General features: G+C 42.5%; 3 protein-coding genes across 6 annotated transcripts in view; all 3 read left to right on the forward strand.

Moving 5' to 3' along the window:
• The first annotated feature begins 6,908 nt into the window (after positions 1–6,908).
• On the forward strand, positions 6,909–45,203 carry kctd7 (potassium channel tetramerization domain containing 7). The gene is made up of 4 exons (XM_070858101.1): positions 6,909–7,192; positions 27,412–27,581; positions 29,029–29,207; positions 44,827–45,203. Exons 1-4 carry the CDS (start codon positions 7,067–7,069, stop codon positions 45,201–45,203), a joined length of 852 nt encoding a protein of 283 aa, XP_070714202.1. The 5' UTR covers positions 6,909–7,066.
• A 9,864-nt stretch (positions 45,204–55,067) lies between these two features.
• rabgef1 (RAB guanine nucleotide exchange factor (GEF) 1) lies at positions 55,068–106,330 on the forward strand. Of its 3 annotated transcripts, XM_070857178.1 has the most exons (11): positions 55,068–55,202; positions 69,188–69,236; positions 70,309–70,491; positions 74,685–74,842; positions 78,727–78,840; positions 84,735–84,904; positions 88,924–89,011; positions 91,302–91,434; positions 96,670–96,761; positions 100,411–100,667; positions 101,632–106,330. In XM_070857178.1, the coding sequence occupies exons 3-11, from the start codon at positions 70,313–70,315 to the stop codon at positions 102,028–102,030; spliced, it is 1,590 nt and encodes a 529-aa protein (XP_070713279.1). In that variant the 5' UTR covers positions 55,068–55,202; positions 69,188–69,236; positions 70,309–70,312; the 3' UTR covers positions 102,031–106,330. The 3 variants fall into 3 exon arrangements, with proteins under 3 accessions (XP_070713279.1, XP_070713278.1, XP_070713280.1); XM_070857177.1 differs by lacking the exon at positions 69,188–69,236; XM_070857179.1 differs by lacking the exons at positions 69,188–69,236; positions 78,727–78,840.
• Positions 106,331–124,499: 18,169 nt separating this feature from the next.
• tmem248 (transmembrane protein 248) overlaps positions 124,500–143,083 on the forward strand; it is a 54,949-nt gene continuing 36,365 nt past the window's right edge. For both annotated transcript variants that reach the window (XM_070857180.1, XM_070857181.1), the window contains exon 1: positions 124,500–124,954. In XM_070857180.1, coding sequence (XP_070713281.1) covers positions 124,952–124,954 — 3 coding nt within the window. In that variant the 5' untranslated portion in view covers positions 124,500–124,951. The remainder of the gene's footprint in view (positions 124,955–143,083) is intronic.

A 143,083-nucleotide genomic window follows, 5' to 3' on the forward strand; every position in this document is an offset into this window, starting at 1 on the left:
CCTTCCTTAAGTAAGGTGACCAAAACTGCACGCAGTACTCCAGGTGCGGCCTTACCAATACCTTATACAGTTGCAGCAACACCTCCCTGCTTTTGTACTCCATCCCTTTTGCAATGAAGGCCAACATTCCATTTGCCTTCCTGATTACCTGCTGCACCTGCAAACCTTTTGGGATTCATGCACAAAAGGACCCCCAGGTCCCTCTGCACCACAGCATGTTGTAATTTCTCCCCATTCAAATAATATTCCCTTTTACTGTTTTTTTTTCCCAAGGTGGATGACCTCACACTTTCCGACATTGTATTCCATCTGCCAAACCTTAGCCCATTCGCTTAACCTATCCAAATCTCCTTGCAGCCTCTCTGAGTCCTCTACACAACCCGCTTTCCCACTAATGTTAGTGTCATCTGCAAATTTTGTTGCACTACACTCTGTCCCCTCTTCTAGGTCATCTATGTATATTGTAAACAGTTGTGGCCCCAGTACTGATCCCTGTGGCACACCACTAACCACTGATTTCCAACCGGAAAAGGACCTATTTATCCCGACTCTCTGCTTTCTGTTCGCCAGCCAATTCTCTATCCATGCTAATACATTTCCTCTGACTCAGCGTACCTTTATCTTCTGCAGTAACCTTTTGTGTGGCACCTTATCGAATGCCTTTTGGAAATCTAAATACACCACATCCATCGGTACACCTCTATCCACCATGCTCGTTATATCCTCAAAGAATTCCAGTAAGTTAGTTAAACATGATTTCCCTTTCATGAATCCATGCTGCGTCTGCTTGATTGCACTATTCCTATCTAGATGTCCCGCTATTTCTTCCTTAATGATAGTTTCAAGCATTTTCCCCACTACAGATGTTAAACTAACTGGCCTATAGTTACCTGCCTTTTGCCTGCCCCCTTTTTTAAACAGAGGCGTTACATTAGCTGCTCTCCAATCTGCTGGTACCTCCCCAGAGTCCAGAGAATTTTGGTAGATTATAACAAATGCATCTGCTATAACTTCCGCCATCTCTTTTAATACTCTGGGATGCATTTCATCAGGACCAGGGGACTTGTCTACCTTCAGTCCCATTAGTCTGTCCAGCACTACCTCCCTAGTGATAGTGATCATCTCAAGGTCCTCCCTTCCCACATTCCTATGACCAGCAATTTTTGGCATGGTTTTTGTGTCTTCCACTGTGAAGACGGAAGCAAAATAATTGTTTAAGGTCTCAGCCATTTCCGCATTTCCCATTATTAAATCCCCCTTTTCATCTAAGGGACCAACATTTACTTTAGTCACTCTTTTCCGTTTTATATATCTGTAAAAGCTTTTACTATCTGTTTTTATGTTTTACGCAAGTTTACCTTCGTAATCTATCTTCCCTTTCTTTATTGCTTTTTTAGTCATTCTTTGCTGTTGCTTAAAATTTTCCCAATCCTCTAGTTTCCCACTAACCTTGGCCACCTTATACGCATTGGTCTTTGATTTGATACTTTCCTTTATTTCCTTGGTTATCCATGGCTGGTTATCTCTTCTCTTGCCACCCTTCTTTTTCACTGGAATATATTTTTGTTGCGCATTATGAAAGAGCTCCTTAAAAGTCCTCCACTGTTCCTCAATTGTGCCACCGTTTAGTCCTTGTTTCTAGTCTACTTTAGCCAACTCTGCCCTCATCCCACTGTAGTCCCCTTTGTTTAAGCATAGTACGCTCGTTTCTGACACAACTTCCTCATCCTCAATCTGTATTACAAATTCAACCATATTGTGATCACTCATTCCGAGAGGATCTTTTACGAGGAGATCGTTTATTTTTCCTGTCTCATTACACAGGACCAGATCCAAAATGGCTTGCTCCCTTGTAGGCTCTGTTACATACTGTAGTAAGAAACAATCCCGTATGCATTCTATGAATTCCTCCTCCAGGCTACCCCCTGCGATTTGATTTGACCAATCGAATATGTAGGTTAAAATCCCCCATAACTACTGCCGTTCCTTTTTCACATGCCTCCATTATTCCCTTGATTATTGCCCGCCCCACCATGAAGTTATTATCAGCCTGGTTTGCCGCCGCTCCTTCCGTTGCCTGCACTTGATTTCTGCATGCTCTCGGCAACGATACTCGAGGAGCTTAGCGCCCTCCCGGATGCACTTCCTCCATTTAAGGCGGTCTTTGGCCAGGGACTCCCAGAGGTCAGTGGGAATGTCGCACTTTATCAGAGAGGCTTTGAGGGTGTCCTTGTAACGTTTCCTTTGCCCGCCTTTGGCTCGTTTGCCGTGGACGAGTTCTGAGTAGAGCGCTTGCTTTGGAAGTCTCATGTCTGGCATGCGAACTATGTGGCCTGCCCAGCAGAGCTGATCAAGTGTGGTCAGTGCTTCAATGCTGGGGATGTTGACCTGGATAAGGACGCTAATGTTTGTGTGTCTGTCCTCCCAGGGGATTTGTAGGATCTTGCGGAGACACCGTTGGTGGTATTTCTCCAGCGACTTGAGTCTACTGTACATGGTCCATGTCTCTCAGCCATACAAGAGGGTGGGTATTAATACGGCCCTGTAGACCATGAGCTTGGTGATAGTTTTGAGGGCCTGGTCTTTAAACACTCTTTTCCGAAGGCTGCACTGGCGCACTGGAGGCAGTGTTGGATCTCGTCAATGCCTGCTCTTGTTGATAGGATGCTCCCGAGATAAGCGAAGTGATCTACGTTGTCCAGGGCCGCACCGTGGATCTTGATGTCTGGGGGGCGGTGCTGTGCGGCGAGGACAGGCTGGTGGAGGACCTTTGTCTTGCTGATGTTTCGCGTAAGGCCTATGCTTTTATATGCCTCGGTAAATACGTCGACTATGTCCTGGAGTTCAGCCTCTGTGTGTGCACAGACGCAGGCATAGGGCACTCTGCAGATGATACACCCCACCCCTTTAGCTGAGGTCCTTAACTCATAAATTCCATAACAAGTACTTTGACTGGACCTCTGGAGACCTAAGACTGCAATCTGCAATAGTCCTGTCTGAATTTACCATGCTGGGGAATCAGACAGACAGCCGTAACACACGGCTTCACCAACCTCATTGCTCCCCAATGGCATGCTGCCACATACATTTCTGGTACGCTGACAGAGTGCCCAGCAGTAAGGCAATAACAGGAGCTGACACAGAAGATGGTGATGATGCTCAGAGCAATCATATATGTATTGCTCAACTGGCCTCCTCAAATGATTCCAAATGTGCTAGATATTGTATGGGCCCAGGCAGTCTTTGCAGCAGTATTAGTGGCATCTATATTGCAGAGCTATCTAGTAAGTCAGCTCAGGGAGGTATGGACCATCTCTCACCCTTGAGGCAGATGCTAGAACAGCAGCCAATCACCTCATGTCTTCCTCCCACCAAGGAAATGCTTGGAAGGTGTACATACCATGCATTTTCACAAAGGGCTGGTAGTGGGGTAAATCACACTGAACACAACTGCACCAGACAATGTTAAGGCTATTAAAATTTGGGTTAATTGGTGCTTTAGTGTGTTATGACAACTTAGAATAAAGCAGAATAAATTTGTTGAGAAATGCAGTGGTATTCATGGGTCTTGATGTCATCATAGGTGCTCGCTCGAATGAGGATGACTTGCTTCCACAAGAGTTCACAGATGTTTCAATGAAGAACCAGATGTTCCAGTCCTGAACACCACCTCAGGTCGGGGCTATAAATAGAGCTGGAGTGCCGGGGCCCTTTACATCGTCTTGATGTAACGCTGAGGGCAATCAGAAATTCTGTTTTTTTGCAATGTGTTGGGCACATGAGCAGATGACTGGTTCATTGAATGGTAAAGGCAACTAACTAAAGGTGTCAGTGATTAGAACCTTAAGACTCTTCCTGAGTGAACGGTTGGTACTGCAGGGTTAGGGTCCTTTTCTGCCACTGTGTGAGGATAACTTCTATCTTTGCATGTCGGTGCCCCTTTCTAGGGCTAGCTGGCAGCTGAACACAGAATTAGAGTCGCAAATTGAACCTAGAAATTATGGGTCTCATTTCACAATCCCAGCAAGGTGTCGTTTGCCAACTGTACATCTGCTTTTTCTTAAAACTTGTGTTTAATTCTTTCAATACTAATACCAGAAAATATGAAAACACTGCAGTATAAACTTCTGCATATACTTCACATTTTGCTCTAGCAAAGGCCTTTATTAGTGAGATACTCAGAAGTATTTGTACCCTAAACTCAGGTCTTTTTGTTCGTGAATAGTTTATTAAAAAATAATAAACAGTTAATTGTGCATTACAGACAGATCAAGCTATGTTATATAATTCCTAAAATCCTATGAATATCATTAAACAGTTAAAACTCTTAATGTGAATCTACCCACAGTAAATCAAAAGCACTGGAGTCACTACAATTAACTTTAATATCCCCGGGATAGGGAATGAAAATAATCTGCTAACATTTTTGCTTGTGACCATTAACCTCTGACTAGAAAATTTACCTCTGTGGACACAAAGAAGACACAAATGGGCTTGGCTTTGCTGCATCCAAATTGCCTGCCAACACCCACCGCTTAGGGTCACACTTAACCTTAAAAAAAACAGAAACTGGCCAATTTAGTCTGCATCTGTTTTCCATTCAATCCGCCTAAGGGATAATTCTGTGCTCCCAGCAAGGAGGTGCTCTCAGGAGATGGTTGGGTTAGAGGATTGGGACTCTAACATTGTAACCCTTTGATCTGGGAACTCAGATCATGGAATTACCCCTCGAGTCTCATCCCACCCAACAGTTCATTTCCCCATATCATTTCATACTCTTTTTCAAGCAACTATCTAATTCTCTTTTAAAATAATTTAAGGAATCTGTTTTAACAATGGTTTGTAAAAGGAATGTCAACTATTTAACCATGTTCCGTGATATTTTTTTAAAATAATCTTACCTTCTTTTTGTCCTACAGTCTTTTACAGCTCTTGTCACTGGAAGAGACTCTGTTCTGGAGAGGGCGAGAGAGACTCATACTCTATTACAGCCAGGCTATGGAAAAAGGGGGAAGAGAGATTCCCATTTGAGGGTAGAGGAGCCTAGAGAGAGGAATCCTGTTGCTGTGGGATGAATAAAATGTGCTCATGGAATCGCAGAATGTTGCAACATAGAAACAATTCAATTGGCACATCAAGTTTGCGTCAATATTATTGTGAAGTATATAAGTTTTAATATCTTTATGATGTAAAAACATTATTTTCAACATTGTAATATTTCACTTAGAGATTAAAAGTAAAGCTGAAAGGATTTTGAAAATAAGTTTTTTTACAGTAGATTTATCTTTTAGTTCACATCAACAGAGTTCTAATTTGTTGTTCTTTTATGAACGCAAAATGTTTGCCAATCAGCTAAAAGAAATTTGTTTAAAAGGTGGCTAGAATAAGACGCCTGTTCTCAGCTGGTAGAACCCACCCAAACTGATTTCTGGCTTTTCTTGCCCATTGACAGCCTAAAACTGGTTATTGTCACTATTTGCATTTTTACTCCATTTGCCAACTGTAGTTGAGGATACAGTTGATAAATACAGCATAACATGCCTTTAGTGCTCAAAACTAGTTTTGACAGGTAATGGGCCACAGAGGCTAGGAAATAGGCACGAGCTGACCAAACTGGCCAGGTTTGGCTCCAAGCCAGACTGGCAGGAATATGTTGTGGTCACAGTGGGCTGAAAAAACAACTTGCATTTGGACAAGGTCTTCAATGTATAAATTGTCCCAAACCACTTTAAATATGCAATGAACCTCCAGCATAATCTACATGTGGCGGGGGTGGGAGGGGGAGAATGGAGTGGTCATGGACACACACAAACAGCAACCACCAGCACTCTACTGCCAACAAAACACCAACCACTCACCCAAGATTGAAACGACCCGCCAAGGGTCAACCAGATAGAGCTAAGCCCAGAGCACAGTCAATGCAGAGGTGATTTGCACTAAAGGCTTGGGGAAGAGTGATGTCATGTATCCTACATGGTTACTGTTTGTACTATTACAAGATGTGCACCGCAGTGGGAGACTTGTAGGTTACCTGTACAGGTGTGCCTGACCTAGTATAAAAGGCAGGCCACCAGGTGTGAACCTCACTCTGGAGTTATCAATAAAGGACTAAGGTCACTACAGTTCAAGTACAACACATTGCCTCGTGGAGTCATTATCAGAGTATCCTAGGACATAACAAAGATGCTCCTTAAAACCTACCTCTTTGACCTTTTGGTCACTTGCCCCAATTTCTCCTTACGTGGCTCGGTGTCAATTTTTAAAAATCTTGTATTACTACTGCGAAGCACCTTGGGATGTTTCACTATGTTAAAGGCGCTATATAAATACAAGATTATGTACTCAAGTCTCTGGAGTGGGGCTTGAACCCACAACCTTCTGACTCAGAGACAGGAGTGCTAAAATGAGCCACGGCTGACACTAAAAGGGCAGTGACAGCTGAACGCTCTGATGGAGGAAACCCACAGGTGGTCAGTCAGAGGAAGATTGAAGGGCCTGAGGTGGTACTTAAAACTGAAGCAATTGTAAGGTCTGGCGAAGCCAATGTAAAAATGTTTAGGAACAGTGGAACAGGAGTAGGTCATTCAGCCCCTCGAGCCTGATTTACCCACCTTAGCTCCATCGCCCTTGCCACCCCTACCAAACAAAATCTATTGATCTAGGCAATCATGAAGATTTAAATGCAATGTATTGGGGGACAGGGAGTGAATGGAATTGCTGCATGCTGTTGATAATATTGCAATGGTTATTTTCCTGCGATGCACTGTAGCTTTAAGATTCTTCCCAGTACAGTACATGAAACGCAGCACGTTGGAAACAGGGGCTGGGAGTATGCGACTGCGACTGCGCCGTACACATCCAGCGGGTTAGCACAACGTCTTATAGGAATCCCAGCAGATTCATTGTGCAGCAGGCAGACCGTTAATACAATTGCAATCTGGTGCCACCCGTCGATGCAGATACAAAGGAGGTGGGGCATCGCAAAATGAGCTGCAGCCACTAGGAAGTAACTTTCCCCTTTTTATTTTTGCAACTGTAGCTTTTTACATTGCACAAGGCGAGAGTGATGGTGGTTATTTCAGGACACAAGGGAAGCCAACAGTCGGATGATACAATGTCGGGCTCCGATTCCGAAGACGAGGTGAAGAAGCCAGCTGCCAACCGACCTGCGAATACACTGACTGTGCAAGAGGTAAGAAGGGACCTGCTGGGCTGGGGATACTTGGGCTGGCCCCAATGGTCCGCATTCTTTTAGTGGTGAGGGGCTACCCCGGTGAATGTATCCCTCTCCAATAATCCCCATTCCTCCAGGGTCGATCAGGCTCCGGAGGTAAACGGCGTTCCACATACACAACTACCTCCAGCGGTTGTGACCATAAAGCCGCGTTCTTACTGGCCCACTTCCCTCTTCCTTGTCCTGTGAAAAAGCAGCGGGGCGATGCTGCCTAACCATTCGATGTGCTCACTGTCAATCTCGGAGGTTCTCATTGTCGACAGCAGCTCAGCTTGACCTGAAATGGGATTGTTAAGACATCTGTAATCTTTCCGCCTTTGTTTTGTCATATGGTGACTGTGAAAGTTAATAATTGTTTAATATTTTTGATTTAGTTTCATTATCCCTGACTCTGTTAATGAAAGCCTGCGTCGCCTTTGAACATGTTGTGAATGTTAAATTACAAAATAGAATCGATTTCTGGGCAGGACACTTCACGGTTTCGGATAAAAGGACACCAGGGGAAACACCAATGCAAATACAGACCTGACAAGATGTTCACCCTGCTGTGTTAATGAGGATCATCAACCATTAACTTTATTATCACAAGGACACTAATTTACTAATGCCGTGACAGACATTCTTTCATGCCAAGTTGTGTGATTTCATGCATTTTGAACAATGTGTTTTAGTTACTATTGATATTTATTTTTTAAGAATTTTGTGCTTAGAATTTATAACGTTTATGGTAAATATATGCTGTGACAATATATTCTATGTCCAAAAAAGTTGACATTAAAATAAATAAGTGAGGAAATTATAGATGCTCTAGTCATGCTCTTCTAAAAAACTTTCTTGATTCAGGAATTGCCTACTTGGCTTGGAAAATTGTCAATGCCACTCCATTATTTAAGAAGGGTAGGAGAGATCAACTAGGAAATTATAGACCTATTAGTCTAACATCTGTAAAGGGTTAGTCATAAGAACATAAGAAATAGGAGCTGGCTATTTGGCCCTTCAAGCCTGCTGCGCCATTCAACAAGATCATGGCTGATCTCCTACCTCAACTCCACCTTCCCGCACCATCCCCATATCCCTTAAAGGAACATCTTCTCAGCATTAACCCTGTCAAGCCCCTTAAGAATTGTATATGTTCACCTCTCATTCTTTAAAACGCTAAGGAATATAGGCCTAGTCTAATCAATCCCTCCTCATAGGGCAATCCCCTCATTCCAGGAACCAGTCTAGTGAACCTTCATTGCACTCCCTCTCAAGCAAGTATGTCTTTCGTTAGGTAAGGAGACCAGAACTGTACACAGTATTCCAGGTGTGGCCTCAGCAATGCCCTGAATAATTGTAGCAAGACTTCTTGGGCCCGAAATTCACTGACCCGAAGGGACGGCTACTGCGGAGTTTGGGCAGTCGATCGAAAAAATTGATCAGCCACCGCAGTCGGGTACTTTTCCCTCCCCGAGCCATATTCAGCTCGGGGAGGATTTCAGCGGTGTTCACATCCTCTGGAAACGGTAGTGAAGCCGCAGTAAAGGAAGGTTTCCAGTGGTGAGCTCTGCAGCGTGCAGGCCGCTGGAAAGGGACTCGCACAGTGAAATTCACCGAGGAAAAGGTAGGACTTTTCCCGGCAGTGTCCCTGTGAGGTTTGCGATGCGGTGCTCGAACGCGACATCGCTGGGGTACTTTGGTAGGTAAAAAGTTTTATTAATTATTATTGTTTTTATTTCATTTTCCAGCATCCGCAGTATTTATCTTTTCATATAATTTTATTAATTGTTTTGGTTCTATTAAACCTGCTGAGTGCTGCTCAGAGGTTTGCACATACCCCCGTACAACTTTCAGGTCTGACTCTTTAGTGGAGTCCTGTGGGCTGCAGAGACCTGCTTGGCAGGGTTCACCCTGAGGATGGGAGGAGTGTTGGGAGGGCGACACCTGGTACACCTGCTCAGAAGCAGGGCAGCACGCAGGAGAAGGCGTCGCCATCAGCACCGTGCAGACAGGCAGCGGGCAAGGGAGGCAGCAGCCATGATTCGTTCATTCTGCGCCAGACCAGTGTGCCCGCCGTCTTCACCGGCCCGAATCAGGATTGCGGCTGGCTGCTTGGGGACAAGAGATATCCCCTGTCCACTTGGTTGCTCACTCCTCTGCGGAACCCCAGGATATCGCCAGAACATGCATACAATGATGCTCATTGTGTCACCGGGTGCATCATCGAGCAGTGCATGGGCTTCCTTACGCAGAGATTCCGGTGCCTGGACCGCTCTGGTGGCACCTTGCAGTACTCTCCTCAACGGGTCTCCATAATCATCATGGTCTGCTGCATGCTGCACAACTTGGCCATCATAAGGGGACAGCCACTGGAGGTCGAGCCAACAGCACCACCTCAGGAAGAGGAGGAGGAGGAGCGCAGGAGGAGGAGGAGGATCCCCGCCGCCACAGAGCTAGGAGGCGTCGACCCATCGCCACCCTGGAAGGGCCGGGTGCAGACTGGCCAGCACCCTCCTGGGAGGGTGCATCCTCACATATATGGAGGTGCCCGACCTCCCCTGCAATCTCCCTCCATGCATTATGTACTGGCGGTCTGCCAGGTCTCCCCACGCCACGGAACAGTATTCTTCTTCTGTCCTCCACACCGGTCATCAGGGTCTCCAGCTCCATATTGATGAACCAGTTGGCTCTCCTTGCACCTCTTAGACCATCCATCCTTCCAACCTTCTTCCCCCCGCCCCCCCCCCCCCCCCCCTCAGAGCTTGCTGCAAACCCTTGCCTTGCTCATTAGAAACCCTTACCTGCATGCTGAATTTCTCAGTGGTGATTACGCTCAAATTAAGACAGCCACACCGCTGAAAAATCCACTTTGGAAAGGTTCATTAGCGCTGGAACCCATTTGTTCACTTTTGAAGCTGAATATGGGGCGGCCCAGCCACAAAATATTTTCAGCGCTAATGGCCACAAAAAGGTAGGGGGAGCACCAGCTTTCCAGTGGTACTGAATCTCGGGCCCCTTTACTCTTATGCTCTAATCCCTTTTTAATAAAAGCTAACATACCATTCGCTTTCCTAATTGCTTGCTGCACCTGCATGTTAACTTTCTCTGTGATTCATGTAAGGTTCCCCCGGTCCCTCGCCATTCAAAAAATACATTTATTTTCCTACCAAAGTGGATAACTTCACACTTCCCCACATTGTATTCCATTTGCCATGTTCTTGCTCACTCACTCAATCTGTCTATATCTCTCTGCAGCCTCTTTGCGTCCTCCTCACAGCTTACTTTCCCACCTAACTTTGTGTCATCAGCAAACTTGGATACGTTACACTGAGTCCCTTCATCTAACTCACTAATATAGATTGTAAATAGCTGAGGCTTAATCAGTGATCCTTGCAGTACCCTGCTAGTTACAGCCTGCTAACCCAAACAAGTCCCATTTATTCCTACTCTCTGGCTTTTGGCCAATGTATTATACCCAATCCCATGAGTCCTAATTTTGTGTAATAACCTCGAGTAATACCTTATCGAATTCTTTTTGAAAATCCAAATACACTACATCCACTGATTCCCTGTTATCCATCCTACTAGTTCCATCTTCAAAAAACTTGAACAGATTTGTCAAACACTATTTTCTTTTCATAAAACTATGTTGACTCTGCCTAATCATATTACGATTTTCTAAGTGCCCTGTCCCTAATAATTCTAGCATTTTGCCTACTACTGATGTCAGGCTAACTGGCCTATAGTTCATCCTTTCTTAAATAGTGGGGTTATGTTTGCTACCTTCCAATCCTTGGGGACTGTTCTAAAATCTAGGGAATTCTGGAAGATTAATACCAGTGCATCCACTATCTCTGCAGCTATCTCTTTTAAAACCTAGGATGCAGGTCATCAGGTCCAGGGGATTTGTTGCCACATTGTACCATTAATTTCTTCAATACTATGTCTTTACTTATACGGATTTCTTCAAGTTCCTCATTCTCTCTAGATACTTGGTCCCCATTATTTCCAGAATGTTTTTTGTGTCTTCTACCGTGAAGACAGATAGATACAAAGTATTTGTTTAATGTCTCTGCCATTTCCTTATTGCCCATTATAGTTTCTCCTGTCTCTGTCTCTAATGGGCCCACTTTTACCTTCATTAATCCCATCCTACTTACATACCTGTAGAAATGTTTACAATCTGTTTTTATGCCTCTTGCTAATTTACTCTCATATTTTTTCTCTTTCCATATCAGTTTCTTGGTCCTCCTTTGCTGAATTTTAAAATCCTCCCAATCCTCAGGCTTACTATTTTTGGCAACGTTATAAGCCTGTTCCTTTGATCTAATACTATCTTTAATTTCTCTTGTTAGCCACACTTGGACCACTTTTCCCATGGGATTTTTGTGCCTTAAAAGGAAGGTATATTTGTTGTAAATTATGTATTAATTCTTTAAATGCTAGCCATTGCTTGTCTATCATTATACCTTTTAATATAGTATCCCAATCTACCTTTGCCAACTTGCACCTCATACCTTCGTAGTTTGATTTGTTTATGTTTAAGACCATAGTTTGAACTCAATATAAAATTGTATCATTATGGTCACTCATCCTTTAAGGTCCCTTTACAACAAGGTTATTTATTAACTCTTTTTCATTGCACAATACTCGATCTGGAATAGCCTGTTCCCTCATTGGTTCCTCAATATAGTGATCTAGAAAACTATCTTGTATACATTCCATGAACTCATCCTCCACACTATTACTGCAAATTAGGTTTACCCAGTCTATATGTAGATTAAAGTCCTCCATGATTACCTTATTACCCTTGTTACCTTGCAGCCACGTCCCCACATGAATATGAGATCAAACCTATTCACTTTTATCTACGCTATTAATTCATCTATTTTGTTGCGAATGCTTCACGCATTTGGATGTAGGGCTCAATTTTCCCCAGTAATTTGTGCCGGTTTTTTTTTCTCGAGCAGGCTGCTCTTTTTGGCCTAAGTTGAAAAACCAGTTTCCCCAATCAGTTTGCACCAATGTAACTCAGTTAGTTACGATTTTTTTAGCTCAGTTTTTTTTTCAGCCGAAGGGGGCGTAACCTGCCACCTACGCTAATTAGGGAAGTTTGGCCAGCTGAGAGTTACTCCAGTTCAGCATATGTGGCCTCTGCTGAAAAACCTTCCCTAGAGATAAGGAAATCAGTGCCCGGACACACTAAAAGAATTGAACAACATGTAGCAGCAACTTACCTCCAACCCCGCCCGAAGGCTGTCCAGTCCCATTCTCGGTCCCTGGTTCACACACACAGGAAGGATGTCCAGTCCCATTCTCGGTCCCCGGTTAGAGAGAGAGAGAGAGCTCGCATTGTGTCCCTGGGACCGGACCGGGAGAATGGGGACCGAGAATGGGACCGGACCGGGCAAGGTTGGAGGTAAGTTGCTGCTAAGTGTTTTTCAATTCTCTTAATGTGTTGGGAGCTGGCTTTGAAGCCTCAGCTCGCATTGTGTCCCTGGTTACCATGGCAGCTGATCATTTTGGCATAGATCAAGGCTCCATGCCCAAAACTAAAGGTCGGGTTAGGCCAAAATGAAGAAATCCAGTGGGGAAACTTAGAATCTTTTTTTTTGGCGTAATTAGGCCGCCAAAAATCGGGCATAACTCTTCAAGTATGCCAAAAAAATGCTTTGGGGAAAATTGAGCCCATAGTCTCTAATTTCCTGATTTATACCCTGCCCTACATTACAACTAAGGTTTGGGAGCCTCTAAAGAACTCCCACCAATGTTTTCTGCCCCTTGCGGTTTCTTAACTCCATCTAAACTGATTCTACTTCTTGATTTTCAGCGCTAAGATCGTTTTCCTCTACTGTCTTTATCCCATCCTTTATCAGAGCTACCCCCCCCTTTTCCATTTTGCCTATCTCTTCTAAAAGTTAAGTATCCTGGAATATTTAGTTCCCAACCTTGATAACTTTGCAACCATGTCTCCGTATTGGCTATTTAGATCAAATCTATTAATTTCTATCTACATTATTAATTCATCTATTTTGTTGCGAATGCTTCGCGCACTCAGATATAGGACTGGATTTTCAGCTTTGATGTTTTAGGGGCATTAATGGCAGCGGAGCAGGAAAGTTAGCGCCTGGGAACAGTTTGCGCCTCAGTTTGGGCAGCTGGATCCTGGGTCAGGGGGCACAGCACTAAGGGAGGCGTTGTATACCTGTCTTCGGGCATTAGGATGGGAAACACTCGAGCTAAAGAGCCAGACTGGGAGCGCTCCGAGACACCCCTGGGGGGCAGGGGGGGGGGAAAATAAAATCCCACAAAAACATTCCCAAAACATTGCCCACGTCACCACAACACAAATCACAAAAAAAATTAAAAGAAAAAACAATCACACTTCCCTTAGGAGTCCATTACTTACATCTTTGCTATCAGGATCGTTGGACCACCTGATTTCCCAGGTAGTCTGTACGAGGTGTGCTTCACAACGTATGGGTTGGATTGAAGCGCAAACTCGTGCTAGTGTTGTAACCGGCGCGTTGCACACCATGTGCAGCTTTTCCAGGCGGGGTGCTGCTCAGCCCTGCCGCTAAACCGGACCCGAGGATCACTGTGGGGCACTGGAGGCTGACTGCCCGGCCTAAACACCTCACTGCCGCCATTGCTGCTGCTCTGGGGCAAAAAATGGAGAGCAGGAGAGCTGAAAATCCAGCCCTAAAAACTTTGACTTTTTTCTATTTTTGCCTGATGTCACCTTAGTCACTGATGCCCCATTCCTTTATTACTCTCTGTTCCTTCCTGACCCCTTATTTTTACCCAAAACTCTGCTATGCTCTGGAGTCTTGACATTACTCTTTCCTGAATCCTCCCAACCACCCTTCCCCCTTCATTAGTTTAAAGCCCTATCTACTGCACTAGTTACTCGATTCGCCAGGACACTGGTTGCAGCCCGGTTTAAGTGGACCCCGTCCCAACGGAACAGCAGCCTCTTTCCCCAGTACTGGTGCCAGTGCCCCATGAAGCAAAACGCCTGCCTTCCACTCTTCGAACCACGTATTTAACATTCGAATCTGCTTATGCCTAAGGCAACTGGCACGTGGCTCAGGTAACAATCCAGACATTATTACCTTTGAGGTTCTTTTTCATTTGGACCCCAGCCCTTCAAACTCAGCGGAACAAGGTCATATAGGGACCTTATGGTTCCTACATGGACCATGACAAATGGATCCTCCCCTTCGCACTCCAAGCTCATCTCCAGCCGCGAGGAGATGAGCACAACCTTTGGAACTCCTGACCTCGGTGGCAGGGAACAGTATCTATCCCTAAACTTTCCCCTACTACAATTACATTCCCTTTCACTCCCCCCCACTTAACTGGCCTCATCCACCATGGTGTCATGGTCAGCTTGCTCATCCATCCTGCAGGCTTTGTCCTCATCCACACAGGCAGCAAGAACCTCATACCTGTTGGATAAGGACAAATGCAGAGGCTTCACCAGCACTGCGTCTGGGGTCCCCTTACCTGCCTGAGTTGCAGTCACACAATCCTGTCCCTGATCACTAACCAGACCTGTACCACTAAGGGGTGTGACTGTCTCCTGGATCAAAGTGTCCAGGTAACTCTTCCCCCTCCCTGATGCCCCGCAATGTCTGCACCTCAGACTCCAGCTCAACAACTTGGAGTTGAAGCTCCTCAAGATGCATGCAATTACTGCAAATGTGGTTGTTTGCACAATGCTCTCCACAAACTTCTACATGCCACAGTTACGGCACACCACCTGCACTGCCATCCCTATATGACCTTGTTCTATTTAATTAAAGTTAATTAAATTTGTATTTAAGTAACATAGTTTACAGTTTAATTTCTTGACTACTTACTTGATCTAGATTAAGGCATGGGTTAGTCACCTGTAACACAAAGCACAACACATTTTACTATGTTAAAGGCGCTATACAAATAAAAGTTATTATTAAGCACAAAGCAGGAACTCCTTTCCCCTCTTCTCCAAATTCCCACTCATTCCAAATTCACAAATAAAACACTCTGTTTAAGTGCACTCCATTTAAGACACTGTGCGGATTGCTCCGTGCTTCTGCAGACCTGTTTACCTTTATACCCTCGGAGCCTCACCCAAGTTTTTTTTTTGGTGATTTTTATGTTTTTTTTTTGTTTTTTTTGGGCAGTAAAACCACAGATATATATATACACACGTGCCCCCTATAAAAGGGGAGGGGGCCACTAAAACCGGCAATTAAAACAAATTAAACTTTAAAACATATAAAGCCTCACCCAAGTTACCAGAGTTGACTCAGCTCCCTGCTCTCAGTGATTAGCACCTATTCAAGACAAGCACTTACAGCTGACTGACAGTTAACTGCCACTGACAGGCAGCTTCTGTGAACTACAGTTTTTAAAGATCTAGTTTAAAATCAAAATGTTAAACTAAATTTCACTTTTTACAGCTACAACTTACACAATACTTACCAGAAATTCACACTCTTTCCAAATTCCCAAATATAACACTCTGCTTAAGTACTCTCCATTTAAGTCATGTCTAACGAACCTAGTTGCAGTTTTTAGGAGGTAACGAACATAATAGATAAGGGAGTGCCGATGGGTGTTATTTATATGGACCTCCAGAAGGCATTTGATAAGGTTCCACATAAGAGTCTTCTAACAAAAATGAGAGTGTATGGAATTGGAAGCAACTGCTTGACAATGGTAAGGGTTTGTTTAGGCGGTAGGAGACATGGAGAAGGGATAATGGGTATATACTCAAATTGGCAGGATGTGACTAGTGCTGTCACCCAAGGATCTGTACTGGGGCCTTAGTTTTTCACTATATTTATAAATGCTTTAGATGAAAGCGAAAACATTCGCTGATGACAATTAGTTAGGTGGCACAATAAATAGTGTAGATGGGAGCAGAATTTTGCAGAGGGATATTGATAGATTAAGTGAGGGGGTAAAACTGAGGCAGATGAAGTTCAATGTTGGGAAGTGTGAAGTCATCCATGTTGAACCTAAGTAAAATAGATCAGAGTATTTTCTAAAAGGTGAGAAGCTAGGAACTTTGGAGGACCTGAGAGATTTAGGGGTCCATGTACAGAAATCACTGAAGGCAAGTGGACAAGTACAAAAAATAATGTTAAAAGGCTAATGGCCTTTATCTCAAAGGGGCTGGAATACAAAGGGATGGAAGTTAGGTTACAGCTGTACAGAGCTCTAGTCAGACCCCATCTAGAATACTGCCTTCAGTTCTGGGCACCGTACCTCTGGAAGGATATATTGGCCTTGGAGGAGGTGTAACGCAGATTCACCGGAATGATATAGCGTCAAAGGGTTCAATTATGAGGCTAGGTTGCTTAAACTAGGCTTGTATACCCTTGACTATGGAAGATTATGGGCTGATCTCTGAGGTGTTTAAGATGATTAAAAGATTTGATGGCGTAGATAGAGAGAAACGATTTCCTCTGGTGGGGGGGAGTCCAGAACAAGGGAGCATAGAAAACATAGAAACATAGAAACATAGAAAATAGGTGCAGGAGTAGGCCATTCGGCCCTTCTAGCCTGCACCGCCATTCAATGAGTTCATGGCTGAACATGCAACTTCAGTACCCCATTCCTGCTTTCTCATCATACCCCTTGATTCCCCTAGTAGTAAGGACTTCATCTAACTCCTTTTTGAATATATTTAGTGAATTATCCTCAACAACTTTCTGTGGTAGAGAATTCCACAGGTTCACCACTCTCTGGGTGAAGAAATTCCTCCTCATCTCGGTCCTAAATGGCTTCCCCCTTATCCTTAGACTGTGTCCCCTGGTTCTGGACTTCCCCAACATTGGGAACATTCTTCCTGCATCTAACCTGTCTAACCCCGTCAGAATTTTAAACGTTTCTATGAGGTCCCCTCTCATTCTTCTGACCTTAAAATTAGAGCGAGGCCAATCAGGGGTGATGACAGGAAGTATTTCCTCACAGAAAGAGTAGTGGAAATCTGGAACATTTCCCCCCAATAAAAAAATGTAAAACTGAGATTGATAGATTTTTGTTAGGCAAGGGTATTAACGGTTACGAAACCAAGGCGGGTAGATGGAGTTAAGATACAGATCAACCATGATCTAATTGAATGGTGTTCGAGAGGCAGAATGGCCTACTCCTGTTCCTATGTTCCTACTTAAAAAAGACCTTGGGCTAGAACCTCCACTTTTGGGCTTATCGCCCAAAAATGGGCATTATTTCCGGCGTGGGTGTTAAAAAAGGGTTTTCAGATTGCTGGCTTCCCGCCCAGTCTCAAAACACCTAATTTACATTTTTGAAAATGGGCGTTACCTCGAGCGATATCAAATGGATGGTCGCGTTACATTTTTTTGACCTTCTGCCGTAAAGTATGGGCGTCCTTAGCAACAGCATGGCAACGCTCGATTTCCGCGATTCAGGAGGTCAAGGGTCATCATGACATGCGCAGAAGAGGAAACAGAGAGAGAGGGAGCTCAGAGGCACTGAAAGTGTGTGTGGCTGTGGTGTGTGCTTGTTTGGCTGTTGTGGGAGGAACGACGGAGATTCACCAGCAGCAAAAAGCCTACTAAGCACCAAGAACATAGTTGGCACCGAGCTTTTGTCCAACAAATAAGAAATAACATGGAAGGGATGGAGGAGGCCCTGGAGCTGGTAGCCAGGAACACTGGTGGCTGAGGGCTCCTTGTGGTCCCGGAGCGCTGCACTGCACCCCACAGCGACGCACCCCCATTGCCAACCACATGAGAGCCAGCAGCAACATCTTCCTTATGGCTCGGAGCACATTCCACCTCGGGACCATCCTCTCCCGTATCCGTCCAAGCAGCGGTTCGGCCGTCGCCTCCCCCCACCCCCCTTCCCCACAATGAAGCATCGCCTGGGGACCTCCTCGGCCAGGCAGCTTGAAGTCAGGAGGGGAAGGGGTAGAGGTGGGGAGGAGAAGTGAGGGGTGGGGGGGGGGAGGTGACGGGTTGGTTTGTACAGAAATACTGATGATTTCAGATTAATGTTCGGTTTAAATGTTTTTTATTTAACAAATCCTTGTAGCACATTGGCTCAGATAGCTGCATCATTACACACTGGTGATTCCTTAACATCAAAGGGTATAATCACACTTAACTTCAATCAACTTAAACTTTAACGGTCACCAAGGTGATGCCCACCATTGATGTATGACCTGCACACCCAGCAGTGTGTCAGCCTTGTAAATAACACCAACGTTCTTTCAGGCAAAGCGATCATTGATGAGCTCCTGACATAAGGCTGATTGTCTGGGCCGATGACAGCATCCGTCTCCTCGTCCTCCTCTTCCTCTCACTGGTGAGGTGGACTGTCAGACTCATCGGGCAATTCTTGTCCCCTCCTGATAGCCAGGTTGTGTAGCATGGAGCACACCACCACGAATTGAGCTACCTGCTCAGGGTGGTATTGGAGCTCTCCTCCTGAGGGGTAGACATCTAAAGTGCTGCTTCAGCACTCCAATGGTTTTCTCCATGATATTGCGAGTTGCTCTATGGCTCTCTGTCCTTTTCAGAATGGCAGGCAGTGACTAGTGGGGTGCCGCAGGGTTCAATGCTGGGACCCCAGCTATTTACAATATACATTAATGATTTAAACGAAGGAATTGAATGTAATATCTCCAAGTTTGCAGATGACACTAAGCTGGGTGGCAGTGTGAGCTGTGAGGAAGATGCTAGGAGGCTGCAGGGGGACTTGGACAGATTAGATGAGTGGGCAAATGCATGGCAGATGCAGTATAATGTGGATAAGTGTGAGGTTATCCACTTTGAATACAAAAACAGGAAGGCAGATTATTATCTGAATGGTGTCAGATTAGTAAAAGGGGAGGTGCAACGAGACCTGGATGTCATGGTACATCAGTCATTGAAGGTAGGCATGTTGGTACAGCAGGCAGTAAAGAAAGCAAATGGCATGTTGGCCTTCATAACAAGCAGATTTGAGTATAGGAGCAGGGAGGTCTTACTGCAGTTGTACAGGGCCTTGGTGAGACCACACCTTGAGTATTGCTTGCAGTTTTGGTCTCCTAATCTGAGGAACGACATTCTTGCTATTGAGGGAGTGCAGCAAAGGTTCACCAGACTGATTCCCGGGATGGCTGGACTGACATATGAAGAAAGACTGGATCGACTAGGCGTATATTCACTGGAATTTAAAAGAATGAGAGGGGATCTCATAGAAACATATAAAATTCTGACAGGATTGAACAGGTTAGATGCAGGAAGAATGTTCCCGATGTTGGGGAAGTCCAGAACCAGGGGTCACAGTCTTAAGGATAAGGGTTAAGCTATTTAGGACCGAGATGCGGAGAAACTTCTTCTCTCAGAGAATTGTGAACCTGTGGAATTCTCTACCACAGAAAGTTGTTGAGACCAGTTCGTTAGATATATTCAAAAGGGAGTTAGATGTGGCCCTTACGGCTAAAGAGGATCAAAGGGTATGGAGAGAAAGCAGGAAAGGGGTACTGAAGTTGCATGATCAACCATGATCATATTGAATGGTGGTGCAGGTTCGAAGGGCCGAATGGCCTACTCCTACATCTACTTTCTATGTTTCTCATTGTATCGCCTCTCGGCCTCGGTGTGGGTGTCATGTAGGGGGGTCATCAGCCAGGTGGCAAGGCCATATCCTTTGTCCCCAAGCATCCAGTATTGACCCCTTGTGACTCAGATACAGTGCTCTCACGCAGGATGTGAGCATTATGGATGCTGCCCAGAAATTGAGCATTCACTGCCAGTATAATTTGCTGGTGGTCGACAACCAGTTGGACATTCAGGGAATGGAATCCCTTGCGGGTCCTGAAAACCTTAGCATCCTGAAAAGGTGCCCGCATCGTGATGTACAGCCTATTGCTCCCTGCACCTTGGGGAAGCTTGCAATTCTGGAGAATCCTAGAGCCCTCTCACTCTGTGCCTCCCTGGTCAAGTCCCTCCTGCGTGTGTACTGGGCTTCAGTGACCTGTCTAATGCAGCGATGTGTGGCATGCTGAGAAAGTCCGCAAATGTCGCCAGCTGTGGCCTGAAAAGAACCCGAGGCGTAGAACGACAGTGCCGTGGTGACTTTGACCTCGACGGACAGTGCAGTTCTGATGGTGCTGTCAGACTGCAGGTCGTGTCGGGCAAGTCGAGGTAAGAATGCTTCTCCTTGTACTTGCAAGGGGTGTAACGTCTGGTCCTCCTCATCTGTCTGTCACTTCGTTCATTGGGCACATAATGCAGTGGAGCGTTCCTTCGGCGATGTCGAGTCTGCTGCATGTATTTGGTCACCAAGAGAGGGTGAGAAAGGGCAGGCCCCATTGCTCTCTGTTTTCCACCGATTGCTCACAAACAATGTCCCGACGAACACACCTCTTCAATTCCAACCGGTCACAGTGTGGTCAAGATGTTTTTAGAGATGTTCACATCGACTCCGACGACCTGCAGCATACATCCAAACTCCGCCGAGGTTGAAGCACAGCAGCCTTTTAAAGGATGCGACATGTGATCTACAACATGGCGTCCATAACGCTGTGATTCGTTCCGGTTAGTTCCACTTTTTGTGGGCGTTTTTTTGGGCGAGCGATATTGTGGGCGATAGGTGTGTGAGGTGGTGAAATTGACGACGGGCGATCTGCATGGCCGCTAGTTTGGGTAAATATGCCTTTTACGACAAAAAACAGTGGGCGGGCGTTAATATTGAATCTCGGCGTTAATTCCGTGCGGAAAATAGCGCTCGGCGATATTATGGGCGTTGAATTTGCCCATTCTGCTGATTCCGCCCCCAAAAAATGGGCGAGCGGTAATATTTTTCTTGGCGTTAAGCACATGGGGAAAGTAACACTCGCCGATAAGTTTCCGAAAAATGTCCATCAGTTTCCATTTTGTGCCAAAATGGGCGATATCTGGGCATTATACGTAATTTCAGCGGTAAAATGGGCGTTAAGTGGGCGTTAAGCATGCAAAAAAAGTGGAGGTTCTAGCCCCTAGTCTGGGACACTTGTATATCGTATTAGTTACCACACTATACAGTATATTGCCCTTGAGAAGTTGCAACGCGAGTAATAGTGTTGATGCCAGGTTTCAGAATCTAAGGATGCATTTATATTACAACATTAGTCAATGTAAAATCATTTTGTTTCCCACTGATGCGACAGTTATATTGTGTATACAGCCTCAATAGAGAAATAAATCTATTAAGAAAGATCTGCATTTATATAGCGCCTTTCACAACCACAGGACATCCCAAGGCACTTTACATCCAATGGAGTACTTTTCAAAGTGTTGTAATTCAGGAAACGCGGCAGCCAATTTACACACAGAAAGCTCCCACAAATAGCAATGTGATAATGACCAGATTATCTATTTTTGTTATGTTGATTGAGGGATAAATATTGGCCAGGACACCAGGGATAACTCCCCTGCTCTTCTTCGAAATAATGCCATGGGATCATTTACATCCACCTGAGAGAGAAGACGGGGCCTTGATTTAATGGGGCCCAAGTTTGGGCCGCGCCTAGAACGGCGCAGCCCCGACCTGGACGCCCGTTTTTCGCGTTGGAAAGTGCGCCGAAAAAATACTTGCAAACTCTCCGGCTCCCTGCAGGTCTTCAGCAGCTTGGCGCGGCGCACACAGAACAGCGGGGGGGGGGGGGGGGGGGGGGTGCGAAGCAACAGACTCGCGCCAATTCTACAAGTAGTGGTGGGCCGGGCTAATTTAAATAAGGCAACGTTGTGCCGGCAACCCTGCCGCGCAGTGGCACATAAACATTGGCACTCGGCCATTTTTAAAGGGACGAGAGGAAAAGCTGCTTGCTGTTTCTTCGGCTGCCGTCCAGCCACTGACGCCGCCCCTATCGCGTGGCCAAATGGCCTCAGTCCCCTGCAGCTCGAAAGCTGCTTGCTCTTTCTTCGGCTGCCGTCCAGCCACTGATGGAAGGAAGGCCTGCCTGAAGCACCGCAGCTCGATGGCTGCTGCTGCTTCATACAGGTAGGAACATGGAATATTTAATCTTTGCTTTCTTTATAAATTTTTATTCAGGTTGGATCTTTATTTGTATAAGTATGACTGTTGAATGATTGTAGAATTCAATTACTTCCCTTCACCACCCCCCCCCCCCCCGTTCCCTACGCCTAATTTGTAACCTACGCCTGATTTGTAAAGTATAGGCAAGGTTTTTCTGAGCGTACAAAAATCTTCACTTACTCCATTCTAAGTTAGTTTGGAGTAAGTTTTCACTGCCTAAACTTTCAAAACAGGTGTAAGTGGCTGGACACGCCCCCTTTTGAAAAATAAATTCTGCTCCAAAGTGAAACTGTTCTAACTGACTAGAACTGGAGCAAACTAAATGCCGAGAATTGCAATTTCTAAGATATTCCATTCTAAACCAGTTGCTCCAAAAAAAACAGGAGCAACTCAGGCCGAAATTTGGGCCCAATGTCTCATCTGAAGGACGGCACCCTCGATAGTGTAGCGCTCCCTCAGTACTGCGCTAGTTTTTTGTCCTCAAGTCTCTGGAGTGGGTCTTGAACCCCCAACCTTGTGACCTAAAGGCAAGGGTGCTACCAACTGCGTCACAGCTGACACTTGGGCCTCTGGTATTTACCTCAACACTAAACTTCAAGTGTAAGTGTACCCAAAGTTCTATGAAAAGGTAAAGGAAATTGGAAAAGAGAGCTTGAGGTGGTCAAGATTATAATGGGGATCAATAAAGTCGATCGAGGCAAATTGTTCAGAAACTAGGATATAATTTGAAAATTAGTAGTGGGGGAACTCATGTTGACGGTTTTACACAAAGCACAGTAAACTATGGAACAGTATAAATGGTTTCACGTGAAAAACTAGACATATTTATTGAGATAGAGAAACATGTGAGAAGGCAGGATGTTAAGCTCAGATCAATCAGCAGGAGATATGTTGAAATATTGAAATATGTTGAAATTATTCTGCAATTCTATATAATACATTTAACAAATTGTGCCTGTGTACACTTCCAGTCAACCTTTTCCTTTATAAGTTCCTGGGCCCAAAATTCAGTCCCGCTGGAAAGCTGGTGCTTCCCCCACCTTTTTGAGCCCATTAGCGCTGAAAGTTTTTTGTGGCTGAGCCACCTCATATTCAGCTTAAAAAGTGAACAAATGGGTTCCAGCGCTAATGAACCCTTCCAAAGTGGATTTTTCAGCATTGTGGCGGTCTTAATTTGAGCGTTATCACCACTGAGAAATTCAGCATTCAGGAGGCCAGGGTTTGCATCAAGCCCTGAGGGGGGAAGGAGGTTGGAAGGATGGCTGGTGTAAGAGGTGCAAGGAGAGCCAACGGGTTCGCTGATATGGAGCTGGAGACACTGATGGATGGTGTGGAGGACAGAAGAAGAATACTGTTTCCTGGCGTGGGAAGACCTGGCAGACAGGCAGTACATAATGCATGGAGGGAGATTGCAGGGGATGGGGGGTGTCAGGCACCTCCATATATGTGAGGACGCACTGACCAGGAGGGTGCTGGCCAGTCTGCACCCAGCCCTTCCAGGGTGGTGATGGGTCGACGCCTCTTAGCTCTGGGGGCGACGGGGATCCTCCTCCTCCTCCTACTCCTCCTATGCCTCCTCGTCCTCAGGTGATACTGCTGGCTCGACCTCCAGGGGCTCGTCCCCTCAAGATGGCCAGGTTATGCAGCATGCAGCAGACCACGATAATTATGGAGACCTGTTGAGGTGCCACCAGAACGGTCCAGGAACTGTAATCTATGCTTAAGGATGCCTATGTACTGCTCGATGATGCACCTGATGGCACAATGAACATCATTGTATGCATGCTCTGGCACTGTCCTGGGGTTCTGCAGAGGTGCGAGCAGCCATGTGGACAGGGGTATATCCCTTGACCCAAGCAGCCAGCCGCAAACCTGATTCGGGCTGGTGAAGATGGTGGGCACACAGGTCTGGCACAGAATGAACGAATCATGGCTGCTGCCTCCCTTGCCCGCTGCCTGTCTGCACGGTGCTGATGGCGATGCCTTCTCCTGCGTGCCGCCCTGCTTCTGAGCAGGTGTACCAGGTGTCACCCTCCCAACACTCCTCCCATCCTCAGGGTGAACCCTGCCAAGCAGGTCTCTGCAGCCCACAGGCCTCCACTAAAGAGTCATACTTGAAAGTTGTACAAAAGTACGGGGGTATGTGCAAACCTCTGAGCAGCACTCAGCAGGTTTAATGGAGCCAAAACAATTAATAAAAAGATAAATACTGCGCATGCTGGAAAATGAAATAAAAACACTAATAATTAATAAAACTATATGAAAAGATAAATACTGCAGATGCATGCTGGAAAATGAAATAAAAACAATAAGTAATAAAACTTTTTACCGACCAAAGGGCCCCAGTGGTGTCGTGTTCGAGCACCACATCGAAAACCTCGTGGGGGCACTGCCGGGAAAAGTCCTACCTTTTCCTCGGTGAATTTCACTGTGGTAGTCCCTTTCCAGCGGCCCGCATGCTGCAGAGCTCACCGCTGGATACCCTCCCTTACTGCAGCTTTACCGCGCTGTTTCCGGTGGAAGTGAACACCGCTGAAATCCTCCCCGAGCTGAATTTAGCTCGGGGAGGGAAAAGAACCTGACTGCGGTGGCCAATCGATTTTTTTCACTCGACCGCCCAAACTCCGCAGTAAGGGACGGTTCATTTCGGGCTCCCTGTGTCTACATTTATTACGGACACTGCCTATGTAAGCTTGTTATGTTGAAATTACACCTTCATGCTAGTGAAGGTGGGCCAGTTGCACCACTGGCAGGAAGGTGTAACTGCAGAATGACAAGCTTACATAGGCGGATATAGGAATTTATAACAGCAATATAAAAATAAGGACAGAAGCTATAATTTTAAAATGGGAACTGAATTGCATCTGCATGCCCTGCTCCAAATATCTCCTGACTTCTAAGCCCACTTCATCTATCAAGTACACTTGATCTTGACTCCCGAAGGTGACACCACAAGAGATCCATTAATAGGTTAATCTCTGAAACTAAAATTGAATAAACAAACATAAACTGGGAAAGGTGGAAGGCCATCCAGGAGAGCATTGGAATAGTTGAGTCGAGAGGTAACAAAAGCAAGAATGAGGGTTTCAGCAACAGATAAGATGAGGCAGAGGTGGAGACGAGCGATGTTACAGAGGTGAGTAGCGTTACGGAGGTGGCAGTAGGCAGTCTTGGTGATGGGAAGGATGTCATCTCGGGGTAAAATAGGATGGTAATGTTGCAAATGGTCTGGTTCAACCTCAGACAGTGGTCATGGAGAATGATGGAGTCGCTGGCTAGGGAATGGAGACAGTGCTTCAGTATTCTCAATATTTAATTGGAGGAAATTTCTGCTTATCCAATACTGAATATTGGACAAGCAGCATGACAAATCAAAGGCAGTGGAGGCGTCGAGAGAGGTGTTGGTGAGGTAGAGCTGGGTGTCGTCAGCATACATGTGGAATGTGATGTTGTGTTTAAGTCAGCCCGGACAATGGGCAGGAGTGCAAAGGGTGACAAGAATTCATGACCAGTGACCCAATTTAAAATATCAAATGTATAACATCCTGAGGAGCCAACTGGAGAAGTTAGCCAACCAAAAGATAGTAGGAAGATCTAGGAAATTTGATGATGGTAAGTTGGAGGTATTGCTCGGAGAAATAAGGGGAAGAAGGGACAGTTTGTTTGGAGGAAGAGGGAAGTGGATAATTTGGTTAATGGCAGCAGCAAGTTGGAAAGAGATGCATTGCCTGTTAGTGCCACCTCCTCCAACTCCTGCAAGAAACTTTAGTGCCATAAGAAATTTAATGACCTGACGATAGACTTGCTTGGGAAGAACTTGCATGGAAGAAAGAAAGACATGCATTTATATAGTCCCTTTCATGACCTCAGTACATCCCAAAGCACTTTGCAGCCGATGAAGTACATTTTGAAGTGTAATCACTGTTGTAGTGGAGGAAACACGGCAGCCAGTTTGTGCACAGCAAGCTCCCATAACCAGCAATTAACGAAATGACCAGATCATCTGTTTTAGGTGTTGGATGAGAGATAAATGTTGGCCAAGACACAACAACATCAAGCACTTTAAATAGGAATGCAGTGGTAGTGGGAGAGTTAGGATGCCTGAAAGTATGGTCAAATTAATAGGCTTTAAGGAGGCTTTTAAAGGTAGGCAGGAAGGTAGCATGCTGGAAGGGTTTAGGGAGGGAGTTCGAGAAAGCTTTTATATAGCACCTTTCACAACCTCAGGACATCTCAAAGTGCTTTACAACCAATTAAGTACTTTTTGAGGTGTAGTCACTGTTGTAATGTAGGAAACGCGGCAGCCAATTTGTGCCCATCAAGCTCCCACAAGCTGATAATGACCAGATAATCTGTTTTAGTGATGGTGGTTGAGGGATAAATATTGGCCAGGACACCGGGGATAACACCCCTGCTCTTCTTCGAATAGTGATATGGGATCTTTTATGCCCACCTCAGAGGGCAGATGAGGTTTCGGTTTAACAAAAAAATCAGAGGCTCTATGACAGCTGAGCGTTAGTTACCCTATTCCAAATTAACAGACCTGGTCATGAGAAAACCCCAAAACTAAGAAGTCCTCATTGGAACCCTGAAGACTAATCATCATCAACCTGAGTGCTTGTGTTCCCAGTGCCCATGCATTATATTCATTTCACCCTTGTATTATAATGCTATAGATCTCTTGACCTCACAAGAAAATGCAGAAGTTGAGGCAGAAAAGAAGGATGAGGGTGAAGAACAAGCTGATCCCTCAAGCTCACAAACGCATATGCAAGTTATTATTGTTTTTTAACAAAATGTCATTCCTGGAAATTCTCCTTGTCAATCTCACTGGAGAATCCAGTATAAACTCAGCCACTGGGGCAGCTTACATCTTTACATTTTATCTGTGAGAAAGAAATATGCTGATGAATATTATTTGAGTTGTACTCAGATTATTCAATTGAAAGCTACAATATTACTATATTGTCATGATCATAAGTAGGTTGACATTATATCAGCTAAAGTGTACCACTATGTGAGCCAGATGATACCACAAAGTGCAGCAGACGATTTGCTAGTTTGAATTTACAATGTATTCGGTCACGGAAGAAAATGTAGTTTTTGCTCGCAGGTCAGAAAACTATCGGGATAGTTGAAGTGTTTTCCAACAGTGTTACTCTTTGCCTTGGCAGTTCCCAGAGGTTGTTCCGCTGAATGTAGGAGGCATGTATTTTACTACAAGACTGTCCACTTTGAGGCGCTATGAAGACACAATGCTTGCAGCAATGTTCAGTGGCCGACATCATATCCCCACAGATTCAGAGGGACGTTTCTTTATTGACAGAGATGGGACCTACTTTGGGTAGGTAATGTTATCATAATTGTTTTTGAAATATCTTATTAAAGAAAACCACTAACTACTGTAATATTGCTCAATATGTTAAATCTAAAAGTGCCAGATACAAATAAATAAATAAGTTGAATTGAACGTTGTACAAATATTGTAGCAATATATTGTAAATAAAAAAATATATACATTTAAAAGGTATGTTAGCAACATTAGATATAAGGATGATAACTGGAAATATAGATTGGTAGTTCCCATGATAGCTCTTTTGGTAACTGCACTCCACGGTAACACAAACCCAGATGGTGCCGAGTGTGATCCATGGTTGTTATTGAGCTAGCTGATCCTAGCTGGGATGGCAGTGGAGGTACTACAATTAACCGTAATATGTTGGGGTTAAAGGGTTCTTTCTCCTCATTACTATCCACTGATACTTGCTGGAAAATGCATGCATGTGGACAGAAATAGGCTTGGTTGTGATGTCCATGTGATCAAGTAGCATGCTGAAAAGTGAGGATATGATGCTTCAGTTGTACAGAGCCTTGGTCATATACCATCTGGGGAATTGCATTCGGTTTTGGACACTACACCTCAGGATTGCTATATTGGCCTTGGAAGGGGTACAGCCCAGATTCACCAGAATGATTTCAAGGCTTACAGAGTTAAATCATGAGGCCAGGTTTCATAAAATTGGCTTGTCAATTTCCTCAAGTTTAGAAGGTTATGGGATGATCCAATTGAAATGTTTAAAATAAAAACATGTTACAACAGATAAACTATTTCCTCTGGTGGGGGAATCCATAATCTTAAAATTAGAGCTTGGCCATTTAGGAGTGAAATCAGGAAGCATTTTTTCATGTGAATGGTAGTATAATCTGGAACTCATTCTCCCAAAAGGTTGTGGATGCTGGGTCAATTGAAATGTTCAAGACTGTTGGGTAAGATGCTTGTTGGGTAAGAGTATCAAGGTGGGTAAATGGAGTTATGTACAGATCAGCCCAATTGAATGCTGGATCAAGTTTGAGAGGCTGAGTGACCTACTCCTGTTCCTATGACACACTATGTAGCCTCATGCTTGAAGAAGACTTAGATGAGGCAATGGAACAATTTACAATATTAAAGGCGCTATATAAATAAAAGTTATTATTATTAATAATAATGAAAGGCTGCTGGTGTCCATACAACCATAGCCTGGAATGAGTTACCAGCCTTGGGTGAAGATGAGGGAAGATTTGGGAAAAATATATGTTGAAGTACATTGCACTTATGCAAATGTTGCACTTTGAATCACATTTAACACCAACAGTGATATTCGAACACTGACAACATTAAGTGCAGTAGATGTTATGTGAAGCAGAAGTAAAATAATTAATTGTTCGTAAATGTTATGCTGCCAGGACCTTATACTAATATGGACATTACCATACACTGAGCTAATATATTACCTTCCTTCTCTTTTCAGAGACATTCTCAATTTTTTACGGAATGATGACCTTCCACCTCGTGAGCGCGTGAGAACAGTTTACAAAGAAGCACAGTATTATTCTATTGGACCACTTCTCGAATGTCTTGATGAGGTGCAGCCCTTGGCCAGTGAAAAAGTCAGGAAGGCGTTTTTAGACTTGCTGCCTTATTACAAAGGTAATGCTAACTATGCAGTCATATTTTTTCTACTTTTCTTGTAAAAGCAGTTAATGGCAAAGACCCCAGTAAACGTACAAACATGAACACTGTTATGTATGTACGTATACCTCACCAATATGTAAGACTTGCCACCAGGGGGCACACCTGTGGGAGACCTAAGGGTCACCTGTGCACTCTGAGCAAGCAGGTATAAAAGATAATCCACCACGCTGCTTCCTCACTCTGGAATCTGAATAAAGAGACCAAGGTCACAACAGTTTGAGCTTACAATACAGTCTTGTGGAGTTATTCTGAACATAACAAATTGGCGACGAGTAATGGATCACGAACTTTCACGCGGTAATGGCTGCCGTTGGTATTCTTGAGAAATTTGTTGAGGGTGGCGATTGGGAAGCCTTCATTGAACGTCTCGACCAGTACCTCGTGGCCAACGAACTGGACAAGGCTGAGACGGCGGTCAAGCGCAGGGCGATTCTCCTCACCGTATGTGCGTCTTCGATATATGGCCTCCTCAAAAATCTGCTGGCACCGGATAAACCATCGGACAAGACTTTCACAGGGCTGTGCACGCTGGTTCGGGAACACCTCAAGTCGAAGGAGAGCATCTTAATGGCTAGGTATCGCTTTTACACGCACCAACGCTCCAAGGGCCAGAACGTGGCGAGCTTTGTCGCCGACCTAAGATACTTTGCAGGACAGTGCGAATTTTCAGGATCTTTGGGGGAAATGTTGCGGGACTTTTTCGTGCTTGGAATTGGCCACGAGGTCATTCTTTGCAAACTGCTGTCTGCCGAATCCCTAGATCCCATCACGATAGCCCAGGCTTTCATATCCACGAGCGACAACACGAAACAGATATCTTCACAGAATCGAAGCTCATTGGCAAGTACTGTGCATAAAATAATGCTTTCAGCAGGCAGAACTGTACAGGGCAAGGCCCACACGACCGCAGAGGCTAGACCTAGACCTAGGGTGACTCAGAGTCCACCGTGGGGCGTGAATGCACATCCATTAACACCACGTTGGCGCTGCGGGGGCAATCATAGAGCCCATCAATGCCGATTCAAGCACTATGTGTGCAAGAACATAGAACATAAGAAATAGGAACAGGAGTAGGCCATGCGGCCCCTCGAGCCTGCTCCACCATTCAATAAGATCATGGCTGATCTGATCATGGACTCAGCTCCACTTCCCCGCCCGCTCCCCATAACCCCTTATCATTCAAGAAACTGTCTATTTCTGTCTTAAATTTATTCAATATCCCAGCTTCCAAAGCTGTCTGAGGCAACGAATTCCACAGATTTACAACACTCAGAGAAGAAATTTCTCCTCACCTCTGTTTTAAATGGGCAGCCCCTTATTCTAAGATCATGCCCTCTAGTTCTAGTCTCCCCCATCAGTGGAAACACCATCTCTGCATCCACCTTGTCAAGCCCCCTTATAATCTTATACGTTTCGATAAGATCACCTCTCATTCTTCTGAATTCCAATGAGCAGAGGCCCAACCTACTCAGCCTTTCCTCATAAGTCAACCCCCTCATCCCCAGAATCAACCTAGTGAACCTTCTCTGAACTGCCTCCAAAGTAAGTATATCCTTTCGTAAATATGGAAACCAAAATGTACGCAATATTCCAGGTGTGGCCTCACACTACCTTACATAGCTGTAGCAAGACTTCCCTGCTTTTGTACTCCATTACCCTTTGCAATAAAGACCAAGATACCATTGGCCTTCCTGACCACCTTCTGTACCTGCATACTATCCTTTTGTGTTTCATACACAAGTACCCCCAATTATGCATCCGAGAAGTTCCCACTGATCCTTGCTTTCTTTATTTTCAGTACCAGCCTTTCCAGAGGCCTTATTGAAATCCAAGTGCACAATATCCATTGCCTTACCATTAGCAAACCCCTTTATCACATCCTCAAAAGAAAACCAATACATTAGATTGGCAAGACCTCTCCTTCGTGAATCTATATTGGCTATCTTTTATGATTTTATTTGTATCGAGATACTCCATGACCTTATCTTTAACTCCAATGAACGTCAAACTCACTGGTCTGTAATTACCCGAGTCACTTTTGCTACCTATTTTAAAAATAGTAGTACCATCAACCTTTCTTGTCCCCAGGCACCTCCCCATCAGTGATTTCTGAAAGGTTTGTGTCAGGTTCCTGTCATTTCCTCTCTTAGTTCTTTAAGGATCCTCAATGCATCTTTTCCAACCCGAGACTTATTATTTACTTTCACATCTGTTGGACAACAATGCTGGCAGTAATGTAATAGTGTCACAACTCACCTCTGCAACACCTTATTGTTACCTTGCCAGATTAAATAAGTAACCTGACTCCTTCTTGGTTAAAAATGGAGGTAAAATCTTTATTCTCCAGAGAATTGAGCACATAATTCACCAGGCTGACACGGTGTACTGAGGGAATGCTATATTGTCACAGCACTGATTAGGCTCCAGCTAGAGTATGTGGCCAAATCTGGGTACCATACTTTAGGAAGAATGTCAAGCCCTTGGAGAGGGTGCAGAGGAGATTCACCAGATAGATACGACGGATAAGGGTTCTCAGTTGCATGGAAAGACGAGAGAAGCTGGGATTGTTCTCCTTAGAGCAGAGAAGGTTATGGAAAGATTTAATAGAGCTGTTCAAAATTATGAGGGGTTTTGATATAGTAAATAAGGAAAACTGTTTGCACTGGTGGATGGGTTGGTGACCAGGGGACACACAATTCAAGATAATTGCCAAAAGGACCAGAGGGAAGATGAGAAGAAATGTGTTTGCTCTGCGAGTTGTTATGATCTGGAATGCACTGCCTGAAAGGGTGGTGGAAGCAGATTCAATAGTAATTTTCAAAAGGAAATTAAATATGTACTCAAAAAGGAAAACATTTGCAGGGCTTCTTCTTCTGTAAATAAAAAGTGCACACTGCACAGCATTCCCTTAAACTACTACTGCTGTCTGAAATAGCTTGGTTACTGCCAATTAAACAGCAATCTTCAGAATTTAATAAACTGAAGCTGCTAAAAGTTTTTTTTAAGTTCTGTTTTCATTAGATGGGTAATTGCAATGAAATCAAATGAGTTATATATATTTGGATCATTCCTCAATGATGGCATTTGGTCTTTAGGAGTTACAGTACAGCTCTTATGTGTAGACCCTGAATAAAATTATTTTGAATCACTTAGAAACACACAAGATGAGAGCACTGTTGCCTTGCACATGCTAGGTATAGGTTAATATTAATACTGTGAGATATCATTTTAGGAATGCATTTAAACAAATAATTCAACCTTTGAAGAACTGTAAGACATAAAAAACTGTAAGACACAGAAAATGTAATCTACTGAATTAAGCTTCGACAAATTGGTTCAATAGGTTTAGTTACATTTTATCAAGGAATCAACTCTGAAAGTTCTCAGAGTTCAAGGCTTAGCCCAGAAGTTATTAATATCAATTTCCCTATTAAGCCATTTCTTTTCTGGGAAGTTAGAAAAAAAAATTATTGCTTTCCATCATTTGACGATGATTCACCCAATGTGTTAATAAAAATATGTAATGAATAGTTAATTACATGTATTGTAAACAGCAGTGCCATTCAACAGTGTCCTTTGGGAAGTGTACAAGAAACATGTTTTAAAGGGGGAGCTTTAATGTGAACTCTCCATCTGTCATGCGATACAAAATATGCAAATGGACTGTGGAACAATGGGGCACCTCCAGCGAATGTGCAAACGACCTGTGATTCACCACGTGGCAGAGTCAGGAGAGGACGACCTATCCAGCAAGGATCACGCTGAACGAGCAGGAGAGCAAACTCAACCTGAGGATGAAGAGGAAGTATATGGATACACACTTTCACCACCAAAAGCCCTCCGATAATGTTAAAAGTTAAACTCAACGGCACTCCAGTCGCCATGGACTTGGACACGGGGGCGAGTCAATCAATAATGAGCCAGAAGGCATTCGAGAGGCTGTGGGGCGACAGAGCAAAATGATCCAAGCTGATCCTGACTCAGGCAAAGCTGCGCATCTACACCAAAGAACTGATACCAGTTATTGGTTGTGCAGACATTAGAGTACCCCATGAGAGAATGAAGCACAATTTACCACTGTGGATTGTTTCAGGTGATGGGCCAACGCTGCTTGGTAGAAGGTGGATGGAGAAGATTCGATGGAACTGGGAAGGTCCCTGCGTACCTTCTCCGGCGAACGACGCCTCCCTTGCTCAAAGGCTGAGCAAGCCCCCACCTTCAGCTGAACCAAGCATCGAAGTACAGATCCATTTGCAGATCCCCGAGGCACAGGCCGCTCATCACGACCATGAGAAGGTAAAGATCAACCGAGCAGCGGTACAGGCACGGTACCCACCACCCAAAGCCGACGACCTCTTCGCGACGATGGAAGAGGCTCCAGGTCGACCAAGCAGAGTGGCACTCCGGCCAAAACGATCCGAATGCGTCTTCCCGACGCCAGAGGCAAAGTCCCTGGGGAGGAAGATCGTGGCAGTCAGCATCATGGACACGGATGAGAGTGCGTCCAGATCACGGAACGAAAGAGCATCCAGACCACGGGACGAGAGAGCATTCAGACCACGGGATGTCGCCGCAACGAAACAGAGGCATGTGTTGTCCAGCAAGGAAGACGACTGGGCTTGGGGGCAAAGGTAAAGGGGCGGCCGCTGAGAAGGCCAGGAACCCACTACGTTCCAATAAGTTGTTTGCACTGTGTAGTCCATGTTAGCGTCCTTTCGAGGCTAATGATGTATTATCATATGGGGTCGGGGATACCTTGCAACAAGCCAAAGTAGCGGGCGACCACCAACCGGTCATATATGAATCTGACAAAGTATTTGTAGCAAGTGTTGTGTTATCACACGGGGTCGGGCGTGTTGTGCAGCAAGCCAAAGTAGCGGGCGAGCCCCAACAAGTTGTACATGTATCCAATAAGTTAACCAAGGCAGTAGCCTGTGTTCACGGGACAAAAGAGACGTACCAAAGAGTGTCCCAATATTTGCTCGGGTCAGACAAGCTGCCAGTCTCACAGTTTTGGGAGAGCAGAGGCACTATTATCAATGCTTTGTTTCGAAAATGTCTAACACTGTCTGTGCACTGTAACATGATCCGCCACGGGCGAGGCACTGGGAACGGCGCTAATGCCCTCAGTTGGCTACCGTTGCCCACCACCGGGGTGGAAACGGCGCAGCCCACAGATCTGCTCGTTGTTATTGAAGTGCTAGAAAGCGAGGGGTCAACCGTAACGGCTCCCCAGTTTAGGACCTGGAACAGCCAGGATCCCATGTTACCGCCTGCTAACGGCGAACCACTAGACGGGATGTTGCAGCTTATCTGTCGCAAAGATGAAATGCTCACCCCATTAGATGGGGCAACCCTGCAATGTTGCAAAGAAAGGCCGGGAGGCTACACACAGTCGGTGGTCCGGGGCCTCCATACCATGGCCCAGGATCCACGGGGACCACGCAGCCTCCCGCCACTACTGAAAGTCTCAAAGCCATATCGGCCATCCTTGGATTGCCAGACCTTAAGGTCAGCGATAATAGTCCAGAGCGGGCTGCCCAAATCATAAAACCAAATGTCACACGTGTCACGGTAAACTCCTTTCAGACCCAGCTATCCCAGGTGCTACGCAGTCACCAGACAGAATCACTCAGAACCGAGCCTTCCGTATGCTATCAGCAGGGAATGTACCATGATCGCACGGCTCCTCCATGCGACATCAGAATAAATGATGTCGACCATGATCATGGCCCCAGATGGGCTGCTAGCACTGTATTAGCCAAAGAGGGAAATGGAGTGTTTGTGATGAAAATGAAGTGTTTTTTTGTGAAACCATGTAATGGACAAATGCAGAAAGCATTTGGAGCAGACCAAACTGCGAACTACAGATAACCAGGAATCACTGTGAAAGGACCTGGCGCCCAGCGACTCACTAACACAATCGACCTTGCTGTCAACCATGAGGATGAACCCACCATGCCCATCAGTCTGATCAGACCAGCCACGCGGCCGTGCAGCAATGATCCGACCAACTCACCCACGCCAGGACTTCAACTCAGGCGATCGACCCGGGGACGCAGGGCGACAGATCGCCTCAACTTGCAAATAACTTTGGGGGGAAGTGATGTTATGTGTGTATGTAAACCTCACCAATAGTAAGACTTTCCACCAGGGGGCACACCTGTGGGAGACCTAAGGGTCACCTGTGCACCCTGGGCAAGCAGGTATAAAAGGTAATCGACCGTGCTGCTTCCTCACTCTGGAGTCTGAATAAAGAGACCAAGGTCACAACAGTTTGAGCTTTCAATACAGTCTTGTGGAGTTATTCTGAACATAACAAACACGACTTATTTGGACTCAAATGAAGTTAGGTTTACATACTGAGACGAGAGGGATTTCCCAATCTGCTGTAACTTTGGCGGATGAGTTGCAGAAGCCCTGGAAAAACAGCATAGATTCCGCCAATTACAGTGGACAAGCAGGAGATGCCTGTGGAAATTCGCCTCCCAGTAATTTTAATATTGGACCATTGATCCTATTGCTCAATGCCCTTGCGTGTCTACATTTAGCACACTTGTCAACATATATGCATCCATTTTGTCCAAACTATTGTAACACAAACAATTAGGACCGGATTTAATGGAAACATGTTAATGGATGTGGTAAAAAGAGTGCACAGATGGAATTAAACCCATGAGAGTTTGATTGGCCCATTATATATATATTTATAGTTTTTGTAATTGTAGTAGACAAGTGGTACTTACTGTACATTAATCAGCTTGATTGACCACACGTCCAGCTGTCTTATGGTCTAGCAGTTTTAATCTCAAGCTTGGCATGACATGCTAAAAAAAGACTCATAATTTAATTGGTATCAAAATACTGTGTTAAATATTTTTTTTAATCCTTTTTAAAGGGTGTAACTCGATTTTTTTTAATAGGTATTTTCTTCCCTTTCTTGAGGTCTCTGCAAATCATCGTCAACCAATAAAATCAGACTGCTTCCAGATCTCTGCTCATATCATTTTGAAACTAGTTGTTCGTGTGTATATTAGGCGATGCCTCCTTTGGTTTTTTTTTATTGCTCCCTTTGGGAAAACAGTTGGCTCCACTCAGTGTACAGAGGATCCTGGACAGAAAGCCAGATCCTATTTGTTTGTGTACAGAGTATTCAGGTATTGATGCACAATACTGCTGCTCCATTTTAGGTTTCATCCTTTTTGATTTACTCCAGTGGTGGACTGATCAGATCAAGAGGAATATTTAATACAATGAATTTAGTGATATAAAATTGAGCAGGTTTATATATTACATTCAATTTTTGCATTTACATAAAATAAGTTTATCTAGGCCAGTTAAGCATTAAAGGAGAAAGTCATTATAGAAGGAAGTACAATGTTAATTACTTACCCCATAACCTTTGAATGTTACACCTTAAGTCAGAGTCTTTCACTTACTGATTCATCCTTCTCTGGCCTGACTGCTCTTTCGGGAAAGGTAATGCAGTATCATTGCTACTTTATAGACCCTTATTTGATCTTCTCACCACATTTATAAATTGGTCTTTGTTGTTCGTTGGTCTTTCAAAATCTTGCATGATTAACAAAAAACTGAATTTGTCTTCTGAGCATGCTCCGGTTTTCTCTGCACCTGCTTCACGCTTCAGTTTTTTAAGTGCAGAGCGTGTGACTGATTACTGTGTGCTCCCAGACCACTTTCCCCTATTCATCAATTGAAGTTTTTTCTACGGGCTTCACTGGTACTACTCCAGGGTTACCATTACCGACTGCAGGGGTAGGCAATTATTTGGGTTGGAGGACCAGTTACCACGTTTTGGTGAGCTGTTGAGGGCAGCACACCAATGTTAGTTATGCCCCCACTACACTAATTAAGTGTGATAGTATTAAAATAAGTGAATAATTGTGCAAAAATTAATAACCCCACTAACAGTCATTGGTGAGAGCAAAGTGTTAAATTGGTAAATTTTAAACAGGCCAACTCATTGTGTTGACCATCACTCCCAGTTCTACCCTCCCAATAATTTATAAACATAAATTCAGATAGTAGTCAGATACTTTCTTAAATACACAAAATGTAGAGTAAATAGTAAAATCTTCCATTGCTAAATGAATGAAATGATTGATTGATCGATTATATGTTGTACTGGAAATCCAAGTGGCTGTTTGGCAGAGCGGCTCGAGTCTGCTAGAGGTGTGCTGAGTACGGGAGCCTGAGGCTTCACAGGGCCTGAACTACAATCAGTGCCATTACCCGGAGTCTGTGTGCTCCAGGATCCACTCCTGTGTCTAAGATGGTGATGTGAATCCTCCTGCCGTCGTGCTCTGGCTACCGGAAGAGGAAAGATGCAGCATCGGTCTCTTTCTTCGGTAAAACAGTCATCGAGATGAGCAGCCATGATTCGACTCAGACTAATGTGCAGCTCAAGCTCTGGCTGGCATTCTATTTCTGTCCCGTCCAGCGAGCCGGAAAGAGTGAACTGGCAGGCCAGATACGGCCCGCGGGCCAAATTTCGCCCACCAATAGGCTAAAAGCTACCCCGCTGGGAGACTGGAATTCAGACAACACCTTTCACCCAATTGCAGCAATAAACAAATAGCATTTTATAATTCACTGGAACAAAATCAAACCCAGGACTAATTGTGAATTTGGCTCTAAAATTCCTTCAGAGATGTTGAGACTAAAAACTCACTGCAAGTTTAAAAAAACAAATTCAAAGTAAACAATCTTCCAGTCAATTTGATTGTGTCAATGGCATTATTTTATATATTTAAAATATTTATGTTATCCTGCATTTATCTGGAAAATGAACACACAAACCATGAGAAATTGAGAGTTTGGGTGCGAATAACTTTGTTGATTTACAGGATGCAGATAATGCAGTAAGTTTCTATTCTCCATAACCGCTTCGATCTGGTTCTGTTTCGATTTCTATTCTTGTTCCAAACATTTCCGAGTCTGGTGCTGCAGATACCGCTGTAAACAACAGAAACTGCAGTGTTAATATTGTCGATTTATTATTGCAAACTTGAAAGGGGAAGTTATTAGCAACAACACTTTGATGCAACAAACAGCAGATTCGATTTGCCCCGCCTCCGTTTTTACTTATGACTCCCCTGCTATCTCGGAGACAATGACCTGCCTCCAGACGTCACATGGGACGGACATTCGAAGCTCAGAGCCAGGCCTTGACAGGGCAGATAGTATCCATCGGTGGGCCATAATTTGTCTGCCACTGGCCTACTCGTTGCCACTCCACCTGGGCAGGCTTCTCACTACTGCTGCTTTTACTATCGCTGTTCTCCTTTGTCACAAGCCTCATTGCTGATGCTCTCTCTGAGTTCAGATCTCACTACTGCCACTCTCCCCAGGCACCACTCTCCCCAGGCACCACTCTCCCCAGGTACCACTCTCCCCGGGCACCAGTCTCACTTCTACTATTCTTCATGGTTGTCGATCTTAATGCCACTGCACTACTCTGACCGCCACTGCGCTCTTGCATTGGACTGCATGGTTGTTGGCCTCGCTCATTACCCGACGGGGAGAGGAATTCCCATTATGTTTTGTATACAGGACTAATATCCAATAAATTCCGGTACAGAATACACCCCTTAAAAAGTGGTTCATTTCTGAATGTTTGAACTAATATAGATCACTTCTTTCCCGAAATATATTAATCCATGAATCTTAGTGCAGCAAGCACATCTGTAATAATGCATAAAAGCAACCTATTTCTGGCTCAAATATAAATAAATTAATGTGCAATTGCAAGATTAAGCAGAAAAAAAGTTGATGTTTAATATTACGGCATTAAACCCTGGTAGTGCCAAAGCTGTTCCTGGTTCAGATAAAGAATCCATTCATCTAAGAGTGAGTTCCAAAGAAACACTGGAAGAAGGATACCAAGAGAGACATTGTAAGAGAGAAAGACCTTGCCTCAGTGAATGTCAGACAGAGGAAAAGAGATTCAGCTAAAAAATCAAAGAGTAATTCATTGGCTCAGAAATTACAACGTCCTCGGGCCCATACGAAGTTTCTATGGACCCGGGAAGGCTTCGGAAAAGCCGGTTTTCAGTGCTGTTCTGATCTGTCAAGCTGGAGCTCGACAGATGATCCGCAGATCGTGAATGAGGACATTTGTATGTGGAAGTTTGGCTCTTTACCCATATCTTGCCCGGCAAATGTCCTCAAAACTCTTGCGCCTGAAAAAGCAGGCTCATAGCCTACTTTTACAGGTGTAAGAGTTTAAAAACATAGAAAAAACATGATTAAAATAAAAATTAAAAAAACACATTTATGTTTAAACCCTGCCCACTCAGATAATGTTATTTTAAATTCTAACCCTAACTTTTTTTAAAAATCGGGAATTTTTTTTTCTTCAAAAAACATGTGTAACATTTTTAATTTCTATTAGTGAGGTGTTTTTTAAATGTTTTATGTAGTGTTTGTGCGTTTTGGAATTTTTCTCATTCATAGAAACATAGAAAATAGGTGCAGGAGTAGGCCATTCGGCCCTTCGATCCTGCACCACCATTCAATGAGTTCATGGCTGAATATGCAACTTTAGTACCCCATTTCTGCTATCTCACCATAACCCTTGATCCCCCTAGTAGTAAGGACTACATCTAACTCCTTTTTGAATATATTTAGTGAATTGGCCTCAACAACTTTCTGTGGTAGAGAATTCCACAGGTTCACCACTCTCTGGGTGAAGAAGTTTCTCCTCATCTCGGTCCTAAATGGCTTACCCCTTATCCTTAGACTGTGACCCCTGGTTCTGGACTTCCCCAACTTTAATAAGAACATAAGAATTAGGAACAGGAGTAGGCCATCTAGCCCCTCGAGCCTGCTCCGCCACCCAACAAGATCACAGCTGAGTCTGGCCGTGGACTCAGCTCCACTTACCTGCCCGCTCCCCATAACCCTTAATTCCCCTATTGGTCAAAAATCTATCTATCTGTGATTTGAATATATTCAATGAGCTAGCCTCAACTGCTTCCTTGGGCAGAGAATTCCACAGATTCACAACCCTCTGGGAGAAGAAATTCCTTCTCAACTCGGTTTTCAATTAGCTCCCCCGTATTTTGAGGCTTTGCCCCCTAGTTCTAGTCTCCCCGACCAGTGGAAACAACCTCTCTGCCTCTATCCTGTCTATCCCTTTCATTATTTTAAATGTTTCCATAAGATCACCCCTCATCCTTCTGAACTCCAACGAGTAAAGACCCAGTCTACTCAATCTATCATCATAAGGAAACCCCCTCAACTCCGGAATCAGCCAAGTGAATCGCCTCTGTACCCCTTCCAAAGCTAGTATATCCTTCCTTAAGTAAGGTGACCAAAACTGCACGCAGTACTCCAGGTGCGGCCTCACCAATACCCTATACAGTTGCAGCAGGACCTCCCTGCTTTTGTACTCCATCCCTCTCGCAATGAAGGCCAACATTCCATTCGCCTTCCTGATTACCTGCTGCACCTGCAAACTAACTTTTTGGAATTCATGCACAAGGACCCCCAGGTCCCTCTGCACTGCAGCATGTTGTAATTTCTCCCCATTCAAATAATATTCCCTTTTACTGTTTTTTTTCCCAAGGTGGATGACCTCACACTTTCCGACATTGTATTCCATCTGCCAAACCTTAGCCCATTCGCTTAACCTATCTAAATCTCTTTGCAGCCTCTCTGTGTCCTCGACACAACCCACTTTCTCACTAATCTTTGTGTCATCTGCAAATTTTGTTACACTACACTCTGTCCCCTCTTCCAGGTCATCTATGTATATTGTAAACAGTTGTGGTCCCAGCACTGATCCCTGTGGCACACCACTAACCACCGATTTCCAACCCGAAAAGGACCCATTTATCCCGACTCTTTGCTTTCTGTTAGCCAGCCAATTCTCAATCCATGCTAATACATTTCCTCTGACTCCGCGTACCTTTATCTTCTGCAGTAACCTTCTGTGTGGCACCTCATCGAATGCCTTTTGGAAATCTAAATACACCACATCCATTGGTACACCTCTATCCACCATGCTCGTTATATCCTCAAAGAATTCCAGTAAATTAGTCAAACATGATTTCCCCTTCATGAATCCATGTTGCGTCTGCTTGATTGCACTATTCCTATCTAGATGTCCCGCTATTTCTTCCTTAATGATAGCTTCAAGCATTTTCCCCACTACAGATGTTAAACTAACCGGCCTATAGTTACCTGCCTTTTGTCTGCCCCCTTTTTTAAATAGAGGCGTTACATTAGCTGCTTTCCAATCCGATGGCACCTACCCAGAGTCCAGAGAATTTTGGTAGATTATAACGAATGCATCTGCTATAACTTCCGCCATCTCTTTTAATACCCTGGGATGCGTTTCATCAGGACCAGGGGACTTGTCTACCTTGAGTCCCATTAGTCTTTCCAGCACTACCCCCCTAGTGATAGTGATTGTCTCAAGGTCCTCCCTTCCCACATTCCCGTGACCAGCAATTTTTGGCATGGTTTTTGTGTCTTCCACTGTGAAGACGGAAGCAAAATAATTGTTTAAGGTCTCAGCCATTTCCACATTTCCCATTATTAAATCCCCCTTCTCATCTTCTAAGGGACCAACATTTACTTTAGTCACTCTTTTCCATTTTATATATCGGTAAAAGCTTTTACTATCTGTTTTTATGTTTTGCGCAAGTTTACTTTTGTAATCTATCTTCCCCTTCTTTATTGCTTTCTTAGTCATTCTTTGCTGTTGTTTAAAATTTTCCCAATCTTCTATTTTCCCACTAACCTTGGCCACCTTATACGCATTGATTTTTAATTTGCTACTCTCCTTTATTTCCTTGGTTATCCACGGCTGGTTATCCCTTCTCTTACCGCCCTTTTTCACTGGAATATATTTTTGTTGAGCACTATGAAAGAGCTCCTTAAAAGTCCTCCACTGTTCCTCAATTGTGCCACCGTTTAGTCTGTGTTCCCAGTCTACTTTAGCCAACTCTGCCCTCATCCCACTGTAGTCCCCTTTGTTTAAGTATAGTTCGCTCGTTTCAGACACTACTTCCTCACCCTCAATCTGTATTACAAATTCAACAATACTGTGATCACTCATTCTGAGAGGATCTCTTACTAGGAGATCGTTTATTATTCCTGTCTCATTACACAGGACCAGATCTAAGATAGCTTGCTCCCTTGTAGGTTCTGTAACATACTGTTCTAAGAAACAATCCCATATGCATTCTATGAATTCCTCCTCAAGGCTACCCCGTGCGATTTGATTTGACCAATCGATATGTAGGTTAAAATCCCCCATGATTACTGCCGTTCCTTTTTCACATGCCTCCATTATTCCCTTGATTATTGTCTGCCCCGCGGTGAAGTTATTATTTGGGGGCCTATAAACTACACCCACGAGTGACTTTTTCCCCTTACTATCTCTAATCTCCACCCACAATGATTCAACATTTTGTTCATTAGAGCCAATATAGTCTCTCACAACTGCCCTGATATCATCCTTTATTAACAGAGCTACCCCACCTCCTTTCCCTTCTTGTCTATCTTTCCGAATTGTCAGATACCCCTGTATGTTTAATTCCCAGTCTTGGCCACCCTGCAACCACGTTTCTGTAATGGCCACCAAATCATACCCATTTGTAATGATTTGTGCCGTCAACTCATTTACTTTATTTCGAATGCGGCGTGCGTTTAGGTAGAGTGTTTTAATACTAGTTTTTAAACCATGATTTTTAGTTTTGACCCCTCCTGCAGCCCCTTTATATTCATACATATTGTCCCTTCCTATCACCTTGTGGTTTACACTTACCCCTGTGCTACTCTACTCTGTTGCCTCCTGCCTTTTGCATTCTTTCTTGGGGTTCTGTTCATCTGAGCTTTCACCCACTCTAACTAGCTCAAAGCCCTCTCCTGGGTTCCCATCCCCCTGCCAAGCTAGTTTAAAGCCCTCCCAACCGCACTATCAAAACCACCCGCGAGAACATTGGTCCCGTCTCTGTTGAGGTGTAACCTGTCCGACTTGTACAGGTCCCACCTACCCCAGAAGCGGTCCCAATTGTTCAGGAAACTAAAGCCCTCCCTCCTACACCAACGGGAGAGTGGAGAGCACCAGTTCCAACTGTCACAGGACGGGAGAGTGGAGAGCACCAGTTCCAACTGTCACAGGACAGGAGAGTGGAGAGCACCAGTTCCAACTGTCACAGGACAGGAGAGTGGAGAGCACCAGTTCCAACTGTCACAGGACAGGAGAGTGGAGAGCACCAGTTCCCACTATCGCAGCAGAGAGAGTGGAGAGCACCAGTTCCAACTGTCACAGGACGGGAGAGTGGAGAGCACCAGTTCCAACTGTCGCAGGACGGGAGAGTGGAGAGCACCAGTTCCAACTATCGCAGCAGAGAGAGTGGAGAGCACCAGTTCCAACTCTAACTTACGAATCTCCTATTACTGTGAATGAGAAAATACTTACCTGTGATTGGGTGCCCAGGCCCACGTGACTCCTGTGGACGTCCCGACGTGCACACGCTGCGCGTCGCAGGGAGAGGAGGCCTGTGGCTTGGGAGTTCCAAGGGGTGCTGCAGATTCTGGTAAGTGCGCATTTTATTTCTATTTTTTTCTTGATTTGCCTGTAGGAAGCGCTCCTCAGAATTTCTGACCTAATAACTATCTGGAAAATGAACACACAAACCATGAGAAACTGAGGTTTTGGGTGTCAATAACTTTGTTGATTTGCAAGATGCAGATAATGCAGTAAGTTTCTATTTCTCCATAACCACTTCGATCTGGTTCCGTTTCGATTTCTATTCTTGTTCCAAACATTTCTGAGTCTGGTGCTGCAGATACCGCTGTAAACAGCAGAAACTGCAGTGTTAATATTGTCGATTTATTTTTGTAAACTTGAAAGGGGAACCCTGACTGCCCGGTGTAGATGGAGGCTTACAATGGCAGTGAGACACTACCTTACTGCTTTTCGGGGTGTTCTGTCCACCTCGGTGTTATGCGGCCTCATAAATAATTAAATGTCGAGTTCTGATGACGTAAAATGCACAAATCACAAACCGTGCTGGAGTCAACGGAGAAAGCTGGTGTCAAGCAAGATCAGGGCCAGAAGAGGCCCAGGTAAGTTCAATTGCTAGAATTTTTTTAAAGATTTCCTTGTGGGCCAGGCGGGGCAGAGATGCAGTGAGAGGGATAAAGGAATTTGAGGTTAAAATTTAGACATGTGAAACAAATGTTACTAGGGATTGTAGATTTGTACAAGTATTTGTGAAAAATATACATTGCAACAGGAAGACAAGCTGGCTATATTTCCCAGACAGTTAATGAATTGCTGTATGATTTATTAGCTGAGTGTAATGGTTGTGGGATGGGGGTTAAAGGCCACACAGGTTTGCGAATGATTGCCCTTCCTTAACAAAAATGGCAGTTTAACGACTGCTTATGAAAATGATAAATGCAAGTTCTTTCTTTCTCTGTCTCCTAAAATATTGTGATGAGGATAATGTCTTTCTTTACTCTTAAAACACCAGGTTGGCTAAAATTGAGTTGCATAATTTTATTATTTTTCACTTTTTCCTTTCATCAACAGAGAACTTGGAAAGAATAATTGAAATTGCAAAACAAAGAGCAATTCAACGAAAGGCAAGATTTGCAAAGTTGAAAATTTGTGTTTACAAGGAGGAGATGCCGGTCACACCATATGAACGTCCTCTCTATAACACGCTGCGTTTTGATAGAAGTGACAATGAGACAAAACTCTTTGAACATCACTGTGACGTCGATGTGTCATTTGGCCCGTGGGAAGCCATTGCTGATGTATACGACCTTCTCCACTGCATCGTGACAGATTTAGCGGACAGAGGAATTACAGTGGATCACCAGTGCATAGGTGTTTGTGATAAGCATCTCATAAACTATTACTACTGCAAACGCCCAATTTATGAATTCAAGATTACCTGGTGGTAACTAACTTTTGTAATTAGTTTGAGCTTCCTTATTTATTTGACGAAACATTATGATGGGAATATTTTTGCAATTTAACTTATTAACGACACCAGCAAAACTGAGCAATTCTGCCTGTAGCTGTGTTCATCAGCCAACAGCCCACAATGTCTTGTAATGAGGCAGGGATGGTAAGGTACATTTGCAACCTGGAGTATTGGCATATTGTGGCATTTTTCATGCTGATGAGTCAGATTTATTAATGCAATATCTGACTTGTCAGCACAAACAAGGCCATAGTGCAATACTTTAGGGTGCATGCAGTCGCACTTAACAGTCACTTTAGTACCATTTGATGCATTTATTTATTTTGATCAGACAAGTCAAATGTTATGCTCGTATGTAATGAAAGTGTTATAGTACATATACTATTGTGTATAATTATAATCATAGAAATTTTCATTCTTCTTCCCAACACCGGCCTGCTCAAATTAGGTGGTGGAATAGCCAGATCAACATTTTTTCCACCATTGATCCCAATCATGTTAAGTGATTGGAAAACACTGTAACAGTGTGAGATTTTCTTATTTGAAGCTGGAATTCCCTGACTCTGTTGAACTTCATCATGTGGTAAAGATTCCTTAAAGCTTAGGCAGAATTTGCGTGGCAGCCAAATGTTGTACTCAAACCCACAGCCTTACTTTTAGGATGCAAATACTGTACTAGTTTAGGAGTATAGCTTCCTTTGTTTTCGAATTTTTAGAAAGGGGTAAAGCAATGTTCCCTGCTCTCTACCGTTTGCTAATTTCAACGAATGGAGAAAAATATAGCAGTTAATGACTTTGATTCAGCTAGCTTCTCCCATGTCCCTATTACTAATACTCCCTATTAATTGGTTGCAGACACATAAAAATGCCGAAAGCCAGAGTCTGCCAGTTTTGCTGGAAATTATTTATTCATATAAAAGATGAATTCACACAAAATACTCTTCTGTTGTTTGGTTCTATGTTTTTGTACCTATGTCTTTTTCGTCTGCAGTTTTTGTGACTTTTTTTTTTGATGGTTCCTTTATTCCTTACAAAACTGCGTAAAATGGATGTCTCTTTAACAAGTGCATAAGCATTTAAAAAAAAACATTCTGTAAACAGTGAGTCAAGTAGTGACAAAAGCTATATTTTGATCCTCCATTTGCAAGAGTGACCTACAGTGTAGGCAGTACCAACTGGCTTGTTGAAATTGATTTATAGAATTTTTTTCCCCTGTACACCATTTCCTGATTGAGAGAATGGCTGCTGATCAGCTCCTGAGCCTCTGTCAGTGTTGCTGTTTTGTAAATGTTGAACATTGACAGGTTATTGCTCTTCCTTCTCTCGCCTTCATGTGCACTCTCCTTGAAGTTTTCCATCTTGAGACCAGGAACTTGCCAATGGGGAATTGCGTATGCCCCAATGTTCTATTGCGTAACACACTATTACACTTTATGCATAATGTCACTGGACCATCTCAACATTATGGACTGTGCAATTCATCTATAGTTCCATGGAGCTGTAATGCAAAGGTGATCTAGAATGCAGAGGAGCAAACTTTTAACTAAACTAATTTGGCATAAGTTATGATGAGGGTTGTCACAATACATACATTTTCTAGAGCAGAAACAACATAGCTTGTGAGGAATCAAGCCGATAACTTCTTTTTTCACATTTTCAGCTTTACACTAATATTGAAATGGATACTGAGCTCAGACTAGTATATAGCTGAGAGTATAAACTGTGTGTGATGCAAGTGCAAGATATAACTGATAAATACCATAAATTTTTGGGGGTCTAAGGGAATCAAGGGATATGGAAATCGGAGGCGGGAAAGTAGAGTTGAGGTCGATGATCAGCCAGGATCTTATTGAATGGCGGAGCAGACTCGAGGGGCCATATTGCTTCCTCCTGTGCCTATTTCTTATGTTCTTAAAATATGTAGGAAATATTGTAGCTGAATTTTGTCTTCACTGTTGGGTGGGAACAGGGTGGTAATGTGATGGAAAGCACAGCACAGCACTTACCACTTCATGGGGCCTGAGATGAGTGGCTCAGGGAGCCACGAGAAACAGTCAGATACCAAGACTGACCTGCGCAGATCAGGGTCCAATGACATCAGTAGGATCCTGATGCAATTTTGAAGTCCCAATGGGCAGAGCATGCACAGAACACATTTAAAGGATGCAGGATGCCACTCAAAAAGAACACACAGGCAAGTTTTTAAAATTATATTTGTGTCACGAGGAGGACTATTAATGCTTCTCCTGGCCCCACAAAAATCGACTCCCTCTGATGCTTGGCTCTCTGCGGCCCTCTCCCAGGATCGCATCCCCCCCACTCCATCCCATCCCCAGGGATGTCCCCTTGGTCCCCCCCATTTCACTTACAAGCTCTCAGCTTAGCGGAGTACTGCCAGATTTACTGCCCTCGCCAAATGGCGAGCTACCAATTACATTTAAATGAGACCCAAATATGAAAGTGGTTCAGGCTTCCCACCAGTTTCAGGCTCACTCTGAAAATCTACCCATGTGTGTCCAAAATGCCAATCGGTAATTGATATCAGGCAAAGAGTATCAAATCAATCTATTCCTCCCTTTACTAATACACATTGGAAAATTGGAATCTATCATTCACATCTAAAGGTTTATAAGATGCCTTAATTAGTTTGCCTTTAGACCATCTCAGATAACGCAGTCCGAATTCTATTGCTAGTTACTCAAGCTAAACCAATCACAATGGAACCACAGTACAATGCTGAGTGAAGTGTAATTAAGGATGAAGCCAGACACCGATGCATTAACTAACAGTACTTTATTGAATATCTGTGATAACATGATGCCATCACAAGTTGTAGCATTGTAGATTATGTATAGTAATTGGATACTTACTATTAATTGACAAAATCTAAATCATCACATCCATAACAGAAGTTTAGGGGAATCACAAAATCTCAGTTTTACTTAACAGTGTAACAATTATTTCAATGTTCAAGATTACAGTGTGGCTTAGCAAGTTTAACTTTACAGTTAGTATTCAATACATCATTGTTACATTTCCAGTATTCAGTTATTCCATTTTGATATAAGCATAAATTGTACAACCTTACCGTTCCAGTAAGTTGACTGTTGTAGAATTGAATGGTTCTGCCTTCCTCCGAGATGCTCAGCTCCACCTTGGGGTCTACAGCTGCGAGTCTCTATCCGTGGTTTTGTCTTTCTTCAGTTAACTTTTCCTCCTAGTTTAAGTAAACTGTTCACATATGTATTTCTTTGTATTGTTATGTTGTTATTTTACTCTCTGGTTCAGACTTAAGCTATTAAATAAGTGGTGATAGACTTTACAAGTTTGCTTCTGTTTCATTTGATATTTTTCACTCTTAAGACTTTCTCTGTTTTTGAAAAGCTGCTCCGAGTCCTTTACAAGTTAACCTTCTATCCTTTTTGAGTACTTTCTTGAACTTTCTAATTTGACTCTATAACCCCATTTCTGGGACAGTACCAAGATGATATTCAACTGGACATACTATAATTATATCCGACACTATATCAGATGCTATAATTACCAGATTTTAACTAGTTTGAAGAACACGACTCATTTAGGTGCTTCACCCTTTCCTTTCCCCAAGCCAATTCACCACCTCCAGTGTGCCAGCGCAGCCTTCGGTTGCTTGAGGAAGAGAGTGTTTGAAAACCAGGACCTTAAATCTGGCACCAAGCTTATGGTCTACAGGGCAGTAGTGATACCCACCTCCTATATGGCTCAGAGACATGGACTATATACAGCAGACATCTCAAAGCGCTGGAGAAATACCACCAACGCTGCCTCCGCAAGACCCTGCAAACCCACTGGGAAGATAGACACATCAACGTCAGTGCTCTCGCTCAGGCCAACATCCCCAGCATTGAAGCACTGACCACGCTCGACCAGCTCCGTTGGGCGGGCCACATCGTCCGTATGCCTGACACGAGACTCCCTAAGCAAGCGCTCTACTCGGAGCTCTGACACAGCAAACGAATCCTAGGTGGGCAGAGAAAACGTTTCAAGGACACCCTCAAAGCCTCCTTGATAAAGTGCAACATCCCCACCAACACCTGGGAGTCCCTGGCCAAAAACTACCCAAAGTGGAGGAAGAGCTTCCGGGAGGGCGCTGAGCATCTCGAGTCTCGTCGTCGAGAGCATGCAGAAATCAAGCGCAGACAGCGGAAGGAGCGTGCGGCAAACCAGGCTCCCCACTCACCCTTTCCTTCAATCACTGTCTGTGACAGAGACTGTAAGTCCCGCATTAGACTGTACAGCCACCTGAGAACGCACTTTTAGACTGGAAGCAAGTCTGCCTCAATTTCGAGGGACTGCCTATGATGATGATGATGATGATGATTCCCCAGGCCATAAATAAAATTGGGAGATACTTCTCAAATGGGAATACCAAACATTCTTCTGAGTTCATGGCTGGAATTTTCTGAGGTGGTAGCAGGGTGCGATTGGTGGTGGGTTGGGTGGAAAAGTTGTTATTTTTTGACAGTGGGTCGGGAACCCGCTTTCATTCCGCTCCCTCGCTTTCCCCCAGGCGAGTCCCATCGCGGAGCGGCGGGTGACCCAATTGAAATAATGATCAGGTAGTTAGAAGCCTTTTGTCACTTTTAAAATTTCCCAGCATAGCCACGGGATTCACGGAGGTCGGGAACCACCTCGGTCAACCTGAGGCGGGTGTTCCGTGGCCATTTCTCCAGCTGATTACTTGACAGCATCAAATATACAGTAACAGCTCCCACTTGACAGATAATCACTTTCCTCAGGCAGAAGTTGTTGCTCAGATCATTTCCAGCACACATTCTGCAGGCTGCAAGTCTTTCCAGCAAAGTCTCCATCCAGTGTCACCTCATTGGAAGAACTCTCTTACCATTGACAGAATGCTTCTGTCATCTGTACTTCACCTGCCATCTATTCCATTTATACAGTTTCGCCTCAGGCGCAGAATCGGACCATGATCCGCCCCAACATCAGCAGCACCAGGCACATCAGCAATACCAACAACAATACCAACCTTCTCCGCAATCACCTTATGCTGCACAGGACGCAGGGCATCAGCACCTGGGCACATTGCTGCCCGGGAGGCCAGGGATTGCTTCATCATGGCCAGATTTAATTAATTTGACGCTGTATGATGCCACGTGATGGACTAGGATGACACCACCCTACCCCACACCAACACCATAACGTATCCCTACAATGCCCAAGCCATTCTTTTCATTTATCGCCATTGCGGGTACCTTTATGTCTCACCATTCACTGCAACTTACTAACCCACTTCCAAAGGTGCACACAAATCTGTCCAAGACCAGAAAATGTTGAAAATAAAGATTTTAATGTTTGACACCACATTAACAGAAACTTTACATAAACATTGGATAAAACACCCAAGTGGCTATCTATGTGGTGTTAGCTGGTATGATTGCACTAGGATGAGGGTGAGTGTGAGAGGGGGTCTAGTGAGATGGGAATGTGATAATGTAGAGATGGGTGGAGGTGCAAGGTATGTTGGTGTGAGTAAGAATTTGCAGGAGTAGAGTAGGGAAGGCAGAATAATGGGGATGTGATGAGAGGCACAGCAGGATGCAGTTGAGTGTGGCTTTGTACTAAGGTTTCCTGATCTAATGAGATCATTGAAACATTTGTGGCACTGCACCCAGGCCCTCCTGATGACATCCCTGCTTGTGCCCTCCTGTGCAATCTGCAACCAGGCTGTCTCCTGGGGAGGTCTCTTCTGTCCATTGGAAGGGAGGAGGACCTCCCTACGTGCTCTGACTCCATAAGCAGATGGAGGGAGTTATCGGAGAACCTGGGTGCAGCTCTCTGCCTCTGTGCAATCATTGTCAGTGTTTGCAGCACTCCAATGCTGTAGTGCACTGACAGCACAATGTTAGATTAAACTTCAAATGTAATGTGGCCATGGTTCCTTTAAAGATCCCGGCTGAAAATGTGTCATGAATGATGTCACCAGACCCGCTCCATCTCATTGGGCTGGGAAATGTGCTAGGCGGACATAATGGGCCCCATTAAGGTAAGTTAATTTTCAACAGCGGGATGGAGCCAGCAGCGGGTCACGACCTGCCATGGACCCCGCCTACGCCGGACCCACCCAGGTAGGCAAAAATTCCGGCCCATGGCTCTTATCTGAATAAGAACCAAGAATATAAATTAGGTAAAACTCCAGTTGAAGATGGAGCCAGCCTTAATTGAAACACCTGTCAGTACTAAATGTTCGAAAAACAGTGCGAAAAGAGATAAAGATAATGTCTTATGCATTCTTATATGGAATATGTTTTTTCACAAGATCACAAGATAATTACAGATGAGCAGGACCATTTGGCCTGTATTAGTTCATCCATTCTGGACAGTCGCTTGATTGCATCATTCATTAGTTTCTTAACCCTCTCCAGGGGCTTGCCTCCACCATTCTATCGTGAAGTGCATTCCAAGTGTTCATCACTCTCTGCATGAAGATGAACCTCCTGACATGAGTACTGAAGTTACCTTTTAATAGTTTGAACCTAGTCCTACTCACACAATTTAATTTGAAAGAATATTCCAGATTTACCTTTTGCATATCTTGAGGGTAACATTTCTGAATGAGGGAGTTTGGGTAAAGTAGCTGTGAATCTGGGATAGGGTTGAGAGGATAAAGTGTCTGAACTGCAGGGAGGAGGGGTGAGGGCACGGGGGTGTGTGTGGCATTGGAGGGGATAAAGTGTTGTCAACCATGTGGGTGTGAGTGGGGTTAAAGAAAGAAATAGGTGAGAAATTTGTTGATGCATCAGTCATGATCTTCCAAAACACTCTTGATTCAAGAATTGTCCCCTTGGACCAGGAAATTGCCAATGTCACTCCACAAAGGTAAGAGAGACAAACTAGGAAATTATAGGCCTATTAGTCTAATGTCAGTTGTAGGGAACTTACTAGAATCTGTTATTAGGTCCAGAGTGACTGAGCATTTGGACAAATATGAGCTGATCAGAGAGAGCGAGCATGGATTTGTAACGGGTTAGTCATGTCCAGTGAACCTAGTTGAATTATTTGAGGATGTAACTAACATGGTTGATAAAGAAGTGTCAATGGATGTTGTTTATATGAACTTCCAGAAGGCATTTGACAAGGTTCCACATAGAAGACTGTTACCTGGAGATTGAGACTGGAATCAGAGACAACCTATTGGCTCAGATGGAGCATTGTTTAGGAGATATGGGACCTTCTGGCTAAAGGGATCAAGGGGTACTGAGGTGAATGATCAGCCATGATCTGATTGAATGGTGGTGCAGGCTCGAAGGGCCGAATGGCCTACTCCTGCACCTATTTTCTATATTTCTATGTAGGAGACCGAGAGTAAGGATAATGGGTATGTATTCAAATTGGCAGAATGTGACTATTAGGGATCTGTACTGGGGCTAAAGCTTTTCACTATATGTTGTATTTATAAATGACTTGATGAAGGAATAAAGAACCGTATATCTAATTTTACTGACGACACTAAGTTAGGTGGCACAGTAAACAGTATAGCTGGGAGCAAAAAATTGCAACGGGACATTGATAGATTTAAGTGAGTGACCAAAACTGTGGCAGATGTGACAGATGGCATTCAATGTGGGAAAGTGAATTCATCCACTTTTAACCTAAGAAAGATAGATCAGAGTATTTTCTAAATGGCGATAAGGTAAGAGCTGTGGATGAGCAAAGAGATTTACGGGTTAAGTGCAGAAATCACTAAAAGTTAGAGGACAGGTACAAAATATAATTTAAAAGCCTAATGGAATGTTGGCCTTTATCTTAATAGAGCTGGAATACAAAGTTGTACAGAGTTCTGGTGAGACCCCATCTGGAGAATTGCATTCAATTCTGGGCACCGCACCTCAGGGAGGATATATTGGCCTTGGAGGGGGCACATCGCGGATTCATCAGAATGATACCGGGGCTAAAAGAGTAATATATGAGAACAGGTTGCATACACTAGACTTGTATTCCCTTGACGATAGGAGATTATGGGCTGATCTAATTGCGGTGTTTAAGATGATTAAAGGATTTGATAGGGTAAATAGAGAGAAACTATTTCCTGCGGTGGGAGAACCCAGAACAAGGGGGCATATCATTAAAATTAGACCTAGGCCGTTCATAGTGATGTTAGAAAGTATTTCTTCATGCAAAGGGTAGTGGAAATCTGGAATACTCTCCCCAAAACAGCTGTTGAGGCTAGATCAATTGCAGCATTCGCAGTATTTTACTTTTGTATTAATATTCTCTTTTTGTTCAAATTAAAACAATACAATGCCTATGTATATCATAAGGCCCAAAATACTGGAAAATGCACCAAATAAAGGCACAAAAATCACTTCATTGAACATCCCATTCCCCCAGTGACCTACAAAAAACAGGTGGGAGAATGACAGGCAGGAAACAATGGAGTAACAGGTTGAGATATCCTCCAATTCACAGTGGCCAATGGCATGGGATATTGAGTAGTGCTCTCTAAAATGCAAGGGCTAAATACCATGGTCGGGAGTGGCACTCATAGGGAGTGCTGTGTAGGAAATCATAGGTCTGCAAACTACTCATCAAAATGAATGGATGGAAAATCCTCAAAGCTCTGCATCTTCAGGTTGACCAAACAAGAAGTGCCTTGGTTGGAGTTACACAACGCAAGCAGTTCGGCCTGACTGCCTGCCTTTCACCCGCGGCTGCAAGTTTAAAAACATTTTCAAATTTGTTTCCGTTAATTTTGGTTTAAGTTACAGTTTTATTAGTTGCGTCCCAGTTTTATTAGTTGTGTCCGTTTAAGAAAGGGGCACATGCTTCCTCCTAATTGCCATCAACTAAGTTTTAACCAAAAAGAGTTGCACAACGCAAGGTAAGCAGTGTGTCAGTCGTGGCTCAGTGGGCAGCACTCTTTTCTCTGAGTCAGATGGTGGTGGGTTCAAGTTCCACTCCAGAGCCTTGAGCACAAAAAACATGGGCTGACACTCCAGTGTGGTACTGCACTGTCAGAGGTGCCATCTTTCGGATGAGATGTTAAACTGAGGCCCTGTTGGCTCTTTCAGGTGCATGTAAAAGATCCTGTAGCACTATCTTGAAAAAGAGCAGGGGGAGTTTTCCCCGGTGTCCTGGCCAATATTTATCATTCAACCAACATCGCTAAAATACAGATTATTTTGTGATTCATCATCATCATAGGCAGTCCCTCGAAACGAGGATGACTTGCTTCCATGCCAAAAAAGGATCAGTTCACAGGTGTTTCAATGAAGGACCTGAACTACATAGTACAGGATGGAAGATGCCTGTGCATGGATTTTTTTAACATGGGGTGGCCGTTGCACACCAGCCACCACACGGGCTTGACAGAGCCAGGTCTTGCTCCAGTGGAAAGGATTAACCAAGACGACTGGAGACCAGCTCTGCTGCACGGACCTAGTGCGCACACATACTGCAGTGTGGGCTGGCCCGTGCTGCCCCTGAGCCCTTGCCGCTTCTGGGCCCCGATCACGTCCCTCTATAATCTCTCGCAATTTAGTGATTATCACATTGCTGTTTGTGGGAGCTTTGTGTGTACACATTTCCTGTTGTCTCAATATTACATAGAATTATCTGTGCGCAAATTGGCTGCCTGGTTTCCTGTGACGACACTTAAAAAAAAAACACTTGGTTGGCTGCAAAGCGCTTTGGCGCAAGTTCTTTCTTCCAAGTTTGTCAATGATGTGAAAAATTACCAGTAGCGTGACGTAATCCAAAAACGTTATCCTCCAATCACGTCACCGCATTGCTCTGTGCGTGTGCGCGTTGACGTCACGACGGCGCCCCCCCCCCCCCCCCCCACTCCGCGGCGCGCGGGGCGGTGGTTGGTGTTTGGCGAGGGAGAGGCAGCCTCAAGGCCGGAGAGACGGGAGGAGAGAAGCAAGGCGGAGGCAGGGGCGTCCCAGGAATAGAGAGAGAGGCTCGGCGGCCGATCCAGGTGAGGACTGGACCTCCCGCCTCCCCTTTCCCCCGGGGGGAAGGGCCTGTAATTGTTTTTTTTTTAAAAGGCGATGGTGTTGGGCTTATTGTCGGACCGACCTTCGCATCCCGGTTCCGGGCGGCCGCCCGCAGTGACCGTGTGAGGCGGTTGGGAGTCGGGCACTGACACCCGGCCTCTCTAACACTGCTTTCTGGATCGGGAGAGCTCAGGGGGCCTGGCAGCCATCAGTGTTTGTTTTTTTCCCCCCTTCCCTGTCGGAGTCTCTGGGTGACGGGAGGGCGCGGAAGAAGATACAGTCCCGTCTCCAGCCTTGGGCTGGTGTGCACCGTGAGCTGGGCGGCTGCAGCTCGCGTCTCGCTGTGTTCCCCAGAACATGTTTGCAAGCGAATAAAAAATGGTTTGATGAACGCAATGCCCCAGTTATGTAATTTGTGTTTTTTTTAAGTGTACTATTGTGTCCCTTGCGCCAAGTGTCTTAGTTGGTTGCCCTCCGCCTCTTACTCAGAGGGTCAGAGGTTCAAGTCCCAGTCCAAACACAGCCTGGAGCACATAATCTAGGCTGACACTCCATTGCAGCATTGAGGGAAGGGACTTTAAACAGAAGCCCAATCCCACCTTCTCAGGTGGACACAACAATCCCATGACACTATTTTGAAGAATAGCAGAGGAGTTCTTCTAGTGTCCTGGCCAACATTTAACCAACATCACTCAAACAAATGATCTCATTGCTGTGCTCAAATTGGCTGCTGCATTTCCCTACATTACAATAATGACTGCAATTCAAAAAGTAGGCTGTGCATCACTTTGGAATGTCAATACTTGTGTTTTTTTCAACTTGAGATGGAAATGATGTACAGAATTCATGGCTCTAATTCCTCCATAGCAAACCAAAAAGTTTGGCTGAAACATTATAGAGTACTTTGCGATGTTTCTGTAAAGTGTTGCAATGTGTGCTATGGTCAGGCTCCCTCTCTTGCTTCCCCCTTCCATTGGGAACATAGGAACAGGAGTAGGCCATTTAGCCCCTCGAACAACTTCTGCCATTCAATCAGATTGAGTGTCTGATTCATGCTTTCAGTTTTTCTATTTGGAATTTGTTCTGTTGCTGCCAACATTATTGCTACAGTTACAGATGCATTTTTTTTTTAGGTTAGGACACATGATTAGGGTGTCAGCTGCCAGGAAGAATGCCTTTCTGATGAAACACATACAGGGTTCTACTGTGTGCGTATTACATTAGTTTCCTTCTTAAAGGAAAGGGAAAGTGTGTGGATGTACACTTTAATTCAGAAATTCCACTTTTTTGTACATAGAAATAAATTATACATGTATGATGGGGGTTGGTTTTAAAGGAGGAGAAGTGGAGGGATTTAGTGAGGGAATTTCAGAGTGGGGCCTAGGTGGCTGAAGTTGGGCTGCCAATGGTGGGTGATTGGGGTGTGATAATGCACAAGAGGCCAGAAGGCTGTTGAGGGATTTAAACAAGTATTTTAAATTTGAGGCTTCACAGGATCTGTAAAGCCACTGTGGTTCAGCGAGGACATGGGTGATGGGCAAATGGAGCGAGCAGCAGAGGTTCTGAAAATCTGGAGTTTATAGAGGCTGGGGGATGGGTGACCAACAAGGCGAATAATTAAGTTTCGAGGCAACAAAGCAAATCTGAGCATTTCAGCAGAGGACTGAGGTAGAATTGGATGTAGGTAATGTCATCGAGGTGGAAAAGGGCAGTCTTTATGCTGGAGTAGATATGAGAGGAATGAGCAATGCATTATCTTGAATCAGTAATCAATAAATACCCATTGTGTTGGCAAGTCCCTGAATGGTGATTGGCATGGGCTGTCTGGTACCAACCATCCTCTGGGAATTTTTTAAAAAGGGACAGGCACACAGCCAGGTCAGTCACTCGGATTAATACATAGAAAGTGGCCGGGACAGGCTTGGATTTAGCATGCAGGACGGTAGTAAGAAGTTATTTTGTTGAAGTCAAGGAAGATGATCAATGAATGTGTGAAGTGAAGCATGTGCATTTTTCTGTATTATGTGCAGACATGTTATACTAATTGATGAATTAAGTGAGTCTGAGCATAATCATTGCTCTGTGTTTGCTTTCCGTGTGTACAAAAAGCTGTTTAGTGATTCATATATGGCCTTGTCTTACCAAGTGTTTTCTTGGTCTGCCTTTGAAAAAGTACAAATAAATAAGACTAGAATGTATCCTGCTTAGTAGGATAGCCTATACCAATGAACCAGTCAGGATATCCACAGCAGGCCATGGCCTCTATTTTCAGAAGAGGGGAGGGAATTTGGGGGGAGGGAGGGCGGATGAATTAGAAGGGAAAAAGCTGTCTGGTCGCTAATTTCCTTCGTTCTCTAAATAGCTATGAAAGGTGAAACATTTTAGGACTTGTTTCAAGTAAAGTTAAGTACTGCTCTTATGGAACAATCCAGAGAATTTAAAATTTTAAAGTGCTATAATTTGGCATAAGATTAATTAAAAAAAAACATTTGATCTGGTTTACACATGCATATAGGCTTACCCACGCATATATTTGTGGTCCTGAAGTCCTTTATCTGGTTGGTTGTTTTTGTCTCAGTATCTTAAAAAAAAAAACCTTAAGTACACTCCCAAAAAATGATTCTGCAAATGCACTGAATGAGAACTGCTGATTATTCATACTGAAAGAACAAACATAATCTTTAAATCCCATAAGGGTGCATAAGAAACAACAAAGAAAGGAAACTATTTCTGAACTGCTACATGTGAGGTTAATATCTGAAGTCGAGAACTTTGGGGCTGAATGGTGTGGGCGATATGCACGGATGTTCAGTTAATATAGTTTTACTTGCAAACCTGTTTGCAACAATATATGTAAAATAAACTAAATGTTATGGGACAGATATTCCTGGCAAAAGTAAATTGTACATAACGTACAATATAGATTATATTTGAAGCTAGTTGCACTTAAAATGTTTCACTTCAAGTACCAGATGATCTGACTACTGGCATCTCTATTTCTAATTAATAAAACATAAATATATTCTGGCACTGACTTCATGTAATACACAAGCCAGAAGAGAAAGTATTGGCTAGATTGCAGTTATATTACGATGTACAGTGTTGATCATCTTGCCATAGGAAGGATGTTGATGCCTTTGAGATGGATCAAAGTAGGGCAGCAAAGATGGTACCATGTACATAAGAAAGAGGAGTAGACCATTTGACCCCTCGAACCATTTAATAAAATCATGGCTGATCTGATCATGGACTCACTTCCTTTCCTGCTCCCCATAACCCTTTATTCCCTTATCGCGCAAAAATCTGTCTATCTCCACCTTAAATATATTCAAGGACCCAGCCTTCACAGCTCTCTGGGGCAGAGAATTCCACAAATTTACAACCTTCAGAGAAGAAATTCCTCTCGGTTTTAAATGGGCGGCCCCTTATTCTGAGACTATGCCCCCTAGTTTTAGTTTTCCCCTGTGAGTGGAAATATCCTCTCTGCATCCACCTTGTCGAGCCCCTTCATTATCTTATATGTTTCGATGAGATCACACCTCATTCTTCTGAACTCCAATGAGTATAGGCTCAACCTATCTCCATAAGTCAACCCCCTCATCTCCGGAATCAATCTAGTGACTAGCCTCCAATGCAAGTATATACTTTCTTAAATACGGAGACCAAGAAACTGTACGCAGTACTCAAGATGTGGCCTCACCAATACCCTGTACAGTTGTAGCAGGATTTCTCTGCTTTCATACTCTATCCCCCTTTCAATAAAGGTCAATATTCCATTTGCCGTCCTGATTACTTGCTGTACCTGCATACTAACTTCTAACTTTTTGTGTTTCATGCCCAAGGACCCCCAGGTCCCTCTGTACTGCAGCACTTTGCAATTTTTCTCCATTTAAATTATAATTTGCTTTTCTATTATTTCTGCCAGAGTGGAAAACTCACATTTTCCCACATTGTAGTCCATAATATGGTGGAATTCTGCATTAGGATGGAGAATGAAACAGTTAATTCAGAGACCATGGTCCAGAACTTAAAGAAGGGTAACTTTGAAGGTATGAGGCATGAATTGGCTAGGATAGATTGGCTAATGATACTTAAGGGGTTGACTGTGGATGGGCAATGGCAGACATTTAGAGACCGCATGGATGAATTACAACAATTGTACATTCCTGTCTGGCGTAAAAATAAAAAAGGGAAGGTGGCTCAACCGTGGCTATCTAGGGAAATCGGGGATAGTATTAAAGCTAAGGAAGTGGCATACAAATTGGCCAGAAATAGCAGCGAACCTGGGGACTGGGAGAAATTTAGAACTCAGCAGAGGAGGACAAAGGGTTTGATTAGGGCAGGGAAAATGGAGTACGAGAAGAAGCTTGCAGGGAACATTAAGGCGGATTGCAAAAGTTTCTATAGGTATGTAAAGAGAAAAAGATTAGTAAAGACAAACGTAGGTCCCCTGCAGTCAGAATCAGGGGAAGTCATAACGGGGAACAAAGAAATGGCAGACCAATTGAACAAGTACTTTGGTTCAGTATTCACTAAGGAGGACACGAACAACCTTCCGGATATAAAAGGGGGCAGAGGGTCTAGTAAGGAGGAGGAACTGAGGGAAATCTTTATTAGTCGGGAAATTGTGTTGGGGAAATTAATGGGATTGAAGGCCGATAAATCCCCAGGGCCTGATGGACTGCATCCCAGAGTACTTAAGGAGGTGGCCTTGGAAATAGCGGATGCATTGACAGTCATTTTCCAACATTCCATTGACTGTGGATCAGTTCCTATCGAGTGGAGGGTAGCCAATGTAACCCCACTTTTTAAAAAAGTAGGGAGAGAGAAAGCAGGGAATTATAGACCGGTCAGCCTGACCTCAGTAGTGGGTAAAATGATGGAATCAATTATTAAGGATGTTATAGCAGCGCATTTGGAAAATGGTGACATGATAGGTCCAAGTCAGCATGGATTTGTGAAAGGGAGATCATGCTTGACAAATCTTCTGGAATTTTTTGAGGATGTTTCCAATAAAGTGGACAAAGGAGTACCAGTTGATGTGGTATATTTGGACTTTCAGAAGGCTTTCGACAAGGTCCCACACAGGAGATTAATGTGCAAAGTTAGAGCACATGGGATTGGGGGTAGTGTGCTGACATGGATTGAGAGCTGGTTGTCAGACAGGAAGCAAAGAGTAGGAGTAAATGGGTACTTTTCAGAATGGCAGGCAGTGACTAGTGGGGTACCGCAGGGTTTTGTGCTGGGGCCCCAGCTGTTTACATTGTACATTAATGATTTAGACGAGGGGATTAAATGTAGTATCTCCAAATTTGCGGATGACACTAAGTTGGGTGGCAGTGTGAGCTGCGAGGAGGATGCTATGAGGCTGCAGAGTGACTTGGATAGATTAGGTGAGTGGGCAAATGCGTGGCAGATGAAGTATAATGTGGATAAATGTGAGGTTATCCACTTTGGTGGTAAAAACAGAGAGACAGACTATTATCTGAATGGTGACAGATTAGGAAAAGGGAAGGTGCAACGAGACCTGGGTGTCATGGTACATCAGTCATTGAAGGTTGGCATGCAGGTACAGCAGGCGGTTAAGAAAGCAAATGGCATGTTGGCCTTCATAGCGAGGGGATTTGAGTACAGGGGCAGGGAGGTGTTGCTACAGTTATACAGGGCCTTGGTGAGGCCACACCTGGAGTATTGTGTACAGTTTTGGTCTCCTAACTTGAGGAAGGACATTCTTGCTATTGAGGGAGTGCAGTGTAGATTCACCAGACTGATTCCCGGGATGGTGGGACTGACCGATCAAGAAAGACTGGATCAACTGGGCTTGTATTCACTGGAGTTCAGAAGAGTGAGAGGGGACCTCATGGAAACGTTTAAAATTCTGACGGGTTTGGACAGGTTGGATGCAGGAAGAATGTTCCCAATGTTGGGGAAGTCCAGAACCAGGGGTCACAGTCTAAGGATAAGGGGTAAGCCATTTAGGACGGAGATAAGGAGAAACTTCTTCACCCAGAGAGTGGTGAACCTGTGGAATTCTCTACCACAGAAAGTAGTTGAGGCCAATTCACTAAATATATTCAAAAGGGAGTTAGATGAAGTCCTTACTACTCGGGGGATCAAGGGGTATGGCATGAAAGCAGGAAGGGGGTACTGAAGTTTCATGTTCAGCCATGAACTAATTGAATGGCGGTGCAGGCTAGAAGGGCTGAATGGCCTGCTCCTGCACCTATTTTCTATGTTTCTATTTGCCAAATTTTTGCCCACTCACTTAGCCTGTCTATAATCCCTTTTGTGGATTCTTTGTGTCTTCACAATTTGCTTTCCCACCCATCCTTGTATCATCAGCAAACTTGGCTACATTACACTCGGTCCTTTCATCCAAGTTATTAATATAGATTGTAAATAGTTGAGGTTCCAGCACCGATCCCTGCGGCACCCCACTAGTTACTGTTTGCCAACCGGAAAATGACCCATTTATCCCAACTCTTTGTTTTCTGTTAGTTAGCCAATCCTCTATCCATGCTAATATATTACCCCCAACCCTGTGAACTTTTATCTTATGCAGTAACATTTTATGTGGCACCTTATTGAATGCCTTCTGGAAATCCAAAGACACCACATCCACTGTTTCCCCTTATCCACCCTGCTCGTTACATCCTCAAAGAACTCCAAATTTGTCAAACACGATTAGCCTTTCATAAAACCATGCTAACTCTGCTTGATTGAATTATGCTTTTCCAAATGTCCTGCTACTGCTTCCTTAATAATGGACTCCAGCATTTTCCCATCGATAGATGTTAGATTAATCGGTCTATAGTTTCCTGCTTTCTGTTTGCCTCCTTTTTTAAAATAGAGGCGTTGCATTTGCGGTTTTCCAATTCGCTGGGACCTCAGAAATATAACTTTTCAGAGATTCACTAAAATGGTGCCATGGACGAGAGGCTTTAGTTATGATAGTGTAGAGAAACTGGGGCTCTTTTCACTAGAGCTTAGAAGGAGATCTGATTGAGGTGCTCAAAATTGAGGGTGTTTGATCAGGTAAATTGATGAGACAGTAACCAGAGAGCATATGAACGGGGGAAGTTCAGTTGATTCCATTAACCTTCCTAATTTGGTTTAATCTGCAAATTTAACCAATTTGCATTAAATTTCTGAATCCAAGTTACTGACGTAAATTAGAAACAGTAGTCGTTCCAACTCTGAGCACTGAGGCACCCCATGCAGTACTTCCACACACCCCCAGCCTAACATTACCCCTTCAACCAGTATCTGTTGTTTTCTACCCTAGTTTTGCCCTAAATCCTCACAGCTTTGAGTTCAATTAGTGAGCTTTATCAAATGCATTTTGGATATCTAAGTACACAGTGTCGTAGGGTTTACCATATTTGACTTAGGTTCTCATTTCCTCAAAGAAATTCAAGGATTGGTCAGGCAGGATCTTCCCTGTCTGAAGCCATCATGACTGCATTCACTAGCTAATCTGCACATTTAGACTTGATAACTGATTCTATTATTTTCCATGGAAGTGAAGTAAGACTAAAGGGTATATAATTACATGTCTGTTTTGTCACCCTTTTTGAATGTGGGCACTGTTAGTCTGCTTCCAATCTGCTAATACTTCCCCTGTATTCACGGACTCCAACACAATGATCTTCAGTGACTTGCATATCTCCGAGATAGTCTCTGTCTTTACACTCTGGAATTAATACCACCTGTCAGGTTGTCATCAATTTCATGTACATCGAAATTTTGAATTTCCCAGTCAATGTATGGGGTTTTACATGGAACTAGGGAATTGCTACAAGATATGAGGCCCCTTCCTGTGGGCCAAGCTTCCACAACCAGCCCTAGGGTACTAGCTGAGGAGACAAGTGCCACAATGGCAACCAGGATTCTTTGCTGTTGTGACCTACTACAGCACCTCATCCCCAGCCCTGACAACAAGTCCCCCTCACCTTAATATACAGAGTTTAATACCCTATGACTTGCAGATATTTTTTTTATTTGTTCCTGGGATGTGGGTATCGCTGGCAAGGCCAGCATTTATTGCCCATCCCTAATTGCCCTTGAGAAGATGGTGGTAAGCCGCCGCCTTGAACCGCTGTAGTCTGTGTGATGAAAGTACTCCCAAAATGCTGTTAGGAGGGAGTTCCAGGATTGACCCAGCGACGATGAAGGAACGGCAATACATTTTCAAGTCAGGATAGTGTGTGATTTGGAGGGGAATGTGGGGGTGATGGTGTTCCCATGCACCTGCTGTCCTTGTCCTTCTAGGTGGTAGAGTTTGCGGGTTTGGTAGGTGCTGTCGAAGAAGCCTTGGTGAATTGCTGCAGTGCGTCTTGAAATATGTACGATTGTACGTACTTTGTGAAACCATGTTAATAAAGGATGATATCAGGGCAGTTGTGAGAGACGATATTGGCTCCAATGAACAAAATGTTGAATCATTGTGGGTGGCGATTAGAGATAGTAAGGGGAAAAAGTCACTGGTGGGCGTAGTTTATAGGCCCCCAAATAATAACTTCACGGTGGGGCGGGCAATAATCAAGGGAATAATGGAGGCATGTGAAAAAGGAACGGCAGTAATCATGGGGGATTTTAACCTACATATCGATTGGTCAAACCAAATCACACAGGGTAGCCTTGAGGAGGAATTCATAGAATGCATACGGGATTGTTTCTTAGAACAGTATGTTACAGAACCTACAAGGGAGCAAGCTATCTTAGATCCGGGGGGGGAGAAACAGTAAAAGGGAATATTATTTGAATGAGGAGAAATTACAACATGCTGCGGTGCAGAGGGACCTGGGGGTCCTTGTGCATGAATCCCAAAAAGTTAGTTTGCAGGTGCAGCAGGTAATCAGGAAGGCGAATGGAATGTTGGCCTTCATTGCGAGAGGGATGGAGTACAAAAGCAGGGAGGTCCTGCTGCAACTGTACAGGGTATTGGTGAGGCCGCACCTGGAGTACTGCGTGCAGTTTTGGTCACCTTTCTTAAGGAAGGATATACTAGCTTTACAGAGACGATTCATTAGGCTGATTCCGTAGATGAGGGGATTACCTTATGATGATAGATTGAGTAGACTGGGTCTTTACTCGTTGGAGTTCAGAAGGATGAGGGGTGATCTTATTGAAACATTTAAAATAATGAAAGCGATAGACAAGGTTGAGGCAGAGAGGTTGTTTCCACTGGTCGGGGAGACTAGAACTAGGGGGCACGCCTCAAAATACGGGGGAGCCAATTTAAAACCGAGTTGAGAAGGAATTTCTTCTCCCAGAGGGTTGTGAATCTGGAATTCTCTGCCCAAGGAAGCAGTTGAGGCTAGCTCATTGAATGTATTCAAATCACAGATAGATAGATTTTTAACCAATAAGGGAACTAAGGGTTACGGGGAGCGGGCGGGTAAGTGGAGCTGAGCCCACGGCCAGATCAGCCATGATCTTGTTGAATGGCGGAGCAGGCTCGAAGGGCTTGATGGTCTACTCTTGTTCCTAATTCTTATGTTCTTATATTCTTATGTTCGAAGAGCATGTAAAATGTCTTGTTCAATTCTGAAGACAAAAGAAAGAAAATACTGTCAGGCCCATTCTGTAAAGGGAAAAGACAAGTTTACATTTCAGGTGTGAATCCTACTTCAGAACTGGAATGGAAGATAAACAATGTAGTTACTGTTGTAATGTCGAAATAAGTTCAAATGAGTTTTTTTGAAATGATAGAAAGAGGTGAAAAACTGATGAAGGTTGTATATAAATCATCTCTGAGGCAATGAAAAGACTATAACCTGGATTGTGTGATTAAAAATAATGGTGAGGCGATCAGTGCTCACTGTTACTAAAAAGTAAATGGACAGCAATTTTGAGCAACCACACAAACTGATTTAAATGTGAAAATTAGGTAGTTGCTGTCTGAGATGCGCTGCCCCTGCAGCAGCTTTGCGATAACATGGAAGGGCGTGAGGTTCGATACTTGCGTGATATACCCACTAAACAAGCCAGAAAAAGAATGGTGTGATAAGTCATAATTACTGCCAAACAACCTCTCTGACACTGAAAGTTAATGTTTAGGAGTGGTGGAATCTCATTCCTTCAGATTTTAATTATTGTGAGATACTTTTTTTTAATAAAACACTTTGTCTCTCATTTATCTCTTTCTCAATCCTGTTTGTCTTTCCCTCTTTCATTTTCTGTACATGATTTGGCATTGAATTAATTATTCTGACTTGCACTTCCTGGTTGAGTAAGGAATCGTCAATCTAGTTCAGGAGATACACTGTTGCTTGTCCTGTTCACACAGACCCTAGATCCCCTGTAGAGGGTGCCGTGCCAAAATAGATTTCTAATCACCACAAGTTCCAGTGAAAAAGCCCATAGAAAATCTCGGCAAGTGCAATGAACTGCTGGCGCCATTCCTTTGCCACTGATCGCAAAACCTGGCCATTGAAAGAACAAAAGGAGGTAAAAATAACATGCAAAAAATTGTAGATGGTGGAATTCAGAAATACGCAGCACTTTGTCCAAGTGGTCATTCCTCATGTGTTGGGTGGGATAATGAGCATTGGTATGGGGGAATGACAGTTGAGCCTAATCCTGTCCTTTCTAGAAAAGGGAGAGGGGTGGGGGTGGGGGTGGGAAGGGGTGTTAAGATTATTGTTTTTGTTTGCAAAAACGTAATAACTGGATAATAATGAAGATTGGAAATAAGGGGACCCCAATTGTTGGCCCTAAACTGCTGAGATCTAGCCGAGATCAACTGTCTTGTGTGTCACAGCATTTTAGGAAGTATATTCGGCATTGGGCAGTCTCAGCATTATGGTATAGGAGCAAGTGTTCATGTCGGATGTGAATGGTATATTGGATCATGTGGAACATTAGCAGGCTATTTTTATCTCGGACTTTAATTTTAATCTGCTGTGTGCAAACATATTGTATTTCAAGGTTACTGAATTCTTCTTTACAATCTTTGACTGCAGGCCTTATACAGAAAATTAGAAACTCCGTGTTTTTTTTACAATGAACAGGTTGCTTGACCTCTAGTACTTTATTGTTGGCAGGTGCTGAGGTGCCTCTGGTACCATGTGGTGCTGTTGTATCAATGCTCTTGAGTGCCAGGGCATAAATGTCTCCTGTTTTCATTGTTCCAACCAGTATCTTGATTAAGTGATTGTCAACTAGAATAGGAACATTTAACTCTGGGGCTGTGGCTGTCCATCGATCACTTGTTTTTTTTATAAACTGTGTTAAAAATTTCATGTTTGTCTTGGATATTCTGTCTGGTTCAGTGGTACTAGTTGCTCCCATCAGCGGTCCCTGTGTCTTGTGTTCGGGAGTAGGCCCATACTGCCCACTATCTAATCGTATGATAATGTAACCCGGAGGCATAAAAATAGTACCCCTTTGTGATCTGAACTGATATTGTGTCTTTTGAGTGCGCCCTTGGGTCAACACTCGTGTTACATTAAACTGCCTCGATCATTTTGACTTTCAGCAGATCATTTTGATTGACTGACCCATGTGACTGTTGTCCACTTTCTTATGGATAGGACTTTTTTCTTTTCCACAGATTTTCCAGTATGACACCAATGCATCCAGCTACCCTTGCTCCCTGCCCCTCCAATGTTGGTCCCTACGGACTATCTTCTGATATTCATGAATGGTACAATTTTGACATAATGGGGGTAATTTTAACCTAATTTCTGGCCAGGTAACCCATGAGATTGGGTGGAACGCAGGTTTTCCACCCACCTGTTAGTGCTCTCTGTTGACTTCAATGGAGAGTAAAGATTGGGCGCACTGTAAAATCAGCGTTGCACCCGATCCTGTCTGTTATCCAATGGGTGAATTAGGTTCAAATTGTTCCAAATTAGTCTCGGATGAGTCAGTGACTTTTAATGTCTCCGTTCAAAGTGGTATTTGAGCAGCAACACCCTACAAGCTGGTTTACCTTCCCTGCCCCCACCCACCCTAATCTTACATAAGAACATAAGAAATAGGAAAATAGGAGTAGACCATACGGCCCCTCGAGCCTGCTCTGCCATTCAATAAGATCATGGCTGATCTGATCATGGACTCAGCTCTACTTCCCTGCCCGCTCCCCATAATCTTTTAAGAAACTGTCTATTTCTGTCTTAAATTTATTCAGTGACCCAGCTTCCACAGCTCTCTAAGGCAGCAAATTCCATAGATTTACAACCCCCTGAGAGAAGAAATTTCTCCTCATCTCTGTTTTAAATGGACAGCCCCTTATTCTAACATGCCCTCTAGTTCTAGTCTCCCCCATCAGTGGAAACATCCTCTCTGCGTCCACCTTGTCAAGCCCCCTCATAATCTTATAAGTTTCGATAAGATCATCTCTCATTCTTATGAATTCCAATGAGTAGAGGCCCAAACTACTCAACTTTTCCTCATAAGACAAACCCTTCATCTCCGGAATCAACCGAGTGAACCTTCTCTGAACTGCCTCCAAAGCAAGTATATCCTTTCGTAAATATGGAAACCAAAACTGCACGCAGTATTCCAGGTGTGGCCTCACCAATACCCTGTATAGCTGTAGCAAGACTTCCCTGCTTTTTTTATACTCCATCCCCTTTGCAATAAAGGCCAATATTCCATTAGCCTTCCTGATCACTTGCTGTACCTGCATGCTATCCTTTTGTGTTTCATGCACAAGTACCCCCAGGTCCCGCTGTACTACAACTATGAGATATCCTGGAGATGGAGGTTTTAGATAATATCTGCAATGGATCTGGCCCGCCTGTATCAGGTGCTCGACTGACGTATTCTGGAATTTTTAATCATTTTGCAATCTTTCTCCATTTAAATAATAACATGCTCTTTGATTTTTTTCTGCCAAAGTGCATGACCTCACACTTTCCAACATTATTCTCCATCTGCCAAATTTTTTCCCATTCACTTAGCCTGTCTATGTCCTTTTGCAGATTTTTTGTGTCCTCCTCACACATTGCTTTTCCTCCCATCTTTGTATCGTCAGCAAACTTGGCTATGTTACACTCAGTCCCTTCTTCCAAGTCGTTAATATAGATTGTAAATAGTTGGGGTCCCAGCACTGATCCCTGCGGCACCCCACTAGTTGCCAACCAGAGAATGAACCATTTATCCCGACTCTCTGTTTTCTGTTAGTTAGCTGATGTAGTCATTTTAAAACCATTGCAAGCTGGATTTAAATTAAAGGTAACATTTTTAATATCTAGATTCTTTCTGTCGAAAAATGATTAAAAATTCCAGAACACGTCAGTCGAGCATCTGATACAGGCGGGCCAGATCCATTGCTTAAGATTGTTGATATTATCTAAAACCTCTGTCTCCAGGATATCTCATAGTTGTAGAACCAGATTGTGCAAAGCTGGAAATATTTTCAGTGGGAAAAATGTCTTTTTTTTTTCCTCCTCTCATCAAATCCTTCATCAAGGATTAGTTTATGTAAGATTTGAATTCTTTTTTTTTTTTTTGGAGTGTCGTGTCCCCAGATCTAATGATGTATATTGAATCTCTAGAAAAGTGCAGAGGAGAAAAACAAAGAGGGTACTTACACTTGGATCTTTTAATTATGAGGATAGATTTGGAGAGTTCACTATTTTTGCAGAAATGCATGTTTAGGATATGATTGAGATTTTTATGATCAAATTGGATAAGAATTTGAAACGGAAAGTGATAGAATTAGAAAGCAGGCCTAATAAATATGTAGACAAAGTCAGCTTAGATGCTGAGAAATATTTATTTTCTGATGAAGTTGCCCTTTGGAACATGTTATTGATGGATGTGGTAAGTATGGATACTGCAGTCCTTTCATAAGGGACATGATCAGTTCCAGAAGGAAGAAGACATTGACATGCACTTGAAGTTTGCTTAGTTTTGTACCATCTCTTGTTTGATTACCTTATTCAATTGGGAAGAAATTTCCCAGAGCTTTCCTGAAATTTAAATTTTTTTTCCTGCTTTGTTGCCTCCTTAGGTGTTGGCATTACTTGCAGTTCGGGAGGGCGTTGTATAGGTTGGATAGGGTGAGCGCATCAATAGACCTGATGGTCTTTTTTCACCCTTTTTGTATGTGCATGTGTGTAGTGGCTATTCTGTTGGCATCTACATCTGGCTTCAGCTTCAGTTTTGAAAGGATCATTTGAACTAATATATGCTAATGCTCAGATGGACACATTATCACCAGTACTGCAAGCATTCTGCTTCAGTATATTTTTGTTTGGCATATTTACAGGTCCTGAGAATCTTCCTGGTTCAGTGAATTATTTTCAGATATTCTGATTCAGAAGAGAATAGATTAGGATACATTGCCTCTGGCACTCTTAACATCCCCTGGATTGTAGTTAACTTAAAAGTTTCTGATCATGTCTCAGCCCTGAGCCAATTGGATTTATCTACCTCCATGAACCTTTTTACTGCACCACCAGTATAACTGCATCTGGTGCAAAGTAAACATTTTAAAGTAGTTTTTAAATTTAAAAACTAATCCAGGTGGTCTGCAAGATCAACTTTACGTTATCACTGTTGGAGAAGATCCTGTTAAAGTTAGCACTGCCTGAGAAATGGCAATTTGGCACTGGCAAAATAATTTGATGTTGCCAGCTTACATTGCTCTAAAGCAGCATCATAAAATCTTAAGAGCATTGTGAAGGTTTCAACTTTTGATGCTCTTTTGCAATGTCTGAAAGGAATAGATGTGATGCAGCTAGCATGAGAATATTAAAATTTTAATTTAAAAAAGTTTTCATTAAAGCACTGATGTTCATTTTGATAGCTGTATCCTGAATGTAATATAATTTTGTTCCTGATACAGCTACAAGGAGGAGGAAAAATTAAGTCAATGATGAACTCTAGTTTTATCTGAACAAATTAAACTAATTTTCTAGGAAGAATGATCATATCCGGTCTAATAAACCATATTAAAATTATATTTTAAAAAGTCAAGATTCTAGATTATTAATTTAACAATGAAGGCATTTGAATAAATTATTTAATGGCTTCTATCAGCTTTATGTAGCTGTTTTATACACGACTGGATCATCTTTCAGGCTTTAGAGCACAGTTTTGACTTTACTGTAACCTTTTGTCTCCCAATAGAAAGATGAGCTTGAAATCGGAGCGCAGAGGAATCCATGTGGACCAGTCAGAACTGCTGTGTAAGAAAGGCTGTGGTTACTATGGAAATCCTGCTTGGCAAGGGTTTTGTTCCAAGTGTTGGAGAGAAGAGTACAGCAAAGCCAGACAGAGACAGATTCAGGAAGACTGGGAGTTTGCAGAACGGTAATGCTCATAATTTAATTATTTCATGCTTCACTGGGAATATCCTTTACACATTCTAAGACTATCATTATATAAAATTCCTTTTTAGTCAAGCAAGGTATTCCATTCTGCCCTTCAAAGATGATTTTTTTCCCTCATCCATAATGTTAATTTTTAAAAAGAGAATCATCCCTTGAGAAACACCAGCACTCAGATCTCCGCCCCTCCCCTTCAATAAAAATGTCTTTGTCAGTAAAGGTTGAACCTCCCTTATCCAGAACCACCCCCCATCCAGAACCATTCCCGGCCACTGGGTGGTACATTCGGAAAATTCCAACATGAACAAATTGGCATCCTTCCTCGCTGCTGACTCCGGCAATCGCTGACCTGACCCTGCAATCCACGCTTTCTCCCCCCCCCCCCCCCCCCCCCCCAATGATCTCTCTGCCGCACTCCCAGCCCCAAGCCAGCCAGCCCCGATATCCCCTTGCTCAGTACCTGCACCATCCAATTTAACGTGACCACCCCTTGTCCGGAAAAATTCCTTATCCAGAACAGGCCAGGTTCCGAGGGTTCCGGATAAGGGAGGTTCAACCTGTATATGCCAAATGTAATGTGGTACTGCACCCGGGCAGGACCGGAACCAATGTCCTAGGGGGAGTGTTTGCTAGTGCTGTTGGGGAGGGGTTAAACTAATATGGCAGAGGGATGGGAACCTATGCAGGGAAACGGAGAGAAGTAGAATGGAGGCAGAAGCTAAAGATAGAAAGAAGAAAAGTAAAAGTGGAGGGCAGAGAAACCTAAGTCAAAAAGGACCACATTACAGCAAAATTCTAAAGGGGCAAAGGGTGTTAATAAGTCAAGCCTGAAGGCTCTGTGCCTCAATGCGAGGAGTATTCGGAATAAGGTGGACGAATTAACTGCACAGATAGCAGTTAACGGATATGATGTAATTGGCATCACGGAGACATGACTCCAGGGTGACCAAGGCTGGGAACTCAACATACAGGGGTATTGAACATTTAGGAAGGACAGATGGAAAGGAAAAGGCGGTGGGGTGGCATTGCTGGTTAAAGAGGAAATTAATGCAATAGTAAGGAAGGACATTAGCTTGGATGATGTGGAATCGGTATGGGTGGAGCTACGGAATACCAAAGGGCAGAAAAAGCTCGTGGGAGTTGTGTACAGACCACCAAACAGTAATAGTGAAGTCGGGGACAGCATCAAACAAGAAATTAGGGATGCGTCCAATAAAGGTACAGCAGTTACCATGGGCGACTTTAATTTACATATTGATTGGTCTAACCAAACTGGTAGCAGTGCGGTGGAGGAGAATTTCCTGGAGTGTGTTAGGGATGGTTTCCTAGACCAATATGTTGAGGAACCAACTAGAGGGCTGGCCATCCTAGACTGGATGATGTGTAATGAGTAAGGACTAATTAACAATCTTGTTGTGCGAGGCCCCTTGGGGAAGAGTGACCATAATATGGTAGAATTCTTTATTAAAATGGAGAGTGACACAGTTAATTCAGAGACTAGGGTCCTGAATTTAAGGAAAGGTAACTTCGATGGTATGAGATGTGAATTGGCTAGAATAGACTGGCGAATAATACTTAAAGGGTTGACGGTGGATAGGCAGTGGCAAACATTTAAAGATCACATGGATGAACTTCAACAATTGTACATCCCTGCCTAGAGTAAAAAATAAAACTGGGAAGGTGACTCAACCGTGGCTAACAAGGGAAATTAATAGTGTTAAAGCCAAGGAAGAGGCATATAAATTGGCCAGAAAAAGCAGCAAATCTGAGGACTGGGAGAATTTTGTAATACAGTGGAGGAGGGCAAAGGGTTTAATTAGGAGGGGGAAAAATAGACTATGAAAGGAAGCTTGCTGGCAGCATAAAAACTGACTGCAAAAGCTTCTATAGATATGTGAAGAGAAAAAAATTAGTGAAAACAAATGTAGGTCCCTTGCAGTCGGATTCAGGTGAATTTATAATGGGGAACAAAGAAATGGCGGACCAGTTAAAGAAATACTTTGGTTCTGTCTTCACGAAGGAAGACACGAATAACCTTCCAGAAATACTAGGGGACCAAGGGTCTAGTGGGAAGGAGGAACTGAAGGAAATCCTTATTAGGTGGGAAATTGTGTTAGGGAAATTAATGGATTGAAGGCCGATAAATCCCCGGGGCCTAACAGTCTGCATCCCAGAGTACTTAAGGAAGTAGCCCCAGAAATAGTGAATGCATTGGTGATCATTTTCCGACAGTCTATCGACTCTGGATCGGTTCCTATGGACTGGAGGGTAGCTAATGTAACGCCACTTTTTAAGAAAGGAGGGAGAGAGAAAGCGGGTAATTATAGACCGGTTAGCCTGACATCAGTAGTGGGGAAAGGGAAATCCTGCTTGACAAATCTTCTTGAATTTTTTGAGGATGTAACTGGTAGAGTGGACAAGGGAGAACCAGTGGATGTGGTGTATTTGGACTTTCAAAAGGCTTTTGACAAGGTCCCACACAAGAGATTGGTGTGCAAAATTAAAGCACATGGTATTGGGGTAATGTACTGATGTGAATAGAGAACTGGTTGGCAGATAGGAAGCAGAGAGTCGGGATAAACGGGTCCTTTTCAAAATGGCAGGCAGTGACTAGTGGGGTGCCGCAGGGCTCAGTGCTGGGACCCCAGCTATTTACAATATACATTAATGATTTGGATGAGGGAATTGAGTGTAATATCTCCAAGTTTGCAGATGACACTAAGCTAGGTGGCGGTGTGAGCTGTGAGGAGGATGCTAAAAGGCTGCAGGGTGACTTGGACAGGTTAGGTGAGTGGGCAAACGCGTGGCACATGCAGTATAATGTGGATAAATGTGAGGTTATCCACTTTGGTGGCAGATTAGGAAAAGGGGAGGTTCAACGAGACCTGTGTGTCATGGTACATCAGTCATTGAAAGTTGGCATGCAGTTACAGCAGGTGGTGAAGAAGGCAAATAATATGTTGGCCTTCATAGCTAGGGGATTTGAGTATAGGAGCAGGGAGGTCTTACTGCAGTTGTACAGAGCCTTAGTGAGGCCTCACCTGGAATATTGTGTTCAGTTTTGGTCGTCTAATCTGAGGAAGGACATTCTTGCTATTGAGGGAGTGCAGCGAAGGTTCACCAGACTGATTCCTGGGATAGCAGGACTGACATGAGGAGAGACTGGATCGACTGGGCCTGTATTCACTGGAGTTTAGAAGGATGAGAGGGGATCTCATAGAAACATATAAGATTCTGACGGGACTGGACAGGTTCGATGCGGGAAGAATGTCCCCGATGTTGGGGAAGTCCAGGACCAGGGGACATAGTCGAAGGATAAAGGGTAAGCCATTTAGGACTGAGATGAGGAGAAACGTCTCCACTCAGAGAGTTGTTAACCTGTGGAATTCCCTGCCGCAGAGAGTTGTTGTTGCCAGTTCATTGGATATATTCAAGAGGGAGTTAGATATGGCCCTTATGGCTAAAGGGATCAAGGGGTATTGGAGAGAAAGCAGGAAAGGGGTACTGAGGTGAATAATCAGCCATGATCTTCTTGAATGGTGGTGCAGGCTTGAATGGCCGAATGGCCTACTCCTGCACCTATTTTCTATGTTTCTATGTACTGGGCCATATAGAACAAGTGTCCCGGGTCCACAACCTAGTTTGTGCTGGGTTTTATGGAATGTTAATACAAATGTAAAAAAAATAGTTAAGTGGATGAAATACATTCCATATAGTGTGAAGCACATCATGATTTTTGGGCACCAAGACAAAAATTCTTGAGCATTATCGGGGAGGTTTAATTTATTCAGAGAGTTTTTCACCTGGACTAATGTTCCAAATAAATCCATGCAGCTGTTTCTGATGCTGCTTTCTCCTGTCAGACATTTTAGCATTTATTTTAATCTGTGTGTCTCCTTGTTTTCCTGCAACCTCCTCATGCAATTCCTGACATAAAATTTTTTTCTAATGTGACTGTAATCTAAGCTCCCTTTTTATTGAATTGAAGTGGAACTTTCTGATTAATTATTTCACCAGTTCAGCAATATGTTGAAAAGCTAGAAAAGAATGAATGCAGGTAAAATTGATCCAAGTGGGTTAGTTTACTACATAAGATAACTGTCCCATTGCAGTATGCACTGATTATTTGCTTCTGTTTTGTGTACTAATGTAAAACCGTATATTTTTAATCCACAGTTTACAGCGTGAGGAGGAAGCTGCTTATGCTAGCAGTCAAGGAGCTCCGTCACTCACTTTTTCGAAATTTGAGGAGAAAAAAACGAATGAGACAAAAAGAAAAGTCCAGACTGTCAAAAAGTTCTTCAGTCCATCATCCCGGGCTACACCAAAGAAAGGTAAATAGCTTAGAAATGGTTTAGCTGAACAGAATGATTTTTGATTTTCTACTTTTTGGTGATCAGATGTGTTCAACATTTTAGCCTTGCGTTTGTAAATTATTCCTGATTTCAAGTACTGCTATAAAGCTCTTGTGCAGTGTGGATTTAAAAACAAATGTAATTATTGTGTTGGTGTGATATGCAGGATTCTGTGTGGAGAAAATATGGGGTCAACATATGGACGAGAATCAAGAAGAGAATTACCATTCTGATAGTAATACCAAATATTTCTCGGAGATTCAGCGAGAATGAGAATTGACCATAGATTTGTAGGAAAACAATGTTTACTCCCTGGCTCTTTTGATGGTTAATGTCATAGGAAGAGTAGGTCGTTCAGGCCCTCAAGCCATTCAATGTGATAATGGCTGATCTGTACCTCAACTCCATTTACCAACATTTGTTCTTATCCCTTGATACGCTTGCCTAACAAACTCCATCCATCTTGGTCTTAAAAATTTTAATTGAGCCAGCATCCACATCCTTTTTGGGGGAGCGAATCCCAGATTTTCTCTAACCTTTTGTGTAAAAAAAAAAGTGGTCTTTATTTCACTCCTAAATTGCGTAGCTCTAATTTTAAGATTAATCCGTCTTGATCTGGATTCTATGTAGTTAAAACTGGTTCTTACTTTGCTTCGTACTTTGCATCATCCATTTGCAATAAACATTTTAGCTGAACACTGATTCTATTTTGAAGTTTTTATTTGAACACACTTCAATTCGACACACATGCCTGTTTTGAAAACCATTCTGATAGTAATACCAAATATTTCCTTATCTTTTATCTGGTTAGCATGTCCAGAATTCTGTTTTCATTTCAGATTTCTAGCACCTGCAGTTTTTTTGCTTTGTCCTTATCTATCGTCACCAGCAACAAGATTGCTAGATAAAGCAGCAGTTGAACTGTACACAGAAACAAAAAAATTCTGTACTGGGAAACTATTTGAGGCAAAGAAGTAGGACTGATTTGTATGGAAGTGCAGCTTGAGAGAAGAAACCCCCTCCCTGCCCCGCACTAAGCTTTGTGATTTAATCATGAGACAGGACAAAGCCCTGCTTAAGGTGCTTCAAGTCTAATTGACTCAAGGCATCATTGTGCCATCTTTTTTTCTGCTCGATGGAACATTGATTATATTTCCAGTTTGTATTTTGTGGTGCAAGGAGAACACTTATTCTTCCCTCTATTTTTTCTCCTTTCGGTTTTTTTGTGTGCTCAAGATGGGGAATGTCAGTGCTGGGGATTTGCATGCTTTACATTTCAGGAATCCAGTGGTGGCACAACAAATGTATCCATTTACCTCAACAACCATCCTTGGGCCTATCTCTGTGCCATTTCAATTAGAGGCAAATTGGGCGGCAGTTCTAGTCTCGTGCATCATGAATAGGGCTGTCCGAGGGGAACTGTGGTTCCCCTCAGTTCTTTGTCGTCTAGGCCTTGGGATTAAATCCAGTCACACAAATGAAGTTAAAGTTTCCTCTGTAAAAGACCTGTGTGAAATGAGTTTGGACAGCCTTAATTCAGTTCTTAGTCAGCATGAGCTGACAACACAGCACTATTACTCATTTGACACTAATCAGCAGTCTCAGTCAGTGAGGCCATAGGATGGCTAGAGTAGGAAATTAAAAATCCCTCACTGGTGCAGTCGAGGTGCTTTTCTGATATGGACTAATGCATGTTGTTGGGGAAAAATAGAGGGGAGCCAAAATTGGTCGTTTCATACAGCTCGGGCAGAGTGCTGGCAAAATTGGTCCGGGTGGTCCTGAGCGGTGCGCCAGTGGAGTGCGATGGACGGTCTGCTCAGGCGGTACAGGGTAAATTGTCTGGGACTCGGGACTCTTTGGATCCCGAGTTCTGTGCACGCGCACTCTTCCATCGACCTCTGTCGTGGTGTGTCCTCCTTCTCCTCCCCCCCCCCCCCCCCCCTGGAGAAGAGCAGTCCAGAGACTGCCAACGTCGGGTCCCAGGTAAGTGTCTTGAGGTACGTTTAGATTTTTAATTGTTTTGTGCAGTGTTTGTGATTTATTTATAATACATATTTTTATTTATTTTTGTGGTTTTTGGTTGCGGAGTGGGGGGGGTGCGGGCGGAATAGATCTCTATGGGTGGGGGGGGAGGAACATTGTAGTTTACATACTGCCGATATACCATCAGCATAAAACCACCTTTTTTCAGACTGTGTGCAGCTCCGGTGGTATGCCGGCGGTATGTTACCAATGTCGGACTTTTGGGTGCTCTGTAGGGTGCTCCATGTGGGCGGACGGTATGCATACCGCCCGCTGATGATTTTCCCACCAGGTATGTTGGTATTTTTCGATCGATTTCGTGATTTTTGGGTGGTATGCGGCGGTATGTCCACCAATTTCGGGCCCAGGGAATTTTACTGGGCTTTGATTATACAGTGCTTGATTTGGGAATGGTTGACAGTGGGTGTCTGAAACTGGAAGCGTCCCATTCCTCAACACTAATATTCCTCATTTTGATGCACTCAAAAGAAAGAGAAACATTACTGTAAAAGTTGATCAGTTTGCATTTAAATATAACAATATACTCAAATGTAATTTTCCAGTAAACAGCTGTTGATTGTCACTTGATGAAGTTGCTGTCAATCTTTGAGTGTGAGTGTTCATTAATATGACAGTTGCTGTTTGCAAAAAGGTGACCTAAAGCTAAATAAAACCATGGCAATTAGTATGTGAAATCTAAGAACAAAATTGCTTGGAATAATGCAAGATTATAATCTCAACCAGGAATTCAAATAGTTTTTGAGTCTGTTGTGAAATTGCCTTGCAAGTGTTCTCTGCTATTTATTATTCTCTATATTAATATAACATTTTACAAGTTAAGTATGTATCTACAGAAAGAGGTTCTTCAACTTTGCAAAACAACTTATGGCAACAAAATAAAACTTTCTTTTTAGAGAGGAGGCTCGTGTGGAGGATAAATACAGCCGTAGACGAGTTGGGCCGCATGGCCTGTTTCTGTGCTGTAGACTCCATGTAATCAAACATTTCAGTTCATGCAGCTTACACAGCACATTTTGGATTTTCTTCGATTTTAAAAATGAACCTTTTTGAACAAAACCTTTTCCTGTTTTCAAGCTAAAAGTTTGCATCATATGGTTTGATAAGAGTGTATTCACTTAATAACTGCATTTCATAAGACATTTCTCCTGTTTGGGTCAAACCACAATTTTCATTTAAACTTCAAAGTACATGTTGGTAGTCCAAAAATGTGAACAATTTTATTTCTTAAAATACACATTGCATTTTCTTTCAGTGTCAATCCTATTTTCTTGGATCTAAATCCAATTTTTTTTAAAAACTGGTGCAAGACAAATTTAAAATCTAAAACTATTGTCTGGAATATTCCTCGTAGCTGCTGCTACTTCCCTGGCGCTACATGTGTAAACAAGCTTTTTACCGTACCTCCGGAAAACTGATGCAGGTGGAGTGGGAGCATCTCTGAGGAATTTCCCGGCCATTGTAATTTAGTAGTCTGATATTTGTATTGCCATTTACTTGCATCTCGACCTCCAACTTAGTGTTACACTTTTCCCTAAATAATGCATAGATGTGTGATGAAAGCTGTTTTTAAAGGTATAATAAAATACAACATAAACATAGAGGAAAATAAATCCATTACTTAATTTCATACTCTTCAGTGTTTCTTGTTACCTGACTCAGCATAAGGGTGGATGATGGCATCTAATTCTCATTCAGTATCTTGCATTGTATGATCATGGTCTGAATAATGACATGCTTTCTGTTGTGATTTTTCTTTTTCCATTCATGCTGTTTTCCTACTTGTTTCTTGCTTCCTGTTTTTTTTTTGCTTCTGCATTTAGTGAATCAAGACAAAGCTCTTAAGCATGGTGGGAGGGAGTGCAATGCGGATAACATTCTTAGGGATTTGAAGGAGATTTTTACTCCACCATGGGAGCTGGCTTCTCCTACTGAAGGTAATGCAGCACAGCCACTAAGCTGTCTGCCTGTACTGACTGGTATCGTGTGTTACCTACACTTGGGTAACTGGGGTTACTTTTACTGCCCATAGTTGTTGAGCAATCAATTTGGAATTTTTATTGAAATCAAAATAGTTTAAATTTTTTTATTAACTTTCCATTTTTGTAAGGAAAGATATATTTGATTAAAATCTTGGTATGTGAAAAAAAGTAATTGCATCTTTTCAAAAGTCCAGTTTCATTTTTATTCTACTATTCTATAAAAGAGTTAAAATGCTTTCTGCATTATAACAATTATATCATGGTTTCTATAAATTCCTATATCCAAATGTTAAAGTGCAACTTTTAAAGTTACCTGGGACTAAGTCTGATGTCTACACAGTTATGATTGCTGTGAATATTAAGCAATCTGTTCCCATTTATCCCTTTCTTTCATTATCAGGAGCTTGTTGTGTTTTGAAATCCTGCCACTTGGTGGCAAACATTTAGTGCACAAATGTGTGCTATGCCCTTAATACTGCCAGATCTGCCTACTGCTAGATTGACACAGAATCTTCACTTGCTGAAGATAATGAAATTACCAAATCTTTGGTAAGTCTGTTACAGGGTAGTGAATCAGAAATGTCAAGTATCATTTTGAATTGGAATAAATGGACATTTTTGTATTCCCCCCCCCCCCCCCCCCCAAAAAAAAACCTATACACATGTCCATGGAGCAAAATACTTCCAGCAAAGCAGAAGCTGAGAGTAAATCATTTGACTTTATCATTACTCTTCATTACTGCAGATGAGTTATTTTTTGTGTGCTTTTTAAATGAACAACTATGGCTACTAAAAATTTAACCCTTGCTCTTTATTTGAAAACATATATTTTTATATACGCTTCTTCCACTTAAATTTCTCTTTATTGCTTTGAGATACACAGCCTATTCAGAAGAGTTCTTTCTGAATAATGATACCAAGATGATTAAAATGATTCCATTATAATATAGTTAATCAAATCCTTCTAAGTATATTCTGAATTTAGAAAAAAAATATAATACAACCTGTAAAATGGTAAGCATTTTTTGTACCATAAATATTCTCGTGAGAATTGATATATTTGCTCCTAAAATGGAAAAAAGTAATCAAAGTAAAAGCATTCCTGCATTTTTATTTTCAACCATCAACAATTACAAAATTTTACATTAAATTTTAGACTGTTGATTGGCAGAAAGCACAGCTGAAATAAACAGATTAATTGCATTAAAAATCTACAAAATAATTGTCCAATTCATTGAGGCACAGGTGTTTTTTTTTGTCGGAACGAATTAAATTTTCACTTATCCAAATCAGTTTTAATCTTCCTCTTTCTCCCCACTGCCGCCCCAATGACGTAAACTGAAATGTCAGTAGCAACAGTGAGTTACTGCTGATATTTCTCGTAGAGTCGGTGAGGGTAGGGGGATAAATCGCTTACAAGTGCTGTAGAGATAAATTAGCTTTGACCATTTTTTTATCGTAAAGGTGGGAGGGGTTAAACTGATTAGAATTCATTGCAACTGGTAATGTTTGCTGTTGAATGAGAGAGAAAAGTTAGGGATTCAGGGTCGTAGGAAGCAGCAATGTATGCTAAGGAAATTATGACAGGATGAGGGTTAAAATGCTGAGTGGAGTGCTGCAGCAATCACTTAGAATTCTTACTACCTGTATTTCTAACTGATTAACAGCTTGCATTCAGAAGTTCAATGGTGACATTTGAGGGCACACCTTCATGAGCACAAGAAAGCTGGAAATCATAGAATCATAGAAATTTATGGCACAGAAGGAGGCCATTTGGCACGTAGTAGAAGTGGGCTCTATTTGTTTATGGTGCCGTTTTACATTCAGGAAATCTATGCTCTATGGAGTATTAATAGACAATATGTACTTGAAAAAGATGAGTTGTGCTGTTGCATTTATTCATTACAACAAACGATACAATTTTATTTAGTTAATCTTTTATAGCATCACTAATAGACAGAGGAAAGAAGTAATACCTGCAGTAAGGTGAGACATGCTAGTGCTGGGAATGAACATTCTGCATCTGTATCATGCACTCCTAGGTCAGATGTAGTACAATTAGATGCTCTTTTGCACTCTGCCCCAACAGAATCAGGATTTGGGTGAGATTTTTTTTTAAAGAAGAAAACAAAAAATAGTGCACTGTGTTCTTGTGCATATTGGGTCTATGCTAACCATGACATAACCAGCAATATTATATGCTTACTAATGTATTACAAACACTCCAGTGTACAATTCTCGACACAATATTTTAATATAAATAAATACAAGCATCCAATCACTTTCCGCAAAGTGTGATGAAAGAACAGCGACATTATTAAATATTTAACTTTGGAACTTTCTATTCAACAAGGCAAAAGCTTATTTATAGTCTATGAAACGAGGTTAGTCCTTCATTAACTAGCGCAATTGTAATACCTCCCAGAACAAGTTCCTATTTACAATGAAAGTATGAAAGGACTGCATCTTAATGAGGGTAAGATGTATTCTATACATGTACACTCTCCAGCAATTTTCAGTGGTAGAACCCCAAGTTGGTCACAGATACATTTGTACCAACTATTTATGTTTATTAATAATCAAGACCGTGCTTTTACCCACTAACCCAATTTTCAATGTGATGTAGTTGTAAAGTAAAACATGTTGAGAATTATTAAAATTACAGATTTGAGTTGAGTGATTTGGATCTTGCTAATTAATGTTCATTGGTTTCCCTGTTCTCTATATATCCATTCTACAAACCTTGTAGGTAGAATAGGTTATCTACTAACCTTTCAGGAGAAATGCTTGTGTAAATATATATAACAAAATATTACTTTTACCAAATAATGTTTGAGGCTAAAGTGCTATATTTGTGAGCAACAGTAATTGAATGGTGCAATTGGTTAGAGATTGGCCTTTGACTCAGTGATCTAACTCCTCTGGCTGCTGGCTTTAAGGGTTATGTGTGAAATGAGTTTGGGCAGAGTGAATCCAGTTTCCATTGAGCATGGATCACAATACTAAATTGTTCTAGTGTCAATCAGGGAGGCCATAGGTTGCCTGGTATGAAAAATGTATCAGTGATGCAAGCAGTGTGTTTAGGCCCTTTCATCTTGGTGTAAAGTAAAAGTGACACTTTTAAATTATATATAAAATCACTTCCATTTCTCACTTTTACATATGCATGTACTTGGGGGATGTGTGCCTCTTGCTTTCATTGTGCTTTGTGTTCATTTGGTGATCTTTTGTCCCTCATTTCGCTACAGTGTTTGCTGGCAAGTTGCAAGGTGGGTACTAACCAATTTATCATTGGGCTCAAAATTGTTACAGAATTTGCATAACAATGAGTTTTTATGCTGCAGTCAGCAAAAGGTAAACACTAATTTTCTTGATTCAGTATATAATTACAGTCTATGAAACGAGGTTAGAGTCCTTCATTAACTAGCACAATTGTAATACCTCCCAGAACAAATTCCTATTTACAATGGAAGTGTGAAAGGACTGCATCTTAATGAGCGTAAGATGTATTCTATACATGTACACTCTCCAGCAATTTTCAGTGATAGAAAAGGGTGTTGGCAAGAGATGCCTGCATTATCTAATTATCCAGACAATATTTGCTTCCCATAAAACAAATAATGAATATCGAATTTCATAAATTGCTTACCTATGTAAAAGTGCAATCGGTTGTGATATAACTACATGGCTGACTAAAATGTTTTCAGTTTGTGATCAGCTTTTGATTAAAACAAATGTGTCTGTCAATCTGGTAATACTAAATAACTTTAATTTTTTACATTACTTTCTGTTTGTTTTTCAAGTTTGTGAGCAATAATTTGTGCCAAAATGCTTAACTTCAAAATAATGAAAGTTAAATTTTATTTCATGGCTCTTGTAATTCATGCTAGAGGTCAGTCTATTTTTTTTCTATAGGAACCATGAGTAAGTCTTTTAAATTACTTCTAAAACGAATGAAAATGCAGGTTTAAAAAAATTGCAACTGCTGTAAAACTAAACGTAATTGTTGTAACTGAGCTTTTTCTGAACGTTGAGATATACAGTACAATTTGCAATTGAAAAGTATAGTTTTAAAATGGACACATGATTAAAGTGAGGGGGAGTGGTTAAAATGGCACTTTGGTTCCTTATCTTTCCCACATTTCATAGTCTTCAATAAAAATTACTTCTGTATGTTTTACTCTGTTACCATATACCTCATAAGATTTTCAAACTCTGATACAATTTGAAATCCATGCTTTCTAAAAAAAACATTGTCTCTTGGGTATCTTCCTTGGAGCTAACTAAATGGCTTTTTTCTTTAACCTGAAATTTAAATTAGTAACAGTTCTGAGCTCTGTCCTTTGTTTTTAGTAGTAATATCCATTATTGTAGTAATTTTTCTATAGTCTAAAGAGCATTTAATAGTGCTTTATTCCCCTTATTTCATGCTTCATATAATTTTGTGCTAAAAGCTCAACTTTGAATTGTTGAATTAAACATGTTATTATATGTAATGTAATGTTATAATCTTATGAACACTTTTATATAATAAATATAATTAATATGCTTTAAATATTTGTGTATATAAAATTTGAAATAGTTATCAACATGGTTATATTTTTCAGCTGCAAAAATGAGGGTAGAAATTGTGGTTGGTGATACTAGAGGATGAACACACTACATTCATATGACATTCCTATGTCAACTATTTTATATTGGCAATAATCTGTTTATTTTAAACCATGTTTAGAAGTCAGTTGAAGTACCTGATGGGAATGTCCTATTAATATGATAGTCTGTTAATACTGCTAGTCTATTGATGTTTTTAACAAATATTGCAATTTAAAAAAAATCTAAATGTTAAGTACTGGAAACTATATTGACTCCTGCTTTAAGTACTGTGCTGCATGATACATAGAAACATAGAAAATAGGTGCAGGAGTAGGCCATTCAGCCCTTCTAGCCTGCACCGCCATTCAATGAGTTCATGGCTGAACATTCAACTTCAGTACCCCATTCCTGCTTTCTCGCCATACCCCTTGATCCCCCTAGTAGTAAGGACCTCATCTAACTCCTTTTTGAATATATTTAGTGAATTGGCCTCAACAACTTTCTGTGGTAGAGAATTCCACAGGTTCACCACTCTCTGGGTGAAGAAGTTCCTCCGCATCTCGGTCCTAAATGGCTTACCCCTTATCCTTAGACTGTGACCTCTGGTTCTGGACTTCCCCAACATTGGGAACATTCTTCCTGCATCTAACCTGTCTAACCCCGTCAGAATTTTAAATATTTCTATGAGGTCCCCTCTCATTCTTCTGAACTCCAGTGAATACAAGCCCAGTTGATCCAGTCTTTCTTGATAGGTCAGTCCCGCCATCCTGGGAAACACTTTAGGTGTTTGCTGTGATTTCCTTGCCAGCACAGAAGCAAGCAAAAGATGGTTTGACTTCTGGCGTGTCAGACTAACATAAAGAAGTGCTATTATTTAGTGCCTCTGTCAATAATTGTTGGAGGCAGAGGCAGCTTTGTGCTTAGTGATGGACAGAGATGCTCAGTCACTTGTGAAGGCCAGTCGTTTGGTTTTGCTCTTGTCGCACATACCTTTCATAGCCATTATGAAAAGTACAGTTAGTACCCAGAAACAAAGTTGTAAAGTTAAAATAAAATCCATCCAAGGTATAAATGGGGTGATTCCTCAGCACTAGATCCCTGGAGTAATATTGTAGTATATTTTATATTACAAATACAGTATGTTTTAACAAGATTACATTGTGCTGTCAGACAACTAAATATTAAGTGAAACAAACAGTTGGCACAAAGGTCTTTGAACACTGGGTTTCTCATTTCTACAATTTTATCAAAAATAGCAGACAGCCAGGAAGTCAAAGCCTCAAGTCCGTCTATAAATAGGCAAGCCAGCCTAGAGACAGAACGAGCTTCTAAGGATTTTATTGATTTCCTCAAGAGCTTTCGCAGGCCTGGTCAAGATATACTGAAACAATGCAGAGGATTTATTGAGTCTATGCAGCATAAAAAGGTAAGATTTGAAAGGAGTTTGTTTCAGTTATGTCCTTTGCAGTTGGAGATAATGAACATTAATAATATCTATCTAATCTCAACCATTATTAGAACTTCACATAATCTGATCTCTTAGCTGACTGAAATATTATGATCGTACTCAGACATTTTTTAAATGCTCATAGATTTTTAACTGTAATAGGACCCATGCAGTTTAAGTTTAATAAGATTTTACAAAGCAAACTTTTTCACCTTTATAATCGTATTCATACAAATAGAACAAGTTACAACACTGAAACAGGGGATTTGGCTCAGCCAGTCCATGCTGGTATATGCCTTCTACACAAGCAAAAAGTCCTGTTCTTTCCCACTCTGTTCCCATATCCCTTCAACCATTTTTCTTCCATCCACCTAGTCAATTTAATCTTGAATGTTAACATGCCTCAATCACTAACCCTTGAAGATTGTCCTACAATCAATGCATAATATAATGGTTTTAAGATACGGAGGTCAGTTCAGTCTCAATAGAATAGCTGCCTTCAATGATTGTAATTGGGATCCATAAAAGCTCCATGATTAATATTCTCCAATATTTTATATTGGTGATTTCAAATGAAAGTTTACAATTCTTACACATGACTAGAGAATGGGAAATCTAAACATTAAAAAGAAAATAGGTTGAAAGAAAAAGAAAGGACTTGCATTTATATAGTGCCTTTCAGGACATCCCAAAGCACTTTACAGCCAATGAAGTCGTTTTGAAATGTAGTCAACAACAACTTACATTTATATAGCACCTTTAACATAATAAAATGTCCCAAGGTGCTTCACAGGAGTGTTATCAAATAAAATGTGACACCGAGCCACGTAAGGAGATATTGGTCAAAGAGGTAGGCTTTAAGGAGCGTCTTAAAGGAGGAAAGAGAGATAGAGAAGTGGAGGGGTTTAGGGAGGGAATTTCAGAGCTTGCAGCTGAAGGCATGACTGCCAATGGTGGAACGATTAAAATCGGTGATGCTTAAGAAGCCAGAATTAGAGGTATGCAGGTGTATCGGAGGGTTGTAGGGCTGGAGGAGATTGTAAAGCTAGGGAGGGGCGAGGCCATGAAGGGATTTCTGTGTCGTAATTTTCTGTGAAATTTTCTATGATTTTAAAAACAAGGATGAGAATTTTAAAACCAAGGCGTTACTTACCCGGGAGCCAATGTAGGTCATCGAGCACAGGGATGATAAGTGAATGGGCCTTGGTGCAAGTTAGGAGACAGCACAGTTTATCAAGGGTAGAAAGTGGGAAGCCAGTCAGGTGTGCGTTGGAATAGTCAAGCCTAGAGGTAACAAGGGCATGGATGAGGGTTTCAGAAGCAGATAAGCTGAGGCAGGGGCCGAGTCAGGTGATGTTAATGAGGTCGAAATAGGTCGTCTTTGTGATGGCGTGGATATGTAGTTGGAAATTCATCTCTGGGTCAAACATGACTCCAAGGTTGCGAACAGTCTGGTACAGCCTTAGATAGTTGCCAAGGAAAGAGATGGAGTCCATAGCTGGGGAATGAAGACAATGGCTTTGATCTTCCCAATATTTAGTTGGAGGACATTTCTGCTCATCCAGTACTGGATGTCAGACAAGCAGTCTGACAATTTAGAGACAATGGAGGGGTCGATAGAGGTGGTGGTGAGATAGAGCTTGGGAGTTATTGGCATACGTGTGGAAACTGACGTGCTGTTTTCAGGTGCTGTCACAGAGGGTAAGCATGTAGATGAGAAATATAAGGGGGCCAAGGATTGATCCTTGGGGGATACTAGAGGTAATAGTGTAGGAGCAGGAAGAGAAGCCATTGTAGATGATTCTTTGGCTAGATAAGAATAGAGCCGGGCAAGTGCAGTCCCACCCAGCTGGACGACTGTGGAGAGGCAGTGGAGAATGCTGGTATAGTCAACCATGTCGAAGGCTGCAGACCTGTCAAGAAGGATGAAGAGGGATAGTTTACCTTTGTCACAGTCACATAGGATGTCTTTTGTAATTTTGATGAGAGTTGTTTCAGTGCAGGGGTGAAAACCTGATTGATTCAAACATGGAGTTCCAGGAAAGGTGGGCACGGATTTGGGAGGAGACAGCATGTTAAAGGACTATGATGAGGAAAGGGAGGTTGGAGATGGGGTGGTATTTTTCAGGACAGAGAGGTCAAGGTTTTTTTTTTGAAGAGCAGTGTGATGACGGCAGATTTGAAGGAGAGGGGGGACAGTACCTGAGGAGAAATCCGCTAACATGGGAGCCAGGAAGGGAAGTTGGGTGGTCAGCAGTATAATGGGAATAGGACCAAGGGAGCAGAAGTTGGGTCTCGTCGACATGATGAGCTTGGAGAGGGCATGAGGGAAGATAGGAGGAAAACTATAAATGTGAGTTCAGGGCTAGGGCAGGGGTGAACCTTAAAGGAAGTTTGGCCCGGTGAGGAGGGGAGGGAAGTGGCAGAGGCAGCTGATTGGATGGTCTCCTTAGTGACAAAGAGGTCCATGAGCTTCTCACTTGGAGGTGAAGGTGGAGGAGCCAGGGAAGGGGTTTTAAGAAGACAGTTTGTAGTAGAAAAAAGAATCTGGATCCTGGAATAGTGAGCTGTTATAGCAGACGAGAGCAGGACCCAATAGTGCTTTGTGGTCCAGCCAGATCTGGTGGTGAATAGCTAAACCAGTTAACTGCAATATCCGTTCAAGTCTGCATCCCTTGGACTTAAGGGAATGGAGATAATGGCTGTACCAGGGGCAACAGCCAGGATGAGAGAACGAGGGAGAGAGCGAGTATGTAATGGTTTAATGGGGCATAGGGCATCAAAGGTGGAGGTGAGGGTGTAGTTGAGCAGATTGGTAGCTGCAGAAATGTTGTGAATGGAGAGCCAAAGGATTTTGAAAGTACAATTGTAAGTGAATTGGGAGAAATTTTTCTGTGGAGCGTGATGTGAACCCACAATCTTCTGCCCAGGAGGTGAGAGCGTAATTACTGAGCAAAGACTGATGCCTAAAGCTGCCTATTAATTCAATCTGTCTTGAGTTCAATTAGAATATACTGTGTACAATACTGCAGAAAAACCTTGCCAAATAAATATGGAGAGAGCATCAATTAAACATCTGTGCTTACATTAAAGCATTGTAAGCTGTTTTAGCTGACATCAAAATCATCATAGAATCATAGAAATTTACAGCACAATAGGAGGCCATTTGCCTCATGTCTTTGCCAGCTGTCTGAAAGAGCTATCTATTCAGTTCCAAATGCTTGCCCTTTTTCCATATTCTTTTTATTTTTCTCTTCAAATATTTATCCACTTCCCTTTTAAAAGCTATTCTGGATTCTGCTTCCACCGCTGGTAGGGCATGCCATGTCCCAAGAACCCACTGCATAAAATACATTTCTCCTATTCTTTCCCTTTGCTTTTTGGTGATATTAAATGTATGCCCTCTAGTTACAACTTTGCTGACCAATTTACTTTATCAAACCCTCTCTAGAATTAAATATTTTTGCTCTATTGAAAAGCCTCTAGTCTCAAGATTAAAGTCCCTCATCCCTGGTATCATTTTTGTAGAATTGGCCATACAATTGATTCGGAATCCTCTCCCCATCCCTGGTCTACAAGTCCCTCCATGGCCTCATTCCTTCTTTCTTCTGTAACCTCGTTCAGTCCTACATGCTAACAAAGACCTTTCACTCACTGACTCTGATCCCCTCACCACTTCACCTTCTGCAGCCTTCAGCTGTCTTGACCACACTTTCTGAAACACTCTCACCTCTAATTAAATGTTCCTCAGACCTATCTCTCAACATGCCTTTGATCACTTTCCCAACTTCTCTCTCTACACTTGGATGTTTATTATTGCCTCTGTGAAGCATTTCAGGATGTTTAATTACTTTTAAGGCATTCTAGAAAGGCAAGTTGTTCCCTTTTTAAATGCATATTTGTGTTTATACTTTTGCAACAATGGTATCAGAAATAGATTCTTCACTTGTTGTGAATACTTAACTGAAATTGTTATATTCCAACATCTTGATTCTTAGGAATTAAGCATTGAGGAGCAGTCTGAGTGTGTCCAGGACTTCTATCAGAACATGGTTGACCGATTACAGACTCACTCCAGTTTTAAAGGTACCTTGCTCTGGATAGATTTTTTATTTAATGAAGCCCAGGACATGATATCTACCCATAGATTTAAAAAAAAACTTATTTCAAGTCTTGAAGTTCTTTCCAGCTATAGAATTGTATGGTATTCCAGTCCTTCATCGTATCTATTCTTTTTGCCATAATAATTCATTTATTTTTCATTTTCACTTCTGCTCTGAGTGGCTGTAATCTGAGTTTACCTAACCTGCCACTTCACCAACACATGCTCGGGATTGGGCTGCTCGTTGGTTTGTAATGGTTGTTTTTGGGTAGATTTCATTTTTCAGTAAGCTTGTGTCCTGAAGATGGAAATGGGGTTTGCAGTAAATCTTTGCTCATATAGGAACAGCGTGTGCTATCATCACAGAGGAACTTGATCTTGCTTGGTCCTCACAACTACAATGTTCGAAAATCCAAAATGGTATGTGTCACTAATTGCTGTAATAAGTGGCATACTGGAATACAGTTTATTTTTGTATATGAATGTTTCTTTGTATTGGAGTATGTTTGTCCAAACTGCCCAAAGTTTTATACTAATTCAATGCACATGTCTTCACAATAGAGTATTGTGAAAGCAGTTTGAGCATGTGTGTTAAATCAGTACTAAAAATAAATGCATATTCTCATCACTTTTTCTATGTTCTGCTGGAACATGCAAGTTGTCCTATGATTGCTTTAAAAAGCAGATCACATTTAATTGTTTAATTCACTACAATGCAGCAATAAAAATGTAACTAATTATATCATTTCTAGATGCATATAATACAACCAGGTGGGGTTTTTTATAGTTTGATTACCTGTAGAACTACTTGGTACTTTTCCTTGTGTAAGATGGTGGTTAAATTCAAGTTTCTTGATTGTATACTCAATTTATTGGGTTAATTTGCAATTGTTCACATATGTTCACAGACCTGGCCAGCCAGGTTAAATCTGAGGCTGCAAGCCACATTATAAAATTTAAATTGCCAACCTGCCTCCTGGGAGTGGGTTGGCTGCACGCCTTTCATCCCGCCTCTGTTAAACCTGGAAGTGGGCGGGTTGGGGTCAGGTTTGAGATTTTTAAAGTTTTAACATCTCACCCGACCCAAACCCACCCGTTTCTGGGGGTTAAAATTCACCTGATACTCCAGCTGAGGCCTAACCAGTTTTTTTTAATATAGGTTCAGCATAACTTCCTTGCTTTTGTACTCTCTTCCTCTATTAATAAAGCCAAGGATCCCAAATGCTCTTTTAACCGCTTTCTCAACAAAGATTTGTGTACATACACCCCCTTTTAAATTTATTTTCTTTGTTTTTAAGGAATTAAAATGGAATTTGTTTAACATGTTATGGTTCCATTCAAAGGGAAAGGAATAACAATCCTCAATGACTCGGGAGTTTATCCAGTGAGTAGTTGAGTGAGACAGACCAGGAATGTTCCAGCTTCGATCCTTTGTATCTTTTAAGTTAGCTGATTGCAGCTGAAGTAAGAATATAAGAGCACTATGCCGTCTCTGTGTGCTCCTGTGTTAGAGGGTAAACAACCAGTGCTCCCATTCCTAATCATTATCCAGTGAGCCCCCAGCTGAAAAGGCATGTGTGTGACATTGGGTGAGGAGAGGATTGTGTGCAGCTGTGATCTCCATCCACCACAGCCCAAGTTGCCTGCTTCGTGCTCACTGTCAAGGCTCACTTGTGAATAATGGCTTCTTGGGTGAGACAGCAAAGGATGACGGAACTGTGCCCCAGCCAGGAATATGCCTTGGAGAGAAAATGAGGAAAAATTATAATTTATCAAGAAAAATTGTAAATATTTCTGCTAATATTTGATAAACAAAATCAACACTAGGTAAGCAAAATGTTGTTCATGGCTTTGCCCAAGAGTCTCCCCTCTCCCCATTTTTCCCTCAGGGCAGATCAAATTATACCACTCAACCCTGTCTGCCATTATTTGCAAGTAAGAAGTAATGCTTGTGAATGATTGCTTCCTAACTAAGTGTTTGAGTGTTTGATTTCCAATTAGAATGATTGAGAGTTTGAATCACACGGCTGTATGTTAATGTTGTTTCTCTCATAGTTGTTGATCTTCAGAAGCAAAGTGATCATTTTAGGCTTGTTCATTAGTAACTTTATCACCATTTGCAACAAAAACACTAAGTACTTTACTATTATTCATTTGCAAAACATTCACATTTAAATACTCTGGCTTTCTAATAGTATCAGTGGTCTCCATTTAGGTTCTGCTGTTCTATTTTCTGCTGATAGACAAGTTTTTATACAATAATTGCTATTTCAGGTTCCTCTGAACGGATAGAGAAGGTAATGGATCAGATTGAAAACTACATCATGACACGACTGTACAAAAATGTGTTTTGTCCAGAGACAACTGATGATGAGAAGAAAGACCTTGCAATTCAGAAAAGAATCAGGTAAGGATATTTACTTTTGTTGGACTTTAGTTTCAAGTGAGACTAAACATCATGTATTAGGTTTTTCGAGGTACTTTAAAGCAAGTTAAATCCGTTATAAACCTGTTCAGAAGATCATGAATAATTATGGATGAGGCAGGCCATTTGCCCATACTAATTCATCCATCCAGAATGACTTTTCCCTCCATTGCTGCATTTAATTATTTCATAAATGAATCTGGGATTTTTGCTACCACCACGACTCCAGTGCCCCTCCTAGTTTGGCATTGGTTGCAAATTGACCAGAATTCCTGAACAGGACTACATGCATGCTAAAAGGCGGAAGCGGCTTGCCATAGACAGGACTAAGCAATCCCACAGTCTATAGATCAGATCAAAGATCTGTAGTCCTGCCACACCCAGTCGTGAATGGTGGTGGACCATTCAACAAATAACAGGAGGAGGAAGCTCCATGAATATCCCCATCCTCAATGATGGTGGAGCCCAGCACGTGAGTGCAAAGGACAAGGTTGAAGCGTTTTCAACCATCTTCAGGCAGAAGTACCGAGTAGATGGTCCATATCGGCCTCCTCCTGAGGTCCCCACCATCACACAAGCCAGTCTTCAGCCAATTCGATTCACTCCATGTGATATCAAGAAACGGCTGAGCACACTGGATAAAGCAAAGGCTATGGGCCCCAGCAACATCCCGACTGTTGTGCTGAAGACTTGTGCTACAGAACTAGCCACGCCGCTAACCAAGCTGTTCCAGTACAGCTACAACACTGGCATCTATCCGACAATGTGGAAAACTGCCCAGGTATGTCCTGTTCACAAAAAGCAGGACAAATCCAATCCGGCCAATTACCGCCCCATCAGTTTACTCTCAATTGCATAGTGATGGAAGGTGTCGTCGAAAGTGCTATCAAGTGGCACTTACTCACCAGTAACCTGCTCACTGATGCCCAGTTTGGGTTCCGCCAAGACCACTGAGCTCCAGACCTCATTACAGTCTTGGTCCAAACATGGACAAGAGAGTTGAATTCCAGAGTGAGGTGAGAGTGACTGCCCTTGACATCAAGGCAACATTCGACCGAGTGTGGCATCAAGGAGCCCTAGTAAAACTGACGTCACTGGCTGGAGTTATACTTAGCACATCATCATCATCATCATCATAGGCAGTCCCTCGAAATGGAGGAAGACTTGCTTCCACTCTAAAAGTGAGTTCTCAGGTGACTCTACAATCCATTATGGGAATTACAGTCTCTGTCACAGTTGGGACACACAGTGGTTAAAGGAAAGGGTGGGTGGGGAGACTGGTTTGCTGCACGCTCCTTGCGCTGCCTGCACTTGTTTTCTGCATGCTCTTGGCGACGAGACTCTAGGTGCTCAGCGCCCTCCCGGATGCTCTTCCTCCACTTAGGTCGGTCTTTGGCCAGGGATTTCCAGGTGTCGGTGGGGATGTTGCACTTTATCAAGGAGGCTTTGAGGGTGTCCTTGAAGCGTTTCCTCTGCCACCTGGGGATTGCTTGCCGTGAAGGAGTTCCCAGTAGAGCGCTTGCTGTGGGAGTCTTGTGTCAGGCATGCGGACAATATGGCCCGCCCAACGGAGCTGGCCGAGTGTGGTCAGTGCTTCGATTTTGGCCTGATCGAGAACATTGACGTTGGTGCGTCTATCCTCTCGGGGGATTTGCAGGATCTTGCGGAGACAGCGTTGGTGGTATTTCTCCAGCGATTTGAGATGTCTACTGTATATGGTCCATGTCTCTGAGCCAGATAGGAAGGCAGGTATCACTACAGCTCTGTAGACCATAAGCTTGGTGCCAGATTTGAGGTCCTGGTCTTCAAACACTCTTCCTCAGGCGACCGAAGGCTGCGCTGGCGCACTGGGGGCGGTGCTGGACCTCGCCGTCGATGTCTGCCCTTGCTGATAGGCTCCCAAGGTATGGAAAGTGGTCCACGTTGTCCAAGGCTGCGCCGTGGATTTTGATGACCGGGGGGTGGGGGGGGGGTCAGGTTGGTGGAGGACCTTTGTCTTACGGATATTTAGTGTAAGGCACAAGTTTTCGTACGCCTCGGTGAAGATGTTGACGATGGCTTGGAGGTCAGCCACTGCGCAGACGCAAGCGTAGTCCACGTACTGTCATTCGGATCTGGCCTGGAGGCGAGGAAGGTTGAACAGGTTCCCACTGGTTCTAAAGTTTAGTTCCACTCCAGCGGGGAGCTTGTTCAGCGTGAGATGGAGCATTGCACAAAGGTAGATGATTGTGGTGGTTGCAGGTCAATCATCACAGCCCCCGGACATCGCTGCAGGAGTTCCTAGGGCAGTGTCCTAGGCCCAACCATCTTCAGCTGCTTCTTCAATGACCTTCCCTCCATCATAATGTTAGAAGTGGGGATGTTCGCTGATGACTGCGCCGTGTTCAGTGCCATTTGCAACTCCAAGATAATGACCCCATGCAGCAAGACCTGGATGACATTCAGGCTTAGGCTGATGAGTGGCAAATAATATTAGTGCCAGGCAATGACCATCTCCAACAAGCAAGAGTCTAACCACTGATCCATGACATTCAACAGAATTACTATTGCCGAATCCCCTACCATCAACATTCTGGGGGTCACCATTGACCAAAAACTTAACTGGACCAGCCACATAAATACTGTGTCAGAGGCTGGGTATTCTGCAGCGAGTGTCTCACCTGACTCCCCAAAGCCTTTCCACCATCTACAAGGCACAAGTCAGGAGTGTGATGGAATACTCTCCACTTGCCTGGATGAGTGCAGCTCCAATAACACTCTAGAAGCTTGATACCATCCAGGACAAAGCAGCCCGCTTCATTGGTACCCCATCCAACTCCTTAAACATTCACTCCATCCATCACCGGTGTACCGTGGCTGCAGTGTGTACCATCCACAAGATGCATTGCAGCAACTTGCCAAAGCTTCTTCGGCAGCACCTCCCAAAGTCGTGACCTCTACCACCTAGAAGGACAAGGGCAGCAGGCGCATGGAGACACCACCACCTCCACGTTCCCCTCCAAGTCACACACAATCTTGACTTGGAATAATATCGCCGTTCCTTCATCGTCGCTGGATCAAAATCCTGGAACTCCCTCCCTAACAGCACTGTGGGAGTACCTTCACCACACGGACTGCAGCGGTTCAAGAACGCGGCTCACCACCAACTTCTCAAGGGCAATTAGGGATGGGCTTGCCAGCAACGCCCACATCCCATGAACGAATTTTTAAAAAATTCAAGTCATTGATCTAACTTAGAAACAGTCGTGCTCCCAATACCCATCTCTGGAGCTCCACTCAGTATTTACCCACCCCTAAATACATAATGTCATACGGTTTACCACCATCGTCTTGGGTTGTTACTTCCTCATGGAAATCAAGGAGCTTGGTCAGGCAGGATCTTCCCTGTATAAAGTTGTATTAAGTACTGTTTACTAGATTGCTCCTGTACAGATAATCAAGTTAACTAATTTAGTGAAACAATCAATTTGATTGCTTTATGAAAGCAATGGATCAAGACACTATCTCAGTACTCCTCATCCACCGAGCTGGCTTTGGAGGTTCATGTTATTTTGAGTGTTTAAAAGAGCCAGCCATTTCATCGTGGTTTTTCTGACATTGGTGAGCTGATTTCTCGAGGGCAGGAATGAGTGATTGATTAGCAGCTGCTAATGTCTCAGCCATTCGCTTCTTCTTGACCTCCAGATGTGCCTATTCTACTTCTCATGGGAGCATCTGAACAATACTATTAAAGGGAGGGGACAAGCTTACAGTGCCACTTTAGCAGCTGTGCCAAATCCCAGACTACCTGTGAACAACGCTGTGGAATATTCGCGAATAAAAAATTGTGTAGATAATGAATTTTTAAATACATTTATTATTTACATCTGATTTATGGAAGTAAGAGTATTTAATATTTTATCATCTGGTATAAGGGTGTCTAAATAAATTGTATATTTAGAAATCTGAACATCAAGAGATTTAATTTAATAATATACCTGGAGGTGACCAAGTGTGGGGTGATCAAAAGCTTGGTCAAAGAAGTGCGTAGAAGAGAGATAGAAGGACTGGGGTGGAAATTTCAGAGCATGGGACTTAATTAGTTGATGATATGGCCACCAATAGTGGGGTGAAGGAAGGGATGATTCGCAAGAGGCCCGAGTTCAGGAGGCTGAAGAACTTAGCGATAAGGAAGGGTGAGATCATGAAGGAATTGAAACATGACTGAGAACTTTAAATTTGAGGCATTGGGGGACCAGGAGCCAATGTAGGTCAGTGAGCGCAGAGGTGATGGCTGAGCAGGATTTTGAAGGCCATGTGTTCTAATCTAAAACTTTTTTCTTAAAGCAATTCCCCACCTCTTATCCCCTATTTTAAAAAAAATATATAATACAAATATGCTTATTTCTTTGTTGGGAGACATTAGATGCAAACTGAAGGGACAAAAGTGTATTTTTTGCTTGATGCCTGTAATGTTTTGATGCCCTAAAAGCAAATGGGCAGTTCCAAGCTAGCATGGTCTATATTCAAAGCATAGAGCTGCCCCTAATTAACCTACATTGCAAAAAAGTTAAGAATCTTCTTTCAAATTTATAGGTAGAGCTGATGTGGAAAGCAGGTCAAATTCATACTGATGGTGTATGAACTGTTTCTGGTGTTAGAATTGAGGCATTTTGTTGGGGAAGAGTAGACACAACTTGACTACATCTGGCCTCTGTTGTACCTGATTTGGAAGTGCTTGATGCCAATACTGGGTGCTAAAGTAGAAAATACTCAGCAATAGTCTCGCTTTGAATATAGAAATGTCAGAAAACCTCGACAATAAAGAAATTGCAACTTAAAAGTTAGTTAATTCCTTGGCTGTTTTTGCACCTTAGAAAACCTTGCGTTCCTTTATTGTAGACATTGTATAATGTCCTCCCAATATCTTTCTAGTAGAAAAGGGTTTTCGGTTGGTGGAGATTCACCAACATTTGACGCTCCTTGTTTGACAGAACTGTCTTTACAGTGACTTAAGAATACGATTGCACCATTTCTTTTAAATACTTTAAAATGTTTGCCAGCAGCAGACAAGTTTGGAGAAACCACAGTCTTGTAGAGGTGGCCCAGTTGGAGTTGAGTAGCTTTAGCAGATGAATAAAATCCTATGTGTTTTGCTAAGTTCAGAATTTAAAAGTTCTTTAGTCATTTCTGCCCTAACAAAATATTTTTTCCCTTTTATTATTGTCTGACCTCCAGGGCATTGCACTGGGTGACGCTCGAAATGCTGTGTGTTCCGGTGAATGAAGAAATCCCTGAAGTTTATGAATTAGTTGTAAAAGCAATTACAGGTTTGTGTTAGTTATTATGATTTAATATGGAAAAATACCATTTTACTAAAATCTTTTCAAAATAATTTGAACGTGCTATATAAAATTCAACAGCAAAATTACAAAATAAATGTATACAATTTATGTTGCTTTTTTGGTTGGAACACTTTTTAGTGGAATTACTTAGAGCAAAATCTTTTTATATGTTTATCAAAATTCTGCATGGTACAGGTATTTGAAATTGTTTACAGCTTGTATTCTTTCAGTTTTACAATTTCATGTGCTGTGGAATGAATGTGCAGATATTGTCAAAACCTGTGTTTACAGATAAGCAAAAATGATCTGAACCTGTATATATAGATTGTTTTATGCAGTCCACTGCTGTTATGATGCCAGAAGATCTCTTGTCCACTTTTTTTCCATTCTTATAGGGTTCCCAACCCTCCCCAGAATAACCTGGAGTTTCTTGGAATCGGGTACATCTCCCGAGCTTTGCCTCCTGCAGCCCGTGGCATCAGCTATTTAAATTTCCCACCGCAATACGTGTCCACTCTTCCCTCCCCCCCGCCCCCATCCCCATTTCATGATGTCACCGGCTGCTGTTGAAGCCTTAGGCTCAGTCATGTCACTCGGCCGCCACCGCAGAGAGCTGCAACCGTGTGGAACGTAGTCGGCAGGGGACTGGAGAGTCGGCAGTCAGGTGGCTTGGAAATCACGTGTCCATTCTGGGTGCTGTGATCTCATGGCTTCAAATCTGAGGGAAGTCTGAAATCAGAGTGGGGGGGGGGGGCTGTGGATTGAGAGTGGGGACAAAGAGAAGGCGACTGGCGGGTCAACGAAGGACTGGGGATCAGGAGGAAAGTTGGAGACTGAGGAGTGGAGGGGGAGCGATGGAGAAGTTCTCTTGATTGGAACTCTGACCAATGCAGATCTCAGCTGAGGCAACTGTGGGAATGCTATCATTGAATTCAACACCTGTGAGTTAAGGAGGGTAAAATCAGCAGTTCCTGCTCCTTATCACAATCTAGGTAACCCTACTGGAAAGTTGCATGTGTACATATTGAATTGGGGCAGGATTAGGATAGGCTGCATGCTCACTGCAGACTGATAAACTGAGTAAATAGTGTCAAGGTTAATAAATGAATAATAGATGCTGGGAAGAGGTATTAATGGGCAACCAATGTCCATGCAACTGTAACGCACGTCTCTACCTTCAAGACGTACCGCCTTGAGTAGAGGAGAAATAGAGGAGATGGAGAAAATCGGCGTGCATTTTTTTAAAAAGCAGTAGTTTTTAAAAAAATTTGAATTAATTTAATTTTTAATTATACAATTTACACTTTGGGCTTTGATCTCATGTCATCCAAACCACTTCATTGAATTATAGTTTTGTTACGATGAATAGCGAGTTGCAAATATTATCTTTCATAAGAATTAAGAGCAGGAGTAGATTAGGCTTATCCTCTCTGGAGTTTAGAAGAATGAGAGGTGAGCTCATTCAAACGTATAAGATTCTGAGGGGGGTTTGAGAGGGTATGCGCTGAGAGGTTGTTCCCCTGGCTGGAGAGTCTCGAACTAGGGGTCAGAGTCTCAGGATAAGGGGTCTGCAATTTAAGACTGAGATGAGCAGGAATTTCTTTACTCGGGGTTGTAAACCTTTGGAATTCTCTGCCCCAAAAGGCTGTGGATGCTGAGTCATTGAGTATACTCAAGGCTAAGAAAGATAGATGTTTGCACTCTAGGGGAAATGAAAGGATTATGGGCTGAAGTTTTCCCAGGAGTTGCTCCTTTTTTTTGGTGCAACTTGATTTTCTGGACTATCTTTTTAGTTGCAATTCTGGTCATTTAACTTGCACCAGTGTAAGTGAGTTAGTTAGATTTTTTTTCAAAAGGGGGTGTTCCTAGCCACTTACCCCTGTTTTAGGTGTTTGGCCAGCAATTAGTTGCTCCAAACTAACTTAGGCCGGCGTATGTTGCCACTTCTGTCCGCACAGAAAAACCTTACCTAGAGTTAAGGAATCGGCGCGTAACTACATTTAAAGCACCACCAAGCACCAAACAAAGCATAAAAAGTAATAAGCAATTAATTAACAAATAAAAAAATAGAAGGAACACTGCACCTAAAGCACCAAGACCAAAGTAATAATCAATCAATCAATCAACAACAAATAAAAAGTAGAAGTCCTACCAAAACATGGCCCGGGAAGGCAGCGGGCCGCTGATGAGGGAGACCATTCAACGAGGAGTGGGGACTGGGGAGGAGTGGGGACTGAAGTACCCTCTTGATCAAATGGTACAAATCCTCTGGAAGGTCTGGAGCCAGCCCCTTGGACTTCAGTATCCTGAGGATCTTGTTCGCCCGAGATACGGTGGATGTTCCCTCCGCTCAGGCGTATCTGTTCCTGTTGTCGGGGCCGCTTACTGGGCTGCCTGCGTGACGCAGTTACTCCCGTCCTCGCTCACGTTTGGGGCACTGATCTTGGAGGGCTTTGGTGATGACCACTTGTTGATGACAATGGTCCACAAACCCCTTCAGAGTCCTGTAAGAGTTTGGCACGTCTAGACTGATGTCTGGCATGGCTTCAAACACCCGCATGAATCCCCGGTTCATCTGGTCGAGAGTTACAAACCCAGACCCCCAGAAATTCTTCAGGAGTTTTACAATCCGGTCAGATTTGACACAGCCTGCAGAGCACACTCGGGCCGCTGATGAGGGAGCCCATTTGGCCAGGGCTAGGGGCGGCATGCTTCGTGCCCCTCCCACATAGCCTGTAGCATGCGTTTGCAGAAACGGCCTGCCAGGAGCTACTGCACATGCACGCAGACTCTAGCGTGCATATGCAGAGGTTCCGGCACTGTTTTCAGCGCCAGGATCTGGCTCCGTCCACCACGTGTTCCGATGCACTGCGCCACAGGCCTGGAACCAACGGGGAGAATACGGAGGTAAGTAATCGCTGCCGTTTCTGTTCTACAAAGTCGCCGCACCTCCGATTTGGGCGGGAAAGTGGAGTTGATGTAGAAGTTCAGCCATGATATTGAATGGCGGAGCAGGTTCGAAGGGCGATATGGCCTACTCCTGCTCCTAATTCTTATGAAAATTGGCCTTGTAACTTTTGTAACAATCACATACAACAGAATCTGTGGGTGCTTGAAGTTGGCTAGTATTCCACAGCAACAGATTGACTTCTGACCATCACCTTCCACAGCAACAGATTGACTTCTGACCATCATCTTCCACAGCAACAGATTAACTTCTCGCTATCATCTGGCACTGCTCTGCTTCCATGGAAACAAATTTCCAAAGAGAAATTGATAGATATAAAATAATAAACACTTACTCACTTTAATATAAATACACTAATGGAGACAACTCATGAGACCAATCAAAATAACCACTCTCAAAAATAGTTTATACCAAGTCTTTAATATGTATCGTGATTTATTGAAGAATCTTAATACGTTGGTGTTAAATAGAAAAAAGTTACTCATTTATTGTTTAAAGAGGAATATCTCTGTTCTCGTGAATTGAGATATAGTGCCACCAAATGTTCAAAAGGTGTATTCATTATATTGCTTTTTTAAAGGAACAAAATGAAGCTGAAAAAGGAGACTTGTTGTGGTAAAACCAACTTAATAATGTAAATAAGTGATTTTGTGAATTTTTATACAGCTGTTATAGAGATGGATTCAAGACGTGTTCCACGTGAAAAGTTGACCTGCATCACAAAATGCAGCAAACAAATATTCAATGCCATAAAAATCACCAAGAATGAGCCTGCTTCTGCTGATGACTTCTTACCCACACTTATCTACATTGTTTTGAAGGCTAATCCACCTCGTTTACAGTCAAACATCCAGTATATTACACGATTCTGCAATCCAAGCAGGCTGATGACTGGTGAAGATGGATATTATTTCACAAATTTAGTAAGTGTTCTGACAAAAATTGCATGTAGAATCCTCTTAAAATGGCCAATAATGATGGATTACTATTTGACAAAGCCAAGTATATATTTGGCTGGTGCAACTAATGTACAAGAGTTTTTTTCAAGAAATTATATGTCAGTGTTATGAACCTGCTGGTAATTTCAATTATCCCTACTCATATATTCTATAAATTAAACCGAATGAAATACTATCTGTGGAGAATTCAGGTTGTAGCAATTATCAGCACTTTGACCGACCTTTGCAACTTGGGGAAAAAAGCATCTTTAGCAGCTTGGACTTGTAAAATTGTGTTGAATTCTTGCTATCTAACTTACTACACTACAGTAATTATGGAAATGTAATCTAGCAATAGAATGTGGGACGCTCACATGTGCATCTTCATACTCTAATCTTGCGAAGCAGTAGGGGAGTTGTATTTCAGCAGTGACCAACTTTGTCAGTGGAATATAAGCAATTCTGCACATCCTAAATGAGTGACCTCTGATCCTAATGCAATACTAGATACCTTCTGGGCTAATATTAACTATCCAGTATTGTGTTGGTGTGAAGGGAAATCAATTCCTTGGATCCCAACCTCATTCGTGGCAATGATGACCTCTGATGGGTTTCTCTCAGTTTCATGCACTAGTTGTCTTGTCCACCAGAGAGTGCAAGATCCATATGGGTTTTTTTTTAAAGTACGTAGAACAAATATCATCATAGGTAAGAATGCAATTGAGATGGGGAACTTGCCTTGAGACAAATTATAGGTATGAAATAAACCCCTAAAACTTGGCATATGTATTTAGTGACACGATATTTAACAAAGTGTTATTTAAAAGGTTATTGTCTGAGTGACTACAGTGCTGGCAACAAGTTTTAACATGATTTTCAAAAATGTGAAATGTTGATTAAATTGTATTTTTAATGAATTTTAAATGTATGCTACCCATCTTAATTGCAGTGTTGTGCAGTTGCCTTCATTGAAAAACTGGATGCTCAGTCTTTGAACCTGACTGAGGAAGATTTTGATCGCTACATGTCTGGTCAAGCATCACCTAAGAAGCAGGACTCTGAGGAGTGGTCTCCTGACACATCTCTAGGACTGAAACAAATGTACAAAAACTTAAATCTTATTTCACAGCTGAACGAGAGACAGCAACAAATTCTGTCAGATGCCAAGCAGCTTGAAAAAGACCTAATTGATTGGAGCGAAGGTGTAACCAAAGAGGTTGAAGACATTATTGAGAAATACCCACTCGATATTAAACCTAGAGGCCAGCCAGTGGCGGCAATCGATTCTGACAATGTAGAAAATGACAAGCTTCCACCACCAATCCAGCCACAAATGTTTGTTGGCTGAAAGAATTAAAACTAAATGTTAAACCCGGGCAAGCTCTGCTCTGAGGTTCAATCTGTTGACTGGCAACAATGGTTCTGGCACATACACATGATGGAATGATGTTGTGAAATGCTTGAAGTAATCTTTGTAGTTCAGTTGTAAGGTGTAAATCATTTGGGGATTTATAGCATAAGTGCTAGTTTGAAAGCTAATGCCTGACCTCTGAATTTTTTTCTAAAAGATCAAAATTGTAAAGTTATGATCAGTACATTTTTAATGTAAAATAATGACAAAATACTAGAAACACTCAGCCTGTCAGGCAGCATCTCTGGAGTCTTTAGATGCTTTCTGACCAGCTGAGTGTTTACAACATTTTTAGCATCTGGAATATTTTGCTTCTGTTTTATCTTTTATATCTAGCTAGCAAATTTCAAGGTATGGTTTTATACCCAAGTTCTCTGCAACATCATTTTTTTTCTTGATGCCATTGTTGAGAACAGTTAATATTCAAAGTTTCTCGTTTAAAGTAACAATGTGTGAAATTTTGTATAATACGTGCAATTCTTGGATTTTCACCAGTGTTTTAGGGATCCCACTCTGATTTGGTCTTCGAATTAGGGATAAACTCAGAATTAGTAATATTGTTGATATTTCTTTGGTGATCTTATCCTGAACACACTGTTTCATTATAAAGATTTTTTTTTGCTCATTGTACCACAGATAATTTGGCCCATAGTGGAGGCGGGGAATTTCTTGAGTAAAGAACAAAAGCACAAAGCATTCCATTTTTTATTTTGTCTCCAGCGTTATATAGTTGAAAAAGCAATAGAAATGCTGTTTAAATTTATCATATTGTTCAACTCCTTTATTTTCCCATTATTTTTAAAAACAAATCAGTAATAAAGATGATCTGGTTGGAGGTTGTTCTGGTATGGCTTTGTGAATCTTATAAAGTGCTTGTTGCATTAGTCTGTTATATGGTCTGTTTACAATAGTTTAACTTGAATGTGGTTGATGGACATTGAAATTCAAGCAGAGGTCAGACATTACCTTGATGGAAGAAACTTTATTTATTATTGCAGTACACTCTGGTTTGGCTATCTTTCAAATAGTTTTAGTTGCTAAATTTTCCAAATTATATAATCCCATTTATCACTTTGCTGATTTAAATCATCTGAATGCCTGTTTTTACTTTTTTAGTCCCCAATCCCCAGACCAATTTACATACATGGAAGCATACTCTAACAATATATTAATGGAAACAGTGCTTATCTATTTAAACTTTGGCATTGTGTAGGTTTTATGTTCAAAGAGTAAAATAGAGTAGGCACTGCTTCATCATGATTAAATCAAAGCTCCATTACTCCACAATTAACTTTTTTTTTACTCCAGAACTATTCATTTGATTACTTCTCCACTAGCTGTGGGTAAACTTACATTATATAATCGGGACTGTTCCATGAACAGTCTCTACTTCATTGGTTGTAAAGCACTTTGGGACATCCCGAGGCTGTGAAAGGCGCTCTATAAATGCAAGTCTTCCTGTTTTCTAGTCTAAGCTGAGTTAGCTGCTTTCATCTGAAGCAGCACAGAGCTTGACCGTTGACTTCAGTACCCTGGTCTAAGCAAGGGAAACATCAGCCAGTATTCCCACTCCTGATTGTTGTCCAGTAAGCCCTGCTGGAATGTGTGCTGTGTGGGTGTCTGATGAGGGCAGTATCAGCTTTTGCTGTGATGTGCCTGCTGTCAAATAGTATGCTGATTCTTGCATAGACCTGCATAAAAATTGGCCACTTTGGTGAGATACTGGAGGGTTGAACACTAGCATTAGTGACATCTAAAGCTTGTATCTTTTCCAACACTCCATGTAGCTTTCATATACAGGGTATTTATACATTTTATTAAAACTACTTCCTGAGCTTTTCAATCCACTTTGTTAAGCAAGCAGAAAATACTGTGTCAGTAACCAAAGGAAAACTCCCATTTTTTTTTTCTCTCCGGGAAAAGCAATCTATTTGTACAAATTTTATTTTTTAGAAAGCGGATACATTTTCTTTTATGGTTGAGATGTGCTTATTGTGTATAATTGTAAATACAGGGCAGTGAGCACTGTGGTATGAAATCTCACGAATTAGTGCATCACATTATTCCGGTGGATGCACACGATGCCCTCCCTGAATTAATCCACTCTTCCAGTAGAGGCTGTTAAAATATTCTCATTTGTTCATATATGTTGCAAGGAATGAGAACTTGTTTGAAACCAAACTATCATTTGTAGGTTGTGTATAATTTAACATAGTTTAGGATTAACACAGAACCCTAATATTACGTGTTGCAACTTGAAATAAGTTTTAATTTGATCTGATTACATTCAAAATATTTTGTGACAGCTAATAATTCCATAATTTAACCATTGAAGTGCAATAGTCTTTGCATAGTTGCTACATAAGTATTAAAGAATTAACCCGATCTAGATAATAGGTTTTTATGATCATTGCATAGAATAACTGCACTTCGTACACAGCTTGATGACTTGTGTATTTCTGTGATTGCTCAAACTTTAAGTTTATTTTGAGCTCTTGAGATTAGGGCCCATGCAGGATAATGCTATTAATTTGTGGAAGTCTGTCTTTTATTTCTGCATGTCCAACTTATTGGAGCAAGGGGCTGCGTATATAATAGCCCCATCTACTGAATGGGCAGAAAATGATCAAAATTGCTTTTGAAACAGACAAAACTGGGATTAAACTACAAGTTCAGCAACATGTTTAGAACAGAATGTTTCACATTTATTGGAGAAGCATTTCTTGCACTCGCAAAACGTTTCTTTTTCTCACTGACAGTTCATGCTGACTGGATGGACTCTGCAGTCAGCATGCATGTCTTGAAATATTCAGTCTACATCACTTGCTACTTTAGAATGCAAAATCATTACAAGGACTCTTCTTGCCATACCTTTTCCAACACTCCCAAATTATTTGACAGTCCAGTTAGTGCATAATTCACAAAAGTAATACAAGGATGGAGAAACTACATGATTACATTTCTAGCATGATGTGCAAATATTGAAATTTTTAAATTGCCAAACTTTTAAGTGAATTACTAGTTTTGGCTTTGACTGTTTTTAATTCTGACGATCACACCACTTATCCTACATCTCCCAAATTAACAAGTAGATAATAAAAGTAATATTTCATGATCTCTTCTATTACAGAGCACTCGCCCCTGTCACTTGCAGAAGGGTAGTTTCTCAATAAGTTCTCAGAAAATGCTCCCAAGATTTGGACTCTGGAGGGAAGAAAAGCAGGCTTGTACTGTGGGAAAAGTAATGGGAAGAAAAAACAGACCAATGCAGTGAGCAACACCAGCCCCACTACCACATTCACACAAATGCTGGAATACTAAGAGTCGAAGTACCTGCCATTCACACTGCCGTTTTATCAGCTGCCGTGTGAACCATTGAAGAAGTGTTCTGATCTGTTCTGCCACTTGTTCTTACTAGCGCATGTGCCAACTGATCGAACAATAGCTTGAATGATTTGAACTTGCTGGCAGGTCTGCGAATGTGTTGGTGAGATTGCATTGCCTTGTCTTTTCTTGCCATGGAAATAATGAACTGTGCACACTGCATAACACCAAATTGAACAACGAAGGGGTAGAACAAATTGAACCAGGATCTGCTTCTCCGGTCACATACTATAAGGTCACAATTGGTTGGATAAAATCTCTAAATGAACTGATTTTGGCTCCCCAGTCACAGTTTGGGCACCGCAGATTTATCAAACGCTCATATGTGAAAATGACTGTTATAGCTGTTGGTTTCCTATCCATCTATTGAGTTTGGAAATTCAAAAGCAAATCAGCTCCTCTATCTCATGAGAATCCTAAAAATCTGATAAATTGGTGCAATTGAAGTTTGTACTTTGCTGAACATTTTTCTGTAGTTGAAATCAATGATGTGATTAAAAAAATGTTGTCATCTATATTGAATATACCTGTTTTATTCCTGTAATTAACATCTTGTGCAAATGTGACTACAATATTTTTATGACTACATGCTGAACACATTTTAAGCTTGTCTGTAATTAATTTTCAAATGATCAAGCAATGACAGTTGCTTAGAGGATGAATTGCAGTCTCCATAGCGTTTAGACTTCACCTATTTCAACATTTAAAGTGCATATAACTTTGGTTTAGTCGAGATGTGGAAATGGTTGGGAATTTTTTGAACCAAGTGTAATGTTTGAAATCCTATTTGAAGAAAGAATATGGCTCAGCATTGCCATATCAAAGAAAATTAAAGGTGTTTGAGAAATGCAAATGACTTTTTTTTGTAAAGTATGTACTTCATATTGAATTAACAATTCTGGGTCAGGATTTCTGTTTGTGATTGGCATACACCTTTTAAAAGCAAATTCAAATGACCATATTACCTTCACATCATTGTATCTTTGAAGTCACAGCTAATTATTTTTAGCCTATTGGGATAGAAAGATAATGATTCATTATCTATTGTTCCTTTCTTTTTAAAAAAAAAGTGACTTCTTAATTGGACTGCAATAATGCATTCCCCATTTTTTCCCCTCAAACATTTTACTAAATCTCTCTTCTCCACTGCCCCTTCCTCCCACCCCATTCCAAACATGCTTCAATAAGCAAGTGGTAGAATCTGTCATGGATGCTTTACATCCCTCCATCTGTCAACACTAACCTTTCAGCTCAGTAACATCAGCATTTCACATACAAACACACTTCAGTATTACCCTTCTCATGTCACATACTAGGATATTTTTTAAAGGTGGCTTTGAACCGTTAGTGCTATTCAATTTTGATTTTTAAAGCATTTCAAAAGTATAATTTAAGCGTCCTCCCCACATACACACACACACACAGTGCATCTTGATTGGTTCTGGATAGCTATGTACTTGGGCACACACTACATCAAAAACAAGGGTCCTGAATTTCCTTGGGGCCGATGGAGATGGTTGGAACACTGGTGGGATGACGCTTCCACTCCTCTAATGTGTGCAGCTGGCCTGACAGGAATTTGTGGGTCAGTTAATTTGCATATCGGATGGCAGGTCTTCAAGAGGATATAGGCAGATGAAATTGAACATGGAAAAGTGCAAAGTGATACATTTTGATAGGAAGAATGAGGAGAGGCAATATAAACTAACGGGTACAATTCTAAAGGGGCTGCATAAAGAGAGACCTGGGGATGGTATATGTGCACAAATCATTGAAGGTGCTAGGGTGGTTTGAGAAAGTGGTTTAAAGAAGCATTTGGGATCCTGGGCTTCCTAATAGAGGCTTAGAGTACAAAAGCAAGGAAGTTATGATGAACCTTTATAAAACACTGGTTCAACCTCAACTGCAGTTTTGAGTTCAATTCTGGGCAACAGACTTTAGGAAGGATGTGAAGGCCTCAGGATGCAGAAAAGATTTACAAGAATGGTTCCAGGGATGACAGACTTCAGTTTTGTGGATAGAGTGGAGAAGCTGGGGTTGTTCTCCTTGGAGCAGAGAAGGTTGAGAGGAGATTTGATGGAGGTGTTCAAACTCATGTCTAAACAGAGTAGATAGAGAAACTTCCCATTGGCAGAAGGGTCGAGAACTAGAGGAAGCATTATTTAAGGTGATTGACAGAAGAACCAAAGGCAACATGAGAAAAACTTTTTTACGCAGCGAGTGGTTAGGATCTGGAATGCACTGCCTGAAAGGGTGATGGAGGCAGATTCAATTGTGGCTTCAAAAGGGAATTGGATAAGTTCCTGAAGGAAAAAGATTTGCAGGGCTACGAGGAAACAGCAGGGGAATGGGACTATCTGCAGTGCTCTTGCAGAGAGCCGGCACAGACTCGAGGGGCCAAATGGACTCCTCCTGTGCTGTAATCATCCTATGATTCTATAAGTCAGCATCACAATGCCTTGGAGAAAAGTGGAGAAGCTGGGTGACAGGGAGACAACTTGTTGGTGAAGGATTTAAAAGTCTGTAGCAATTTAATGCTTCTTAGAATCCCGTCAGGTAAGTAATTCAATGGGCCAGAGAATTTTTATGGACCCAGGAGAAGCACTTCTGCTCCTTGCCCACAGAAAAAAAAGCTAAAAATGTCCTGGGTTTTTGAGTGGCTTAGAGACAGCACAACTCCTCGTATAACTGGATGGAGCTTGCATGATGCATTCTCTGCTCACTGGTACCTGAATGTTGTAGTCAGGGTCCTACAATTGGCACAGGACCCAGACTCAACATTAAGTTCAACAATTTCAGATCATAACTGTTATGTATTTAACCCGTTGCAACCTGTATTACACTACCACCAGAAGACCTACCTGTTGGAGTCCCAAGGGATCCCAGCATCCCTTGGGAGCACAGTATATAAGCAGGGCACCCACGAGATACCTGCACTCTGGAGTCGCAATAAAGGAGCTAAGGTCACGCTTGCTCATTGTACACAGTACTCAGTTTCATCCTTTATTATGAGCATAACAATAACCTCTGCCCCAACTTTTTCAGACGCCAGCAGTTGCTGATGATTTTCATTCATTCCCATTTACACCTCCTCTCGACCCAGCTTTTGTTACTTTACTTGTCCGTCTCCTTTTGCCTTGCACCATCATCTGGTTTTGGTCTCTTTATCTAAGGAAGGATATATTTGCCTTGGAGGCGGTGCAATGGAGGTTCACTAGATTGATTCCTGGGGTGAGAGGGCTGTCTTAAGATGAGAGATTGTGTAGATTTGGCCTGTACTCTCTGGAGTTTAGAAGAATGAGAGGTGATCCCACTGAAACATACAAGATGCTGAAGGGGATTGACAGCGTAGATACTGAGAGATTGTTTCCCTTGGCTGGAGTGTCTAGAACTAGGGGGCATAGTCTCAGGATAAGGGGTCGGCCATATAAGACAGAGATGAGGAGGAGGGTGGTGAATCTTTGGAATTCTCTACCCCAGAGGGCTGTGGATGGTGAGTCTCTGAATATATTCAAGGCTGAGATAGATAGATTTTTGGAGTCTAGCGGAATCAGGGATATGGAGATCGGGCGGGAAAGTGGAGTTGAGGTCGATGATCCGCCATGATTTTATTGAATGACGGAGCAGGTTCGAGGGGCCTTATGGCCTACTCCTGCTGCTAGTTCTTATGTTATCTTTTTTGTTATTTAATCACTGCTGCCTTTCCCCTATCACAGACCTTCCCTTTTGTTCTTTCCTCCCCTCCCTGCTTTCCAAGTCTCTGTACTTATTTAAAAACTGTTACATTTCTAACTTTTTCCAGTTCTGATGAAATATCATCGACCTGAAACATTTACTGTGTTTCTCCCCCCATAGATGTTGTCTGATCTGCTGAATGTTTCTAACACTATCTGTTTTTATTTTGGCTATATCCTTACTGTAATGAGGGTTCCAGAACTACCTGCCATACTCTCTACAAGAGCAAGATAATCTCTTTCGATGTATATGCTGTTCCTCTTTTTAAATAATCTAATATCTCAGATGCTTTTTGATAGCAGTGACAGAAGGCTTGATGTCAGAGCTTTTTTCAAATTTATTTATTCACAGGATGTGGGCGTCGCTGGCAAGGCCGGCATTTATTGCCCTTGAGAAGATGCCCTTGAGCCGCCCTCTTGAACCGCTGCATTCCCACAGTGCTGACTTTGTTGTAGCGGTTTGGTACAGCTGAGTGGCTTGCTTGGCCTTTTCAGAGGGCGGTTCATTGCTGTGAAAGTGGGCACGCAGGTACAGCAGGCGGTAAAGAAGGCAAATGGTATGTTGGCCTTCATAGCTAGGGGATTTGAATATAGAAGTAGGGATGTCTTAATGCAGCTGTACAGGCCTCACCTGGAATATTGTATTCAGTTTTGGTCTCCTAGTCTGAGGAAGGACGTTCTTGCTATTGAGGGAGTGCAGCGAAGGTTCACCAGACTGATTCCAAGGATGGCTGGGCGGTCAGATGAGGAGGCTGGATCAACTGGCCTTTATTCACTGGGAGTTTAGAAGGATGAGAGGGGATCTCACAGAAACATATAAGATTCTGACGGGACTGGACAGGTTAGATGTGGGAAGAATGTTCCCGATGTTGGGGAAGTCCAGAACCAGGGGACAGAGTCTTAGGATAAGGGTAGGCCATTTAGGACTGAGATGAGGAGAAACTTCTTCACTCAGAGAGTTGTTAACCTGTGGAATTCCCTGCCGCAGAGAGTTGTTGATGCCAGTTCACTGGATATATTCAAGAGGGAGTTAGATATGGCCCTTACGGCTAAGGGGATCAAGGGGTATGGAGAGAAAGCAGGAAAGGGGTACTGAAGGAATAATCAGCCATGATCTTATTGAATGGCGGTGCAGGCTCGAAGGGCCGAAAGGCCTACTCGTGCACCTATTTTCTATGTTTCTGTGTTTCTATGTAGGTCTGGAGTCACATATAGGCCTGACCGGGTAAGGACGGCAGGTTTCCTTCCTGAAAGGACATTAGTGAACCAGATGGGTTTTTAATGACAATCTGCTAGTTTCATGGTCACCGTTACTGAAACTGATACTTTTTTAAAAATTCCAGATTTATTTAATTGAATTTAAAATTCCACAGTTGCCGTGGTGGGATTTGAACGCACGTCTCCAGAATATTAGTCTGGGCCTCTGGATTACTAGTCCAGTAACATAACCACTGTCATGTATCCTACATGGCTACTGTTGGTACTATCACAAGATGTGCCACCAGAGGGCACAGCAGTGGGAGACTTGTAGGTTACCTGTACAGGCATGCCTGGCTATAAAAGGCAGATCACCAGGTGTGATCCTCACTCTGGAGTTAACGAATAAAGGACTAAGGTCACTACAGTTCAAGTACAGCACATTGCCTCGCAGAGTCATTACTGGAGCATCTGAGGACACATCAATTGGCAACGGGATTATGAACTTTCACGCAAAAATGGATACCCTTGGTACTTTGCAGCAGTTCGCCGATGGTGATGATTGGGACGCCTTTGTGGAGAGACTTGAACACTTTTTCACAGCAAACGACCTCGCATGATACGACCCGGTCACACTGGCTGATAAGCGCAGAGCTAGCTTGCTAATCAGTTATGGGCCCACCGTCTATGGCCTCGTCAGGGACTTGCTGGCACCAGTGAAGACAACGACCAAGACGTACAAGGAGCTCGTAACCCTGATCCATGAGCAACTCAAGCCCAAGGAGAGCATCCTCACAGCCAGACACTGGTTCTATACCCACCGACGGCCCAAAGGCCAGGAAATCACGAAATATGCCGCAGAACTCAGGCGGCTGGCGGCACCATGCGAGTTTGGCACCCACCTCTATGAAGTGTTGCGGGACATTTTTGTCGTTGGAATTGGCCATGAGGGCCTTCTTCATAAGCTACTGTCAGCGGATACCACAGTCACACTGCAGAAGGCCATCTCTGTGAGCAGTCATTCATGACCTCGACCTGCGGTTCTAGGCAGAAGAGTCACCCTCAGGACTCAAACCCGGCAGGTACTGTGCACAGAGTGGCGCCGTTTAGAGGCTGGACTGCAGAGCGCGAACCCTCTCAGGGAAGAGAGAATAGGCCCATGAGTCCCTTAACTCAGAGTCTGCCGAGGGGGGCTACTCGAGTAGCTCCATGCTGGCGTTGTGGAGGAAATCACAGGGCTCACCAGTGCCGCTTTAAAGACTATGTATGCAAAGACTGCAGCACAAAGGACCACCTCCAACGAATGTGCAAGAGAAATATGACTCACTGTGTCAATGAAGACTCTGCAGATGGCCATGAATCCAGCGCGGATTATGAAACGATAGGCAGAGAGACAGCCCAGCTCCACGATGAGGTACATAGCATGTTTACCTGCACCTGGACACGGGGGCGAGCCAGTCAGTGATGAATCAAGAAGCCTTTGAGAGGCTATGGGACAATCAAGCTGCACGACCCAAGTTGGTCCCGATTGAGGCAAAGTTGTGCACCTACACCGTTGTTGCGCAGTTGGTAGCGCAAATGTAAAGGTACTCCATTGATGGCGCAGTGCACAAGTTACCTCTGCGGATTGTTGCAGGTGATGGACCAACGTTACTCGGAAGTAGGTGGATGGAGAAGATCGATTGGAAGTGGGAAGACTTCAACCCTCCAACGATCGACGTCCTCGGCATTCGGAGGCAAAGCAAGCCCCCACCTGAGGTTAGATCCGGCACCAGAGAGCAGACCAGCACAGCACCCGAGGCACAGACTGCTTAGCGCGACTGCGTGAAGATGATCCAGCTGAGACGACCTGAGTGCACCTTCCAGTCTCCAGTGGCAGGACTGTGGAGGAAGAAAATCGGATTCAAAGGCAACTTCCCAGCATCGGTGGCAGAACCCGGGGAGAAGAGGATCACCTCAGTCGACATTATGGATGGAGGAAAGATGGCGCCCAAACCACGAGATGAGGCGCTGAAGAAAAAGGTGGCCAGACCACGAGGTGCAGCGCTGATGGAGCAACATGTGGCACCAAACGGAGAAGAGGATTGGGGTATAGCAAGCAAGGCTCTTTTAAAGGAGGCCTGCAATCCACTACAATTAAAGGGACAATTCCACACACTCAAGCAATGTAATAGTAACTGTAAGTCAGAGACAGAATGTGTAATTGATCATGTAAAATGTGTAAATGATGATCAGAATTGTGTACATACAATGAGCAAGGAAAAGGCACGATTATGTAAAATGTGTAATTGATGATCTGAATTGTGCACATGCAACCAGCGAGGAAAAGTCGCGCGATCGCTATTGGACCCACAGAATGTCCATCATAAGTAATGAAAAGTTATGCGATGTAGGATTTCAACTGCGTGCAGCCAATGCAGCGGGCAGACACCCATCGGGAACACACAGGTCCAGCGAGCTACCCAATGCTATAGTCTGCGTCCCAGGGACCAGGGTCATGCACCATCGAGTGTGCCCACAAGCAGCCAACACACACGAGCTGCAGAGCAAGCGATCTCAGCAGGGCAACGGCACCAGTATTGATACCATGCCCCTGACCAGCTCCACCTCTCAGGCACCCGATGGCACCAACTGCCACGAGCCTGAAAGCGCAGAATGTGCTAAGGCGCAGTCTCCAGACTCCATCGCCACCAAGGCCATACCTGTGAACCAAGGGTCACCTGCCCCAGTTCCCCCAAAGCAGACCGAGACCAGCCAGGATCCCAAACCAAACAACAGGCCACCGAGGCAGCAGTCCCCTGTGCCCTGCTAAGCAACAGATCTTCAGGGAGCAGCAGCAACCCAGGGCGCAAAGAAAGGACAGGGATGTCACAGTTATCTGTGAACCGGCCCGACGCTAGGGACCATGGCAACAGCCCCAAGAGCAGGCAACTTGAGCCAACCGGGTTCCCACTGCCAGCACTGGGTATTGCGCCACCACCAGACAGCAGGGACACAATACAGCAGCTCTGGAATTAGTTCGTCCTTACGCACCAGTCACTGCATCGATATGGTATCTCACCAGTCTAACGTACTTGTCTCACAACGGAATCACAAATGTAATGCAAACCTGTTTTCCTGAACTTGAATATAGATGAATGCAATAAGCCTCCGGCATAATCTATATATGGGGGTGGGGGGGGAGGCGGGGGAGAATGGAGTGGTCAGGGACACACACAAACAGCAACCACCAGCACTCTACTGCACCAACCACTCACCTAAGATTGAAACGACCTGCCAAGGATCAACCAGATAGAGCCCACATGGAGCTAAGCCCAGAGCACAGTCAATGCAGAGGCAATTTGCACTAAAGGTTCTGGGGAGAGTGATGTCATGTATCCTACATGGCTACTGTTGGTACTATCACACGGTGTGCCACCAGAGGGCACAGCAGTGGGAGACTCGTGGGTTACCTGTACAGGTGTGCCTGGCCTAGTATAAAAGGCAGGCCACCAGGTATGATCCTCACTCTGGAGTTAATGAATAAAGGACTAAGGTCACTACAGTTCAAGTACAACACATTGCCTCATGGAGTCATTACTAGAGCATCTAAGGACACAACAACCACTATGCTACCGTACCAATTGATTCATTTTGCAATCAAAAAGAACTGAAATGGCCACCATGGGATAGACAATTACATTATGTAGGAAGTGATGTCATGGGATTTTGCCTAAATCCTAGTAGAGTGGCAGGTGATTTGCTTGGTTGGATAAACCACCTATCCAAGCAGAGGGTACCTTTATTCCAAGAATGAAGACAACTATATCTAAGGGTCATTGCATGTGGGTAAGTAAAAAAAATCATTTGTTCTACTAGCCAGCCAATTATCAAACCTAATGTTAATTTCTAATGCTCTAATAAAAGGAAATTTGCAAAATAATTTTTCTCTTAAGTTTCATAGAACATAGTATATTGTATTTGTCATACATTAGTAGTATTGTAGTAATTTATTAGAACATGCTTTCGCTGCAACCATTTCTTGCCTCTCCTCAAAAGCCACTCTGTCTTCCCTGTTTTGGTACAATCAAGCCTTCCAAAGTTGTCATTATCATTAGTATTTGAGCATACCATGTGCAAAATTGGTAATATTTCTAGATGAGATTCCCTTAATGATTTACACTTTTTTAATAGTGTTAGCACCCAAGTCTACTTTATTTTTGTGCATAAACACTGTATTCATTTGCAATATTTTTCCCCAGTGGATATAATATTGCTAAAATTATACTGATTAATCTAAAACTTTTCAACAATTACTTCACTTTAAATAAGTCTATAAATGTTCAATAAATAAATAAATAAAATCTACAGAGCTTTACATATAGTCGATTGTTATTTGAATGTCAGCTTGCTTCAGGCAGTAGCACTCACCTCTAAGTTAGAAAGTTGTGGGTTCAAGCCCCACTACAAACTTGAGCACCATAATCTCGATTGACACTTAGGCATAGTACTCAGAGATAATTTCATTATTTGGAAGTACTGTCTTTCAGATGAGATGTTAAACCGAGGCTGTTTGCCAGCTAATTCCAATTAACTATTTGATTAAGTTCTTCGGTTGTCTTGGCCAACATTTTTCCCTCAACCAACATCACAAAAAATAGACTTCTAGTTATTTACTCATTTGCTGTTTGACCAAAGCTCTAGCTCTTTGGGACATCGTAAGGACCTGATAAGGCACTATCTAAATGCCAGTTCTTTCTTTATTTTCTTAACCCAATTTATTTATTTTTGTTAAAGCTGCATTTGTATTGTAAGAATGTGGCGTCATCCTTATGTAAACATTATTGCCTCCTAAAGCTCACATTTATATGAAAACTATTTAGCCACATTTTCTTTCTCTAGCATGGTCAGGAGGTGGTTATTTAAACTAAAAATTAAATGTTGTTTATGCCATTCAAAAGCTCCAATACTTTTTTTTTAAGCTGTTACTAGTCTATATTAAGATCTAAATGCTATAAATTTATATTCTCTCTGCTTAAAGTCCATGTAATTTTTTTCTATGTTGTGATTGTTTTAACAGTTAACCTTTTTCCTAGCATCTATTTAACAGTAGATGCTCGTGCATTAATCAGTTTACATAAATATTACTGGTTGCCTAATTAAATTCACCTAAAATTTCAGTTTACATTTTTTTTTTAAACTATTACAACAGCTAGAATCTGAAAGCTGTGTGATTCCAAAACTTTTCAGCAATAGGAAAAGTTTTTTAAACATAGATCAACGGCATTTACTCCACTTCTCACCATATCCCCCAATCGCTCTCCCTCAAGAAATGCATTCATTTGTCTCTTGAACCCATTAGTACTGCCTGTTAACTTATTCTACAACTTAATTACCTGTTTGGTGAGAAAAAAATCTGCTCGATTTCTTTATCCCAACTGCTTTAACTTGTGCCCCTGGTATTTGAACCCTTTGTCATAGTCATCAATTTGCCTGGATCTGTTTTGTCAACGCCCTTTTTAATCTTGAAAACTTCAATTACGTCATCTTGAAATCTCCTCTTTGCCAAAGAAAATAAGCTCAATTTCCTTAGCCTCCCCATATAATTTAAACGATTCTCGTAATCATCTCCCTTGCTTACTTGTATATTCTCTCAAGGGCAATAATTTCCTTCCTATGATTAGGTGACCAGACTCATATATGCCAACCTAGAAAACTAGCAAAGGGTGACACAATCCTCCAAAAGTTGACAATTCAAGAAAAGCCCTGCCATGTGAAAATGAGCAGCAACATGGACTTTCCAACTGAAGTGTTAGGTATATGCATTATTCCTGCAAGTCAGTAGTTAATCACATCTTGGGGTCATTGTCCAATAGGAACATACTACTATTGGAGATTAGACAGGACAATGGGAAAACAGGAACAAGCAGATGGGTCGTCACCTTCCCACATTGTGTGAAAGGCATTCCATGTGAGGTGGTAATATCAAATTGGCCAGAACAATGGAGAGGCAGAAATAGAACAGAAAATGCTGGAAATACTCAGCAGGTCAGGCAGCATCTGTGGAGAGAAAATAGAGTTAATGTTTCAGGTCGATGATCCTTCGTCAGAACTGACACCAATATGGTTTATAGTGGCTCCAGTGTCAACGTGGACCATGTACAGTAGACACCTCAAGTCACTGGCGAAATACCACCAATTATGTCTCCGCAAGATCCTGCAAATCCCCTGGGAGGACAGACGCACCAACGTTGGCGTCCTTGACCAGGCCAACATCCCCAGCATCAAGGCACTGACCACACTTGATCAGCTCTGCTGGGCGGGCCACATTGTTCACATGCCAGACACAAGACTCCCAAAGCAAGCGCTCCACTCGGAACGCCTACAAGGCAGGCGGGCCCAAGGTGGGCAGAGGAAACATTTCAAGGATATCCTCAAAGCCTCCTTGATAAAATGCAACATCTCCACTGATACCTGGGAGCCCCTGGCCAAAGACCGCCCTAGGTGACAGAAGTTCATCCGGGAGGACGCTGAGCACCTCGAGTCTCATCGGCGAGAGCATGCAGAAGCCAAGTGCAGACAGCGGAAGGAGCGTGCGGCAAACCAGTCCCACCCACCCTTTCCTTCAATGACTGTCTGTCCCACTTGTGACAGAGACTGTAATTCCCGTATTGGACTGTTCAGTCACCTAAGAACTAATTTTTGGAGCGGAAGACAGTCTTCCTCGATTTCGATGGACTGCCTATGATGATGATGATGGCTATAGTGGCTATTTTATTGTCAACAAGAAAAAGATTAATACATGCAAGTATTAAATTGATTAGTAGTCAAACAACAAGATGTTGAACAGAGGTGCTAACTACAGTTTTGATGGTTCAGGGGGAGGGACAGGTGTGTTGCTGGAGTGATTGACTCTGCAGGAGAGGAAACAGTCTATACAGTTTCCTTGTTCCCTGGGTTTAAAAGCAGACCAGGTTTGCAGTTTAAGTTGTAACACAAGGAGCCACGCTTCTGGTATAGAGTCAAGGAACGGGAGGAAGGCACAGGATTCTACCCAGAATAGGAGCAGGTAATATCAATTCTTGCTCTGTGCTGTTAACTATCGCTTAAATAATCGCATGTATTAATCCTTTACTTGTTGGCAATAAAATAGCCACTATAAACCATATTGATTTCACCGTATTGGTGCCAGTCTCAAATTATTATTTTTTTTAATCCTGAAGGGGAAATCCAAATTCTGAAGGCATAAAATTGACAGTGTATTTCTAGGACGATCTGGGGTGAGCTTCTCTGGAAAATGTTGAACTTTTCCATTCAAAATTAAGCACACTGGTTCATTTTAAGCACTCTTATATTTCACAAATTAATAGATATTTAATCTAATAAAAACAAAAAACACAATGACATCTGGATTTTCAACAGACCAACCATACCATACCTAACTCAAAAGTTACGTCAACAGTCACTCTTCCTCATCCATCCCGCACCGTCCCAGTTCACAAACGCACTCCAGGCACAACTCACAGAGACACAATACTTCATCTGACTTCCCTCTTTTTTTTTTACAGAGACATTCTCTAATTGAGTCACACTAACCATTTAAACACTATAGTGACACTTCCACATTTCTTTTTGGTTTATTTCAAATATAATGAGCAGCAGTGCTTTTAGGATGTACTATTTTCTAATGTTACTTTATAGCATGCATAGTTAGAAAACTACAGACAATTTTTTTTTGCAGTTTTGAAGTGAGAGTTTTTTTAAAGTTTGAAATCTGTGAAGGTCATTCAGCCTCAATGGGGTCGTTATTCTTGTACTGTTTTCAGTATAATTATTCTGTGACATGTTTTGGATATAAACAGCACTGTTAGCAGGTGAATGCAATACATTCATCTTCTGTGGTTGCCATGTGAAATAAACTTTTTGATAAATTTGAGACATTTGTCAGAAATTAATTCCACTACTCTACTGTATTATATAAAATCAATGTCAAACATGATGGCTTAAAATATGATTTTGAAGTTTTGGGATTGCTAAACATAATAAATCATTGCTTGTGATTGCAGTATAGCTATTGTGTAAACTCCACAGCAACCTATTCATCAAATTAAATATGTATCTTGCTGCTAGTGAGCAGGTGGCAATGCAATGAATAGGGTCCACACTTCAAGTCTCCATTTCATGCAGGCTGATAATTTAAAAACTACGCAACACATATAATGAATGTTGTAATTTCTGAACTGAACAACTGGTATGTTGGACGTAATAGTAATTGATGGATGGCAACCTCTGGGCAAATGCATAACTATTGGCAAATATTTTCAAGTGCATTGGAGTATGCAAAGTTGATCACAATTGTAGAATAACTGAAGTGTAAGGGGAGGTGTGAGATGGAGTTTTCAAATCTTGAGATAGATAGATTTTTGTTAGATAATCACAAGGGATATGAAGCAAATGTGGGGAAATGGAGTTGAAGTTCAGATCAGCCATGATCTAATTGAATGCCCTCTCCTATTCCTTATGTTCCTAATGTTTTGCTGCTTCTCACCTTCCCTGAATGCTTCCACTCTCCTCGGTCAGTCCCTGGCCTTCCTATTCTCTCCTATCCTCAACGTCAGGATTTCTCACTTTTCTGGATGCCACACCTCTGTTCTGTTTACCAGTCCTGATAAGTGTTGATCAGCCATTTGATTGGTGCATGCTAATCACATGGGGTGGAGGCCCTGACCTGCGTGAGAACAGCAGCAGCAGGTCGGGGCCATAAAAGGAGCAGTGAGTGGCCTCGAGAGCAGCGTGGAGGCATACTACGGTGAAGGAGCGCCGAGAGATTGGAAAGGAACGTGATTGGGGCCCAGGAGAGGCGTGAGAAGAAGCGAGGGCCCAGGGGCAGCACGGGCCAGCCCACACTGCGATATGTGTGTGCACTCGGTCTGTGCAGCAGAGCAGGTCTCCAGTCATCTTGGATAAGCCTTGCCACTGGACCAAGACCTAGCTTTGTCGTGCCCATGTGGTGGCTGGTGTGCAATGGCCAGCCCACGTTAAAAAAATCCACGCACAGGCACCTTCCACCTTCCACCCTTCAGGATGTAGTTTGGGACCGGAATATCAACACCTGTGAACTCATCCTTTTTTGGCGTGGAAGCAAGTCATCCTCATTTCGAGGGACTGCCGATGATGATGAGCTAATCACATGACAAATAATATCATGCGGTTTTCCATAGACCGATAAGATCATTCAAAAATGTGTGAAAATAAGGCGTGACACAGAAAGCACTCAATTTTTTCATTTATATATTTAGTCTTCCTTTCAGAACTTTGTTCTTTTACTTACCTTTTCTCGACCCAAAACAATTATTTTCCTGATTGTGCTTTCTATTTGTAAGATATTTAAACTTTTCAAGTGACCACAACTATTTACAACTCTTCTCTCCCTCTGTTTGTTACTGTATCCAGGGTACTGCATAGCTGGTAATAATATGCTATAAAAACAGCAAATGCTGGACATACTCAGCAGGTCAGGCAGCATCTGTGGCGAGAGAAGCAAAGTTAACATTTCCAGTCGATGACTCTTTATCAGAACATGGTATAATATCATGGTATAATATGCTGCTGTGATGTTATAATGGAACAGTCAGAGGGATAACTTCATGAAAATCGATCCAGATTTCACAGATTTAGAAACTTATTGGAAAAGGGGATCTTTCGAGACTGTGAAAATCTGATCAATCTGATATTCTGGTGGTTTAATTAGTATTATATATAGCTCCAAAAAGTAACATTTAGTAAAATTCCTTCTCAATAAAATGAGTGAAATCATGGCTTGATCATTGTTTATCTTATCGCCCATGCACCAATCCATTTGCTCAAGAGTGATAGTCAAGACATTCAGTTTTAACAATATAGATGTTTACTATTACCTGTATTACCTTTTTTGCACCTTCTTTTAAGCATACTGCATATTCAAACTTATCTGTTCAATTTTCATTTAATTTTCTAATTGGATTTATGTATTCTATAATGTTTCATTATAAAAAGAAACTTTCATATGTTAGTGCTGAAACTTCACCAAAAAGTTTAATTATTAATTTTTAGACCTTTTAAATAACCTCACAGAACAATGACTTATAAGTATGATTTAAAGATCCTGTTCTCAAGTCGCCTCTCCCCTTGGGAAAACAATGAAATTGGTCTGCCAAATGTAGCTCGTTAGGCATGACATTCATATATTTTTATTTAAACTTTCTTTTGAAGGAAAATAAAGTGACACATTTTAAATGGTATACAATCTATTTTACTCATTAATTTTCAATGATCTGTCAACAATGATCATAAAAGAGCAAACTTGAAAACTATCTGTACAGTAGCAATCCAGTAAACATTAATCGGAACGGATTCAGAAGGGGAAGATCCTGCCTGATCAACTTCCTCAACTACTTTGAGGAAGTGACACCCATCTGGACTGTGGATATCATTATGACGTGGTGTACCTTGACTTCCAAAAGGCTTTTGACGAAGTTCCAGATGAAAGGCAATGAATTAAACTCAAAAGTGTGGGGATTCAGGGTAAATCCTGGGCATGGATAAGAAACTGGTTGAAGGGTAGACTCTTTTGAGGACTTATGTGTGCTTGGAAGTGCTGCTTGGGCTACCTCAACTATTTTCGTTATGCACATTAAACAAATGCCCCCTGCAAGTGGGGGGGCTGTCACACTCCAAAATAAATGTATTTTCCAGTGTTGGGCTACCTCAGGGCTCAGTACTAATACCACTGCTGTTTCTAATTTACATAAATTACTTCAACAAAATTAATTGGCACTTGGAATGGAAGCCAGCACGGATTTGTTAAAGACAAATTTTGTTTAACTAACTTGATTGAGATCTTTGATGAAGCAATGGAGAGGATGGATGAGGGTAGTGCAGTTGATGAAAGGCATTTGATAAAGTACCTCATAATAGACTTGTTAGAAAATTTAAGCCCAGGGTATTAAAGGGGCTGCATGGATATGAAATTCGTCAAAGCACAGGAAGCAGAGAGTAGTGGTGAGCTGTTGTTTTTCAGATTGGAGGGAAGTATACAATGGTGTTCCCCTGGGGATAGATATTGGGATTACTGCTCTTTTTGATATATATTAATGATTTGGACTTCGGTAGACAGGGGCATCATTTCAAAGTTTGCAGATGACACAAAACTTGGAAATCTAGTAAACAGCGAGGAGGATAGTAACAGACTTAAGGAGGACAGAATTACAAAAGCAAAATACTGCTGATGCTGGAATAAAAACAGATCATGCTGGAAATCTCAGCGAGTCAGGCAGCATCTGTGGCAAGAGAAAGCAAAGTTAATGTTTTGGGTCGATGACCCTTCATCAGAACTGGAGAGTGTTCAGAAAGAACACATACTTAACAAGCACTGAAAGGGGGAGGGGAAGAAAGAACAAAAGGGAAGGTCTGTGATAGGGTGGAAGACAGGTGAGAATCGAGAGACAAAAGGGATGATGGGCCAAATTGAAATGGTATTGCCAGGAGTTAGAAAAACATTAGTCAAGATAGGATGTGAATAGCGGGATAATGACCAGCTGCTGTGAGAGACCAGGAGAAAAAAAGAAACCGGCTCGGGGGTTGGGAGCCAAAGATTGGCAGCGGTTACACTCTGAAATTGTTGAACTCGATGTTGAGTACAGAAGGCTGTAAAGTGCCTAAACGAAAGATGAAGTGCTGTTCGTCGAGCTTGCGTTGAGCTTCGTTGGAACCAAGGATGGAGAGGAGGACAGAGACAGATTGTTGAAATGGCCAGGCACATGGCAGCTGAAATTTAACGCAGAGAAGTGTGAAATGATTAATTTTAGTAGGAGGAATCAGAAGAGGCAATATAAATTAAATGGTACAATTTTAAAGGGGGTTCAGGAACAGAGAGAGGTCTAGGTGTGTATACAAGTCTTTGAAGATGGCAGGACAAGTTGAGAAGGCTGTAAAAAAGGCATCCTTGGTTTTATAAACAGAGGTAGAGAGTACAAAAGCAAGGAAGTTATGCCATTCATAAAACACTGGTTTGGCTCCAGCTGGAGTATTGTGTTCAATTCCAGGCACCACACTTCAGGAAGGATGTCAAGGCCTTAAAGAGGGTGCAGAGGAATTTATTAGAATAGTATCAGGGATGTAAGATTTCAGTTATGTGGAGAGACTAGTGAAACTGGGGTTGTTCTCCTTGGAGCAAAGAAGGTTAAAGGGAGATTTGATAGAGCTGTTCAAAATCTTGAAGGATTTTGTTTGAGTAAATAAGGAGAAATGTTACCAGAAACATAGAAAATAGGTGCAGGAGTAGGCCATTCGGCCCTTCGAGCCTGCACCGCCATTCAATGAGTTCATGGCTGAACATGCAACTTCAGTACCCCATTCCTGCTTTCTTGCCAGGGTCAGTGATCAAAGACACAGATTTAAGGTGATTGGCAAAAGAACTAGAAGTGAGATAAGGATGTTTTTTTACGCAGTGAGTAGTTATGAACTGGAATGCACTGCCTGAAAGGGTGGTGGAAGCAAATTCAAGAATAACTTTCAAAAGGGAATTGGATAAATACTTAAAGTAAAAATGTGCTGGTGTATGGAAAAAGAGCTGGGGGGTGGGACTTAGCAGATAGCTCTTTCAAAGAGCGACATAGGCACAATGGACCAAATTACCTTCTATACTGTATCATGCTAAATATTATTAAAAAGTATTTCATTGGCTGTAAAGCACTTTGAGATGTTTGGTGTTCATGACAGGCACTATATAAATGCAAGTCTTTCTTTCTTTATGGTCAAATTTGAAGATGGTACCAAACTAAGAGGGGTGGTGGAACCATAAAGGTCAGTTCATAAATTACAGAATGAATAGAACAATGGCAGATGAAATTTAATGCAGACAAGTGTAAAGTGCTACAAATAGGAACAAAAAATAGATGATGCCTGTATTCCATAAATAGTGTTCAAATAGCTGAGGATGAAGCTGAATGAAATCCAGCTGTCTTAGCAGACTCAATGCTGAACATTTCTAACCAATGCAGAGCAGCTATCAACCACACCAATTGGATGTTGAACTATGTGACAGAAGCAGTAGAATATAAATCAGAGCAGGTAATGATTAAATTTTATAGTGCTCTGGTCAGACTGCACCGTAAATACTATCTCCAGTCCTGGTTGCCAAGAAACAACAAAAAAATTGAAGCTGTGAAGGCAGTGCAGAGTAGAGCCACGAGGCTAATCCCCAGTGTCAAGGGTATGAGTTATGAGAAGAGACTGGAGAAAATTGGGCTTTTCAGGAGCTGTCCAAGATCTTTCTTGAGGTTTATAAGGGTGAAGAAAACATTAAAAATATTACTTTAAATTAAACTTCAGAAACAAATAGGGACATGGGCTCAAATGAGAGAAGGGTACTTTTCGGATATCAGGAGGTTCTGCTTCATACAAACAATTATCAACAAGTAGAATAAACTTTCAGATAGAGCAGTGGAGGCAAACATCCTGCAATAATTTAAGAAGCAATTGGGTGCTACAATGGTGGGGAAGGGTCTTGGGATCTCTGGATTTTTGAGTCAAAGGGCTGAATTGCCGTCCTAATCCATAATGGTCAGTAACCTTGTGAAATCTCATTCTTTTAGAGTGAGAAAATGACATTCATTTTAGTTTAAAGTGTATTAAGTGTGACTCACTGAGAAATGTACAGCAACAGGGCAGTGCATCTCATTTTTATTAAACAAAATTATAAATGTCTCAACACTAATGACAGCAATAACAACCCAAAAACGCTCATCAGCGGGGAAATGTTAAGAGTTAAATTTAAGACTTAAAAAAAGTGAGGCAGATTATAAACGAATGTTAGATTGTTTTTTTAATGAATTATATACATTAAACCACTCCAGCTGAGAGTTGGCAGGTAATTTAGAACCAGCAAGAGTGAAACGTTCTGCAAAAACACATTTTAAAATGGGCGTTGATTTTTTTTAGTTTATCAGTTGCAGTTTTTAAATCGAAACTGGCGGCAGTCTGAGACTCTCGAAAGTGAATTGGTAATAATGTCCATGCTGTGACGGGCAGGGTTTCGAATTATATTTTTTTGCTTTTTTTTTACGGGTGTGCGGCGAGCCGCCGTTGCCGGGTGAATCAGCTCGGCCTGGCGGTGGAAGCGGCCGCTGCAGCTCGGCGGTGCTCCCGTCCCTCAGCCAGTGAGAGCAACTCGAACCGGGGCGGGGGGAGGAGGGAGCGAGCAGGCCGCGTCCATCCGTAATCGCCTCATAAACAAACCATCGCGATTTGAACCGACATGTTGAGCCGCGCCGTCCCGCGATCCATGGCAGCGGTGTGAGCGATGCCGAGAGCCGGCCAGCAGCGCAGCCCAGTGCCGCCGCCGCCGCCGCCGCCTCCTCCCCGCCCCCCTCTCGCTGGCTCGCAGCCTTCATTCCCTTCGCTTGTTGTCCCGGTGCTGAAGAGCAGCGGGGGCTGCCGCACGGCGCTGAGTCCAGCCCGCCCCAGCCGGTGAGTGTGTGTGTCCAGGAGGAGGAGGAAGCCGGTGGCGAGGCCGCGGTTTCAGGATGGTGAGTACAGTGTCCCGCGGGGGGCGGGGGGGGGGGGAGAGGGAGGGAGGCTGGTTGTGTTTTCGGTGGGCTGGGTTGTTGGCGACGGCCCCGGGCGCCCTGGAAACGCGCAGGCTGCGCTGTTGTGAAGTTGAGTCTAGGCCGCTTCTCTCTGTTAAACTTGAGACTGACGTCCCTTTTTGTTCAGTTCCGTTTCAAACCTCATTTTTTTGAGCAGCTCGTTTTAAATCTTCCGCCGTGGTCTATTTAATTATCCGTTTGCCTTGCTTTCTGCTCAATGTCTTGAGGAAGTTTTACAATTTTTTTGACGTTGAGTAAAGTAGAATTAAGCAGGTTTCACAATTGTTTCAGACCAAATGTACACTTAAAATGGTACGCACTGCTTTAGACTCTCGTATTTTGTCTCTATGTTGCGTAGTATTACAAAGTGTAAAAAAATTGACTTGAATCTATTGTTAACTTATAATGTTGCAGTAATAGTAAATTAAACTGCCAGTACCATGTCTTATGTTTCATAATGGGTACAATTTTTCAGTTTATGTCGAGTGAATAAATTCTCTTCCTGGTCCATCTCTCGCACAATGTGATGATGTAGAGGCCTTCAGTCAAAACTTCTGCTAAAGCCTCGTCGTCATAGAATCATAGAAATTTGCAGCACAGAAGAAGGCCATTCAGCCCATCGTGCCTGTGCTGGCTCTTTGAAAGAGCAGTCATGCTTGGTCCCACACCCCTGCATTTTAGCCGTAACCCTGTAAGTTCCTCATCATCAAGAACCTGTCCAATTCCCTTTTAAAGTTATTTATGGAATCGGCTTCCACCACCTTTTCAGGTTGAGTGTTCCAGATCCCAACAACGGACTGAAACATTTTACATAAGAACATAAGAATTAGGAACAGGAGTAGGCCATCTAGCCCCTCTAGCCTGCTCCGCCACTCAACAAGATCATGGCTGATCTGGCCGTGGACTCAGCTCCACTTACCCGCCCGCTCCCCATAACCCTTAATTCCCTTATTGGTTAAAAATCTATCTATCTGTGATTTGAATACATTCAATGAGCTAGCCTCAACTGCTTCCCTGAGCAGAGAATTCCACAGATTCACAACCCTCTGGGAGAAGAAATTCCTTCTCAACTCGGTTTTAAATTGGCTCCCCCGTATTTTGAGGCTGTGACCCCTAGTTCTAGTCCCCTACCAGTGGAAACAACCTTTCTGCCTCTATCTTGTCTATCCTTTTCATTATTTTAAATGTTTCTATAAGATCACCCCTCAGCCTTCTGAACTCCAACGAGTAAAGACCCAGGCTACTCAATCTATCATCATAAGGTAACCCCCTCATCTCCGGAATCAGCCTAGTGAATCGTCTCTGTACCCCCTCCAAAGCTAGTATATCCTTCCTTAAGTAAGATGACCCAAACTGCACGCAGTACTCCAGGTGCGGCCTCACCAATATCCTGTACAGTTGCAGCAGGACCTCCCTGCTTTTGTACTCCATCCCTCTCGCAATGAAGGCCAACATTCCATTCGCCTTCCTGATTACCTGCAAACTAACTTTTAATTGCCGGTGCTTTTAGTGTCCCCCTCCCCTTTTATAGGGGGCACTTGGAAAAAATTTGATTCTGTGCCCAAAAAAAACCCCCCCAAAAATAAAAAAAGGGCCTTGTAAATGTTGGTGTTTCCCCCAGATCGGGGGGCACGGTTTAATGTTTTTTGTTGACTCCTAAAAGAGTTTCATGCACAAGGATCCCCGGTCCCTCTGCACCGCAGCATGTTGTAATTTCTCCCCATTCAAATAATAATCCCTTTTACTGTGTTTTTTTCCCCACATTTTCCGACATTGTATTCCATCTGCCAAATCTTAGCCCATTCGCTTAACCTCTTTGCAGCCTCTCTGTGTCCTCTACACAACCTGCTTTCCCACTAATCTTTGTGTCATCTGCAAATTTTGTTACACTACACTCTGTCCCCTCTTCCAGGTCATCTATGTATAGTGTAAACAGTTGTGGTCCCAGCACCGATCCCTGTGGCACACCACTAACCACCGATTTCCAACCCGAAAAGGACCCATTTATCCCGACTCTCTGCTTTCTGTAGCCAGCCAATTCTCGATCCATGCTAATACATTTCCTCTGACTCTGCGCACCTTTATCTTCTGCAGTAACCTTTTGTGTGGCACCTTATCGAATGCCTTTTGGAAATCTAAATACACCACATCCATCGGTACACCTCTATCCACCGTGCTCGTTATATCCTCAAAGAATTCCAGTAAATTAGTTAAACGTGATTTCCCCTTCATGAATCCATGTTGCGTCTGCTTGATTGCACTATTCCTATCTAGATGTCCCGCTATTTCTTCCTTAATGATAGCTTCAAGCATTTTCCTCACTACAGATGTTAAACTAACCGGCCTATAGTTACCTGCCTTGTGTCTGCCCCCTTTTTTAAACAGAGGCGTTACATTAGCTGCTTTCCAATCTGATGGTACCTCCCCAGAGTCCAGAGAATTTTGGTAGATTATAACGAATGCATCTGCTATAACTTCCGCCATCTCTTTTAATATCCTGGGATGCATTTCATCAGGACCAGGGGACTTGTCTACCTTGAGATCCATTAGCCTGTCCAGCACTACCCCCCCTAGTGATAGTGATTGTCTCAAGGTCCTCCCTTCCCACATTCCCGTGACCAGCAATTTTTGGCATGGTTTTTGTGTCTTCCACTGTGAAGACGGAAGCAAAATAATTGTTTAAGGTCTCAGCCATTTCCACATTTCCCATTGTTAAATCCCCCTTCTCATCTTCTAAGGGACCAACATTTATTTTAGTCACTCTTTTCCGTTTTATATATCGGTAAAAGCTTTTGCTATCTGTTTTTATGTTTTGCGCAAGTTTACTTTCGTAATCTATCCTTTATTGCTTTCTTAGTCATTCTTTGCTGTCATTTAAAATTTTCCCAATCTTCTAGTTTCCCACTAACCTTAGCCACCTTATATGCATTGGTTTTTAATTTGATACTCTCCTTTATTTCCTTGGTTATCCACGGCTGGTTATCCCTTCTCTTACCGCCCTTCTTTTTCACTGGAATATATTTTTGTTGAGCACTATGAAAGAGCTCCTTAAAAGTCCTCCACTGTTCCTCAATTGTGCCACCGTTTAGTCTGTGTTCCCAGTCTACTTTAGCCAACTCTGCCCTCATCCCACTGTAGTCCCCTTTGTTTAAGAATAGTACGCTCGTTTGAGACACTACTTCCTCACCCTCAATCTGTATTACAAATTCAACCATACTGTGATCACTCATTCCGAGAGGATCTTTTACTAGGCGATCATTTATTATTCCTGTCTCATTACACAGGACCAGATCTAAGATAGCTTGCTCCCTTGCAGGTTCTGTAACATACTGTCCTAAGAAACAATCCTGTTTTATCCTAACCTCGACTTTAGATCTTTTGCCAATGATTTTAAATCTATGACCTCTGCAATATGATTGTGAAATCATAATGCAATTAAAGAGAAAAACAAAAATTTGTGCTTTTGACTTCCGTTACAATAGACTGTACAGGCTTTGTTACTGATTAACAGATTATATATTAAAATATAGGAAGATGTGGGTTGAAAGGAGTATGGGCTGGCACATGGTTTAGGGGTTCTGATAACAACGCAAAGTTCAACTGTTGATTTTATTACTGCCAAATAGCACATTAGTACCTAGTTGCTATACTGTATGTGGCTTCATTCTAGATAGTTTTATCACTTTAAAAACTAACAAACACTAGGGTTTATGTCTAGAGGGATTGAATTGAAAAGTAGGGAAGTTATGCTAAACATACAGGTGCAGGAGTGGGCCATTCGGCCCTTCGAGCCTGCACCACCATTCAATAAGATCATGGCTGATCATTAACCTTAGTACCCCTTTCCTGCTTTCTCTCCATACCCCTTGATCCCTTTAGCCGTAAGGGCCATATCTAACTCCCTCTTGAATATATCCAATCCAATCAACTGGACTTGTATCGAACCTTGGCTAGACCACACCTGGAGTACAACGTTCAATTCTGGTCACCATATTATAAAAAGGATACAGAGCCGCTGGAGAGGGTGCAAAAAAAGATTTACAAGGATGATACCAGAAATATGAGGGTATACCTGTTGGGAAAGGATGAACAGGCTGGGGGTCACCTCTCTTGAAAAAAAGAAGGCTGAGGGGTGACTTAATAGAGGTTTTTAAAATTATGAAAGGTTTTGATAGAGTAGATACAGTGAGAGTGTTTCCACTTGTGGCGAAGAGCAAAACTAGAGGTCATCAATACAAGATAGTCACCAAGAAATCAAATAGCAATTCAGAAGTAACTTCTTTACCCAGAGAGTGGTGAGAATTTGGAACTCACCACCACAGGGAGTGGTTGAAGTGAAATAGTGTGGAGGCGGGAGAAGCGAATAGAGGGTTATGCTGATACTTAGATGAGGAAAGATGGGAGGAGGCTAGAGTGAAGCATAAACATTGGCATGGATTGGTTGGGCTGAATGGCCTGCTTCTGTCCTGTATATCCTGTGTAATCCTGTCATATCCTGTGTAATCCTGTCACTAAATATACACTTACTAGAAATGCCTGCTTATGATAAAGAATACATGAAGTACATAAGTTTTTGAAGTCCTCGTCACTATTGACCATTCCCTCAATTTAGTGTCGTCTGCAAATTTAAAAATTGTGTTTTTGATTCCAAACTCTAAATTGTGAACAACAGTGGTCCTTGTGGAATACCATTACCCACCTACTGCCACTATGAATAGCTACCCTTTACCCCTACTCTCTGCCTTCTGTTTTGAAGCCAGCTAGCTATCCATTCTGCTACTTGTCCCCTGGCTTTGCATTCCCTGACATTCATTGGTCTATTAAGTGGTAGCTTATTGAAGGTCTTTTGGAAATCCTGATAAATTACAACTACTGCAATACCCTTGTCTACCCTCTCTGTTACCTCTTCAAAAAATTCAATGAGGTTGGTCAAGCAAGTCTTCCTCTTTTGAAATCCATGCTGACTATACGTTGTTATATTTTTGGTTTCTAGATGTTCTATTTTCTACTTTTAGTAGGGATTCCATTATTTTTACCACCACTGATGTTAAGCTGATGTCATTCTTATTGACATGTGCTGCATTAATGTGAGAGCCTCCCAAACAGAACTATGGTCTGTGGCCCCCAGCAAGCTGCTCAAAGCCGTGCAGTATTTGTGCATCATTAGTGGTACAGGTTGAACCTCCCTTATCCGGCACCACCTCTCATCCGGCACTATTACCAGCCACTCCGACATGAACAAATTGAAGTCCTTCCTCGCTGCCGACTCCCACAATCGCTGGCCTGACCCCGCGGTCCACGGCCCCCCCCCCCCCCCCCCCCCCCACGATCTCTCTGCACTCCCAGCCCCAAGCCAGATATCCCCTTGCTCAGTACCTGTACCATCTAATTTAACATGACCTCCCTTCATCTTGCAAAATCCCTTATCCAGCACAGGCCAGGTCCCGAGGGTGCCGGATAAGAGAGGATCAACCTGTATTGTCAAACTTCAATAACCACCACCCAAATTTAGGGTACGTTTATGCTACAAAGTTGTTTCTGCTTTGCACCGATCATGATATTCTAACGTAAACCACGAGTGAGGACCTGTTCTGAATCTATAGGGATGTAGTGAGCGACATCTAGGAGGGGTGGTTTCACATCATTTATGATTTGCCACCACATGGTGTGTAACTCCAGTGCAACCTCAAACAAGATTTTAAAAGTGCCCATGGGATCCTGTGGATGCCCTGAAGACTTTTGAATCTTGACTGCAGTTAATTTTAATGTTTAGGAAGTGTGGATGCTGCCACCTGCACACTCTGAACCTTTCATTTTTAATAACTGGGAGAGGAGCACCATATACAGAGCTCTCTGGGCATGAGATTCCAGCCAGGCAGTGTAAAAAGGTTGCTGCCTGGCTGGAATCATATACCTTGTGGGAAGAGACTGCAGTTTTGTTTTCATGCTTTTCTTAACATTCTTTTTGTAAAGATTTGATACTTGTTACATTAATAACTTTAAATTTCTATCTCTCTGCATTTCCACTTATCTGCTTAATTTATGTTGGAGCATTTCCTTTTAAATTTAGACTAAAATGTCTGTTTGGCCTAATAAGTTTGCCTTTGCAATTCTAATTTCATGCCATAATGAATGTTATGTGCGTAGTGAAAAAAATCCACCTGTTCTCTTTATCTCTAGGATGTGAGTTCAAATGCAGCCAGGGAATGAGCTGGATTTAAGTTGTTTTATACTTTCTGCTGCCTGTATGGACACTGAAATGAGTTCATGTTTTGACCCAACAATTACTGTGCTCTGGTCTAAAGTACAAAGTTGTCTAATTTCACACACATTGGGCCCAAGTTTCGGCCTCAGTTGCTCTTGACTTTTTTGGAGCAACTGGTGTAGAACGGAGTATCTTGGAAATTCAAATTCTCGGCATTTAGTTTGCTCCAGTTCTAGTCAGTTCGAACAGTTTCACTTTGGAACAGAATTTTTTTTTCAAAAGGGGGCGTGTCCGGCCACTTACGCTTGTTTTCAAAGTTTCGGCAGTGAAAACTTACTCCAAACTAACTTAGAATGGAGTAAGTGAAGATTTTTGTACGCTCGAAAAATCCTTGTCTACACTTTAGAAAATCAGGCGTAGGTTACAAATCAGGTGTAGGGAATGGGGAGGGAGTGGGGGGGGTTTAAAAGGGAAGTTTAAAAACAGTAAACACTTCAGTTTTACAAATAAAGAGCCATCATCAATAATAAATGATAAAAACATCAATAAATCAACCAATAAATAAATCAAAAAAATTAAAAAATAATTTTTTAAAATCAATAAATAAAACATTTTCTACTTACCGACTGCAGCACCGGGAGCCCTCCAACAGCGTGCTGGGATACCCCCCCCCCCCCAGTGTGTCTCTGTCTCTATCTGTCTGTCTGTGTGTCTCTCTCACTCTCTGTCAGTGTCTGTGTTTCTGACAGCGAGGGGAGGGAGGAGAAGGAGGAGGAGGAGGAGGAGGAGGAAGGGAGGGGGGGGAGCGGGGGTCCGGTCCGGGGGTGGGGGGAGAGCGGGGGTCGGTGGGTGGGGGGGGGGGGAAGGGGGGGAAGCAGGATTCGGGTCGGGAGGAAGCAGGGGGGAGGGGGGAGAGAGGCGGGGGTTGGGTCCGGTCCGGGGGGGGAGGGGGTGGGGGGAGAGAGGCGGGGGGAGCGTGGGTCCGGTCCGGGGGTGGGGGGAGAGCGGGGGTCGGTCGGGGGGGGAAGCAGGAGTCGAGTCGGGTCGGGAGGAAGCAGGAGCTGGGCGTGGGAGGAGACTTATTCACGCAGCCCCAGTGAGGCCATTCGGCCAGGGCTAGGGGGCTATGTGCTTCGGGCCCCTCCCACTCAGTTTTGGGCGCCTGGAGCTACTGCACATGCGCGCCCACTGTAGCGCGCATGTGCAGAGGTCCTGGCACTGTTTTCAGCGCAGGGACCTAGCTCCGCCCCCTACTGCTCGTGCTGCGCCACACCCGGCCCAAGAGGACCAGCAGGGAGCCGGAGAATCTGGAAGTTTTTTTTAGGCGCACTTTGTGGCGCGAAAAATGGGCGTCCTAGGCGCGGCCCGAAACTTGGGCCCATTGTTTCCCAATTTTTTTCCCCCTGTATCCTTTTGTAATGCTTTTCAAATGTCTTAGCTAATTTCATTTTAAATGATCCTTTCTGTGCAAAAACATCTTGTAACTTTCTTTTGTTCTTTTAGTGATGGTCCTTAGCCTTTTCCCATTTGATAGCGATTGAACCAGCAGAGATAACCTTTCACTGTTCATCCTCTTTCAGAATTTTGAGAACCTATATTATGATCCCTTTTTAACCTCTAGGCCAGTGAGAAAGCATTTCATAACTAACACCTCATTCCTAATATTGAAATGATTCTTCATTGTATCCTTTCTATGGTACTAATATCCTCCCTATAATAGTGTCCAGAACAACACACAGAATTCCAACTGTGGCTTAACCAATATCTGGCACAAATTCAACCTTGTTTTCTGATTTTTATATTCAATACCTCTATGTATAAAATACCATTTGTCTTTACAGTATTTTCCGCCTGCACTCTAATCTTTATGGATCTGTGTTCACCACTCTTGAGTCTTACCATTTAAGTATATACTGTATTTCCTTTTGTTGTTTTATTCCCCAAAATGTACTACACTTCTCTGTGTATTGAATTGTATCTATCAGCTGTTATCAATCTCCTGCAATCGTTCTAATGATTTGCTGTGCCCACTAATTTGCTATCGGCAAAGTTCACACCATTTCCTCTGTTGCCTGCGTTTATATAAATAGAAAACAACACAGACCCCTCGGGCACAGCATTCCTCACATCCCACCAATCTGAAAAAAACATCCCATCACTTTGCTTTAGTCCTCTAACCATCCTTCATGTGCATGCACTGCAAGTCTCTTCAGTTCTATGTGCCTTAATGTTTGGAACGGGCACCTTGTGTTAACTTATCAAACACCTTCTGATGATCCATGCATGCAAACAATATCTAATGCATTTTCTTTATACACCTCTTGATTGCCTCAAAAAATCAATTAAATCAGTCAAACCTGTGGTTAAGAGTACTGTGCATCTGAACGTGTCTGATATTACCAAAATGAAGAATGTTCCTCAGCATAGGCATTCCTGAGCTAATGAGTATAAACATTTCCCCCAAAATATAAATTAAGGCAAAGAATGCTGTAATTCATATTAGTGGGATGATTTATTTTTTCAGTTGTTGCAGATTTTTTTTAACTTAAGCACATACAAATGAAGAAGTCATGCTCTTCCTGCCAGTAACTAAAGGTTTCTGACCCGAAGCTACCAATTTGGAATGGCTAATTAACAACAACAACTTGCATTTATATAGCTCATGTGGCAAAGCGTCCCAAGATGCTTACCAATTTAAAAAAAAATGACAGAGCCACAGAAGGAGATAGGACAGATGTCCAAAAGCTTGGTCAAAGAGGTAGAAACATAGAAATTAGGTGCAGGAGCAGGCCATTTGGCCCTTCGAGCCTGCATCGCCATTCATTAAGATCATGGCTGATCATTCAACCTCAGTACCCCTCTCCTACTTTCTCTCCATGCCCCTTGATCCCTTTGGATCCCTTAGGTTTTAAGGAGCATCTTGAATGAGGAGCGAGAGAGGCGGAGAAGTTCAAGGAGGGAATTCGAGCTTGGGGCCAAGGCAGCTGAAAGCACGCGCCATTGGTGGTGTAATTAAAATCGCGGATGCTCAGGAGGCCAGAATTGGAGGGGTGTCGAGATCTTGAAGACTTGTAGGGTTGAAGGGGATTACAGAGATAGAAGGGTGAGGCAAGGAAGAGATTTGAAAATGAGGATGAGAATTTTAAAGTTGAGGTGTTGGCGTACCGGGAACCAATGTCGGTCAGCAAGGACCGGGAGAATGGGACTTGGACGAGTTAAGATACGGGCAGCAGAGTTTTGAATGAGCACAAGGCCAGGAGAGAATTGGAATAGTTAAGTCTAGAGGTAACAAAGGCAGGGATGAGAATTTCATCAGCAGATGAGCTGAGGCAGTCGGGTGGTGGTATGGAGGTGGAAGTAGGCAGTCTTGGTGATGGAGCAGATATGTGGCCAGAAGCTCCTCTCGGAGTCAAGGTTGTACCAAGGTTGGAAACGATCCGGCTCAGCTTCAGACAGTTACCAGGGTGAGGGATGGAAATGATAATCGGGCAATGGAGTTTGGCAGGGACCAAAGAAAATGGCTTCAGTGTTCCCAATAATTAGTTAATTAATGCTAATAGTTGTGTATCAAGTTATATGTTTGAAAATAACCTATAATTAGTGTTGTCATAAAGCTTCTTTAGTGTATATAGGAACATGTTGTGGGAAATAAAAAAATCATGTCTAAAACAATACACTTCCATGTTGTACAATATGGTTCCTTTGTGTGTAATGCTCAAATTGCTCCCACCATTATTTACAAAATGTGCCCACCAGTGCTATAGTTCAAATTTCTCTCTGCAGACGCAACCCAAGTTTGAAATGGCATTTATGATGGTACTGCAGAGCATTTATGTTCAAGTGGGCATAGTATGAACATTTCACTATCCTTCAGTTATGTTTAACTGAAATCCCACTTCAAGCATAGCTATTCAACATTCCTATACCTATATTAAGATTCACTGACTTTTCTTTAGTATTTATGACGCTTGATCTTTTATATCATACCTAATATTGGCTACCGTACAGTAGCTACACAGTTGGATGGAGTATAAATCAAGAAATAACAGAGGCTTGTAATAAAGGGAGGGCAATAATCATGGGTGATTTTAACCTTCATATTGATTGGACAAAGCAAATTGGCCAGGGCAGCCTTGAGGAGTTCATAGTGTATCCAGGATAGTTTCCTTGAACAGTACATTGTGGAACCAACCAGGGAACAGGCTATCTTCGATCTAGTACTGTGTAATGAGGCAGGATTAATAAATAATCTTGTAGTAAAGATCCTCTAGGAATGAGTGACCATAATATTCAATTGGAGGGTGAGAAAGTTGGTTCTCAAACCAGGGTCCGAAGCTTAAATAAAGGAGACTACAAAGCTACGAGGGCAGAGTTGGCTAAAGTGGACTGGGAAAATAGTCTAAAATATATGGGACCGTTGATGAGCAGTGGCAGACATTTAAGGAGATATTTCATAACTCAACAAAAATATATCCCAATGAAAAGGAAAAACTATAAGAGATAGGATAACCATCTGTGGCTAACTAAGGAAATAAAGGAGGGTATCAAATTGAAAACAAAGGCATACAATGTGGCCAAGACTAGTGGGAGGCCAGAGGATTAGGAAATGTTTAAAAGCCGGCAGAGAACGACTAAAAAAATGATTGAGTGAAGATAGATTATGAAAGTAAACTAGCACGAAATATAAAAACGGATAGTAAGAGTTTCTACAAGTATATAAAAAGGAAAAGAGTGGCTAAAGTAAATGTTGGTCCCCTAGAGGATGAGATTGGGGAATTAATAATAGAGAACAGGGAAATGGCAGAGACGTTGAACAAATATTTTGTATCAGTCTTCATGGTAGAAGACACTAAAAACATCCCAATAGTGGATAATCAAGGGGCTATAGGGAGGGAGGAACTTAATACAATCAATATCACTAATGAAGTAGTACTAGGTAAAATAATGGGACTAAAGGTGGACAAGTCCCCTGGACCTGATGGCTTACATTCTAGGGTCTTAAGAAAAATGGCTGCATAGATAGCTGATGCATTGGTTGTAATCTACCACAATTCCCTGCATTCTAGGGCGGTCCCAGCGGATTGGAAAACCGCAAATGTAATGCCCCTATTTTTAAAAAAAAGGAGGCAGACAAAAAGCAAGAAACTATAGACCAGTTAGCTTAACATCTGTCATTGGGAAAATGCTAGAATCCATTTTTAAGGAAGCAGTAGCAGGACATTTGGAAAAGCATGATTCAATGAAGCAGTCAGCATGGTTTTATGAAAGGGAAATCATGTTTGACAAATTTGCTGGAGTTTGAGGATGTAACGAGCAGGGTGGATAAAGGGGAACCAGTGGTATATTTGGATTTCCAGAAGGCATTCGCTGAGGTGCCACATAAGAGGTTACTTCACAAGATAAAAGTTCATGGGGTTGGGGGTAATATATTAGCATGGATAGAGGATTGGCTAACTAACCGAGAACAGAGAGTCGGGATAAATGGGTCATTTTCCGGTTGGCAAACAGTGACTAGTGGGGTGCCGCAGGGATCGGTGCTGGTTCCTCAACTATTTACAATCTATATTAATGACTTGAATGAAGAGACCAAGTGTAATGTAGCCAAATTTGCTGATGATACGAAGGTGGGTGGGAAAACAAATTGTGAGGAGGACACAAAATCTGCAAAGGGATATAAGACAGGCTAAGTTAGTGGGGAAAAAAATTGGCAGATGGAGTATAATGTGGGAAAATGTGAAGTTATCCATTTTGGCAGAAATAATAGAAAAGCAAATTATAATTTAAATGGAAAAAAATTGCAAAGTGCTGCAATACAGAGACCTGGGGGTCCTTGTGCATGAAACATACAGTTAGTATGCAGGTACAACAAGTAATCAGGAAGGCAAATGGAATGTGGGCCTTTATTGCAAGAGGGATAGGGGGTATAAAAGCAGAGAAGTCCTGCTACAACTGTACAGGGTATTGGTGAGGCCTCACCTGGAATACTGCGTACAGTTTTGGTCTCCATATTTAAGGAAGGATATAATTGCATTGGAGGCTGTTCAGAGCAGGTTCACTAGGTTGATTCCGAGGATTCGGGGGTTGACTTGTGAGGATAGGTTAAGTAGGTTGGGCCTATACACAGTTGGAGTTCAGAAGAATGAGAGGTGATCTTATTGAAAATTATAAGATAATGAGTAGACTTGACAAGGTGGAGGCAGAGAAGATATTGCCACTCATAGAGGAAGCTAAGACTGAGAGGAGGAGGAATTTCTTCTCAGAGGGTTGTAAATCTATGGAATTCTCTGCCCCATAGAGCTGTGGAGGCTGGGTCATTGAATATATTTAAGGTGGAGAGAGACAGATTTTTGAGTGATTAAGGGAGTAAAGGATTATAGGGAGCGGGCAGGGAAGTGGAGCTGAGTCCATGATCAGATCAACCATGATCTTATTGAATGGTGGAGCAGGCTCGAGGGGCTAAATGGCCTACTCCTCTTACGTTATTATGTTCTTATGATGAAGATCTGAAGTAAAAAGTAATTGATATTTAAACTTTTTATTCCATTCTTTGTTTTATTTTTCTTTAGTCTTAGTTTCTGATTACATTTTCTGAATAGGAATTTAGTATACCTTAAGATCTCAGGTAATTTAGCGATTAAATGGGTGGATTGGAATTTCCCCAAAATGTTGGTAAAAAATTTTCAAATCCCAGTAGAATCATGGACTGATTACAGCACAGAAGGAGGTCATTCGGCCCATCAAGCCTGTGTCGGCTCTCTGCAAGAGCACTTCAGCTAGTCCCACTTCCTCACTCTTTCCCCATCGATCTTAATTTTTTTTCCTTCAGGTACTTATCCAATTCCCTTTTGAAAGCCATGATTGAATCTGCCTCCACCACACTTTCAGATAATGCATTCCAGATCCTAACCAGTCACTGTGTTAAAGTTTTTCCTCATGTCGCCATTGGTTCTGCTGCCAATCACCTTAAATCTGTGTCCTCCTGGGTCTCGACCCTTCCACCAATGGGAACAGTTTCTCTATCTCTCTCTCTATCTCTCTCTCTATCTCTCTCTCTCTCTCTCTATCTCTCTCTCTATCTCTCTCTCTATCTCTCTCTCTATCTCTCTCTCTATCTCTCTCTCTATCTCTCTCTCTATCTCTCTCTCTATCTCTCTCTCTATCTCTCTCTCTATCTCTCTCTCTATCTCTCTCTCTATCTCTCTCTCTATCTCTCTCTCTATCTCTCTCTCTATCTCTCTCTCTATCTCTCTCTCTATCTCTCTCTCTATCTCTCTCTCTATCTCTCTCTCTATCTCTCTCTCTATCTCTCTCTCTATCTCTCTCTCTATCTCTCTCTCTATCTCTCTCTCTATCTCTCTCTCTATCTCTCTCTCTATCTCTCTCTCTATCTCTCTCTCTATCTCTCTCTCTATCTCTCTCTCTATCTCTCTCTCTATCTCTCTCTCTATCTCTCTCTCTATCTCTCTCTCTATCTCTCTCTCTATCTCTCTCTCTATCTCTCTCTCTATCTCTCTCTCTATCTCTCTCTCTATCTCTCTCTCTATCTCTCTCTCTATCTCTCTCTCTATCTCTCTCTCTATCTCTCTCTCTATCTCTCTCTCTATCTCTCTCTCTATCTCTCTCTCTATCTCTCTCTCTATCTCTCTCTCTCTATCTCTCTCTCTATCTCTCTCTCTATCTCTCTCTCTATCTCTCTCTCTATCTCTCTCTCTATCTCTCTCTCTATCTCTCTCTCTATCTCTCTCTCTATCTCTCTCTCTATCTCTCTCTCTATCTCTCTCTCTATCTCTCTCTCTATCTCTCTCTCTATCCTCTCTCTCTATCTCTCTCTCTATCTCTCTCTCTATCTCTCTCTCTATCTCTCTCTCTATCTCTCTCTCTATCTCTCCTCTCTATCTCTCTCTCTATCTCTCTCTCTATCTCTCTCTCTATCTCTCTCTCTATCTCTCTCTCTATCTCTCTCTCTATCTCTCTCTCTATCTCTCTCTCTATCTCTCTCTCTATCTCTCTCTCTATCTCTCTCTCTATCTCTCTCTCTATCTCTCTCTCTATCTCTCTCTCTATCTCTCTCTCTATCTCTCTCTCTATCTCTCTCTCTATCTCTCTCTCTATCTCTCTCTCTATCTCTCTCTCTATCTCTCTCTCTATCTCTCTCTCTATCTCTCTCTCTATCTCTCTCTCTATCTCTCTCTCTATCTCTCTCTCTATCTCTATCTCTATCTCTATCTCTATCTCTATCTCTATCTCTATCTCTATCTCTATCTCTATCTCTATCTCTATCTCTATCTCTATCTCTATCTCTATCTCTATCTCTATCTCTATCTCTATCTCTCTCTCTCTCTCTCTCTCTCTCTATCTCTCTCTCTTTCTATCTCTCTCTCTTTCTATCTCTCTCTCTTTCTATCTCTCTCTCTTTCTATCTCTCTCTCTTTCTATCTCTCTCTCTTTCTATCTCTCTCTCTTTCTATCTCTCTCTCTTTCTATCTCTCTCTCTTTCTATCTCTCTCTCTTTCTATCTCTCTCTCTCTCTCTACCTCTCTACTCTGTCCAGACCCCTCATGATTTAAACACCCTGCTCTATCAAATCTCCCATTTAAATAAAAATGGAATTTAACTTATTCAGTCACTGTCAACCAGTGGTGCTGGCTATAGAGGTGGAATGATTACAAGACATTCTCCGAAGAGTTATGTAATGTAAACCTTGATCTTTTTGTTTTCTGCCTAAACCCAACTGAATTTACTGAAATTGTCTAACAGGGAAAATGGAAAAAGATATTTGGGAAAATATTTTTAATTAAATGCATTTTCTTCAATAGTTAATTTAAAATGAAAATGCCACTCCCAAGACCATTTTACCAATTTATAATGTGTTGATTTTGACTCTCCAAATGGGTCAAAAGACTGGGGCCCCAAGTTTCCACACACGGCGAAAAAGGCGCACCTCAGAGCTGGGCGCCTGTTTTTCGCGCCGGAAAAAAAGTGCGGTATTCTCAAGCTCCTTGGAGCTCGATGTCTGCTTGGCGCGGCGCACAGGGGGCGGAGCCTACCACTCGCGCCGATTTTGGAAGTAGGAGGGGCGGGTACAATTGAAATTGGGCTTCTTGGTGCCGGCAACCCTGCGCGTTGGAGCGTTCGCGCACGCGCAGTCTGAAGTAAACATTGGTACTCGGCCATTTTTAAAAGTGCTGCAGAAAAAGTGAAGATTTGTTTCTTGGACCCCTGCAAAGGCTTGTATTTTAATTTTCTTGATATTTCTGTGTATGAGGGAGCGCTTTTAGCAGCACTGCTAAATAAATCACCTGCTGAAATCAGTGAGTTCAGCTTTTCACTGCTAAACTTGCAGAACTGGTGCCTGCAAATTAAGGATTGTGTTTGGAGAAATAAAAGTGCCAATTCAACTTTGCAATGGATCAACTTCCACCAAGAACAAAGAATTTCTTGCATGAGGAAGCAAACCATTGCATAATATGTGGTGCACCCATTCTGCAAATTTAAATATAAAGATGTCGATGTGGCTGCCTCTCCCTGTCCAAATGGCCTCAGTCAGTCCCCCTCACAGCTCGAAGGCTGCTGCTGTTCTTTCTTCGGCTCCCGACCAGCCACTGACGCCGCTGCAATCCCATGGCCGAATGGCCTCAAGTCCGTCCGGGTGCTGCATCTTCGCGGGGAATGAAGGCCTGCCTCAAGCACCGCAGCTCAGCTCGAAGGCTGCTTGCTGCATGGCGCTGCCGTCAAGACACTGACGCCACACCCCTGCCTCAAGCACTGCAGCTCAGCTCGAAGGCTGCATACTGCCTGCCGCTGCCGTCGAGACACTGACGCCACACCGCTGCCTGAAAGGCCTGCCTGAAGCACTTTCACACAGGTAGGAACATGGTTTATTTAATCTTTTCTTTGCTTATACATTTTTATTCAGGTTTGATTTATTTGTATAATATTTGTATAAGTATAACTAAAGTTTGATTGTAGAATTTAATGACTTCCCTTCCCCCCCCACCTCGTTCCCTACGCCTAATTTGTAACCTGCGCCTGATTTTTTTAAAGTGTAGACAAGGTTTTTTCAAACGTACAAAAATCTTCACTTACTCCATTCTAAGTTAGTTTGGAGTACGTTTTCACTGGAAACTTTGAAATCAGGTGTCAGTGGCCGGACACGCCCCCTTTTGAAAAAAAAATTCTGTTCCAAAGTGAAACAGTTCTACCTGACTAGAACTGTAGAAAACTAAATGTGGAGAATTCCGATTTCTAAGATACTCCGTTCTACACCAGTTGCTCCTAAAAATCAGGAGCAAATCATGTGGAAACTTGGGGCCTGGGGGACCAAAAATACTGGATCTCAATCTGGTTTTGTTTTGACAGGCGCAGTGTAATATCCGCTCCCAGAAAGGACACCATTTCAAACAAACCCATTTATCCCATTCTGCAAGTTTTCAGAGGTTACTGAGAACTAATTCTGATTAAAGAAAAGTACTGAAGATACTTAAGAATATCTACCGAATCCCTCTTTAATATCAGAAGGTGTAACTGCAGAGCGTTCTGCCATAGTACATTGCAGAAATTTTGTTTTTTTTTAATTGAACAAAACTGAAAGCAAGTTTGGAACACATAGCTAATAAGTTACGTACTAAAGGCTTAGAAAACTTGATTTTAAAAAAAAGCTTTCATTTACGTATTCAGGAGTGATAAAATTTGCATTTTAGTCAATTCAGAATTATACATTAAAAGTTGGCATTGATTAAAACTTGATACGTCACCAAATTAGTAAAGTGCGTTCTAAAATTTATTGTTAACATGCCATTTTAAATCTACATTATAAATCCAGTGTTGCAAACAATTTTTGTTGCTCCAGCAAGCTGAAGCTGCCTTGTGGTAAATTGTAAATAATGGAGACATAAAAATAAACCTTTTTATTTCTCCTGACCATGAGCAATGTTCCCTCTAATTATTTTTCCTGCACCGTGCCTTTAAATTTGCTAGTGGCCGCATATGCGCAGTATCACTTCCAGCGGCAGCAGCTAGTGAGCGGCCTACGATTGTGTGGCCGCGTACCTTGGTTGATCGTGAGATAATTACTTATTAACATGGAGTTTTAGTTATAATTCTAATCAATGTCTAATGCCAGTTTTGACGATGGGTCATCGATCTGAAACGTTAACTCTGTTTCTCTCCACAGATGCTGCCTGACCCGCTGAGGTTTCCAGCATTTTCGGTTTTTACTTCGATGACTATGTCTGGGAACCTGACAGTCACTCTAATTTTTAGTTATGTTGCTGTCAATATTCAGCTCAAAACATGCAAGTTACTACATATGAAACTTTCATATTAAGTTGAATGGACAGACATATTCTCCCCTTACGCACATGTCATGTTTGCAAATTTTGAATAGATGCATCTCTTAATTGAACTAATTGGCAGAACAACTGGCTTTGTTCTCTGGATGGTCCATTCAAGACATTAAGAATTTACAGTCAGGTGCCAAATGGATTTTGGCCTGGCATATATGTATATGTCTAATTGATAGCTTTATTTTATTTAGAAAAAAATCTGATTTCCTTTGTTCCTGGTTGAACTTAAAAAATATACCACGGGTAAATTTCCAGTAGCGTGCTCTCAATTTACCAGTTCTTCTAAAACCACCTAAAAGATGGGAGATTCCATGGGGGAATAAATATCGCGTTGTTATTTGTTGAGGGACTCATCTTGGGGCTCAGTACAGTATTCATAAATATTAGCAAAGGGTTGCTTCTGTTTATTTTGTGTTCAAGGAGGAACACCTATGTTCTATTTGTCTTTGCTTCAATTTATCTGTTGATCAGTCTGTTACCTAATTTATAGCTTAAGTTACGGTTTGATGTTTATTGTAC

Source organism: Pristiophorus japonicus, chromosome 16 (genome assembly GCF_044704955.1).
Source record: "Pristiophorus japonicus isolate sPriJap1 chromosome 16, sPriJap1.hap1, whole genome shotgun sequence".
Lineage (NCBI taxonomy): Eukaryota > Metazoa > Chordata > Chondrichthyes > Pristiophoridae > Pristiophorus > Pristiophorus japonicus.

What these genes read in the sequence shown, in the direction of transcription:
- kctd7 (XM_070858101.1), top strand. Translation starts at nt 7,067, where the DNA reads ATGGTGGTTATTTCAGGACACAAGGGAAGCCAACAGTCGGATGATACA. An exon ending in ATACACTGACTGTGCAAGAG is followed by an intron (nt 7,193 to 27,411) that starts GTAAGAAGGGAC and finishes TTGCCTTGGCAG; the next exon opens with TTCCCAGAGGTTGTTCCGCT. An exon ending in CTTGCTGCCTTATTACAAAG is followed by an intron (nt 29,208 to 44,826) that starts GTAATGCTAACT and finishes TTTCATCAACAG; the next exon opens with AGAACTTGGAAAGAATAATT.
- rabgef1 (XM_070857178.1), top strand. Translation starts at nt 70,313, where the DNA reads ATGAGCTTGAAATCGGAGCGCAGAGGAATCCATGTGGACCAGTCAGAA. An exon ending in GCAATTCAGAAAAGAATCAG is followed by an intron (nt 91,435 to 96,669) that starts GTAAGGATATTT and finishes TCTGACCTCCAG; the next exon opens with GGCATTGCACTGGGTGACGC. An exon ending in AGTTGTAAAAGCAATTACAG is followed by an intron (nt 96,762 to 100,410) that starts GTTTGTGTTAGT and finishes ATTTTTATACAG; the next exon opens with CTGTTATAGAGATGGATTCA.